Source organism: Rhinopithecus roxellana, chromosome 11, assembly GCF_007565055.1.
Source record: "Rhinopithecus roxellana isolate Shanxi Qingling chromosome 11, ASM756505v1, whole genome shotgun sequence".
NCBI classification, from domain to species: Eukaryota; Metazoa; Chordata; class Mammalia; order Primates; family Cercopithecidae; genus Rhinopithecus; species Rhinopithecus roxellana.
Window position 1 is genome coordinate 24,523,147 of NC_044559.1, and position 124,803 is coordinate 24,647,949.

The 124,803-nt window shown below is 41.6% G+C and overlaps 1 protein-coding gene, 1 non-coding gene and 5 pseudogenes across 3 annotated transcripts; 3 read left to right on the forward strand and 4 right to left on the reverse strand.

The window, feature by feature from the left end:
- The first annotated feature begins 37,113 nt into the window (after positions 1–37,113).
- On the forward strand, positions 37,114–57,733 carry LOC104653681 (arf-GAP with GTPase, ANK repeat and PH domain-containing protein 4-like). Its single transcript, XM_030940986.1, is given in 9 exon segments — positions 37,114–37,386; positions 37,389–37,515; positions 40,541–40,609; positions 42,248–42,282; positions 49,467–49,567; positions 52,147–52,182; positions 55,510–55,561; positions 56,188–57,104; positions 57,106–57,733. Coding segments are annotated over 9 exon segments (2,082 nt in total). The 5' UTR covers positions 37,114–37,269.
- A 12,871-nt stretch (positions 57,734–70,604) lies between these two features.
- LOC115900517 lies at positions 70,605–70,708 on the reverse strand. The gene has a single exon (XR_004060201.1). It is a non-coding gene; the product is annotated as a U6 spliceosomal RNA (small nuclear RNA).
- Positions 70,709–79,786: 9,078 nt separating this feature from the next.
- On the reverse strand, positions 79,787–100,007 carry LOC104680733 (annotated as a pseudogene). The gene is made up of 8 exons (XR_004060116.1): positions 99,869–100,007; positions 97,749–97,843; positions 91,340–91,477; positions 91,115–91,251; positions 90,595–90,675; positions 89,604–89,727; positions 81,759–81,821; positions 79,787–80,437 (listed from the first exon to the last, which is right to left on the reverse strand). The product of XR_004060116.1 is annotated as a glutamate dehydrogenase 2, mitochondrial-like (transcript).
- Positions 100,008–103,941: 3,934 nt separating this feature from the next.
- LOC104680732 lies at positions 103,942–105,072 on the reverse strand (annotated as a pseudogene).
- Positions 105,073–105,481: 409 nt separating this feature from the next.
- On the reverse strand, positions 105,482–108,796 carry LOC104680731 (annotated as a pseudogene).
- On the forward strand, positions 108,624–120,283 carry LOC104680730 (annotated as a pseudogene).
- Positions 120,284–124,074: 3,791 nt separating this feature from the next.
- The window catches only part of LOC115900298, a 54,614-nt pseudogene continuing 53,885 nt past the window's right edge, over positions 124,075–124,803 (forward strand).

Sequence of the window (124,803 nt, forward strand, 5' to 3'; positions counted from 1 at the left end):
GTGGGATCACAATTATTAAAAAGTTTGCCTTGGGAACAAAGACAGTACAATGACCCTCAGGGAACTGAATTACATACCCAAAGGGGACATGTGCCACCTACCTGGGCTTAATAGGGGTTTTCCAATGGGTTCTTTGTAAATAGGTGTTGCACATACTTCTGTGTCTTTAAGCTTTCCTTTATAACTTCCAGACCTACTTCTGATGGTGATGAGTTTCTTTCAAAACCTAACCCTAGATATGGGGTCAGCTTTAGGCAAAATTGTGAGTTGCTAGCTAACAAAAGTAGCTAATATTTTAATGAAATGTCTTATTATTAAGCTAAATGCCAAACACTATTCATGACATGTATTAATAAGTTATCACAATTTTATGAAATAGACATGACCATTTTTAATTATCAGTTGAAGAAACTAAGACACAGAAAACTAAAATACTTCACCCAAAGTCATGTTGCTTGTGGAGAAGTTGCAATTCATCTTGGTTAACTTGACCTAGAGTCTGCGTTCTAGATGACTATTTTAGACTGTTATGTGTGCATGCAGAGTTCAGTGCTTGTCTGGTCCCACTCCCTCCTAACCGTTCTGTCCCCTAGTGACTTCATCCTGTTCCCTACTTCTCAAGACTACTCCTCTTCTTGGACACTTTTTCATATTCCAGAGCTAATCATTCTGTTTCTTTTTTCCCTGCTCATCATGCCAAAGGCAAAGTTAGCAGAGTAGCTGACATAAAGGAATTCATACTAAACAATGGCATGCTCAATTCGTAAAATTTCCCAGAGTTAAATAGGTAGAGTGAAAGGTGTAATTTCTTCTTTGAAGAAAACAATGTTGAATTTTACTTAAATGAATGATAAATATAATTTTGACATGTATTTGCAATCTGCATGAGTAATATATCCTATCATGCTTCCCATTCTCACAGTCTTATACCATTAAGGATCTCTATATCTGTCCCCAATCAGCTACCATCTCTCTTCCTCAGCTGTTACGTCAGGTCTGAAAATTAAATTTTAAAAGTAGTTCCTAGGTTTTAAACATTTTTAAATTTTTTTCCTGGAAGGACATGATGAGTAAACTCCTTGTCAGCAAATGCCTTAGGTAGTAAGGAGAACAGTCCTAATGGCAATAACTAATATTTTTTGCCAGAGCCAAGTTTCAGTATCTCTTTGCAACTGTGTGACAGCATGATCATATTCTTATTACAAACCTATGAAGTGGCTATCCACTTTATTTTAATTTTATAGGGGAAAAACAAGTCCTTAGAGAGTCTAAGTAACTTGACTCTGGATTTGAACTTCAATCTAGCTATCTCTGTAACTTGACCTTTGAGCATTATACCACCTTAAATGTCAAACTTACCTTGAAAAGCAACAAGCAAACCAAATAAATAAAACAATAAGAACAACCTATAATAAAAGCCTTCTCAGCCGGGTGCAGTGGCTTACACCTGTAATCCCAGAATTTTGGGATGCTGAGGGGGAGGATGGTGTGAGCCCAGGAGTTTGAGACCAACCTAGGCAACACAGTGTGACCCCGTCTCTACAAAAAAAATACAAAAATCATATAGGTGGACATGGTGGTGCTCACCTGTAGTCCCAGCTACTCAGGAGGCTGAGGTAGAAGGATTTCTTGAGCCCAGGAGGCAGAGGCTGCAGTGAGTTGAGATAGTGCCACTGCACTCCAGCCTCAGCAACAGAGAGAAACCATTTCTGAAAAAAAAAAAAAAAAAAGGACTTATTATCTAATTCAGTATATTCTGTAATAATCAAAAAATACCATTGAATGGGGAAGAAAATTAGATCAACTGCTGTGAAGTCAACTTGTTTACTCCTGATCAAGAAATAGCAGATTTTACCTCTGTGGTATTAGTAAAATAGATCTTTGCGCAGGGTGTGGTAGCTCACGCCTGTAATCCCAGCACTTTGGGAAGCCGAGGCGGGCAGATCACGAGGTCAGGAGATGGAGACCATCCTGGCTAACACGGTGAAACCTCGTCTCTACTAAAAATACAAAAAATTAGCCGGGTGTGGCGGCGTGCACCTGTAGTACCAGCTACCAGCTACTTGGGAGAATGATGTGAACCCGGAAGGCGGAGCTTGCAGTTAGCAGAGATTGAGCCACTGAGCTCCAGCCTGGGAAACAGAACGATAAAAAAAATTTATATGTATATATATATAAATTTATATATATATACACATAAAAATTTTTGCTTCCAAATATGTGTTTTAAATGATATATAGGGACACATCACAGTGTATACTGTCAAATTATTTTAACTGAGTTATAAACAGAAGAGGAAAATCTAAATAGGAAAATCATAATAGCCTTAAATCTCTCAGTTGATATTAAAAATACTAAATTCTGGGCCAGGCGCCATAGCTCACACCAGTAATCCCAGCACTTTGGGAGGCTGAGATGGGTGGATCACGAGGTCAAGAGATGGAGACCATCCTGGCTAACACGGTGAAACGCCAACTCTACTACAAATACAAAAAAATTAGGCGGGTGAGGTGGCGGATGCTTGTGGTCCCAGCTACTCGGGAGGCTGAGGCAGGAGAATGGCGTCAACCTGGGAGGCGGAGCTTGTGGTGAGCGGAGATGGAGCCACTGCACTCCAGCCTGGGCGACAGAGCGAGACTCCATCTCATAAAAAGAAAAAGAGAGGAAAAAAAAAGACAAAAACTAAATTCTGGCAGCTAGGGTAAAATTAATATAAGAATAGATACAGCACTCGCTTTTTCTATACCCCCAAGTATTTTAATTATTTCTATATTTGGAAATGAATTCATAATCTATTAGTCACATTATTTGAAATTTCAAATTTTAATTTCGTTTCAGATAAAAGCCTTGTCCTTTAAAAACATACGTTTGGATGAATAAACAAAGCAAACTTGCTATGACTTTTCATGTAAACTACTTTATCATCCTATATTGCTCCATTGAGTTAGTGAGGTCGGGGTTTTGATAGAATGAAAACATTCATAGAGTGAATTACAGACATATTTGAAGGTTTTTAGAAATGATGTTGGCTTTGTCTAGGGCTGAGGGTGATGTTGCAGGGCAAGTGTAAAGGACAGAGTCACATAGAGACTCCTGAGAACTAGAAAGCAACCAGTGAGTCCCAGCATCTGAAGGCAAGGAAGCGTCAGTGCAGTTCCGTATAAATTTAGTAACACATAAAGCAAGCACTCAATTGTTTTCCAACACAATATGCTAATTGGAGTGGCAGAATTGTATGGTAGAAAGAACATACAAATGGCAAGTATATTCACAACACTGTGCCAAGTGCAGTGAGAGGTACAGTGACATAAAAACATGCATTTTCAGACATTACAGTCAGTTTGAGGATTTAATATATTAATCATGTACAGAGATCTAAAATTTCCTTGAGTATTATGCATGCTGAATGCTAGGAAATGTGTGCTAAGTGTTTTATTCTGTATTCTCTCAGATAAAACCGACCTCATAGCTCTGAGTTAAGTAATTTGATATTTATCACATAAGAAAATTAAAGTGCAAATGAGGAAATCGAGGTACAGACACATGAAGCAACTTGTCCACGACTATCTAGCTGCTACGCAGAGCATCTGGGATTCAAATCTAGGAATGAGTGAAGAATTTTATTACCAGTTGCATAAGTAAATACATATGTCTAACCCAGTCATATATTCTTTGTTGGATCTATGACCCAATATTGTAAAAAATAATTATAGAATTAGATTTTCTGTTTCTTTCAGTGCAAAATTTATTTCACAAAATTATAATTCTGTTGTTTAAATATTGAAAGTATAGTATGAATTATTATCTAATAGTAGTATCTGTTTTAAAGTCACACATTGGTAAATATTGCCTTAATAATGGTTATGAGTCAGGAACTGTTCTCAGCACATATTATATCAATGAATCCTTTCAAATAGTTAATGTGGTAAGTGTAGACCAAATCAACCGATAATTAGCTAAGCCTCAGAGGATTTGAGTACTGTATCTATATTTATATGGCCAGTGAGTAGAGAAGTTGAGTCTTCATCCCAGTGATCTGACAGCAATGACCTCATTTGTGTATATGATTCCAGAATCACTGTGGGAGAATGTGAACCCATAGTTAGACAATGCATAGTTTCCAGCAACAACTAGAGTCTTATCTTGCTCTGGGAGTGAAGAAAATACGTCATGATAACTTGGTATTATTGTAATGTGAAAAGCATAAGGAGAATAACTCACAAGAAAAATATTAAGAAGTTTTCTGAAGCAAGCTTCTCTTGTGGCTTCCGGATTAATGTGCTTGCATATTCTAAGCAATCTTTTCCACAGATTTTCTGTGTAAGCAGAAATTGGCTTAATTTAAGGAGGTACAAAGGATGGTAGAGTATTTTGTGTTGACTACAGAGGTTGGCTGCCATTTGTTTGTGCCGTACAATTTTGTAAAGCTGCTCTGAGATTCTTTGAAATTCATTTATAACAATGAGACTGGATACTTTACCATCTTCTGCAAATGTTTCCTAGGAGATTTAGTAACTCATGTTCCCTACTTTCTGTAGTTTATTTCCATTCTATGATTATTTTTTGAAATAATTTCAACGATTGAATCTGTTTAATATTTCTGGTTCTGAGAAAACATTAGCTAAATGACAAATTTAACAGTTTAATCCAACAGGCCTTGAGTGGTATATATATGCATGTGCCACTAAAGGAGTCAAGAAATTAACTCCAGCTGTTAAACATTGAATAAAGAAAAAGAAGGTAGGGGAGGGAATCTTGATACCCACTTTGGTAATGAAGCAAAGTGAGAGAAAATATCCTGGAGCTCAAGGGTGAGTACACTTAATGGCAAATGAAGTGAGAACTGACCACCTGCTCATCCACATGGTGAGATATGGACAAATACCTCTTCTTGAGAATGAATGAGTGGATATATGAATGAATAGGTGAATGAGCAAATGAAGGCTTACCTGTGAATAACCAAACTGGAAACCCACAGTCAGTTTACAAGCCTCTTGAGGAATTGGTCATAATTTGAATATCTCACTGAGAGCTAACCCTTTATACGGACTTAGTTCATTTACTTTCCCATTTCTTGTTGAAGGTCCTTAGTACCCTGCTCGAAGGCTGAATTCTTAAAAATATACTACCACCATTCAAAAAGAACAAAAGAAAATTTTGGAGGTGAATAAGTATGTTCAGTACCTTGGTTGTGATGATGCTATTGGTGTATGCACACGTCCAAACTCACCCAAGTGAATATATTAAAGGTGTACAATTTTTTATATCAATTATACCTCAATAAAACTTCTAAAAAACGATTTAAAACTAAACAGCAACAACAAAACACTTAGGAGACAACAGAAGTTTCTGTCCCTGTTCTAAATGTTAATGTTAAAGATTTGATTAGGAATTTTTAATGCAGAAACATGATTTTCTTTTTCAAAACAAAAACATTGTAATACAGAGCTAGTTAAAATTTACACATTTCCCTTCATAAAGGCAGAGGCCCTCATGCAACAATCATCTTTAGAAATAGAAGTCCCTGTAAAACCACAGCGCATGACTTTTTGACTATTTATGCATTAACAGCATTTTTTGTTTTTAGCCTTAGAAATACATCAGAAATAGATCTCCTGACTGTGCATGGGTTCCTTAGAAATGACTTAAATATAAGCAGACCATATTATTTAAAGTTAAGCTATGCCATAACATCGTATTACTGCTTTGAGAAATTCATGTAGTTCAACTGAATATTGTAGCAGTAATTCATGTTCATAGAAAAATCGATCAAAGGTTTTGACAAGTTCGAGACAGGTAAGGAAATAAAGGTCAGGCATTGTATTGCAAGTTCCCTATTCTAAACTGTAGTTCTTACAAATAGACTTCTGAGGTCCTGAAGCTTTAGCAGGCCTCTTACATATGCCTTCATTGTCTGTTCTTTCAATGACATTCAGACATTTCTTTCTTTCTCCCTCCCACTGTGTCCGAGTCCCTCACACTGTTGAACTTGTGCCGCTCTTGCCTCTTCCTTCTGTCTCTCTTTTTAATACCCTGATGTAGCAGCAATGGATGGTGGGATGCATTTTATTGAGCTCTCAAGACAGAGTTCTACTTGAGTTCATGTAGCATTTGTTATAACAAGGTTAAAATTACAGAAAGTACATGATATTATTCCCTTTAGCTGAAGGACAACAAAGGTGGATTTTCATATTTCCTGGTAAAGTGCTGCTTCAGAGAAAGCACATTTTGGTATCCACTAATCCCAAGTAAAGTGACTTGGTTCCCAGTGTTGGTTTTGCCATTAGCCTGGTGGTTTTTTTAGGTTATTTTCTTTAAGCCCATCAACCCTTCAGTTAGTCTCCATTCTGCCTACTTGTTGGTGCAATTTAAAAGGCCTCCTAGTAGCTCCAATAGTTACAGTATAATAGAAACAAGCAAATACTCCTTTAGAAAAATTCTATGAGGGTAAAAACACTTGGATTCAAAAGTGAGTTTGGACAATATCTAGCAAGCGGTAATTAGATATACTCAGACTTTAAAACTAAAAATACACCACAAGAGTATTGCACACTCCTACTAAGGTACCAAGGATTATTGAAAAGTAGAAAGAAAAAAAATAGTGGGAACTTCTTTTAGTTAAAATGCACATCTTATCAGGATTATCATAATAAAAGTAATTGTGACCTTTAATTTGAATTTCTTTTCTGGAAATACAAAGTCTTAGGGAATTGTGATATAAATCCCAAGGCTAAAGTAGGTGTCCACTGATCATTCTGATGTTTATTTGATAACAGTCTTCCTAAATAGACTATTATTCTTATAAAATGGAAGGAGCAAGTTGGAAAGCTTAAGAAAACTCTGAAGAGCAGGCATTTCTAATTAGGAAGCTATAGGAGAAAAGGCTTATGACTACCCAAAGCACTTAGGCATCTGATGTATTATATGGAATGTCTTTCTCTTTTCCTCAATTATCAAAGAGAGAACAAGTTTAATGGTATTAAAACAATAAAAAACAGTCTTAGTTGGATTAAATAGGCCTTCAAAGGGCTCTCTGACAGATACACTCATGAAGTTATGACACAACTCTGCAAACTTAATCTATGTGAAATAAAAAACATGTAGAAGACAGGATTTTAAGGGAAATTCAAGGATTTTCTAACAATGCTTTACATAACTGCTTCTGGTTTCCAAACTTTACCTTCTCTAACAACAAGCCGTGATATAACAGACTGAAGGGCTAGATAGTCCAATGGCAAGAATGCTGACAAAGGTAGTTGTATAAGAAAGAATGAGTCATATTTTGAATGACAAAATGGTTAATACCTTCTTTCTTGATATTTTATATTGGAAATTTTTTCTATGTTTTAGAGGAATTGAGGATTAGAAGGTTATGAGAGTATGATTTGTAAGAGTATAGGCAAATTTAACTCAATTCATTAAATAGTTGTTGAATCTGCAAAACATTGTGGAGGATATAGAAAATTGCTACAATATGAATCTTATCCTCAAGGAGCATAATCTTCTCCCAATATGAAGTTTAAGAGACCAGCAAAAAACGATCTTCTTGTTAGAACAGATTATAATGGACATTGCTCCTAAATGCAATGTAATAATGGCACATTTAGAAACTGATATAAGAATGTGAAGTAAGACTTAGAACTTATTTTGATATAGAACTTTACTGGCCAAATCTATTGATAGCAGATATTATGCAGAATCTAAATTCCCCTACCTCAATTGGAAAGTAGTAAGGTCTACTACTACCAATGCAATCCAGTGCATTTTCAGTTAACCCTTGAACAACACAGTGGTTAGGGTGCTGACCCCTATGAAGTCAAAAATCACTGTATCACTTTTGACTTTAACTGCTGTTAATATAATAATAGCCTACTGTTGATCAGAAGCCTTTCCAATAACATAAACAATTACCATATGTCATGTATATGTATTACATACTGCATTCTCAATAAAGTAAGCAAGAGAAAATGTTATTAAGAGAATTGTAAGATCTTCACTATTCACTAAGTGGAAATGGATCATCATAAACATCTTCATCCTCGTCATCTTCATGTTGAGTAGACTGAGGCACAAGAAGAGGAGGGATTGATCTTGCTGTCTCAGGGATGGCAGCGGCAGAAGAAAATCCATGTATCTGTGAACCCATGCAGTTCAAACCTGTATTATTCAAAGGTAAACTGTATATGGAAATTATAGAGGGGGAACACAAATTAACTTAATATTTAAGTAAATAGTTTAGAGACATGAAACCAAGAAGGGGGAAATACACAAATCTACACAAATGAATTGTTTAGAGTGTGGGGTGTGTGTGTGTGCACGCGCGCGCGCGTGTGTGTGACAGGGAGAAATACAGAGAACACATAAAAATGGAAATGTGGATCTTTTCATAGTAATAGAGGAGTTAAAATGTCCAAAAATAAATTTGCTAGCTCCTGAGTAAACTGAAACACACATATGAGAGCTTTATAATTCATCCATGAACTGATAAGCACACATATACACATACTCCCCCACACACACCACACACACACGTATACACTTGTAGAGACATAGACAAATGGAGAGATATAGACCACTTCTGTAGTAAAATCATTACCAATAGTAAAACATGAAAACGTTGTATGTTGAGAAGACAAACTAATTATTATTAGAAATACATAGAGAATCAGTAATGACAGCATGTAACTACCAGAATAAAAGTTAATTAGTTTATAAATTTTCAAATCCCAAACCCTATGTTTCCCAGAAGTCTAACTCCTTGAGTTCCACAAAGTATCATCTTAGAAATGACATACTGTGTCCAGAATTGGTGGGTTCTTGGTCTCACTGACTTCAAGAAAGAAGCTGCGGACCCTCGCGGTGAGTGTTACAGTTCTTAAAGATGGTGTGTCCGGAGTTTGTTCCTTTAGACGTTCAGAAATGTCTGGAGCTTTTTCCTTCTGGTGGTTTTGTGGTCTTGCTGACAGAGTGAAGCTGCAGACCTTCCCGGTGAGTGTTATAGCTCTTAAAGGTGGTATGTCTAGAGTTGTTTGTTCTTCCCGGTGGGCTTGTGGGCTCGCTGCTTTCATGAGTGAAGCTGCAGATCTTCGCAGAGTGTTACAGCTCATAAAGGCAGCATGAACCCAAAGAGTGAGCAGCAGCTCTTGAGGTGCAAGAGAACCCCACTGGATTGCCACTGCTGGCTCAGGGAGCCTGCTTTTATTCCCTTATCCGACCCCACCCACATCCTGCTGATTGGTCCATTTTACAGAGAACTAATTGGTCTATTTTACAGAGAGCAGTCCTTGACCTAGACACAGAGTGCTAGAAGGAAAAGTTCTCTAAGTCCCCACTAGGTTAGCTAGACACAGAGTTAGCTAGATACAGAGTACCAATTGGTGTATTTACAAACCTTGAGCTAGACACAGAGTACTGACTGGTGTATTTACAAACCCTGAGCTAGACAGAGTGCTGATTGGTGTATTTACAATCCCTTAGCTAGACATAAATGTTCTCCAAGTCCTCACTAGACTCAGGAGCCCAGCTGGCTTCACCTAGTGGATCCTGCACAGGGGCTGCAGGTAGAGCTGCCCGCCAGTCCGGAGCCGCACCTGCACTCCTCAACCCTTGGGCGCTGGATGGGACCGGGAGCCACGGAGCAGGTGGCGGCACCCCTCCGGAAGGCTTGGGCCATGGGAGCCCACCGCGGGTGGGGGGGGCTCGGACATGGTGGGCTGCAGGTCCCAAGCCCTGTCCTGCAGGGAGGCAGCTGAGGCCCTGCGAGAACTGGAGCACAGTGCCGGCCCCCGCTCACCTTCTGCAACTGCCGGCCCGGGTGCTAAGCTCCTCACTGCCCTGGGCAGGCAGCACAGGCCGGCCGCTCCATGTATGGGGCCTACAGAGCCCACACCAGTGCCCGCTGGAACTGGCGCTGGCCCGAGAGCACCGTGTGCAGCCCCGGTTCCCGCCCGCGCCTCTCCCTGGGCACCTCCCCCAAGCAGAGGGAGGCGCCTCTGGCCACCGCAGAGAGGGGCTCCCACAGTGCTGTGGCGGATTGAAGGGCTCCTCAAGCACTGCCAGAGTGGACTCCCAGGCCAAGGAGGCCCTGAGAGCGAGGGCTGCTAGCACATTGTCACCTCTCAATCGCCCCTCTAAACAGGACACCCCAACTGCTGTTGGAAATTTGGGGATGGCTGCTCTAGCTACTTCCTGCTGGATAGGGGCGATGAAGGGGCCCTGCAGTTGTAGTGTCCTCCAGAGGGGAGCTGTCTAGGCCAGGGAAAGTGACAGCAGGTCGGTCCAGGGGTCCTTGGTAGAAGCTGTTAGTTGAACTCATTTGGGGTTCCATTTGTAAGACCATCTGTAGCTTGATGGCCTGGATTCTAGAGGAAACAATTTTGACAAGAAGGTTAAAGATACAGGACCCAAAGGCGAGTAACAGCAAGATGGCTGCCACCAGACCTAGAAAGGGGAGAAGCCGTGTTGCCCAACTCCAGAGGTTGGTATAAGAAGTTGAAAGGTGTTGTCTGATTTCAGAAGCCTTTTCTTGTAAACACTGGGTGTTATCTCATACTATCCCTGACTGGTTAGTGTAAAAACAATACTCTTCCCCTAAGAAGGTGCACAGTCCTCCTTCCTCAGCAGTGAGGAGGTCTAGGCCTCCGTGGTTTTGGAGAGTCACTGCTGCCAAAGAGTCTATTTGGGGTTGTAAAGTAAGCATAGATTTCGTTATTTCTTGCAAACTGAGAAATCCTTTGAGAGTGTGTGGTAGTAGGATAATGAAGTAGATAAACCACCTATTCCGGTTCCTGGAGCAGCAGCCATTCCTAACCCTATAAGTAGGGGTATTAGTTGTATGGCTCTGCATTGACGGACTTGAGCTTTAAGGGGTACTGATAAGGTCTGTTTTCCTGGGGCAATATGAATGTTGGGACTTAGAAAGACTAAGGTGCAGGTGCCTGTGAGTGGGGAGGCAGATATAAGTCGATGTTCCACATAAGAAGAATATACCTTGGCTGGGTATACAGAAATTTACCCTGGCTTTTAAAGGAATAGGGTACACTGTTTTCTCTTTACTACTTCCATCTCTCTTTCTTTCTCCTTTGTCTCTTCCTCTCTTTCCTTCTCTCTTTGACTTCTTCCTTGTCTCTCTTTCTGACTCTCTTTCTGTCTTTCCTTCTTTGACTGTCTCTGTCTCTTCCTCTGTCTCCTTCTCTTTGTCTCTCCTGTTTCTTCCTCTCTCTTTCTCTGACTTCCTGTCTCTCTCTTTCCTTTCTGCTGGTCTTTCCCTGCCTCTGCCAGCTGCTTATGCGGCTGTTTTCCCCTCTCCTTCCCCTTTTGATGGCTTTGGCAGTGTAAGACTGCCACCTCCTTGAGTTTTTGCACTGCATGCAATAACTCCGTAATTTCCTTGTGGTATTTACCTCCCCCAGAGGTTAGGAACTCCCTTTCTTTCCATATTGCAGCATGGGCATGTAGGATTAGATAAGCGTACTTGCTATCTGTATACACATTTATTCTTTCTCCCTTTCCCAGTTCTAAGGCTCGGGTAAGTGCCACTAGTTCTGCTAACTGGGCACTGGTCCCTGGGGGAAGAGTCTTACTTTCAAGTATGGTTGCATCACTAACTATGGCATAACCTGCCCTTCGTATCCCATTCTCCACAAATGAACTTCCATCGGTATATAGGTTAAGGTCAGGATTAGCTAAAGGGAATTCCAAGAAATCATCTCGGGCAGCATAAGTCTGGACTATAATTTATTGGCAGTCATGCTCAATTGGTTTCCCATCCTCTGGGAGAAAAGTGGCAGGGTTGAGGGCCATGCATGCACACATTTGAAGCACCGGTCCCTCAAGAAGCAGCACCTGGTATGTAAGTAGGCGGTTATCTGATAGCCATAAACTTCCTTTGGCACCTAGTATGCCATTTACATCATGAGTAGTCCAGACAGTGAACCATTCTGCTTCCTCTGGTATTTGAGAGAGCAAGGTATATGGGTTGGGTACAACTGGATATAGAGGAATTACTGCCTCATTGATGAGCCTAGGATCTTGCACTAGTCTCCACTGACCGTTTGGTTTTTGTACTCCTAGAATTGGGGTGTTGTAGGGACTGCTGCATTTCCTTACTAAGCCTTGAGCTTTTAAATGTTTAACAATATCCTGTAAACCTTTATGAGCTTCAGGTCTTAAGGGATATTGCCTTTGATAAGGAAAAGTGGTGGGATCTTTTAACCTCATTTGGACTGGGCGGGCATTTTTTGCCCTTCCAAATTGTCCTTCTAATGCCCAGACTTCAGGGTTGATTCCCTCCTCAAGTAGGGGACAACAAATGGGTAACTTGTTCCCCGTATTCATGTAGATAATAGCTCCAGCCTTGGCTAATATATCCCTCCCTAATAAGGGTGTGGGACTTTCAGGCATAACAAGAAAGCGGTGTGAAAAGAGCAAAGTCTCCCAATTACAACTGAGGAGGTGGGAGAAATACCTGGTTACAGGCTGTCCCAGGATTCCTCGGATGATAACGGACCTTGAGGACAGTCGTCCAGGACAGGAGATTAACACTAAGAAGGCCGTGCCAGTGTCCAGAAGGAAGTCAATTTCCTGGCCCTCAATGGTTAAGTGTACCCAGGGCTCAGTGAGGGTGATGACATGAGCTGGCGCTTGTCCCGGGCACCCTCAGTCCTGTTGTTGGATCATCTGGTTGGGGTCTTCTGACCCAGAGAACCCTCATCCTCTGGGGCAGTGCACCTTCCAGTTGATTGCCTTGGCGTAGTGGACATGGACGAGGGAGCAGCTTGTTTCTCATTGGACAATCTTTTTTAAAGTGTCCTAGTAAACCACACTGATAACAAAGCCTACTGGGTGATGGGCCTGCTCTATTTTCTGTCCTCTCTGAACCACCAAGGTTTGTTTGTCTGAGGGCCATGACTAAGGCTGTGACCTTTCTTTGATCTTGCTTTTCCTTTTGGGTCTGTTCCTCTTGATCCCTATTATAGAACACCGAGGTTGCCAGGTTTAATAATGCCTCCAAATTTTGTTCAGGGCCCAGGGCTTGCTTTTGGAGCTTTCTTCTGATATCTGCGGCTGATTGGGTAATAAACTTATCTTTTAGAATCAATTGACCCTCAAGTGATTCGGGTGACAGGGAAGTGCATTTTCTTAAGGCCTCCCGTAGCCGGTCGAGGAAGGCAGGAGGATTTTAATCCTTTCCCTGAGTTATGGTGGACATCATTGAATAATTCATGGGCTTTTTCCTAATTCTCCTTAGTCCTTCTAGAACACAGGTCAACAGATGTTTACGACTCCAGTCCCCATGATCTGAGTCAAGGTCCCAGTGGCGATCCATATTGGGGGTGACTTGCTGGCCGGTAGGGAATTTGTCCCTTTCTTCGGATGTCATTCTATCATTTACTTGACTAAGATACCAGGTATCTCCAAACTCTCAGGCTGTAGCCAAAGCTGCATTCTTTTCATTAATGGCCGGGGATTGATCTAACAATAGCATGACATCCCTCCAAGTGAGGTCGAAGGTTTGTCCTAGACCCTGTAGGACATCTATGTGCCTATCAGGATCATCTGAAAACTTCCCCAGGTCTGGCTTGATCTGCTTTAAATCAGAGAGGGAGAAGGGGACATGTACCCGGGTTGGGCCAAATTCCCCTCCCCCTACAGCTTGAAGGGGCATAACCGATAACCCGGGATTTTTTGTGGTCCTTTGGAGATTTCTTTGCTTACTTCTTTCTGGGCAGGGGATATTAGAGGAGGATTATCATTAATAGGAAGGGGAGCTATAGGGAGGCTAGGATATGGGGGTAAGCTGAGAGGTCCTCCTGTGGGATGTAAATTGCAAGCTTCGCATAGTTGTGTATTCTCCCTCAGTGAAAAGAAAGCTTGGACATAAGGCATTTCACTACATTTACCTTCCCTCTTACATAAAAGGTCAAGCTGCAGGATAGTATTGTAATTTGTACTTCCCTCAGGTGGCCATTTTTCCCCATCAGAGAGAGAATATTGGGGCCAAGCCACAGTGCAGAAAAAGAATGAACCGCCTCTTTTTCAGGGTTTGTGGATCAAATTGGTCCCAATGGCTTAGGATGCATTTCAAGGGTGAGCCTGTTGATGCCTGAGTGTTTCCCATCTGTTTCCAGGACGAAGGAACAAACTCCAGACACACCATCTTTAAGAACTGTAACACTCACAGCAAGGGTCCGCAGCTTCATCCTTGAAGTCAGTTAGACCAAGGACCCACCAATTCCAGACACAATACCATCACTAGTGGCATATTCTACTGGTCATATAGATGAGCCCTGGTACATTGTGGGAGGAAACTACACCAGTGCGTGAATACCAGGAGGTAATGTTCATTGTGGTTCTTCTTAGAGGCCAGTTACTGTAGGTTGCTCTCTGGCACCAAGTAATGCACACACCTCACTAACTGTACCCTAAGTCTACCAAAGCTTCATCTCATCACAGCATTAGCTTTAAGTCTAGAATCTTGTCATTTAAATCAGGTCTAGCTGCAAATACAACTCCTTGAGTACGATTTGTCTTGATTTGAAGACCTTTGAAACTAAAGAAACAACTTACCTATCTTTCACACATCCATCATAAAATGATGAGACAGGCATAGAGTAATCATCATAGGCACTCTGACTTAATAGAGGGAAAAAGGAGACATCCAGAAATCAGCAGTCAATGAGAGTTCTGAAATCTAGCTGGGAAAATGTTAAATTTTTCTTTTTTTGATGAGGATTTAATCCTACTCCTACCCATTAATGGCTTTATATTTCTTTTTTTATATTTATACTTTAAGTTCTAGGGTACATGTGCACAACGTGCAGGTTTGTTACATATGTATACATGTGCCATGTTGGTGTGCTGCACCCATTAACTCGTCATTTACATTAGGTATATCTCCTAATGCTATCCTTCCCCGCTACCCCCTCCCCACAATAGGACCTGGTGTGTGATGCTCCCTTTCCTGTGTTCAAGTGATCTCATTGTTCAATTCCCACCTATGAGTGAGAACGTGTGGTATTTGGTTTTCTGTTCTTGTGATAATTTGCTGAGAATGATGGTTTCCAGCTGCATCCATGTCCCTACAAAGGACACGAACTCATCCTTTTTTATGGCTGCATAGTATTCCATGGTGTATATGTGCCACATTTTCTTAATCCAGTCTGTCACAGATGGACATTTGGGTTGATTTCAAGTCTTCGCTATTGTGAATAGTGCCACAATAAACGTACATGTGCATGTGTCTTTATAGCAGCATGATTTATAATCCTTTGGGTATATCCCCAGTAATGGGATGGCTGGGTCAAATGGTATTTCTAGTTCTAGATCCTTGAGGAATTGCCACACTGTCTTCCACAATGGTTGAACTAGTTTACATTCCCACCAACAGCGTAAAAGTGTTCCTAGTTCTCCACATCCTCTCCAGCACCTGTTGTTTCCTGATTTTTTAATGATTGCCATTCTAACTGGTGTGAGATGGTATCTCATTGTGGTTTTGATTTGCATTTCTCTGATGGCAAGTGATGATGAGCATTTTTTCATGTCTGTTGGCTGCGTAAATGTCTTCTTTTGAGAACTGTCTGTTCATATCCTTTGCCCACTTTTTGATGGGGTTGTTTGTTTTTTTCTTGTAAAAATTGATTGAGTTCTTTATAGGTTCTGGATATTAGAATGGCTTTATATTTCTTGATTCCACTGTCTGGCCTCAGTTCTATCCTTTGAAATAACCCTCCTTTTTCATTAAAGTTAGAACATATTTAAGTCTGAGAAGTTTATTCAACCTGCAATCTGCTTAAAGAAGTTTGGGTGGCCCACTTTCAAATGACTCTGGCTTATTCAGTTTAAATTATCAGTATTTTTACATATGTAATTTACCTTCAAATTTTGTAGGTTTACTGTGAATCTTACTGAGTTTTACTCATACACAAATGGTAACTCAGTAACCTTTTCAGAAATACGCTCTTCTCTTTCTTGAACTTTTGTTGAGAAGGCTGTAGAGCAATGTTGTGAGCTTCCTGCAGGTTCTATTGTTCGATAGAGTTATCTGCATATCATATACTTTATATTTTAGGGGACTGTTTGTCCAACTAAATGGCATTCCAAAGCACGACCTTTGATCTTTCTGCAATGTACGGAAAATTTTACAGTTATCTTTTTGGCTACAATTTTGGACCATACTTTCCTGGCAGTGCCCTGGGTTCTATCTTTGCTTGAAAGCCATTTATTAATTTCAGCATCATTTGCCATCTGGTGAATCTCAGAATTTTCAAAGCCATTACATCCATTATTTTTAAGTTAATATTATTTATTTATTTGTAAAAACAAAGGGAACATATGTGCAAAAATAGAACATTTTGAAGTCTACAGAATGTTTTAATCAAAACTAGGTTAACAAGTAATTATTGAGCATCACTTTTATGTTATGCAATCTATTCTGTGATGTAAAAAGACATATGAAGTACTTACTCCCATAGTGATTGCATTATATTTGATGTAGACAAATAATAAGTAAATTCATAGTTTTTGGATTGTAGCAAGTACATTGAGTAAACACATCGGGGCAATACAAGTATTGACTAGTAGTCTTTGTTTCAGCTAAGATACGGAATGGAAATGATGACTGTGTTAGTCAAGGTTATCTAGAGGAACAGAAAAAAATGTGTATATATACATATCCATGTATATTCAAAGTAAGTAGCCCTGATCCAATCAAGGACTTTGCTTCTTCTTCTAGGGAAGGGGTTAGTGCATTTTTGGTTGCCACAGGATAGTTGTATCACATCAGACAGAATTATGACTTTGCTATTTTTTTTAACTGACAATTAAATATGATTTTAGGAGATACTTGGGTGCCCCATTGACAGGAGATGAACTTATAATAGCTAATTTTTTGTGTTGATTTGACTAGGCTATGGGTGCCCAGATATGCTAACAAATGTTATTAAGTGTATCTGCAAGGATGTTCTAGATAAGATTAATATTTAAATTCATGGATTGAGGAAAGCAGATTGTTCTCTCTCGTGTAGGTGGTTCTTATCCAATCAATTGAAGAGGTGAATAGCACAAATAAAGTTGATTAAGAGAGGACTCCTTTTCAATGTTTCAAATAGAAGCATTGTCTTTTCTTGGGTATTGAGCCTGCCAGGTTTTGGACTGAATCTTAATCTACCAGCTCTCCTGGTTCTCATGCCTTTGGACTCAAACTGGAAGTACATTTCATCTCTCCTATGTCTCCAGCTTTCCAACCGCAGATATTGAGACTTCTCAGCCTCTATAAGGATGGTGTGAGCCAATTTCTTATCATTTCTCTCTCATCATATGTTTCTCTAGATAACGTTGACTGATAGAGTCATCATGTTCATTCCATGACTATCTTGGCTGTATATAGTGCTCTCAATATTGAGAGAGAGAGATAGATTAAAAGAAATTGGCTCACGTTATTGTGGAGGCTGATAAGTCTCAATATCTGCAGTTGGCAAGCTGGAGACACAGAAAAGCTGAAGTTTAGTTCCAGTTTGAGTCCAAAAGCATGAGAACCAGGAGACCCAATAGTGTAAGCTTAGTCCAAAAGCTGGCAAGCTCATTACCCAAGAAAAGCCCATGTTTCCATTTGAATTTAAAAGCAAGAAAAGACCAATGGCCCAGCTCAGGTAACCAGGCAAGAGGAGTCCTCCCTTAATTTTTTTGTGCTATTCAGGTCTTCAGTTGACTGGATAAGGCCATCCTACAGTAGAGAGAACAATCTGCTTTACTCACTCTCTGAATTTAAATATCAATCTCATCTAGAACATCCTTGCAGATACACTCAATAATATTTGTCTGAATATCTTGGCACCCCATTGCCTAGTTAAGTCAACACATAAAATTAGCTATTATAAGTTTATTCCATGTCAATGTGGCACTCATATGTATCTTTTAAAACCACATTTAATTTTCAAATAAAGACAATAGCAAGGTCATAATTCTGCCTGACAGGATACAACTATCCTGTGTACAACCAAACATTGCACTAATCCCTTCCCAGAAAGAGGAAGCAAAATCCTTGAGTAATGTTCACTCTTCTCGATGACCCCTAATGTAAATACTATGATGTAAAATTAGCATTACTTAAATACTATGAAACAAAGTCAGTACATCTCATATTATATGATAAAGGCATGAAAACAGGAAGCAACCATCTTGCTACTGAGTCACTATAGATAGGTAATAGTGAACTCTGTCACTCTCATTTACACTCCTTGATTCCTGGAGCCATGAATTCTGCTATGGTAAAAACAGCACCATATATTAAATGCTGATTCAGAACATATATAGCCTTCTGGAGAATTTGTCCCAGTTGTGCAAGATCTTGCCACCTAGCTGGTGCTGCAGCAGAGTTTTTCATAGGCTATTCCACCATTCTATCAATCCAATTGCTTCAAGGTCATGGGCCCATTGCTGACATCTATTGCTAGGAAGTGACTTATTTGACTACAAGCAATGGTGTGTGGTATACTGTGATAGTGTATAAGGCATTTGTAAGTCTGTTATGGAAGTTTGGGAAGAAGCAGTACATGCAGGGAAGGCAATCCATATGCATAGTAAGTGTCTATTCCTATAAGAAGAAAATGCTGCTACTTCCGTGATGAAATTCATCCCATGTAATCAGCCTGCCCCCAGGCAGCCAGCTGATTACTCCAGAGAATGTCACCATATCAGGGCTTCAGTGTTGTCCTCTGCTACTTGTAGACTGAGCGATCAAGTCGGGCTTAGTGAGTGGAAGTTCATGTTGTTCAATATGTTTTAACACAGGTAGACACACCAGCTGCTGCAGCTGGGACAGGCAGCCCCAGGTGCCAGCACGGGTGCTAGTTCACTATAAGGCTTTGGCTGGACCAGACACACCACAAGCAGCTTCCACAGTGAAGGGGTGGCCTGCCCCTCCACACCTGTGGGCGTTTCTCGTCAGGTGGAATGAGAGACTCAAGAAAAGAAATGGGACACAGAGACAAAGTATAGAGAAAGAAAAAGTGGGCCCAGGGAACCGGCGCTCAGCATACAGAGGACCCGCTTGCCAGCACCCGTCTCTGAGTTCCCTCAGTATTTATTGATAATTATCTTTACTGTCCTCTACTGAGGACAATAGGGTCATAGCAGGGAGAAGGTCCGCAGAAAGACATATGAATAAAGATCTCTGTGACACGAATAAGTTTAAGGAAAAGTGCTGTGCCTTGATGTGCATATGCAAACATCTCCATAAACATTTTTTGTGCATAAAGAGCAGCATTGCTGCTAGCACGTTCCACCTCCAGTCCTAAGACAGTTTTCTCCTATCTCAGTAAATAGAACATACAATCGGGTTTTACACCGAGAGGTTCCATTGCCCAGGGATAGGCAGGAGACAGATGTCTTTCCCTATCTCAACTGCCAAGAGGCCTTCTTTCCTCTTTTGCTAATCCTCCTCAGCACAGACCCTTCACGGGTGTCAGGCTGGGGGACGATCAGGTCTTTCCCTTCCCATGAGGCCATATTTCAGACTATCACATGGGGAGAAACTTTGGACAATACCTAGCTTTCCTAGGCAGAGGTCCCTGTGACCTTCCACAGTGTATGTGTCCCTGGGTACTTAAGATTAAGAGAATGGTGATGACTTTTAACAAGCATACTGCCTTCAGGCACTTGTTTAACAAAGCACACCCTGCACAGCCCCAAATCCATTAAGCACATGTCTCTTGCAAGGACAGGGTTGGGGGTAGGGTCACAGATCAACAGCATCTCAAATACAGAACAAAATGGAGTCTCTTATGTCTACTTCTTTCTCTATAGACACAGTAACAGTCTGGTGAGCTCCCAGGTCTGGGTTCCCATAGAGAGAGCCACAGCTCTTTTTTTCTTCTCTCTTCTTGTCATCCACAACATGGTGAACAAGGGGTGTGTTTCACCCTTCTTTGTGTTACAGCATTTTTAGCCCTGTCATTTGGCAGGTCCCAAGTTCTTGTCCTGCCTCCAGGAAGAATGAGGTATACAGACAAGTGGAGGTGAGCGAAGAGGAGCTATATTGAGTAAGAGAATAACTCAGAGGATGCCCTGGAGTGGGCACCTCCATTCTGCAGCCGGGCATCCCGGCATCTGCATGTCTCAGAAGAGACGAGGCCCTGGAGTGGGTAGCTGCTCTCTGTAGCTGGTCATCCCAATGTCTGCTCAGTTTTGGCTGAGCCTGGCTGGGGCTTTTATGGGTCACAGAAAGGAGGAAATGCACACTGACTGGTCCATGAGAAGCCATGGACGGCCCCAGAAAAGGCATCACAAGTTTACACTCTGGTCCATGGGACTGGCAGCCCAGACCCCAGCCTTCACGCCCATCCTGGCCTGAAGGTAGAGCCTCACCAAGGACCCACCCCCTTCTGTGCAGGAGCCTGTCTGCCTCCTGCTGCCATTCATGGCACCCAGACATCCTTTGTGCCAAAGGATGCCTGCAGGCCAGTGCCTAGCTGCCCTCAGCATCTCCTTGGCTTTCCTTCCATGCTCGTCAGTGCCCAGAGCCTGGGGAGGGGCCAAAGGCAGCATGGTACTGGTGTGTCAGCACTGCCCCAAGCATGTGCACACCCACCAGACTGTAACGGCACCTGGGTCTACCCACAACCATGCTCCAAGATCAGAGCAGGTGTTGAGAGTGGGGAGGAGCCAGGCAATGGGAGCAGAAGATACCTTCAAGTCTGCAAGGGCCTGGGGTTTTTTCCTGTGCCCCCAAGAGTGTAGAGATGCCTGGCTCTGCAGCCGTGGCTTGGGCATCTGTAGCTGCACCTTTAAGGACAGGTCTCCTGCCTGCTCCATGGAGTGGGAGGCCCAAGTCTGCAGCCACTACTTGGGCTGCTGCAACTGTTCCCAGGAAGCTCCAACTCCACCAACTCAGAAGGGGCATGTTTCTCACTTGTCCCCAGCTCCTGGCCATGTTTCACCACTGTAGTCAATGTGATGGCAGTGGCTGCTCCAGATGGGGTGCTGCTGCCATCATTATAACAGTAGATCATTATACTACAGTGTTTTTTTACCAGGTAAAGTAAGGTTTTTATGGTTCACTGAAGACAATCAACCCCTTCATAAATAGAACCTGAAGACTGATCTTCTGAGAACATCAAAGAAAGACTGTCATTGGCATCCACACTACAGCAAAACTTCAGGACCTTGAACCTTGGGTTCATAATCTCACAACTGAGAAGTCTCCCTTTACACTCTTGGAACTGTACACCCATTAGAACCCTTAAAGAAAAGCTAACCAGTGGGGTTTCTCCCCAGAAGATGGCATCCTTGAGTGAGCAGATATTCCCAAGATCTCAGATCAAGAGTTCTCTACTATCATGAGACTCTTATCTTTGATTATTTTTCCCTTGCTTATACTTCTATGAAAAACAGAAGTGAAAGGGTTCTCTTGTGTGCACTTATGGGGTATACTTTTTTTTTGTGAAGGGTTTTGCAGCCAGCTTTATACATGGATAACCTTATACCTTAATAGACAAAAATGAAGGCCCAATGTAGATGAGAAACTTTAATGGTACGTACATGGCCTCATAATCAGAAACAGAACATTGATTTACTCCTCTTAACCCACATCATGGGTTAAGGAGAACATTGCTGGGAGGCTTTCACTCTTCTAAAAGGGCATCATTTGTTAGGTCCTTTTTCCATAGTTTGGAATAAAAGAGGCAATGATTAAAAACGTATCCCTCATGACAGGCTCTGAAGCAGATTCTACTGTAAGGCTGTGGTTACACAACAAACTGAAAATTCTCTTGTGAAAGTTATGCTAAATAATAGAATTGCTCTAGATTAGTTACTGGCTAAACAGAAGTATCTGTACAGCTGCTGGCACTTATGCCCTATGAAGAAAACGTCACATATTATAGAGATTAAGTTGTAGGGGATTAATGAAGATACTCCTTAGTTAAGTGAGTAGACTCTTTATATAGCTCATTCTTTGATCTATTTAATTTTAGGTGGTTTGGTTTATGGGGACCCCGGGTAAGGAAAATACTCCAAACTCTTGGTATTATCCTCCTGATAGTCATAATAGTCTCCCTGGTGCGCTTTATTCTCTTAAAAGTTTTAAATGTTTGCATGCAGCCATCTCTAGAATGTCAAATGGTCTCTCTTTAACTGGAATGACAAGAGCTGAAAGAAATGCGCAACCATGAGGACACCATAACTTAAAAATGGCATGCTGAGACCAGAAACCCAAAATGATGGTAACTGAGAGTGGTGCTAAGGCCCTAAGTTTGGTCACACTCTCACCTAAGTGAGAACTTGACCTAAAATAAGGGGGATTTTTTTAAAGGAAATTATGGGAGGCCATTGTTTTGGACTGAGCTCATGCACTAGGCCCCAACAGGCCAAACCAAACAAAACTGGGGTTGCTTGTGCTAAATGTAACGTAACCAAACTATGTTTGATTATGGAAAACATAGGAAACACATAGATTCTAGAATAGACCAGGTTTTTTTCTTCTTCTGTAAACAGGATGTTCCAGCATAAGGATATTCCCTCTACTCAGTCCTTGTCCCTATCTTTGCCAAACTCACTGTTCTGCTCTTTCCCAGTAAGTTTCAAGAGCCACGGTAATAGTAACATCAATAACTAAAGTTTTGGTCAATATCTCAAAATTGAGAAAATGACCCAAAGAGGGAAACTGTTAAATCAGGTTTAGCCTAAAGCTGCCTCCTTACATTTTAAAGTTCAACCTAAAGGTTTTTCTGTACATTGTGAACTATAACAAGTGGAGGTGTAAGCCAGCTGTAGCCCACACCTGTACCAATCACTGAGTTTGGGCCAATGTAGCTAACAGTTCCAACTATGTTCAAATAAGGCAAAGGCCCAGCTGTAACCAGTCCAGTTGTTTCTGTACCTTACTTTCCTTTTGCTATCCATAAATCTTCCACCACATGCCTGCGCTAGAGTCTCTCTAAATCTGCTGTAATTCTGGGTGCTGCCTGATTCGCCCATCGTTCATTGCTCATACTACTTCAATTTGGTTGAAATTTTCCTCTTAATGACACTCATAGAATCAATGTAACAATCTGTCTTCAAAAGTAGTAAAGTGTGTTGCTTCTACAGGAGAAAAAAACAAGTCATCTGTAATGATAAGCCAGAATGGTCACTGCAAACAGCAAGATGTATATATAATTCAGCCTATTCTTGCCTTAAAAAAAAATATATATATATATATATAATGTATATTTATATATAATCTAAAGTACTGGTATTACAGGTATGAGCTAGCATGCCTAGCCTTCTTTGCAACTATTAGGATGACTGTAATATAAATAAAAAAATAACATATATATATACAGAGAGAGAGAGAGAGAGAGAGAGAGATAGATAGAGTAGGGGGAGGAAAAAGGGTTAGCCAAGATGTGGATAAAGTTAAAGACACTTACATTGGTGGTGGGAATATCAAATTGTATGCTTACTGTGGAAATCAATTTGGAGGTTAATCCAAAAGCTAAACACAGAATAATTCCAATTCTTGGTATATACCCAAAATAATTCCAGCATGACTCAAACAGATACTTGTACACCAGTGTTTATTGCAGCATGTTTGTTTTACGATAGTCAAAAGGTAGAAAAACCCTAACAGATGAATCTTTAATCAATGAATAGATGAACAAAATGTCATACATAAATGCAAAGGATTATTATTCAGCCATAAAAAGAATGATGTTTTGATACACACTACAGCATAATGAACCTCAAAAACATTTTCTAAGTGAAAGAAGTCAGACTCAAAAGGATAAATGTTATATGATTCCAAATATATGAAATATCTAGAATGGGCAAATCCACAGAGACCGAAAATATGTTGGTGATTATGAGGATGTGAGGGAGAGTTAAAAGGTGCTACTTTTTTATGAGTATAGTTTTTGTTTGAAGTGATGAGCTAATTTTAGAAATAGATAGTTCTAATGTTCATATATCTTGCATGTAATTACTACCATAGAATTATACACTTAAAATTTTTTAATGATGTATGTATATCATATTAAAATTTTAAAAAACAAACAAATAGGAGGTGCCTAAGCTTGACTCATGTTCATTAATTTGCTGACCCCTTAATTGTGGCAGTGGTTAATATATTTTAGAATTTAAAATTCACTTAAAAGACGTGTTAAGGGCCGGGCGCGGTGGCTCAAGCCTGTAATCCCAGCACTTTGGGAGGCCGAGACGGGCGGATCACGAGGTCAGGAGATCAAGACCATCCTGGCTAACACGGTGAAACCCCGTCTCTACTAAAAATACAAAAAAAAAAAACTAGCTGGGCGACCTGGCGGGCGCCTGTAGTCCCAGCTACTCGGGAGGCTGAGGCAGGAGAATGGCGTGAACCCGGGAGGCGGAGCTTGCAGTGAGCTGAGATCCGGCCACTGCACTCCAGCCTGGGCGACAGAGCGAGACTCCGTCTCAAAAAAAAAAAAAAAAAAAAAAAAAAAAAAAGACGTGTTAAAACACAGATCGCTGTTTCCTTAGTTTCTGATTCATTCATACTGGAATGGTACCCAAGAATTTGCATTTCTGATACATTTGTGTATTATGTGGATGCTGTTGGTCTGTTGATCACACTTAAAAAACTGCTAGAATACATTTTTTAATGTATTCTACAGCTCCTCTGTCTCATCAATGTAGTTATTTAATTAATTTGTTTTTTTTCTCCAAGTAAAGGGATTAAGTTATTCTAATCTAATAATGTGCTAATACAGTTTGGCTCAGTCAGGCAAAATCAATCATACATACGAAATCATTATCAACTGAAAAGAAATAGACAAAGTTGGGAAGAGATTAAATGTGAGAGCTGATGTAGGATCACCTGGATGGAACTAAAATCCCAGTTCCATCACCTTTCTCCTCTGTAACATTGGAACAGGTAATGAACTTAGTTGAGATTTAGATTTCCTTGCCTGTAAAGGAGAATAAATAACAAAAATTCCTCGTAGAGTATTTTGAGGATTACATGGGATACTGCTTATAAAGTTGTTAGCAAAATGTCTGATATATAACAAGTCCTAATAAACAGTTACAAATGAAAAAAAGGACAGGGGATAACATTCATGATAAATCAATCTAAAAATTGTTGATGCAAAAAATTCTAGAACTCTCAGGATATCTTCACAAAGTCAGTGTATTAAAGTAAATATGGCATAAACCCTCCAATCGGAGCCTCATAAAGAGAGATTTGCTTATTGTGAAAAAGGGAAAGAGTGGAGGGTCTATGAGGAAATTATTAATAATATTGGTTTTATTAAATATTAGCAACCTCAAGCTGGCGTTGTTAACTGAACTTGGGAGGACATGTGAGCTCATGAACTATTCACATTGTTCTAAATCTGAGCTAAGTAAAAAAGTGATAAAGGAGTGAGTGCAGAAGCTAGTTAAAATGTGTTTTCCATATATATACAAATATACACCTATCTATCTATCTATCTATCTATCTATCTATCTATCTATCTATCTATCTATCTATCTATCTAACAGTTCCAACCATGTTCAAATAATGCAAAGGCCCAGCTGCAACCAATCCATTTGTTTCTGTATCTCACTTTCCTTTTGCTGTCCATAATCTTCTTTCACCACGTGCCTGCGCTAGAGTCTCTCTAAATCTGCTGTAATTCTGGGAGCTGTAATCCTAGCTACTCGGGAGACTGAGGCAGGAGAATTGCTTGAACCTGGGAGGAGGAGGCTGCAGTGAGGCGAGATTGTGCCACTGCACTCCAACCTGGTTGACAGAGTGAGACTCCGTCTCAAAAAAATATTGTTGCGAAGTAGTGTAATAGTATTTCATTGTGATTTTGATTTTGATTTCCTGAATGACTAATGATGTTAACTCTCTTTTTATGTACTTGTTGGCTATTTGTGCATTTTCTTTGAAAATGTCTGTACCAGTTCTTTGCCCATTTTAAAAATAGGTTCTTCAATTAATTCCTAGCAATTTATCTTTAGATTGCATTTGCTTTTAGGTTCTTTCTCATGAAATCCTTGCTTAAGCCAACATCTAGAAGGGTTTTTCCAATGTTATCTTCTAGAATTTTTATGGTTTCAGGTCTTAGATTTAAATCTTTAATCCATCTTGAGTTGATTTTTGTATAAGGTGAGAGATGAGCATCCAGTTTCATTCTCCTACATGTGGCTAGCCAATTATCCCAGTATCATTTGTTGAAAGGGTATCCTTTCCCCACTTTGTTTTTGCTTGCTTTGTTGAAGATCAGTTGGCTGTAAGTATTTGGGTTTATTTCTGGGTTCTCTATTCTGTTCCGTTGGTTTATGCACCTATTTTTATACCAGAGCTTTTGCACTGCAAAAGGAGCAGTCAGGAGAGTAAATAGACAACCCAAAGAGCAGGAAAAAATATTCACAGGACTAATATCCAGAATCTACAATGAACTCAAACAAATCAACAAGAAAAAAACAAACAATCCCATCAAAAAGTGGATGAAGGACATGAATAGACATTTCTCAAGAGAAGATATACAAATGGACAACAGACATATGAAAAAAATGCTCAGCATCACTAATGATCAGGGATGGACGCACCAGAATCTCACAAATCACCACTAAAGAACTTACTCATGTAACCAAACACCACCTGTTCCCCAATAAACTATGGAAATTAAAAAATAGATTCTTTGTCTTCTGTTATTGAATTTTAAAGATTCTTCATATATTTTAGATATTAAATCCTTATGAGATATACGATTTGCAAATTTTTTTCCATTCTGTAAGCTGTCTCTCACTTTCTTCATAATGTCCTTTGATGAACCAATGTTTTTAATTTTGATAAAGTTCAACTTATCTATATATTTTTGTTGCTGTGGTATTTTTGGTGTTGTATTTAAAAATCCATTGCCAAATCCCAGTTCATAAAGATTTATCCCTAAGAGTATCTGGTTTTGGCTCTCATATTTCAGTCATTGATTCATTTTAAATAAATTTTTGTATATAGTATGAGTACATTTTTACATATGATGTGAGTTAATTTTTGTATATGGGATGAAGCCTAATCTTAATTTGTCTTTGGAAATTCAGTTATCCTAACATCTTTGTTGAAGATAACAAAATCTTTGTTGAAGATTTTTCTTTGCCCATTGAATAAACTTGGCAGGCTTGTTGAAAATACATTTTCCATAAATATATGGGTTTATGTCTGGATTCAATTCTATTCCATTTATCTATATACCTATCCTATGCTAATTCCATGCTATTTTAATTACTGCAGGTTTTTGATAAGTTTTGAAATGGTAGAGTTTGAGTCCTCCAACTTTGTCTTTGCTTTTTAGGATTTCCATGTACAATTCTAGGAATTTGAGAATTGGCATTTCTGTTTCAGTAAAATGACTGTTGGAATTTTACTAAATATCATATTGAATCTTTAGACAGCTTTGGTAGTTCTGCTATTTTAGCACTATTAATTTGTCTTCAAATCCATCAACATAGGGTTACTTTCAATTTGTTTAGAACTTCTTTAATCTCTTTCAGTAATGCTTTGCTCTTTTCACATTCTTCATTAAATTAATTCTTAGGTATTTTGTTCTTTTAGATACTATCACAAATGGAATTTGTTTCCTAATTTTGTTTTTGGATTATTTATTTCTAGCATATAGAGACATGAATGAATCTTGTGTGTTGACCTTGTAATATGCAGTTTTGCTGAATTTTTTATTAGCTCTGGTAGCTCTCTGATAGATTTTTTTCAGGTTTTTTTTTTATATATAGAATCATGTAGTCTGAAAAGAAAGATAACTTATTCTTTCCTTTCCAGTTTGAATGTCTCTTATTTGTCTGTCTTGCTAATTTCTCTGCTAGAAGTTGCAATGTTCACTAGTGATTAAAGCAGACATCCTTGTCTTGTTCCTGATGTTAAAAAAAAGTGTTCAGTCTTTCACCATTGAATATGTTGTTAGCTGGGGGTGTTTTTAGAATGTCCTTGATTAAGTTAAGGAAATTCCCTTCTATATGCTCAGTGATTTTTATCATGAAGGTGTGTTGAATTTTGTCAAATGCTGTTTCTGTCTCAAATGAATTCATCTCTTTTTTTTTTCTTCTTTGCTGTATTACATTGGTAATTTCAATGTGCTGCTTTACATTGATTGATTTTCTTATGTTGAACTACCCTTACATTTACAAGATAAATCCTTCTTGGTCATAGGGCATAATCCTGTTTATGAATTTGGTTTCCTAGTATTTGGTAAAGATTTTTGCATTTATATGTGCAAAGAATATTCACCTGTAATTTTCTTTACTTATGATCTCTTCATCTGAATTTACACTAAAGGAAATACTTGCCTCATAGAATGAATTAATGAGTAATATCTCCATTTCTGTTTTTGGGAAAGTTTGCCAAGCAATTGCTGCCAGTTCCTCTCTAAAGGTATTCTAGAAGTTACCATTAAAACGATCTGGTATTCTCTGTGGCTCACGCCTGAAATCCCAGCACTTTGGGAGGCCAAGGTGGGCGGACCACGAGGTCAGAAGATGGAGAACATCCTGGCTAATACGGTGAAACCCCGTCTCTACTAAAAATACAAAAAAATTAGCCAGACCTGGTGGCGGGCGCCTGTAGTCCCAGGTACTGGGGAGGCTGAGACAGGAGAATGGCGTGAGCCCGGGAGGCGGAGCTTGCCGTGAGCCGAGATCGCACCACTGCACTCCAGCAGCAAGGGCAACAGAGGAGACTCCGTCAAAAAAAAAAAGAAAAAAAAAAAAATCTGGTAGGTGGGTATTAGAATTTTCTTGATTGGGTGGTTTTTTACTACGACTTGTATTTATCTGTTTTGGGTCTGTTGACATATATTTTTTATTTCTTCTTGAGTGAGCTTAGGTAATTTGTGTGTTTCTAGAAAATTCAACAATTTCCTCTAGGTTATCTAGTTTACGGCCTAATTTGGTCATATTATCCTCATAATCATTTTTGTTTCTATAAGGTCAGTAGTAATAGCCCCAATTTTATTTCTGATTTCAGTTATTTATTATCTCTTTTCTTCTTTATCAATATAGATTAATTTGTCAATTTTTTAAAAAAATCAACTTTGGTTTTATTATTTCTATCTCTATAATTCCTGCCCTGTATTTTATGTATTTCTATTTTAATTATTATTATTTCCTCTCTTTTACTTGTGTTTAATTTTCTCTTCTGGTTCATAAAAGTCTGAAGTTATGTTATTGATTTGAGATCTTTTGTACATTTTTTAATGTAGGCTCTTACGACTATAAATTTTCATCTGAGCACTGCTTTTGCTTCATCTCATAAGTTTAGTATGTTGTGTTGTTATTACATATCTTCAGATATTTGTAATTTCCCTTCTTTGATCCATTGCTTGAAAAGCACCCATGGTTTAATTGCCATATATTTGTATATTTTCCAGTTTTCTCTTGTTGTTGATTTAAAGTTCCATTCCACTGTGCTCTGAGAAGATGCTTTGTGTAAGTTTAATGTTTTTAAAATTTACTGAAGAATTCTTTGTTGCCAAACACATGGGCTATCAGAGAGAACATGTATTCTGCTGTTTTTGGTGGAATGTCCTGTGTATGTCTATCAGGTATAGTTGATTTATATAAACACTATTGTTTAATTCCTCTATTTCCTTGTTGCAGATTTTCTATTAGGAATTTGAAGTGGCCCATTGATGTCTCCAACTATTATTGCAGAACTACGTCTTCTTTCCTTAAATTTTGCCAGTCTTTGCTTTGTATATTTTGGGGGGCTCTGTTGTTTAGTGTATGCATATTTATAATTGTTGTATCTTCAGCAAGGGCTGTATTTACCGTTGCTGCTGTGAAACTTGGAAAAACATGGATAGTGGATATTTAATCCCCATAACAGAAAATGTAGGGTGCAGAAAACTTCCCATAATTTTTACAGAGAATATCAATAGAAAGGCATTCAATGCAGGGAATACACAGTGTGACAGTATACAAAAATAAGCAGGTTGATGGTTTAGATTTATGAGACAAGAGACAGAAATAATAGATGATGTCATAATTATCCTTTTTGGAGTTATGAAAATTGTTCATTTGATATATGGTCAGGTGCTTTCCAATGTCAATGAGAAAAATATTTAAAGGAAGACTCAAATCTAAGATGTGGAGGGATTTTTCTTTTTTTAGTATCCACAGTTTTATTGGGGTGTCATTAAATAGGCATACTTGGTTGTATAAATTGTCATACAATTGAACTAATTCTCCAGTTGTCCTACCCTTTATGGTGGTCAGACTGGGTCAAATCCCTCATTCTCTAATGGCACGGTTGGTGTTTGGTGTTTGTTTGTTTTTTTTTAAGGTGAGGTGCCCTCTTTTTTTTTTTTTTTTTTGTTATTATACTTTAAGTTCTAGGGTACATGTGCATAACGTGCAAGATTGTTACATATGTATACTTGTGCCATGTTGGTGTGCTGCACCCATCAACTCGTCAGCACCCATCAATTCGTCATTTATATCAGGTATAACTCCCAACGCAATCCCTGCCCCCTCCCCCCTCCCCATGATAGGCCCCAGTGTGTGATGTTCCCCTTCCCGAGTCCAGGTGTTCTTATTGTTCAGTTCCCACCTATGAGTGAGAGCATGTGGTGTTTGGTTTTCTGTTCTTGTGATAGTTTGCTAAGAATGATGGTCTCCAGCTGCATCCATGTCCCTACAAAGGACGCAAACTCATCCTTTTTTATGGCTGCATAGAATTCCATGGTGTATATGTGCCACATTTTCTTAATCCAGTCTGTCACAGATGGACATTTGGGTTGATTCCAAGTCTTTGCTATTGTGAATAGTGCCGCATTAAACATACGTGTGCATGTGTCTTTATAACAGCATGATTTATAATCCTTTGGGTATATACCCAGTAGTGGGATGGCTGGGTCATATGGTACATCTAGTTCTAGATCCTTGAGGAATTGCCATACTGTTTTCCATAATGGTTGAACTAGTTTACAGTCCCACCAACAGTGTAAAAGTGTTCCTATTTCTCCACATCCTCTTCAGCACCTGTTGTTTCCTTACTTTTTAATGATTGCCATTCTAACTGGTGTGAGATGGTATCTCATTGTGGTTTTGATTTGCATTTCTCTGATGGCCAGTGATGATGAGCATTTTTTCATGTGTCTGTTGGCTGTATGAATGTCTTCTTTTGAGAAATGTCTGTTCATATCCTTTGCCCACATTTTGATGGGGTTGTTTGTTTTTTTCTTGTAAATTTGTTTGAGTTCTTTGTAGGTTCTGGATATTAGCCCTTTGTCAGATGAGTAGATTGCAAAAATTTTCTCCCATTCTGTAGGTTGCCTATTCACTCTGATGGTAGTTTCTTTTGCTGTGCAGAAGCTCTTTAGTTTAATTAGATCCCATTTGTCAATTTTGGCTTTTGCTGCCGTTGCTTTTGGTGTTTTAGAGATGAAGTCCTTGCCCATGCCTATGTCCTGAATGGTACTACCTAGGTTTTCTTCTAGGGTTTTTATGGTATTAGGTCTAACATTTAAGTCTCTAATCCATCTTGAATTAATCTTCGTATAAGGAGTAAGGAAAGGATCCAGTTTCAGCTTTCTACTTATGGCTAGCCAATTTCCCCAGCACCATTTATTAAATAGGGAATCCTTTCCCCATTTCTTGTTTCTCTCAGGTTTGTCAAAGATCAGATGGCTGTAGATGTGTGGTTTTATTTCTGAGGACGCTGTTCTGTTCCATTGGTCTATATCTCTGTTTTGGTACCAGTACCATGCTGTTTTGGTTACTGTAGCCTTGTAGTATAGTTTGAAGTCAGGTAGCATGATGCCTCCAGCTTTGTTCTTTTGACTTAGGATTGTCTTGGCAATGCGGGGTCTTTTTTGGTTCCATATGAAATTTAAAGCAGTTTTTTCCAATTCTGTGAAGAAACTCATTGGTAGCTTGATGGGGATGGCATTGAATCTATAAATAACCTTGGGCAGTATGACCATTTTCATGATATTGATTCGTCCTATCCATGAGCATGGTATGTTCTTCCATTTGTTTGTGTCCTCTTTTATTTCACTGAGCAGTGATTTGTAGTTCTCCTTGAAGAGGTCCTTGACATCCCTTGTAAGTTGGGTTCCTAGGTATTTTATTCTCTTTGAAGCAATTGTGAATGGAAGTTCATTCATGATTTGGCTCTCTGTTTGTCAGTTCCTGGTGTATAAGAATGCTTGTGATTTTTGCACATTAATTTTGTATCCTGAGACTTTGCTGAAGTTGCTTATCAGCTGAAGGAGATTTTGGGCTGAGACAATGGGGTTTTCTAAATATACAATCATGTCATCTGCAAACAGGGACAATTTGACTTCTTCTTTTCCTAACTGAATACCCTTGATTTCTTTCTCTTGCCTGATTGCCCTAGCCAGAACTTACAACACTATGTTGGATAGGAGTGGTGAGAGAGGGCATCCCTGTCTTGTGCCAGTTTTCAAAGGGAATTTTTCTAGTTTTTGCCCATTCAGTATGATATTGGCTGTGGGTTTGTCATAAATAGCTCTTATTATTTTGAGGTACGTTCCATCAATACCGAATTTATTGAGCGTTTTTAGCATGAAGGGCTGTTGAATTTTGTCAAAGGCCTTTTCTGCATCTATTGAGATAATCATGTGGTTCTTGTCTTTGGTTCTGTTTATATGCTGGATTACGTTTATTGATTTGCGAATGTTGAACCAGCCTTGCATCCCAGGGATGAAGCCCACTTGATCATGGTGGATAAGCTTTTTGATGTGCTGCTGAATCTGGTTTGCCAGTATTTTATTGAGGATTTTTGCATCAATGTTCATCAGGGATATTGGTCTAAAATTCTCTTTTTTTGCTGTTTCTCTGGCAGGCTTTGGTATCAGGATGATGTTGGCCTCATAAAATGAGTTAGGGAGGATTCCCTCTTTTTCTATTGATTGGAATAGTTTCAGAAGGAATGGTACCAGCTCCTCCTTGTACCTCTGGTAGAATTCAGCTGTGAATCCATCTGGTCCTGGACTTTTTTTGGTTGGTAGGCTATTAATTGTTGCCTCAATTTCAGAGCCTGCTATTGGTCTATTTAGGGATTCAACTTCTTCCTGGTTTAGTCTTGGAAGAGTGTAAGTGTCCAGGAAATTATCCATTTCTTCTAGATTTTCTAGTTTATTTGCGTAGAGGTGTTTATAGTATTCTCTGATGGTGGTTTGTATTTCTGTGGGGTCGGTGGTGATATCCCCTTTATCATTTTTTATTGCATCTATTTGATTCTTCTCTCTTTTCTTCTTTATTAGTTTTGCTAGCGGTCTGTCAATTTTGTTGATCTTTTCAAAAAACCAACTCCTGGATTCATTGATTTTTTGGAGGGTTTTTTGTGTCTCTATCTCCTTCAGTTCTGCTCTGATCTTAGTTATTTCTTGCCTTCTGCTAGCTTTTGAATGTGTTTACTCTTGCCTCTCTAGTTATTTTAATTGTGATGTTAGAGTGTCAATTTTAGATCTTTCCTGCTTTCTTTTGTGGGCATTTAGTGCTATAAATTTCCCTCTACACACTGCTTTAAATGTGTCCCAGAGATTCTGGTATGTTGTATCTTTGTTCTCATTGGTTTCAAAGAGCATCTTTATTTCTGCCTTCATTTCATTATGTACCCAGTAGTCATTCAGGAGCAGGTTGTTCAGTTTCCATGTAGTTGAGTGGTTTTGATTGAGTTTCTTAGTCCTGAGTTCTAGTTTGATTGCACTGTGGTCTGAGAGACAGTTTGTTATAATTTCTGTTCTTTCACATTTGCTGAGGAGTGCTTTACTTCCAATTATGTGGTCAATTTTGGAATAAGTGCAATGTGGTGCTGAGAAGAATGTATATTTTGTTGATTTGAGGTGGAGAGTTCTATAGATGTCTATTAGGTCCGGTTGGTGCAGAGATGAGTTCAATTCCTGGATATCCTTGTTAACTTTCTGTCTCGATCTGTCTAATGTTGACAGTGGAGTGTTGAAGTCTCCCATTATTATTGTATGGGAGTCTAAGTCTCTTTGTAAGTCTCTAAGGACATGCTTTATGAATCTGGGTCCTCCTGTATTGGGTGCATATATATTTAGGATAGTTAGCTCTTCCTGTTGAATTGATCCCTTTACCATTATGTAATGGCCTTCTTTGTCTCTTTTGATCTTTGATGGTTTAAAGTCTGTTTTATCAGAGACTAGGATTGCAACCCTTGCTTTTTTTTGTTCTCCATTTGCTTGGTAGATCTTCCTCCATCCCTTTATTTTGAGCCTATGTATGTCTCTGCATGTGAGATGGGTCTCCTGAATACAGCAGACTGATGGGTCTTGACTCTTTATCCAGTTTGCCAGTCTGTGTCTTTTAATTGGGGCATTTAGTCCGTTTACATTTAAGGTTAATAATGGTATGTGTGAACTTGATCCTGCCATTATGATATTAACTGGTTATTTTGCTCGTTATTTGAGGCAGTGCCTTCCTAGCCTCAATGGTCTTTACATTTTGGCATGTTTTTGCAATGGCTGGTACCAGTTGTTCCTTTCCATGTTTAGGGCTTCCTTCAGGGTCTCTTGTAAGGCAGGCCTGGTGGTGACAAAATCTCTAAGCATTTGCTTATCTGTAAAGGATTTTATTTCTCCTTCACTGATGAAACTTAGTTTGGCTGGATATGAAATTCTGGGTTGAAAATTCTTTTCTTTAAGAATGTTGAATATTGGCCCCCACTCTCTTCTGGCTTGTAGAGTTTCTGCCGAGAGATCTGCTGTTAGTCTGATGGGCTTCCCTTTGTGGGTAACCCGACCTTTCTCTCTGGCTGCCCTTAAGATTTTTTCCTTCATTTCAACTTTGGTGAATCTGGCAATTATGTGTCTTGGAGTTGCTCATCTCGAGGAGTATCTTTGTGGTGTTCTCTGTATTTCCTGAATTTGAATGTTGGCCTGCCCTACTAGGTTGGGGAAGTTCTCCTGGATGATATCCTGAAGAGTGTTTTCCAACTTGGTTCCATTTTCCCCCTCACTTTCAGGCACCCCAATCAGACGTAGATTTGGTCTTTTTACATAATCCCATACTTCGTGCAGGCTTTGTTCATTTCTTTTTCTTCTTTTTTCTGTTGGTTTCTCTTCTCGCTTCATTTCATTCATTTGATCCTCAATCACTGATACTCTTTCTTCCAGTTGATTGAGTCGGTTACTGAAGCTTGTGCATTTGTCACGTATTTCTCGTGTCATGGTTTTCATCTCTGTCATTTCGTTTATGACCTTCTCTGCATTAATTATTCTAGCTGTCAATTCTTCCACTCTTTTTTCAAGATTTTTAGTTTCTTTGCGCTGGGTACGTAATTCCTCCTTTAGCTCTGAGAAGTTTGATGGACTGAAGCCTTCTTCTCTCATCTCGTCAAAGTCATTCTCTGACCAGCTTCGATCCATTGCTGGCGATGAGCTGCACTCCTTTGCAGGGGGAGAGGCGCTCTTATTTTTTGAATTTGCAGCTTTTCTGCCCTGCTTTTTCCCCATCTTTGTGGTTTTATCTGCCTCTGGTCTTTGATGGTGGTGATGTACTGATGGGGTTTTGGTGTAGGTGTCCTTCCTGTTTGATAGTTTTCCTTCTAACAGTCAGGACCCTCAGCTGCAGGTCTGTTGGAGATTGCTTGAGGTCCACTCCAGACCCTGTTTGCCTGGGTATCAGCAGCAGAGGTTGCAGAAGATAGAATATTGCTGAACAACGAGTTTACCTGTCTGATTCTTACTTTGGAAGCTTCCTCTCAGGGGTGTACTCCACCCTGTGAGGTGTGGGGTGTCAGACTGCCCCTAGTGGGAGATGTCTCCCAGTTAGGCTACTCAGGGGTCAGGGACCCACTTGAGCAGGCAGTCTGTCCCTTCTCAGATCTCAGCCTCCATGTGGGTAGATCCACTGCTCTCTTCAAAGCTGTCAGACAGAGTCGTTTGCGTCTGCAGAGGTTTCTGCTGCTTTTTTTGTTGCTGTTGTTTAGCTGTGCCCTGTCCCCAGAGGTGGAGTCTACAGAGATAGGCAGGTTTCCTTGAGCTGCTGTGAGCTCCACCCAGTTCGAGCTTCCCAGCGGCTTTGTTTACCAACGTAAGCCTCAGCAATGGTGGGCGCCCCTCCCCCAGCCTCGCTGCTGCCTTGCGGTTAGATCACAGACTGCTGTGCTAGCAATGAGGGAGGCTCCGTGGCCGTGGGACCTTCCCGGCCAGGTGTGGGATATAATCTCCTGGTGTGCCCATTTGCTTAAAGCGCAGTATTGGGGTGGGAGTCACCCGATTTTCCAGGTGTTTTGTGTCTCAGTTCTCCTGGCTAGGAAAAGGTATTCCCTTCCCCCTTGCGCTTCCTAGGTGAGGCGATGCCTCGCCCTGCTTCAGTTCTCGCTGGTCGGGCTGCAGCAGCTGACCAGCACCGATTGTCCGGCACTCCCTTGTGAGGTGACAGTACCTCAGTTGAAAATGCAGAAATCACCGGTCTTCTGTGTCGCTCGCGCTGGGAGTTGGAGACTGGAGCTGTTCGTATTCGGCCATCTGATAGGCTCTCATCCTGATTCATCGGAGAGATCTTTCTAAAAGTGACCTTCAGGCCAGGCACAGTGGCTCACACCTGTAATCCCAGCACTTTGGGAGGTAGAGGCGGGCGGATCACGAGGTCAGGGGATGGAGACCATCCTGGCCAATGTCGTAAATGCCATCTCTACTAAAATACAAAAAATTAGCTGGGTGTTGTGGCGTGTGCCTGTAGTTCCAGCTACTCAGGAAGCTGGTGATGGATGAAAACCGTAGTCCCACTGGCACTGCACGAGGGGCCACGAGAGCAGCAGCATCATAAGCCACAGGGCGGGGCAGCCCAGGCAGGGGCATTCTGAGCTGTTGGGGATGGTGGTAGCCAGGGTGGGGCATGTGAGCTGTCGGGGAGGGCACTGTGAAGTGTGGGGTGGGGCATTGTGTGCCACATGCCTAGCCTCCCACCTGGGCCAGTGGGCTTCAGTCTGTAGGTGACTACAGAAGGAGGAGGAGCTCCGTCTGTTCTCTCTTCAGGCATTTGTTGTGTCTCTCAGCACTTGTTGGGTTCACAACCTATTAAATAAGCGGCTGGTCTTCACCCTCCCAGACAAGTCAACTCAGGGGAGGCGGCAGGGTGTGGGCCTTGGCCCGCAGCCACGGCCGGGGCCGGGGCCGGGGCCAGGGCTGGCCTGTGAGGTGGGCAGGCAAGCAACGGGCAAGACCATCTCTGCAAGTGCAGCATAGCCTCGGCCTAGGGCAGTGGGAGTGCGAGGCCAAAGCTGTGAGCAGAGGCCCAGGTGGTGGCAGACAGTAGAGGCGCCCCATGGGGAACATACTGACCTGTTGTGTGTGCCCCAGGACCAGCCACGAGTTTGACCAGCAACAGGGATCAGTGTGTCCCTCTGAGTCCGAGATCTATGAGGCAGGAGCTGGGGACAGGAGACGGCAGGAGCTGGGGATGGGATGGCAGGAGCGCCAGTGGCTGCTGCTGTGCAGCCTGCTGTGGTGACTGTTGAAGTTGGTGAGGACCTCCACATGCACCACATCCATGACTGGGAGATGCCTGAAGGTAAGGAGGTGGCAGGTGCTATCTGCTCTTGGCTTGCCCCTGGCTGCTGCTGTCCCCAAGGTCCCCTGGGAGGCATCACCCACTTTGAGCTCCTTTCTGCCTGTAGCCAGCTTTCCTGGGGCTGGCCAGGAACAAAAGCTGGCTCTGCCTTGCATTCCCACCCCTTAGTCTTTCCCCACCGAGTCCAGTCAGTTTCTTTTCGCCTCCCCTCCAAATCGCCCAGTTCTTGCTCTCTGGTCTCATTCTCCCAGGCTGTCATGGGACTATTTATTTATGGCTCTTCCTGTTGAATAAATGAGCTGATAAATTTTTATAAATGATTACGTCTTTTTTTCTTTTCTCCCTCTATACATATACCTTTGGAGTTTAACCCTTCTGCCAATCCAGAGGCAAGCACAATATTCCAGAGGAACTGTCAAACAGATGGTGAGACAACATTGTCTGTAGCTCTATTTATTATCTTGTGGGACTTTGTTGAGGCTTCTTTGGACTATTCTCTTCCTTTTCTTTTCTTTTTTATTTTGAGACAGAGTCTCCCTCTGTCATCAGGCTATAGTGCAGTGGTGCGATCTTGGCTCACTGCAACCTCCGACTCCTGGGTTCTAGCAATTCTCTTGCCTCAGCCTCCCGAGTAGCTGGGATTACAGGTGCCCACCACCACACCTGGCTAATTTTTGTATTTTTAGTAAAATGAGGTTTCACCATGTTGGCCAGGATAGTCTCCATCTCCCGACCTTGTGATCCGCCCACCTTGGCCTCCCAAAGTGCTGGGATTGCAAGTGTGAGCCACCGCGTCCAGCTATTCTCTTCCTTTTCTCAATAAAAACTCAAATACCCCAACTTTCCAGTACCCATCTTATTTTTTCTTTGTACCTATCCAGATGGTACCTAAGGGAAGGAACCAGGTAAGTACCTAATTGTTTCCTTTGTTAAAGTAGCTAAATCTCAGGACAGTTCATATTCCAATATTTGGGGATTTCTTATTTAAAATCAGAATGGAGGTTGCCATGGGAGAGGCTATATGGGATTCTTAATGGGCTGCTTTAAGTCACTTTGATAGAAGCTGCTTAGTTTCTTCTAACTGTTATTTGGACACAGAAGAAAAAAAAAAAAGGAGGGTGCTTAAAATAATTGTGAAACAGTGTGAAACGTCCCGGTCAGGGCTGCAGAAAAAAGGTTGTATGTGTGTGTGTTTGGGGTTTCTCAAAGGAGTTTACCCATGAGGCTCTGATTACTTTAAAATTCTTGCTTTAACACAAAATATGTCTCCAGATTTATTCTGGTGACTTAACAGCATTTATTTATCTCGTTGTTCTAAAAGAGAGCTAGGGATTGGTTCATGGTCGAAACTTTCAAAAGACATGAAACGTCAGTGTAGACTTTTAATGTGTAATGTAAAGATTGCAGGTTAAAATCTCAGACCCTCCCTGTAAGAGTGTTTGTTGCTGTGGCTCCCTCTTTTTCCTTTCCCCTCCTGACATAGCATCTTGTTCAAATATATGAAAATTGGAGTTTTGGCTGGGCCTGGTGGCTCATGCCTCTAATCCTAGCACTTTGGGAGGCCAAGGTGGGTGGATCACCTGAGGTTAGGAGTTCAAGACCAGACTGGCCAACATGGTGAAACTCCATCTCTACTAAAAAAAATACAAAAATTAGCTGGGCATTTTGGTGCATACTTGTAGTTCCAGCTACTTGCGAGGCTGAGGCAGAAGAATTGCTTGAACCCGGGAGGCGGAGGTTGCAGTGAGCAGAGATCGTGCCAGTGCACTCCAGCCTGGGTGACAAAGTGAGACTCCATTTCACAAAAATAGAAAAAAAAGAAAGAAAGTTGGAATTTTTCAGTCTCTACACTGCTGGGAGAGGTGGGGGATGGGAGCTGGTAGAAAAGAGAAAACAGTTAGTTGGTTTGCCTCTAAAATGTTGCAAAGAGATGAATCTAAGTAAAAGTAATTCTGAGTCATATGGTTCTTGAATAAAAACTAAAATTTTCAAAATAGAAAACATTGTATTATAAAGAAATTAAATCCAGTTGGTTTATTGATTTCATTTAAATGCCAGAGATTTCATAGCTGTAGAGGAAATGTCTTGAAGCTCTTCTATTTAAACTTTGGTTGGGCTCTTAATTTTTTAAGAGGTAGGATAATTAAGACTCAAGATGAGTGTGACATTATAACTTGGAAGTACTATCACTTTTCGAGATATTTAAGAATTGCTTTAGAATAAACAAATATATTATGTGAATTAATTGATTATACCTTTATACACAAAGCGTGTAAGTACTTGTGTAAACTTACACTCTGCTTGCTGATGTAAGGAGACCCAGTTAGTAGCTGGGTAGTGTCAGATGAGAGCCCCAAAATGGCTGTTTATTGTCATTCTTTAGGATTACAACACAGTTTATGTATGTCTCACTTGGCCCTTTCCAATACAAATAAGGCCTGTGTATGTTCTCCCTTTGTATTGCTAATGAAGAAATGAAGACTTACAGATATCACATGACTATGGAAGACAACTACTCAACAGAACTAAGGTTCTGTGTCCTCAGAATGACATGGAAGTGACAGATATGCTGAATTTACTTTTTAAAAATTTAAAAAAACTCTAGAATACATCTTATACTTTGCCTATAAAATAGACCTGTCTTTTAAAACTTACTGCCATCTTGATTTATTTTATGCAAAGTTGATTTTACACAACTCAAAGCCAACATTTACCTCTTCATTTTTTTTTTTTTTTTTTTTTTTTTTTTTTTTTTTAATAAAAGAGGGTGTCACTATGTTACTCATGCTGGCCTCAAATTCCTGACCTAGGTTCAAGTGATTTTCCCAACTCAGCCTCCTGAGTAGCTGGGACTACAAGCGTGTGCCATCTTGCCTGGCTCTATCTTATGTCTATACATTCATTTCAATGGGTAAGAATAAAAGGAGAGGTAGTGAAATAGCCTAAATGCAGCGGTCGAATAAACGAGTTGATAAATTTTTATAAATGATTGCATCTTTTTTCTTTTCTCCCTCTATACATATAGCTTTGGAGTTTAACCCTTCTGCCAATCCAGAGGCAAGCACAATATTCCAGAGGAACTCTCAAACAGATGGTGAGACAGCATTGTTTTTTCCGCCAAGAGAAAGAGTAAAAACTCTTGTTTGATCAGGTGTATTATAGGAAGTATTTAAAAAACTCCTATTGGTTTAAATTTTTCAACTTTTCACATATTCACTTGTCTTATTTTAACATGTGATATACTTTCCTTTAGTTGTTATCGTGTTAGTGAAAACATATAAACGTTTTGTTTATACATTTTGCCATCTTTTTTTTTTGAGATGGAATGTCACCTAGGCTGTAGTGCAGTGGCACAATCTTGGCTCACTGCAAGCTCCACCTTCCGGGTTCAAGGCATTCTCCTGCCTCAGCATCCCAAGTAGCTGGGATTACAGGCGCCTGCCACCACGCAAAGCTAATTTTTTTGTACTTTTAGTAGAGACGAGGTTTTACCGTGTTAGCCAGGATGGTCTCGATCTCCTAACCTCATGATCCGCCCGTCTCGACCTCTCAAAGTGCTGGGATTGCAGGCGTAAGCTGCCGTGCCCGGCACATTTTGCCGTCTTTTTATCAACACAATTAATTTGCCATGTGATGGAGGAGTCATGGATTTCTCTTTATTCATAATTCTTGGTCCCTTTTCCCTTGCTCCAAAGAGTACATTTTAAAGATGAATGATAGAACTTAGGCTTCAGCTTGGTTTTCATGTAAACAAATTAAAAAACATAGTTGTTTTTCATCAGGGATCGAATCTGTGATTTGGGCCTCCTCTCACACAGTCCTCTGACCACATTCATTTACCACATCCAAGTTTATGCTACTCAAAACTTTTAAGTTATTAACCCTTTCATTTGATGTAATGTAAATTTAAACATGCCCTACTCCTGCTTATTTTCCTTAATGTTATGTTAAATCCTCATTTATTTGCTAAAAAGCCATGAACAGCCAAATTTTCCAGTTGACTTAAACAGCAAGAATACAAGTGAGGGTTCTATAATAATATGTGAAGTAACGCAGCACAGTAAAACATGGGAGGCAGAGGTTGCAGTGAGCTGAGATCCCGCCACTGCACTCGAGCCTAGGTGACAGAGTGAGACTGTCTCAAAAAAAAAAAAAAAAAAAAAAAAAAAAATTTAAGATAGGTTTCTTTCCAGTTGTGTAAAGATCCTTTTTTTGCTTTGTTTTGTTTTGTTTTTAGTGGCATATTAGTAGGTAACCACTAAGTGTGGTTCAGGATTCTTACAGGGATTCTGTTGCATCTAGAGATAGGTGCCTGGTCAGGAAGTAGTTCTCAGAGCTGTTAGCTCTTAGCTTCTGATAATTAAAGTAAGCTATGTGTAAATGCAGAATGAGAGAATACTAATGTATTATGTCTCATATATGCAACAGTTAAACTTTTTTATTAGCTAAGTTTTTCATCTGGCCTAATTTTTTTGTCCTTTTCTTTTGTACATGAGGATTCTTTCATTTGTATGTAATAGAAACAAAAAGTAAACTAGATGAAAAGCTAAGTTTTTAGATTTGACTTTATGAAATTAATCGTGCCAGATAATTTAAATTGTAAATTATTGAAAATAATTTTTTTAAATGGAACTTTGTCTCATTTTACATGGGAGTAATCACTAAGATGTTAACAACCACTTTTATTTTATGGTATTTGTATCAGAAGTGACTTTTTTTTTTTTATTCTTAGTGATAGAAATAAAAAGAAGCAATTGTACAAACCATGTAAGTAAACAGTCAAATAGTTAAGAAATTGATAGTTTGACATAAAAGTATGTCTCTCTTGATTTCTTTAAATTACAATGTGGACCTAGTGGTGGTAGCAGGTACCTCTTTTTGTGGATTTTCTAAATCTCTTCTATTTTCCTAAGTATTAAATTTATTCAGAAAAGTCTTTAGTGTGTCCACCTTTTAAGGATTTCTGACATTTAAGTTAAATTTCAATGGTCTGGTTGTGGTAAAAAGATCTGCCTTATGGCTGGGCATAGTGGCTCACACCTGTAATCCCAGCACTTTAGGAGGCCGAGGTGGACGGATCATCTGAGGACCGGAGTTCGAGACAACCCTGACCAACATGGTGAAATTCTGTCTCTACTAAAAATAGAAAATTAGCCGGTCATGGTGGCGCATGCCTGGAATCTCAGCTACTCAGGAGGCTGAGGCAGGAGAATCACTTGAACCGGGGAGTTTGCAGTGAGCCGAGATTGTGCCACTGCTCTCCAGCCTGGGTGAGAGAGTGAAACTCTGCCTCAAAAAAAAAAAAAAAAAAAAAAAAAAACTGCCTTAAATATTTAATTTTATTTTTAATGAAATAACAAAAATAGAATAGTTAAGTTAATTGCCAGCACTGTCTATTGACCTTCTATCACAGCAAGTAAAAGCATACCTTCCTCACTACACCATGATCTTATTTTTCTCCCTCCTTTTCTTCCAATAGTAGCACACTTTTTCATTAAATCAGTAATATTTACATGATTATGACTCTGCAAATATTATTCACTGCTAAGTCATATGGTGTTTTCACTGTGCCTCTGCATTACATGTCCTTCATCTTGTCTCTGAAACAGTTCTGAAATCTGAGAACTTCTGTAATTCTCCTGGATCTTTTCTTTTTTCCTAGCCTACGTTAGTTTATCCATCCAAATATAGTAAGTAGCTTCTGGGTGGTCTGTTTGCTTTCCCATCCATTATTTTTTAGCATGAAGCTAATTTTCTGACTATATTCGTTTGCCTATTTTCTAACAGCTGTTTCTCCCCCAAGTGTTGTAGCATTTATCACATGCCTTTCAAAGATACTTTCCATCTGAGAAAACACATCTGTTCCTTTTGTGTGTGTGTCGGGTGGGGGGGGGGGAGGCAACTTTCTTTGGCCTTTTGTCATCCTAATTTTATATGGAGTGGCTTTCCCTAAATGTGCTTGATGTCTGCTTTTCAGTGCTATCTCCTTAAAGTCTTTTGGGATCTCACATAACTGCTGTCTTGTGTGGGATCACCTGAGTCCCTGATTCAGTGTTTCCTTCTGTCCTGTTATCCTCTCTAGTTGTACTTGAACACATTTTCCTGGGTGGAGATGTTTAGAGAGCTGGCCAGTCTTAAAATCTCTCATCTTTGATACAGAGGACACCTCTAGGTTGAATCCAAATTTTATGGTTCTGAAGACATTTTGCAATTGTGCTCTAATTACAGTGTTGTTCTTGAATCTATTGCCAGTGTGTGATACATTATTTACACCCAGGTTTTAGGTATCTGTGGAAGCTTTTTAGGATCTTCTATATCTCTGAGGTTCTGAAATTTTATAATAACAGCTTGGTGATCTTTTCATTTTATTGAGGCTACTAAACCTGCAGACTATCTCTTCTTGAGAATTTTTTTATTTTTTCTGTTACCTTTTTACCGATAATCTTGTTATTCAGACGCTAGGCTGCTTAGACCAGTACATCTGCATTGGTTTTTAATTTTTCCCCTTCTATTTTTTTCAGTTTGTCCTTTTATTCCAGTTCTGGGATATTCTGTGACTTTATCCTCTATTGTTTCTGTTGAATTTTATATTTTTGGGAATGTTTTAAGATTTTTTTGTTAAGTTTTGCTCCTGGTTTTGACTGCTCCCATGAATTCCTTTTTTCTGTTGCTTTGATTTCTGTTGTTGGAGGCTTCCCTCCAATGTGTGGTGGTCCCTGGCCTGCTTTATTTGGAAGCAGGACTTCTGTTAACTGGTAGCACTCAGTGTGAGGTTTTGGAAGCCAAACTAGCTTTTCATTTGGGGGATCTCAGTGTATTGTCTGGGGATCTTTATTCGAGACATTTCAGTTTCTTCTGAGAAGGATCTCCTAATTTTCTGCCTGGAAAGTAAAAGCATGGCCACTTGCTTTCCAAAAGCAGAGTTAGCGAAGAAAGTTGGAGTTCCATTTTTGGTATACAGTTTTCTTTATATCTCAGGTTTAAGCCATGGTATCTCTGAGCCAGAAATTCTCAGGTTTGATATATCCAGAGAACACACATCTAAGTTTCTTGTTGGATGGAAGGACAGGTGGACTTGGGACTCTGGTTAGAGATTTTCAACTGACCTTGCTGGCATTTTACATTTTACTCTACTTTCCAAAGTGCCATTTGCCTGTAAGTTCACAGTCTGCCTTTAGTTCTGCAAGACAAACTGGTTCGCTTCTGTTCCAGTCACTTTCTGTAAGCATCAAAGTTGTGCTTCCATGTTATTTACCACTCCTCTATCTACTTTTTATATCACAGCATTTATTAAAAATTATCTCTGTCAACCTTCTCTCCTTTATGTGTAACCTTTATTTTATGACTAATGAGACTTTCGGAGGGAGAGGAAATAAACTTGTGGTCAATTTATTATATTTAATCCAAATTTAGGACCTATGTTTAAATCAAAGTCTAATTTGAGTATAATTAATGATATTAAACCAGATAATTTTTAAAATTAATGTATCTATAATAAACATATTACACTTTTCTCCTAAGGCCTTGTTTAATATTTTCAAACTTTGTCCACTGCCATGTACTTCCCATTACTTCACAACAGAGATGGAGCTGGTTTCATGAACGCCCAAAGTGTTAGAAATATTTAAGTTAATTAAGATTTGTTCATTTTCAGCCTGGTCAACATAGCAAGACCTCATGTCTACACAAGGGTTAAATAACAAATTAGCCAGGCCTGGTGGCATGTGCCTTTCTTTTTACCTACTCAGGAGGCTGAGGCAGAGGATTGCTTGAGCTCAGGAGTTTGAGGCTGCAGTTAACTATAATTGCACCACTGCACTCCAGCGTGGGCAATGAAGGGAGACCCTGTCTCAGAAAAAGGAAAAAAGTTATTAATTCTTCAAAAACATATCTAAAATTTGTCCTGCCCAAAAGGAGAGCAAAAAATGTCAACTTTAGTCTTTGTGGTATATTATTTATGTTTGCTGAGAAAAATGCTATTCTTTCTTTCTTTCCCTCCCTCCCTCCTTCCTTTTTTTTTTCTTTTCTTTCTTCCTTTCTTCCTTTTTCTTCCTTCTTTCCCTCCCTTCCTTCCTTCCTTCCTTCCTTCCTTCCTTCCTTCCTTCCTTCCTTCCTTCCTTCCTTCCTTCCTTCCTTTCTTTCTTTCTTTCCTTCTTTCTTTCCTTCTTTCTTTCTTTCTTTCTTTCTTTCTTTCTTCTTTCTTTCTTTCTTTCTTTCTTTCTTTCTTTCTTTCTTTCTTTCTTTCTTCTTTCTTTCTTCTTTCTTTCTTCTTCTTTCTTCTTTCTATTATTTCCATAGGTTTTTGGGGGAACAGGTGGTATTTGGTTACATGACTAAGTTCTTTAGTGATGATTTGTGAGATTTTGGTGCACCCATCACCTGAGCAGTATCCACTGAACCCAATTTGTAGTCTTTTATCCCTCACCCTTCTCACAGCCTTTCCCCCGAGTCCCCAAAGTCCATTGTATCATTCTTATGGCTTTGCATCCTCATAGCTTAGCTCCCATGTATGAATGAGAACATACGATGTTTGGTTTTCCATGCCTGAGATACTTCACTTAGAATAATAGTCTTTACTTCCATCCAGGTTGCTGGGAATGCCATTAATTTATTCCTTATTATAGCTAAGTGGTATTCCTCAAAAATATATGTGTATGTATATCACAGTTTCTTTATCCACTTATTGATTGATGGGCATTTGGGCTGGTTCCATATTTTTGTAATTGTAATTTGTTTGAATTCCTCATAGATTCTGGATAATAGCCCTTTGTCCGATGTATGGACTGTGAAGATTTCCTCCCACTCTGTGGGTTGTCTGTTTACTCCTTTTCCTGTGCAGAAGCTCTTTAGTTAAGTCTCACTTGTTTGTTTTTGTTGCATTTGCTTTTGTGTTCTTGGTCATGAGGTCTTTGCCTAAGCCAGTGTCTAGATGGGTTTTTCCAGTGTTATCTTCTAGAATTTTTATGGTTTCAGGTCATAGATTTATGTCCTTGATCCATCTTGAGTTGATTTTTGTGTAAGGTGAGAGTTGAGGATCCAGTTTCATTCTCCTGCATGTGGCTTGCCAATTATCCCAGCACCATTTGTTGAATAGGGTTTACTTTCTTCATTATGTTTTAGCTGACTTTGTTGAAAAGCAGTTGGCTATAGGTATTTGAGTTTATTTCTGGGTTCTCTGTTCTGTTCCATTGGTGTATAGCCCGTTTTTATACCTGTACCATGGGGTTTTGGTGACTCTGGCCTTATAGTATAGTTTGAAATCAGGTAATGTGATGCCTCCAGATTTGCTGTTTTTGCTTAGTTTTGTTTTGGCTATGCAGGTTCTTGTTTGGTCCCATATGAATTTTAGGATTGTTTCTTCTAGTTCTGTGAAGAAGGATGGTGGTATTTTGATGGGAATTAGGTTGACTTTGTAGATTGCTTTTGGCAGTATGGTCATTTTCATGATATTCGTTCTACCCATTCATGAGCGTGGGATGTCTTTCCATTTGTTTGTGTCCATGATTTCATTCAGCAATGTTTTGTGGTTCCCAACAACATATCAAAAAGATAATCCAGCTAAGCGCGATGGCTCACTCCTGTAATCCCAGCACTTTGGGAGGCCGAGGCAGGCAGATCACAAGGTCAGGAGTTGGAACCCAGGCTCGCCAACATGGTGAAACCCCGTCTCTACTAAAGATATAAAAATTAGCTGGGCGTGGTGGCGTGCCCCTGTATTCCCAGCTACTCAGGTAGCCGAGGCAGGAGAATTGCTTGAAGCTGGGAGGTGGAGGTTGCAGTGAGCCAAGATCACCCCACTGCACTTTAGCCTGGGTGACAGAGCGAGACTCCATCTCAAAAAAAAAAAAAAAAGATAATCCACCATGATCAAATGGGTTTCATACCAGGGATGCAGGGATGGATTAACATACACAAGTCATTAATTGTGATACACCACATAAACAGAATTAAAAACAAAAAATCACATGATCATCTCAATAGATACAGAAAAAGCATTTGACAGAATGTAGCATCCTTTTATGATTAAAACCCTCAGCAAAATTGGCATACAAGGGTCATACCTCAATTTAATAAAAGCCATCTATGACAAACCCACAGCCAACATCATACTGAAAGGGAAAAGTTGAAAGCATTCCCCCAGATAATTAGAACAAGACAAGGATGCCCACTCTCACCACTTCTATTCAACATAGTACTGGAAGGCCTAGCCAGAGCAATCACACGAGAGAAAGCAATAAAAGGCATCCGGATCAGTAAAGAGGAAGTCAAGCTGTTATGTTTGCTGATGACATGATTGTATGCCTAGGAAACCCTAAAGACTCCTCCAAAAAGCTCTTAGAACTGATAAATGAATTCAGCAAAGTTTCAGGAGACAAAATTAATGTACACAAATCAGTAGCTCTATTATACCCCAACAGCAACCAAGCTTAGAATCAAACCAAGAACTCAACCACTTTTATGATAGCTGCAAAAATAAAATAAAATAAAATAAAATAAAATAAAATAAAATACTTAGGAATAGACCTAACCAAGGAGGTGAAAGACCTCTACAAGGAGAACAACTTTAGTATTTTTAATGGGTTAAAATGAGAGGCAGCAGGTACAGCTGAAGAAGTCGGTGGGCATCGGTGTCCAACGGGTACTAGGCCTTTGATGGTAAGGCGTTTGGGGTTGACTTACTAAATTGCTAGGTACAATTATTTTCTAGTTTTTGTCATTAAACCTTAAAACTACTAAGTAACCCCTTCCATTTCTTATTAAAAGATCATAAAATTTCATACTCTGATCTATGCTGACTGACGTCAGATTATTTGTTTCTATTTTTTGACTACCCTAAATAATACCCATAAACAGTAAACTGTTAGTAGTGTTTTTGCTGTGACTAAATGTAGTAAGATTTGTCTTCCAAATGAAAACTGAATTGTCAAACACTTGTCGAAGTTTTGGATTTACTCAAAATTCTATGCTCAGCAGCTGGAGCCTCTTATGGAGAGGCATACTTTCTCATGAGGGGAATAGTCTGCAAGAATTCGTATCTTGCAAGCAGTGGTGAATTCGACTAATTAGTGTACAAAAAAACCATTTTTGGGTGTGGCTGCTGACAAAGAGATCCAAGAGGGTAGATGGCGTCAAGCTTGCTGAAGCAAGGAGAAGTATTCTAGGGAGAGAGCGGGGTAGAGCAGGAAAATGGCTAGGTGCAGGTCAGATGATTTATTGAATGAAATGGATCAAGTTTTGAAATGAATGGAAAGTATTCTCTGAGTCTCATTTGAGTCATGTCATGGCAGTCTTATTTAAACATGAAGTGAAAGTTAGATTTTTTAAGTCTTCATCTGTTTTCAGGGTGTGAGAGAATATTTAAGTGATACTCTTTTTATCCTCCACATAAGAAAATAGGACTAGAGAAACCTATGGCTTTCTCGCTTGTTGGTGGCCTAGCAGCCCTGGCACACAGAGCCTCTGAATCTGAAACACTTGTTTTGTCACAATATCACCTGAAATAATACATTTAGGATGAGTAATTTAGTAAATGCATTAGTCTTGTAGTCACTGCAGTAAAATGCTCTTGTACCAGTATTATTTAATACATTACATTTTATCATAGTAAATAAATCACAGACATAGAAATTCTTGGCTGCTTTATATAGCTGTAGAAAAAAACAATGAAATCTTATTTTAAACTTTTCTCATGATTTTTAAAGGGAATTCATAAAATCCTTGTTAGGTTTGATGACAGGTACCATATTAAGGACAGCATTTTATAACCGGTATCTTAAACATTGTCTCTGGAAGTTAAGAGCCTCCGATGGGTTTTCTGTAGAGTGCACATGATGCCACACTCAGGTAGTTCATGGAGTGTAAGAAATATCTTAGTGCTTTGGTATTTGACATTTTAACCAAGAAAAAAATACACTTTGATTAGTTTAACTTATATTTCCCTTCTCCTTCAGGTATCTACTGTGCGTTTCAGTCAACAATACAGCTCATGTTCGGCAATATTCCTTGATGACAGCACAGCCAGCCAGCCTTATCTTACAATGACAATAATATCGTGAGTACAACTATACTGCCGAGGGACAGATTCATTTATTCTAAAATTATTTCAGCCATTTGGGTGTCCTCTTCCACAATCGGTTTAAGAAATTGGAGTCAACTATATATTCATATCCAGATTCTAAATATTAAGTATCAATTTATCTTAATCTTAGACGTCTCGGAAGGAAAAATCAGTTAGCAAAGGAACAAACCCAGAAAAAGTGTGGTTTTTTTGATGCCTTTATGCCTTGAGACAATGTTGAACACAGTTAGAAGGATAGGTTCCCTTTATTGAATGCTTTTTGTGAAAACTTAGTTATTCAATGCATTATAGGCCTAAATCAGTGTGTACTACTTTGGACATTAGCCTTGAAAGAAGGAACAGCTTTTCCTCTTCTGGCACCACAGTGTATCTGCATTTGAATTTCTCCCATTGTGCACGAGCACCTCGTGGGCTACAAAGATGCACTTTGAGAGCACCCTGAGATGAAGTTTATTTTAAAAGGAACAACCAACACCAGCACCAGCTCCATAGGGGCTGTCCAGTGTACATTATTATCATCTCCTTGGGTCATGAGTGTTGATTTTTAGAACACAGTTTGGAAAGTGCTAAATTATTAGAACACAGTTTGGAAAGTAGTAATTTAGAATATTAATATCTTTAATTTTACTTTTCATTCTGTAAACATAACTAGCTTATAAACAATTTTGTTTCAAATGCACTAGCCTTTTTAGCGAATTCAATTGTCAGTAACTTTTACTTCAATTAAAAATGGCAAGTTTACACTCATAATAATGTCACTTTCCTCCCTCCCTTTTAACAATAGTTGTGATGAAATTGTGTTTCCGCAAAAACTGGACTCAAACTCTGTCTGAAGTCCTGAGTTTTGGGACCTATTGAGTAATCACTAAATGTCTGTAGTCAGCCGAGTCTCTTAAATCTTCGAGCACACATACACCAAAACTGCTTTACCTAGAGTCCCTGGCTTCTTTGAGTTCAAAAGATTTTGATGTGTTAGCATACAATTCAAAAGTACCTTTGAAGATTAATCTTGTTCAAAGAAATTTCATGCTTTTTTCCTCATTCTACTTTTTGGAAGTCGACTTTTGAAAGTAAAGTAAGTTTTAATTTGCGATCAGCAAGTTTGAGAAATAATCATTTGGTATATTAACTATTGGTGAAATAAAGGTTTATTGAACAAATTAATAGGGCAAATTGGCGTCAAGAAAAGATTTTGAAAAATGTTTATCACGAGTCAGTAGTGCACTGTTGTCAGTGGGATAGGTGGAACTCACTGAGATCACTTATGCAAGGTTTTTTTTCAAAATACGTGTCTGCAAACACATGTATCTTCCCATCTCCACTTTCCTTCTATCTCTAGGCACTTCTCAGTAGGGATGGATGTGAGGCATCTTTATGTGAAGAAAGGCATCCCAGAAGATTCTGATTTTCACCCCAGCTCAATCATTCCAAACTTTGCTGCACATTGAAATCACCTGGGAAACTTTTACCAACAACCTTGATGCCCAAAGTCATACCCAACACTCATTACATTAAAATGTCTCATGTTGAAGATGAGTCAGTTATTAAAGTATCTCAGGTGATTTTAATGTGCAGCAAAGTTTGAGAGCCACGGCTTCATTTGAGTTTAGGACGAGAAACTGCTCCTATTTGGTGGGACCTTGGGCAAGTCAGTTTTAAGGTTTGTTTCCCTGATCTGTAAAATGAGTGTTGAATTAAATGTCGTGTAAGGTCATTGGTCCTTTCCAGCATGTAACTTTAAATTCTGCGATTGTGAAATTATTTCAGAGATGAAAACTACTTGAAGCACTATAGACATATCCATCTTACATGCTAATGTTACGGGCTTTCTAACAAGTGCTAATATTGTGTAGACCTATTACTAAAATTGAGATTTTCCTTCCCTCAGTTGTTCTGAGCCTCATTCTACAAAATTAGCTGCACGTGGTTGCACATGGCTGTAATCCCAAATACTCAGGAGGCTGAGGCAAGAGACTTGCTTGAACCCGGGAAGCAGAGGTTGTGGTGAGCTGAGATTGGCACCATTGCACTCCACCCTGGGCAACAAGAGCAAAACTCTATTTAAAAAAAAAAAAAAATGACCTAGGCATAGTGGCACAAACCTGTAATCCCAGCTACTTGGGAAGCTGAGGCATGAGAATCGCTTGAACCTGGGAGGTGGAGGGTGTGTTGAGCCAAGATCGCACCACTGCACTCCAGTCTGAGCAACAGAAGAAGACTCTGGGTCAAAAAATAAATACATAAAATAAATCGCATAGGGCAAAAGCTTTTGTGGGTAGAAGAGCATATAACAGGGAAATGTGTTATTATTTATATATTATAATAGTCAACAGAAACACGTCTTCTAACAGCATATTGCCTCGTATTTTAGTTCTCATATTTTTGTGAAAAACCAAGAAATGAAAACAAAGTGCCCTTATGGTACTGTTCTGAACTTGAAAATTTGAATTTCAGGGCTGCTAGGAGAGTTTCCTCTGCCCCCCCTTTAAAAAATGTCTTCAGACCTAACAAATGATAATGTCTATTATTATGAATTGTTTTTCCTTCCACAGTGTGACCTTGGAGATACATCATGATATCACGCAAAGGTGAGCTTTTTAGAAACCTGTCTTGTTATTCTAGCTAATTACTTTGCAAGATATCAAGCTCAGTGTTAGGTCACAGCTCTAGACATCATACGCTGTATTGTGCCTGCTAAAATATCGAAGCAATTTATTTGTGTTTTCTTTGTTCCTTAAGACTCTTTTAATTTTTAAATGATTGAGAATCTCAAAGAGTATGTGTTTATATTGATTATATTAATATTTACTGTGGTAGAAATATAACATTGAGATTTTTTTCCAAAATCTATTTTTAGTTTAGATTTCACAGCCTTACCACTGTTGATATTATGAGCTAGACAACGCTTTGTTGTGAGGACTGTCCTGTGCATTGCAGAGAGTTTGGCAGCATTCATGGCCGCTACCAACTAGATGTCAGTAGTAACCCATGACCCGGGTTGTGACAACAGAAAATATTCCTTGAGAACAATATTTTTAACAGAAATTTTTCGTTCAAAAAGTAACTTTTCTACAACAAAAAGTTGAGCAAGAAGTGTGTTATGTATTTATACTATTTAAAGTCTCTCATGTTGAGCTTAATAGGAGACAACTGGATTCTCTAGGTCGTTCTTTGCAATTTGCTTTAAAGAAGCAATAAGAGGCCAGGCGCAGTGGCTCACACCTGTAATCCCAGCACTTTGGGAGGCCGAGGTGGGTGGATAACAAGGTCAGGAGATCAAGACCATCCCGGCTAACATGGTGAAACCCCATCTCTACTGAAAATACAAAAACTTAACCGGGCATGGTGGCACACACCTGTAGTCCCAGCTACTCTGGAGGCGGAGGCAGGAGAACCGCTTGAACCTGGGAGGCAGAGGTTGCAGTAAGCTGAGATCATACCACTGCATTCCAGCCTGGGAGACAGAGCAAGAGTCCATCTCAAAAACAAAATAAAATAAAATAAAATGGCCTGGTGTGGTAGTTCACACCTGCAATCCCAGCACTTTGGGAGGCCAAGGTAGGTGAATCACTTGAGGTCAGGAGTTTGAGACCAGCCCGACCAACATGGTGAAACCTGCCTCTGCTGAAAGTACAAAAAATAGCTGGGCATGGTGGTGCATGCCTGTAGTCCCAGCTACTTGGGTGGCTGAGGCCGGAGAATCACATGAACCTGGGAGGCAGAGGTTGCAGTGAGCCGAGATCTCGCCATTGTACCCCAGCCTGGGAGACAGAGGGAGACTCTATCTCAAAAAAAGAAAAAAAGAAGCAATAAGTTGACCTAACCCCATGCAACTATGTAGCTGGTAAAAGGTGTATTTTTAAAGTTTGCAGACAGTTGTGAGTATTCTTTAATACTAAATCAAAACTTCACAAGTGCTAGTTTCTTAAATTAGTTACAGTGGCATTTTCTATATTAATAAATTGATTCCATCAGTACTCATTGATCTTTCTTGCACAGTAAATGAATCTTTCGCCCCATATTTGCATTTATAATATTACGTATTAGTTACTTGGAATATATTGGTTTATGTTTTTTTATGTCAAAAATCATTTTCAGTTTAACCACCAATCTTACTTTAAAACGCCTTTAAGTATTGAAAAGCTGTCAAACCTACAGTAGAAGGAACAAGTTTTTCAAAGTCCTCAGGAAAGCTTAAATTTCATCATTGGAAACAAATACTTATTTTCCTTGAAGTGACAATGTCTCACTTCATTTATTTTTGAGAATGATAGTTGTACTTTTTTTTTAGACCAAGTCTCACTCTGTCACTTGGCTGGAGTGCTTTGGCATGATCTCAGCTCAAGCAATCCTCTCACTTCAGGCTCCTGTGTATCTGGGATCACAGATATGTGGCACCATGCCAGGTTAATGTTTTTGTACTTTTGGTAGAGACAGGGTTTTGTTACGTTGCCTAGGCTGGTCTCGAACTCCTGAAGGAGCTCAAGCCATCTGCCTGCTTTGGCCTCCCAAAGTGCTGGGATTTTACAGGCATGAGCCACTGCGCTGACCCAGTTGTACTTTTAAATAAAAACGATGTTCTCTGAAAAAGTGATTGTTCCGTTCACAATTAAATCACTAATTATTTAAAAAAACAAAAAACAGAAAACAACTGTACTGCAGTCAGCAGAACCGCTTCTTATTAACTTTCCACTTATTCAGAACATTAAAGAGACATGTCAAGATTTCATAACAACATTAATTTTTACTGCCTCATCAAATACATTCTTAAGTAATTCAGGCTATCTTTTTTAACTGTAGGGAACAGTAAAGAATAGAATGACTAATGTAATTGGTACCACTGTCTTGATGCATGCTGAGAAACCAGCAGTTTACCCACTTTTGCTTTTATACAGTCATGGCAAGTGTCAACAAAAAAGCAGGCAATGACTTTGTATTAGTTTTACAAATTTTTTAATTTTTATTGAGCTTTCTCAGGTTTAGTTAGTATGATTCAGAACAGTGTCGGCCAGGCACAGTGGCTCAGGCCTGTAATCCCAGCACTTTGGGAGGCCAAGGCGAGTGGATCACCTGAGGTCAGGACTTCAAGCCAACATGGTGAAACCACATCTCTACTGAAAATACAAAAATTAGCCGCGTGTGGTGGTGGGCGCCCGTAATCCCAGCTGCTCAGGAGGCTGAGGTGGGAGAATCACTTGAACCCGGGAAGCGGAGGTTGCCATGAGCCGAGATTGCGCCATTGCACTCCGGCCTGGGCAACAAGAGTGAAACTGGGTCTCAAAAAAAAAAAACAACAAAAACAAAAAAAAAACAGGGTTGACCTCTTAGCCCTTCTGGAAAGGGTCTTGGGGATCCCGAGAGGTCCACAGAGCACATTTGGAAAACCACTGGTTTATCACATGGGCACAATGCATTAGTTTTACAAAGTTTAAAGTAGTCAAAGGCTGGCCTCTTAAAAAGGCAGATGAGTTTTTAATTCAAACAGCAGAAAATACATAAATACATCACGAGAGTATACTGCAGAGAACTAAAGAGAAAGGAAGCTAGGAAATCTGAATCACGTTTACATTTATTAAAGTCATCACTACTGCTTTGTAAAACATTCTTGTGTTTCAGTGTGTGGTGTGGTTAGAAGAGTGAAAATATATTTGGTTTATTGCCATTGCCTCTTAGGGAGAGTCAATACTTACAGGCATTTCTGACTGATTATTGTATAAAAGACTTCACAGTAAAGGACATGAAGTGCTGAGAAAGAAGAAATCAGGAAATGCTCTGCAAGTCAGGGTCCAGGAGAATTCATAAAAACTGCTTTGGTGAAATAAACAGCAAAGCACACAGGAGGCAGTATTTTACTAAATAGATATTATACTAAGATATTAACCGTTTTTGAAGTAATGCACATTCTTATTTTATAGAGATGCAGATAGATATTTGAGCCAATTTGATGAACGGTTATACTCATTTACGGTAAGTGGCGCTTTTATTGCGGTTGTATTTTCATCATACACTTGTATGTTTCATGCTGAAGTCAAAGGCATCTTTTTTTAAATCTTCCCCATTTCATGTTGCATTTAGTCATCTTAAGTGTTGTAAAAAGAATGTGCTGGAATAAGAACTGATCTGCAGCTCTGTTTAGTTAGTGAGCTAGTATGAGTAAATATATTATCCAAATAACAGAAAACTTATCTTTTTTTTTTTTTTTTTGAGACGGAGTCTCTCTCTCTAGCCCAGGCTGGAGTGCAATCGCATGATCTCGGCTCACTGCAGTCTCTGTCTCCCAGGTCCCTGTTCAATCAGTTCTCCTGCCTCAACCTCTCGAGTAGCTGGGATTACAGGCATGTGCCACCGTGCCCAGCTAATTTTTTTTTCTTTTTAGTAAAGACAGGGTTTTACCATGTTGGCCAGGATAGTCTTGAACTCCTGACCTCGTGATCCACCTGCCTCGGCCTCCCAAAGTGCTGGGATTACAGATGTGAGCCACCGTACCTGGCCCAGAAAATGCATCTTTTTAAAAGGTAATTGTGAGCTGTCTATAGGACCCTGCAAGTCACTATCCAAATTTTCGAAGTCATTCCTTCTTCTGTTCCACACAGGTTTCCACCATGCATATTACCCAGACGAGAAATGGAGGTGGGAGTTTAAGTAACTATTCCTCCTCCATTCCACTGACTCCCAGCACCAGCCAGGAGGACCTTCAGGTCAATGTTCCTCCCACTGCCAACACACCCATGCCCGTTCGCAAGCAGTCCAAGCGCTGGTCCAAGCTGTTTACATCTGAGAAAGGGAGTGACCCAGACAAAGAGAAGAAAGCCCCGGAGAGTCATGCTGACACCATCGGGAGTGGCAGAGCCATCCCCATTAAACAGAGCATGCTCTTAAAGCTAAGTGGAAAATGGCTGAAGAAATGGAAAAAGAAATATGTCACCCTCTGTGACAATGGCGTGCTCACTTATTATTCAAGCTTAGGTGATTATATGAAGAATATTCACAAAAAAGAGATTGACCTTCGAACATCTACCATCAAAGTTCCAGGAAAGAGGCCACCCCTAGCCACATTGGCCTGCGTGCCTATCTCTAGCTCTAAAAGCAATGGCCTATTCAAGGACACGAACAGTCTACCTATCTCAGCCAATTCAGACACCGGGCTGAGTGACTCCATATGCTCCAGCCCCAGTATCTCCAGCACCACCAGCCCCAAGCTCAACCCGCCCCACTCTCCTCATGCCAACAAAAAGAAACACCGAAGGAAGAAAAACACCAACAGCTTGAAAGACGATAGCCTGTCCAGCACTGCTGAAGAACAAGAAGAAAACTTTATCATTGTGTCCCTCACAGGCCAAATGTGGCACTTTGAAGCCATGACGTATGAGGAACAGGATGCCTGGGTCCAAGCCATTGAGAGCCAGATCCTGGCCAGCCTGCAGTCATGCGAGAGCAGCAAAAGCAAGTTCCAGCTGATGAGCCAAAGCAAGGCCATGGCCCTGCAGTCCATCTGAACCATGTGTGGGAACATGCGTGCACTGTGAGACCCGGAATCCTAACTGGGCCAGTTTGAACTTGGGAGTCCTCATGTGTATTGAATGCTCAGGGATCCACCGTAATCTTGGCACCCACCTTTCCCGAGTCCGATCTCTGGACATGGATGACTGGCCAGTCGAGCTCATGCAGGTTATGTCATCTATTGGCAATGAGCTAGCCAACAGCATCTGGCAAGAGAGCAGCCAGGGGCGGACGAAACCCTCAGTAGACTCCACAAGGGAAGAGAAGGAATGGTGGATCCATGCCAAATATGAGCAGAAGCTCTTCCTGGCTCCATTACCCTGCACGGAGCTGTCCCTGGGCCAGCACCTGCTGCAGGCCACTGCTGATGAGGACCTGCAGACAGCCATCCTGCTACTGGCACATGGCTCCTGGGAGGAAGTGAACGAGAGCTGTGGGGAGGGAGACAGCTGCACGGCGCTCCATCTGGCCTGCTGCAAGGGGAATGTGGTCCTGGTGCACATCCTGATCTGGTACGGGGTGGACATCATGGCTGGAGATGCCCACGGGAACACAGCGCTGGCCTACGCCTGGCAGACCTCCAGCCAGGAGTGCATCAACGTACTGCCGCAGTACGGCTGCCCTGACGAGCACATGTAGTATCTGTTTAATTTTATTTGACTGCAGTCTCCTTGGTGCAAAAACAAAATGGGAAAAATAAATAAGAATAACTCAGAAATTCAAAAAGAAATCACAAATTCAGCTAATAATAGCATTGTGAGTACATTTTGTAAAATAAGTAAATACACAAAATGTTGATTTTTCCGACCATAAGAGATATTTTATGTTCTTTTGCTTAGTGTGTGTGTTAGTCTCAGGCCCTCCTGGGCCACATTGCCTGAGTCATACAGGCTTCTGTATTATGTATTTAGATAAGATGTGTCAAAATATATTTGAAAAAAAGTTCATAACTGTGCATTGATTTTTGTACACATGGCATCTCTCTCTCTTTTTTTTTTTTTTTTTTTGAGATGGTGTCTCGTTCTGTCACCCAGGCTGGAGTGCAGTGGCATGATCTTGGCTCACTGCAAGGTCCGCCTCCTGGTTTCATGCCATTCTCCTGCCTCAGCTTCCCAAGTAGCTAGGACTACAGGTGCCTGCCACCATGCCTGGCTAGTTTTTTGTATTTTTAGTAGAGATGGGGTTTTACCGTGTTAGCCAGGGTGGTCTTGATCTCCTGACCTCGTGATCCACCCTCCTCAGCCTCCCAAAGTGCTGGGATTACAGGCGTGAGCCACTGCGCATGGTTGGATGTTGATTTTTATCAGAAGCCTTTTCTGCATCTATTGAGATAATCATGTGGTTTTTGTTTTTAGTTCTCATTATGTGACAGATCACATTCATTGATTTGTGTATGTTGAACCAACCTTGCATCCCAGGGATAAAGCCTATTTAACTGTGATGGACAAGCTTTTTGATGTGCTGCTGGATTCAGTTTGCTGAGTTTTGTTGAGAATTTTTGCATTGATGTTCATCAAGGATATTTGCCTGAAGTTTCCTTTTTTTGTTGTGTCTCTGCCAGGTTTTGGTATCGAATGATGCTGGCCTCACAGAATGAGTTATGAAGGAGAAGGAGACCCTCCTCCTCAATTTTTTGGAATAGTTTCAGCAGGAATGGTACTAGCTCTTCTTTGTACTTCTGGTAGAATTCAGCTGTAAATCTGTCTGGTCTTGGGCTTTTTTTTTTTTTTTTTGGTAGCCTATTTGTTACTGATTCAGTTTCAGAGCTCATTCACTATTGGTCTGTTCAGGGATTCAGTTTTTTCCTAGCTCAGTTTTGGAAGGGTGTATGTGTCCAGGAATTTATCCATTTCTTCTAGATTTTCTTGTGTGTGCATAGAGGTATTCATAATATTCTCTGATAGTTATTTGTATTTATTTAGAGAAATATTTGTCCTCCATTGTTTCTGATTGTGTTTATATGGATTTTCTCTCTTATTAGTCCAGTTAGCAGTCTTTCTATTTTATTGACTTTTTCAAAAAACCAACTCCTGGATTCATTGATCTTTTGAATACTTTTCTGTTTTAATCTCCTTCAGTTCAGCTCTGATTTTGGTTATTTATTGTCTTCTGCTGGCTTTGGGGGTGGTTTTCTCTTGGTTCTTTTGTTATTTTAGTTGTGATGTTAGGTTGTTACATTGAGATATTTCTAACTTTTTGATGTGGGTATTTAGTGCTGTCAATTTCCATCTTAACACCACCTTGATTGTGTCCCAGATATTCTGGTATGTTGTTTCTTTTTTCTCATTAGTTTCAAAGAACTTCTTAATTTTGACCTTAAGTTCATTATTTATCCAAAAATCATTTAGGAGCAGGTTATTTGATTTCCATGTAATTATATGATTTTGAGTGAATTTCTTGGTCTTGATTTCTAATTTGATTGCACTATGGGCTGAGAGATTGGTCATTATGATTTCACTTCTTTTGCATTTTCTGAGGAGTATTTCCTGTATCATTCTGTGACTGATTTTGGAGTATGTGCTATGTGGTGATGAAAATGTATATTCTGTTATTTTAGGGAAGAGAGTTCTGTAGATGTCTGTCAAGTTCATTTGATCCAGTGCTGAGTTCAAGTCCTGAATATCATTGTTAATTTTCTGCCCCAGTGATCTATCTAATACTGTCAGTGAGATGTTAAACTCTCCCACTACTATTGTGGGAGTCGAAGTCTCTTTGAGGATCTGTAAGAACTTGCTTTATGAATCTGGGTGCTCCCATTTTGGATGCATAAATATTAATATTTAGAATCGTTAAGTTTTCTTGTTCAATTGAACACTTTACCATTATGTAATGCTGTTCTTTGTGTTTTTTGATCTTTGTTGGTTTGTAAAGTTTGCTTTGTCTGAAATTTGGATTGCAACCCCTGATTTTTTTCTGTTTTCCATTTGCTTAGTAGATTTTTCTCCATCCATTTATTTTGATCCTATGGGTGTCATTGCATGTGAGATGAGTCTCTTGAAGACACCATACCAATGAGTCTTAAATCTTTATCCAGATTGCCATGGTGTGCCTTTTAATTGGGGCATTTAGCCATTTACATTCAAGGTTAGTATTGATACGTGTGGATTTGATCTTGTCATGATGTTAGCTGGTTATTATGCGGTCTTCTTTGTGTGGTTGTTTTATACTATCATGGGTCTGCATACTTCAGTATGTTTTTGCAGTGGCTGGTATGGTCTTTCCCTTTCACAGTTAGTGCTTCCTTCAGGAGCTTTTGTAAGGCAGGTCTTGTTATAACAAATTCTCTCAGCATTTGCTTGTCTGAAAAGGATCTTATTCCTCCTTCACTTATGGACCTTAATTTGGCTGGATATGAAATTCTTGGTTGAAATTTCTTTTCATTAATAATGTTGAAGATAGGCTGCCAATCTCTCCTGGCTTGTAGGGGTTCTACTGAGAGGTCCACTGTCAGCCCGATGGGGTTCCTTTTGTAGGTGACCTGACCTTTCTCTCTAGCTGCCTTTAGCACTTTTTTTTTTTCATTTTGACTTTGGAGGATCTAATAAGCATGCGTTTTGGGGATGATCTTCTTGTGAAATATCTTACTAGTGTTCTCTGCATTTCCTGAATTTGAATGTCAGTCTCTCTAGCTAGGTCAGGGAAGTTCTCATAAATGATATCCTGGAATATATTTCCCAAGTTGCTTATACTCTCTTCATCTCTTTCAGGGACACCAATGAGTCATAGATCTGGTCTCTTTACATCATCCCATCTTTCTCAGAGGTTTTGTTCCTTCTTGGTATTTTATTTTCTTCATTCTTGTCTGCTGTCTTCTTTCAGAAAGCCAGTCTTCAACCCCTGAGAAACTTTCTTCAACTTGGTCTATTCTGCTATTAATGAAATTCTTGTAGTGTGTTTTTTAGCTCTGTCAAGTTGGTTACAACATTCTTTTCTGTATTGACTTTTTTTTCTGTTGGCTCCTGCATTGTTTTATCATGATTCTTAGCTTCCTTAGATTGGCTTTCAACATACTCTTGCATCTTGAAGATCTTCATTCCTATCCATATTCTGAATTCTATTTCTGTCATTTCAGCCATCTCAGCCTGGTTCAGACCCTTTGCTGGAGAAGTGGTGAAGCTGTTTGGAAGAAAGAAGGCACTCTGGTTTTTTTGGGTTGCGAGAGTTCTTGCACTTCTTCTTTTTTATCTTTGCAGGGTTATGTTCCTTCAATCTTTGAAGTTGCTGACCTTTGGATGGATATTTTCCCTTTTATCCTATTTGATGACCTTGAGAGTTTCACTGTTATATAAGGTGGATTCGGTCAACTGGCTTCATTTCTGGAAGATTTTACAGAGCCAACACTCAGCTCCCAGCGCCTGGACTGCATGCTTTAACTCTGGAGGACTTGTGTTGAGCCCCAACTTTGTTCTGTCTCCTCGAGGTTAAGAATCCACTGCACTGGGTGAGCCAAGATGCTCTCATTTGACTGCTGGTCACTACACACTAATGGGTAATGTCAGCCAAGGCATTTAGTAGTGCAGAGACAGTGGAATCCATCCTCGTTTGCATGTGCCAGCAGCAGTGGTGGCAGCAGCACAGCTGCCGTAGGGTGCTAGTGGGTGCTGGCGTGCCTGCTTCTGTGCCAGCATTTATCACAGCAGCAAAGGGAACACAGCTTGCATGGTGGGGGCCCCTGCTGGTGACTGCGTGCGGTTGCAGTGGTAGTGGTGTTGACATGGGAGCAGGGTGCTAGGGAGCATCAGCATTGGGAAGAGTCTTCTGTTCTCTATGCCTAGTTTCACTTGGGGTAGTGCTGGCAAATGGGTGGGGCACTGGCAGGGGCGGGGTTGGGGCTGGTTGGCTCTGTGCCTGCCATGGCTCTGACTACAGTGGTGGTCAGATGGGAAAGTGGAGCAGACTGCGCTCCTGCTGCAGCAGTTTCAGGGCAGGGTGTACACATACACGCAGGCTGGCAGGACAAGATAAGCAAAACCTGCCCATGCACACATGTGCTGGCAAAACCATGTGGGGTGTTTCTGTGGGCCTGGGGGAAGATGCAGTGTGGAAGGAGTGTGCGGACTGGTGTGTGGCCCTGGGGGCTGGCCTGTGGGAGCTCTTAGCATTTCAGGCATGGTCCACCAGCACCGGAGCTATGATGTAGGCCCCTAGGGCGCTCAAGGCTTCCCTGCAATCAGGCATGGCCAGGCTGGGCCCTGAGAGAAGCCAGCCAACCAAGGAGTGCTCAGGTAGGACCAGCCCTGCCTGATGAGTAAGACTGCCCTGTGAAATTCAGGCCCAACGGTTCCCCTAGGGTGAAAGTTGTTTTGTTTTTCTAAGACCACCAGAGCGGGTACAAAAGAACCAGCGACTAGGCAAGGGTAGGAGCAAAACTGCAAGTTTATTTTGGTCACCTAGCTTCAAGGGAAGAAGGTGGGTAGGGAGAGGTCTGTTGGCCCCCCGACAAAAGGGGCCCCCAGAGTCACCCGTACAGCTCTCGGACGGAGTTCCCACAGTCCTGACATCCCGACAGGAGTGGAGGACTGAGGAAGGCCGCGCGTGGCGTGCCTCTGGAGCGGCTTTTCTAGGAGTGGGAGGGCAATAGGCGGGGCACGGGCGTGTCCGGGGGCGTTCCACAGGTGCGACCAGGTAAATCTTGGTCTCTTCAGATTGACATCACCTGGCGCATGCCTAGTTGGTCTGCACCTTCCCGGGTCGCCGGCTGGATTTTCGCGCGCACGGGAAAAGTTGGGGGATGAAGAACCCGGAAGTGCGCCATCTTGCCTCCGTTCATCCAAACAGTCCAACCTTTTATTGATAATAGTGATAAGGGGCGCCGTGGTCCGTCTGGCTACTTCCTGCTGTTAAGGGGCGCTGTTAAGGTCGGGGCCCATGGTTGGCATTTGGACGTACGGATGAAGAATAAAATAAAGCACAGTATTAGTATAGGAACGAGGTATGGAAGCATTTGAGGGTTTGAATGTTAGTGTCTGCTAGGCCTGACTTGCTAACATAATAGCAGCACTCTTCTCTAAGGAAGAGACAAGTGCCTCCTTTTTCAGCTGTAAACAAGCCTAGGGCTTGCCTGTTTTGGGCAGCTACTTAGGCTATTGAGGTAGTTCGGCGCTGCAGGGAGGCCAGGCTTTCAGCTGATTCCAATAACTAGAGGGAGGAAAAACAGCCCGTTTTGACGGGAGTGGCGTAGTGGCATGGAAAGTTGCTGGAAAAGCTCTGCTACTTCTGCCTGGCTGTATAGAGTTAGACTGGGGACCACGGACACAGGGACATAGAGGGATCAGTTAGTGGCTGTATCGTTAAGAGTTTTAGAGAGAGATCAGTTGCACGAGAAATAGCCTTCAATGGGGGCTGTTTTGGCCTCCATTGGGTGCCTGAGTATGATTACCTCAGGATGAATTTGGAGTTGAATAACGGAAAGGAAGGATCGGGCCTTCAATGGGGGCCATTTTGGCCTCCATTGGGTGCCTGAGTATGATTACCTCAGGATGAATTTGGAGTTGAATAACGGAAAGGAAGGATTGGGCAGTTGCACGAGAAATAGCCTTCAATGGGGGCCGTTTTGGCCTCCATTGGGTGCCTGAGTATGATTACCTCAGGATGAATTTGGAGTTGAATAACGGAAAGGAAGGATTGGGCAGTTGCACGAGAAATAGCCTTCAATGGGGGCCGTTTTGGCCTCCATTGGGTGCCTGAGTATGATTACCTCAGGATGAATTTGGAGTTGAATAACGGAAAGGAAGGATTGGGCAGTTGCACGAGAAATAGCCTTCAATGGGGGCCGTTTTGGCCTCCATTGGGTGCCTGAGTATGATTACCTCAGGATGAATTTGGAACTGAATAACGGAAAGGAAGGATTGCGCAGTAGCACGAGAAATAGCCTTAAGGAAGACAACTGGCAGAACTATGTACTACTGAGTGTGTTCAGCTGTCTTATGGCCAAGTTTCAGTGATGAGAAAAAAATTGCCATACAGTAGGCGGACTAGCAAAGGTCTGAGTGTATGAGTGAAACAGCAATATAAGTATAAAATGAGACTTCATTTTTAGTGTAGTCACGGAGTGTCCCTTGCCACTGGAGATGTGTCTGGGTCCTCCCATGTGAAAGCAAAAAGGAACTGGCAGTCTGTGTGTAGGGGTATGGTAAAGAAAGCATCCTTAAGGTCTAGCACAGTAAAATAAGTAGAATTGGTGGGGATATGGGACAGAAGGGTGTAAGGGTTGGGAACTACAGGGTGCGTGGGACGGGTGGCTTCATTGACTAGCCGAAGATCCTGTACTAACCTATACGTTCCATCTGCCTTTTTAACTGGAAGTATTGGAGTGTTACAGGGGGAATGTTTGCAGACAAGAATATGTTGGCTAAGTAGTCGCGTGATAATTGGCTTTAAACCTTGTAGATGTGTCGGAGAGAGAGAGAATTGGGGACGGTTTGGGAAACGAGTGGGATCTTTGAGCTTGACGAGAACTGGTGGGTGGTGAGCAGCTATGACCGGGGTGGAAGTGTCCCACACTTGAGGGTGTACAGAAATAGGGAAGATGGGGGGTGGGGGCGACATAGGAGGAGCCTGTGCACTTGCACAAAGCATGAGCAACAGGTCATGACGGGGTTGAAGGGGAGTGGATGAGTTGGTGGGAATGTATATGGAGGCCTTTAAGGTGCTCAGGATGTCTCGGCCTAGTAAGGGGGTAGGGCATGAGGGTATAATGAGGAACGAGTGCGCAAAGTAGTTGTTGGCCAGGCAGCAATTAAGGAGTGGAGTTTTTCGTGGGGTGGATGGCTTTCCGTCTACTCCTACTACAGAGATATCGGATGGAAGGCTAGGTCCAGAGAAGGACGGCAAAACAGAATAGGTAGCCCCGCTATCTATTAAAAAATTAATTGTCTTACCCGCTACCAGGAGAGTTACCCGCGGCTCGGCGAGGGTGATGGGGGTCCCCGAGTCTCGGCACCTTCAGTTGTCGTCATCGTCCAGATGTAGGAGCTGGAAGGAGCTCCCAGGATCCTGGGAAAGGGGGTCACGTGGAGACGCAGCACCTGTTCTCAGGGTGGGGCAATCAGACTTCCAGTGTCCTCCCTGCTGGCAAGCAGGGCAGGGGGTTGCTGGTGGACGAGGCTTAGGACATTCACTGGCCCAATGTCCTGACGCCTTGCACTTATAGCAAGGCTGCATTGGGACTCGGGGACCTTGCGGACACCTGCTGGCATAGTGTCCTGCCTTGCCGCACTTATAGCAGGCTCCTTTCGTGGCCTTGGAGTCTGTGGGGTGTGTGCTCTCTGGTCTGGGGTTACAACTGGGCTGTAAAGCCGCTGCTAGGAGCTGGGCCTTCTGTTTGAGGCGTGCCTGTCGCACTGCCTCAGCCGTCTCCTCTCTGGAGTTATAGACCTTAAAGGCTAATTTAACCAGGTCTTGTATTGGTGCCTGAGGACCATCCTCTACCTTCTGAAGTTTCTTACGAATGTCAGGAGCTGATTGAGAAATGAAATAAGACACCAAAATGGTGGCCCCTGTAGGGGAGGCCGGATCTAACCGGGTATATTGGGTTAGAACCTCAGTCAGCCTATTTAAGAATGCGGCTGGATTTTCTTCTGGATTTTGAATAATTTCTTTTAATTTGTTAAAATTTACAGTTTTGTTTGAGGCTGTTTGCATACCAGCCAACAAACACTGAACCATTATGTCTCGCCTACGGCGCCCAGGCTGGTTTGCTTGATAGTTCCAGTCCGGGTCTGCCGAGGGGACTGCTTGCTCCCCTAGTGGGATGGTGGCGTCAGTTAAATGTAGTTGGTTGGCGTGCTGCCTGGCGGCCGCTAGGATGCGCTCTTGCTCCTCAGGGTTTAGGGTGGAGGTTAGGATAACCTGGAGGTCATGCCAAGTTAAGTCATAGGCCTGACAAAGGTATCTAAATTCCTTTATGTAGATGGTGGGATTAGCTGAGAAATCCCCTAAACGCTTCTCAATTTTGGAAAGATCGGCCAATGAAAAAGGGACATGTACTCTGACTACCCCCTCCGCCCCAGCCACCTCTCGCAAAGGCGCTAACACTGTAGGAGGGTGTGGGGCAGGAATGGAGGCATCAGCAGGGCACTTAGAGCGGGTGTGTGCAGAGACAGGAGACTCAAGACAGCCAGTTGGGGGCCCCGAAGGACGCACGGGACTGAGTGGATTACTAGTAGGTAAGGAAGAGGAAGGAGGAGCCCGGGCGGAGGGAGGAGAAGTATAGGGCGGAAGTGAGGGAAAGCCTAGATCCTCCGGCTGAACAGAAAGGAATGAAGACTCCTCTTTTTCGGGTTCCTGTGAGCCGGCGTCCTTGGCTAGCATAACTTGGGCCAAAGAGCATCGGCTACACAGGTCGGGACGAGAGCGTAAGGCCCAAAAGCCTTGTATGTACGTAATTTCAGACCACATGCCTAACCGCTGGCAGAAATTGCTGAGGTCGATCACGCCACAGTGGAAAGGAAAATTAACCGCTTCCTCCTAAGGTCTTGTTCAAGCTGTAAGGTTTTTAAATTGGCTAGGAGGCACCCTAAGGGGGTGCTCTTTGAAAATTTGGACTGGGGGTTTCCCATTTGTTTCCTCTTTACCGACACAATGGACCCAATGGACATGGGAATGGATCCCTGCCTGGCTTCAAAGCGTCCTTTGGAACCAGCAGAGACAGACGAGAGGCTCTTGAAGCCTAAGTGGAGATTACCTTCAGGCGGACGTCTCCGTCCTGAACGGGTCTCCCGAGCCACTTGGTGGCTCCAAATGGACCCCGGACCTGCGCAGGATTTCTGGCCGAGGGAGGTAAAGAGGAGACAAGGGCACTTACCCCAGAGAGGCCGTGGGAGTGAGGGAAGCGGGTCTCAGGTCCTGGTCCGTCTGCCGCGTGGGAGCAGGAGGAGGTTCCTCAACCCTTAGAGGCCTGAGGAGGGGTCTCCTCCCGGGTCTTCGGCACCAACTGTTTTGTTTTTCTAAGACCACCAGAGCGGGTACAAAAGAACCAGCGACTAGGCAAGGGTAGGAGCAAAACTGCAAGTTTATTTTGGTCACCTAGCTTCAAGGGAAGAAGGTGGGTAGGGAGAGGTCTGTTGGCCCCCCGACAAAAGGGGCCCCCAGAGTCACCCGTACAGCTCTCGGACGGAGTTCCCACAGTCCTGACATCCCGACAGGAGTGGAGGACTGAGGAAGGCCGCGTGTGGCGTGCCTCTGGAGCGGCTTTTCTAGGAGTGGGAGGGCAATAGGCGGGGCACGGGCGTGTCAGGGGGCGTTCCACAGGTGCGACCAGGTAAATCTTGGTCTCTTCAGATTGACATCACCTGGCGCATGCCTAGTTGGTCTGCACCTTCCCGGGTCGCCGGCTGGATTTTCGCGCGCACGGGAAAAGTTGGGGGGATGAAGAACCCGGAAGTGCGCCATCTTGCCTCCGTTTATCCAAACAAAAGTCTCCTATGGGAGCAAGTTGAGTCTAGAGGGGTGGCCGTCCCTGGCTGTGCTCCACTACAGCTGCTCCCGCTCCAAACCCTCTGGGTTCATCAGGTGGCTACTGCCCTGGCCACTTCTCTAAGTGTATCTCCCTTACTACTCCAGTGTCCATGGTGGTCAAAGGATCTCCTGCCAGGATTCCAGAGGCTGGTCATAAGAAGCGTTGCTCCTTGCCAGTTAAACTCACCCTTTTCCCCAGATCATTGGGGGCCAGGAATGAGTTCCGGGGTGCAGTAGCCCCATGCAGGCCTCCCAGCTTCCTCCCCCTTTAGCCTAGCTTCTGTGTCTTCCCTCCATCCACTCTCAGTGCCTTCCCTCTGAAGATCTGTTAGGACTGCACCAGTCAAATCAGTCCCTCAGTGGCAGCTGTTGCACCTGGCTGCATCTAGTTGGCCATCTTAACATGTATATTTCCATAACTGATTTTTGTGTGTTGATTTTGTACCCTGCAATTTTGCTGAATTAAAATTAGCTCTAGTAGGTTTATTTATTTGTTTGTTTTTGAGATAGAGTCTGGCTCTGTTAACCAGGCTGGAGTACAGTGGTGCAATCTTTGGCTCACCATAACTTCCACCTCCTGGCTCAAGTGATCTTCCCAACTCAGCCTTCTGAGTAGCTGGGACAACAGGCGTGAGCCACCACACCTTGCTAGTTTTTGTACTTTTTTTGTAGAGATGGGGCTTTGCCATGTTGCCCAGGCTGGTCTTGAACTCCTGGGCTCAAGCAACCTGCCTGCGTTAACATCCCAAAATGTTGGGATTGCAGGTGTGAGCCACCATGCCTGGCTAGTAGGTTCATGTATGTGTATATGTGTGTGTGTGTATTCTATGGAATTTTCTGAATGTAGAAGCATGTCATCTGACAATAGAGTTTCACTTCTTCCTTTCCAATTTAGATGCTTTTATATCTTTTTCTTGTCCAATTTTCTTGGCTGGGACTTCCAGTACAATGTTGAGTAGTAGTGGTGAAAGTGAGAATCCTTGTTTTGTTCCTGTGCTTAAGGGGAACGCTTTCCATTTTTCACCAATGAATATGTTAGCTACGGATTTTTTCATAAATGCTCTTCGTTCTTTTTGAGAAGTTCCTTCTATTCCTAGCTGAATGTTTTTATTATGAAAGGGTGCTGAATTTTGTCAACTACTTTCTCTGCATCTATTGAGATGATAATATGTTTTCCCCCTTTGTTTCACTAATGTGGTGCATTACATCGATTGATCTCTTAGGTTGAACTCCTCTTGCATTCCTGGGATTAGTCCCACCTGGTCATGGTGTGTAGCACTTTTAGTGAGCTGCTGGCTTTGGTTTGCTAGTATTTAATTCAGTATTTTTGTGTCTATATTCATAAAGGATATTGGTGTGTAGTTTTCTTTTTCTTTTTTTCTTTGAGACGGAGTTTAGCTCTTGTCGCTTAGGCTGTAGCGCAATGGCATGATCTTGGTTCACTGCAATCTCCGCCTCCCAGGTTCAAGTGATTCTCCTGCCTCAGTCTCCCTAGTAGCTGGGATTATAGGCTCCCGCCACGACACGTGGCTAATTTTTATATTTTTAGTAGAGACGGTGTTTCACCATGTTGGCCAGGCTGCTCTCGAACTCCTGACCTCGTGATCTGCCCACCTTTGGCTTCCCAAAGTGCTGGGATTATAGGCATGAGCCACCGTGCCTGGACCCCAGGTTTATAGTTTACTTTGTTTGCAGGCGTCTTTGGTTTTGGTATCAGGGTAATACTGGCCTCATTACTCATAGAAAGTATTAGAAGTATTCTCTCATCTTCTATTTTTTGGAACGGTTTGTGAAGGATTAGTGTTAATTCTCCTTTAAGTATTTGTTAGAACTCATCAGTGAAGCCCCAGGGCCTGGACTTTTTGTTTTTTTGTTGTTCGTTTTTATTGTGGTAAAATATACATAACATAAAATTTATAATTTTAATCATTTTTAAGTGTACACTTCAGTACCATTAAGTATGTTCATATTGTTGTACAACCATCACCACTATCCATCTCCAGAACATTTTCATTATTCCATACTGAAACTCTGTACCCACTAAACGGTAACTGCCCATTCTCCGCCCCCAGCCCCTGGTATTCATTGTTCTACTTTCTGTCCGTATGTGTTGGGAGGTTTTTGATTACTGATTAATCTCTGTACTTGTTATAAGTCTATTGAGATTTTCTATTTCTTCTTAAGTCATATTTGGTAATTTGTATGTTTCTAGGAATCTGTACATTTTATCTAGATTTCTAATATGTTGGAATACAATTTTTCATAGTATTGTCTTAAAAATCTTTAAAATTTCTGTAAGGTCGGTAATAATGTCTCCATTTTCTTTCTGAATTTAGTTATTTGCTATTCTCTTTTTTTTTCTGAGTCATACTAAAGGTTCATCAAATTTGTTGCTTTGTTTTTCCATGAACCAACTTTTTGTTTTGACAATTCTTTTTTCTCTATTCTCTGTTTCATTCTGCTCTAATCTCTAGTGTTTCCTTCCTTTAGAAGCTGGCTGTAGGTTTAGTTGGCTCTTCTTTTACACCTTAGGTTAAACTTGTCCAGCATGAAGCCCAGGACAGCTTTGAATGCAGCCCAACACAAATTCATAAACTTTACAAATAACTGAAAACATTATGAGATTTTCTTGGGATTTTTGTTTGTTTGTTTAGTTCATCAGCTGTTTTTAGGGTTAATGTATTTTGTGTGTGGCCCAAGACGGTTCTTCTTTCAATGTGTTCCAATGTGGCCAGGGAAACCAAAGGATTAAACACCCCTTAGGTGTAAAGTTAGGTTGTTAATTTGAAATCGTTCTTTTTTTTTTTTTTTTTGAGACAGTCTGTCACCAGGCTTGAGTGCAGTGGCGCGATCTCAGCCCACCTGGGATTACAGGTGTGTGCCACTATGCCCAGCTAATTTTTTGTATTTTAGTAGAGATGGGATTTCACCATGTTGACCAGGATGGTCTTGATCTCCTGACCTCATGATCCGCCCACCTCAGCCTCCCAAAGTGCTGGAGTTACAGGCATGAGCTACTGTGCCTGGCCATTTTTTTTTTTTTTTTAATAAAACAAATACAAAATACTTCACAAATTTGCATGTCATCCTTGCACAGGGGCCAGGCTAATCTCTGTATTTTTCCAATTTTAGTATATGTGCTGACGAAGTGAGCATGAGATTGTTCTTTTTTAATGTAAGTATTTAAAGCTATAAATTTCACTGAGTACCCCTGTCACACCATCTCATAAATTTTGGTATCTTGCATTTTATTTTAATTCATCTGAAAGTATTTCAATTTCTCTAGTCATTTCTTCAAGCCACTGGTTGTTTAAGAATGTTGTTTAACTTTCACTTACTTGCAAATTCTCCAGGTTTTCCTGTTATTGACTTCTAGCTTCATTACACTTTTGTAGGAAAAGACACTTCGTATAATTTTTTTCTTTTTTTTAGACAAGAGTCTTGCTCTGTTGCTCAAGGTGGAGTACAGTGGCGTGATCTCGGCTCACTGCAACGTCTGCCTTCTGGATTCAAGTGATTCTCCTGGCTCAGCTTCCCAAGTAGCTGGGATTACAGGTGCTTGCCACCACGCCCAGCCAATTTTTTGTATTTTTTAGTAGAGATGGGGTTTCACCATGTTGGCCAGGCTGATCTTGAACTCCTGACCACAGGTCATTCACCTGCCTCGGCCTCCCAAAGTGCTGAGATTACAGGTGTGAGCCACCAAACCTGTCCTGTTTTGTTTTTCTGAGACAGGCCCCACTCTGTCCTGCAGGCTGGAGTGTAGTGGTATGATCTCAGGTCACTACAGCCTCTGCCTTCCAGGCTCATGCCATCCTCCTGCCTCAGCCTCCTGAGTAGCTGGGGCTACAGGCATTCACCACCACTATAGCCGGCTAATTTTTAAATTTTTTTTTGGTAGAGACAGGGTTTCACCATATTGCCCGGGCTGGTCTTGAACTCCTGGGCTCAAGTGATCTGCCTGTCTCAGCCTCACAAAGTGTTGGGATTACAGCTGTGAGCCACCACACCTGGCCCTTTGTATAATTTTGACCTTGTAAAATATATTGAGAATTGTTTTGTGGCCTAACATATGATATATCATGGGGAATGTTCCATATGCAGTTGAGAATATATATTCTGCTCTTGTTAGATGGAGAGCTTTCAATATGTCTGTTAGGTCTAGCTGGTTTAGTGTGTTGTTCAATTCCTCTAGTTCCTTACTGATTTTGTCTAGATGTTATATTTATTGAAGGTGGGGTATTGGCTGGGTGCAGTAGGTCAGGACTGTAATCCCAGCACTTTGGGATTCTGAGGTGGGAGAATTGCTTGAACTTGGGCATTTGAGACCAGCCTGGGCAACATGACGAAACCCCATCTCCACAAAAAATACACAAATTGGCAGTGTGTGGTGGTGTGTGCCTAAAGTTCCAGCTACTGGGGAAGCTGAGGTTGGAGAATCACTTGAGTCTGGGAGGCAGAGGTTGCAGTGAGCTGTAATAGAGCCACTGCATTCCAGCCTGTATTGAAGTCTCCATTATTGTAAAACTATTTCTTCCTTCAATTTTATTAGTTTGCTTTGTGCATTTTGGAGCCCCCCCTTTTTTTGGTTCATGTGTCTATAATTGTTAATTTTCTCATGATTTGACTCTCTTACCAACATAAAATGTTTTTCTGTAACATTTTTTGGCTTAAAATCTATTTTGTCTGATATTAGTATAGCCATCCCAGCTCTCTTTTGGTCACTATTTGCGTGGATTATCTCTTTCTATCTTTTCGCTTTCAACCGATTTGTGTCTTTGGGTCTACAGTGAGTATTTTGTAAGTTGCATATTTGGATCAAGTATTACATCATTTAAAAAAAATCGATTCTGCCGATCTTTCTGTTGGTGAGATTATTTACATTTAAAGTGATTACTGAAACAAAAAGTTACTTGACCGGGCACGGTGGCTCCTGCCTGGAGATGAGGCTGCAGTGAGCCATGATTGCACCACTGCTCTTCAGCCTGGGGACAGAGTAAGACCGGCTCAAAAACAAAAACCAAAAACTTGCTTATGTTTGGACTCACGCCTATAATCCTATCACTTTGGGATGCTGAACTGGGCAGACTGCTTGAGGCCAGGAGTTTGAGACCAGCCTGGGCAATATAGCAAGACTCCTGTCTCTACAAAAAATAGAAAAATCATCTGGGTTTGGTGGTGCACACCTGTGGTTCCAGCGACTCAGGAGGCTGAGGTAGGTGCATCAGCTGAGCCTGCAGAGGTCAAGGTTGTAGTGAGCCGTGATTGTGCCACTGCTCTCCAGCCTGGGCAACAGAGCCAGACCCTGTCTCAAAAAAAACCAAAATAGGCTGGGCGCAGTGGCTCACGCGGTGAGTGTACCCGGCACTTTGGGAGGCCGAGGCAGGTGGACCACTTGAGGCCAGGAGCTCGAGACTAGCCTGGCCAATTTAGTGAAATGCCATCTCCATTAAAAACACAAAAAATTACCTGGCTGTGGTGGCGGGCGCCTGCAATCCCAGCTACTCAGGAGGCTGAGAATCACTTGAACCTGGGAGGCAAAGGCTACAGTGAGCTGAGAATAAAACACTGCGTTCCAGCCTGAGTGACAGAGCAAGACTCTGTCTCAAACAAACCCCAAAAGAGAAAAACAGAAAAACCCATACACCAAAGAACTTACTTATGTCAACATGCTGTTCAGTTTCTACATGTTTTGCTCCTCAATACCTTCTTTTGTGTTTGGTTAATGATCTATCCTGTAATATTTTGATCCTTTCTTGGTTCCTTTTCTGTATATTTTAAAAGTTTTTTTTAGTGGGTACTGTGAAGATTTCATTTAACATGCTGAGTTCTAAGTCCAGTTCAGACTGATACCAACTTAGCTTCAACAGCATACATTAACTCTGCTCCTTTCTCTGTCCCCTACCTGTATTGTTACAAATTATGTCTTTAAACAATTAGTGCCTATTAACATAGATGCATATTATTTTATGCATGGTTTTTAAATCATAAAGGAGAAAGAGGAATAATATACCCAAAATACAACCATACTAGTTTTTGTATTTAGCTATATAGTTGCCTTTACCAGTGATCTTTATTTCTTCATAGAGCTCTGAGTTACATCTTGTATCCTTTCATTTTAGCCTGAAGGACTCACTTTAGCTCTTTTTTTTTTTTGAGCCTGAGTCTTGCTCTGTTGTCCAGGCTGGAGTGCAGTGGTGCCATCTCCGCTCACTGCAACCTCTGCCTCCTGGGTTCAAGTGATTCTCCTGCCTGAGCCTTCCAAGTAGTTGGGATTACAAGCACATGTGATCATACATGGCTAATTTTTGTATTTTTAGTAGAGATGGGGTTTCACCATAATGGCCAGGCTGGTCTCGAACTCTTGACCTCAGGTGATTTGCCCAAAGTGCTGGGATTACAGGTATGAGCCACTGTGCCCAGCCAAGCATTCTTATATTTTTATTCATTTATTATTTTTTTTAGTGACAGGTTCTTGCTCTGTCAAACAGGCTGGAGTGCAGTGGTGTCATCATAGCTCACTGTAATCTCCAACTTCTGGTCTCACATGAGCCTCTAATACTGCAGATGCACACCACCATGCCCAGCTAATGTTTTAAATTTATGTTTTGTAGAGATGGGGTCTTACTGTGTTGTCTGGGCTAGTCAGCTGCTGGCTGCAAGCAATCGTTCTGTCTCAGCCTCCTGAGTAGCTAGGACCACAGGCCTGAGCCACCGTCTGGTTATTTTTATTTTGTAGAGATGGGGTCTCCTTATGTCACTCAGGCTGGTTGTGGACTCCTGGCTTCAGGTGATTCCACTTCAGCCTCCCAAGGTGCTGAAATTACAGGCGTGAGCCACCATGCTGGACTCCCCTAAACCCCTCCCCCCTTTTTTTTTCTTGAGATGTAGTCTTGCTCTGTCGCCCAAGCTGGAGTGCAGTGGTGCCATCTCCGCCTCCCAGGCTCAAGCAATTCTGTCTTCACCTCAGTCAGCTGGGACTACATGTGCATGCCACTATGCCCAGCTAATTTTTTTTTGTATTTTTATTAGAAATGGGGTTTCACCATGTTGGCCAGGCTGATCTCGAACTCCTGACCTCAGGTGGTCCGCCTACCTTGGCCTCCCAAAGTGCTGGGATTACAGGCGTGAGCCACCGTTCCTGGCCCCAGCTCCACTTTTGCATTCTATTTTTTTTTCTTTCCTGAAAGTAATATGGGGAGACTTTAGCATTCTTTATAACACAAGTTTACTAGTGATAAACTCCCTTGACTTTTTTGGGAGTATCTTAATGTTTCCTTCATTTCCTTCAATCCAGATATAGGATTCTTGGTTGACTTTTTCCTGTCAGTACTTTTAATATATCATCTGTCGGTGGGAGAGAGGGGAAGAAGTATCCTACTGCCTTCTGTACTCCATGATTTCTGATAAGCAACTGTTAATCTTACTGAAGATCCCTTGTACAGGATGAATCACTTATCTCTTGCTGCTTTTCTGTCTTTAACTTTCTACAGTTTGATTATAATGTGTCTCAGTGTGGATCTCTGAGTTTATCCTGCTTTGAATTTGTTGAGCATCTTGAATGTGTAGATTCACAACTCCCATCAAATGTGGGATATTTTTGGTCACTATTTCTTAAAAAAGTCTTTCTAGGCCAGGCACAGTGGCTCATACCTGTAATCCCAGCACTTTGGGAGGCCAAGGTGAGTGAATGCTTGAGCCTGGGAGTTCAAGACTGGCCTGGGCAACATGGCGAGACCTTGTCTCTCCAAAAAAATACAGAAATTAGCTGTGCTTTGTGGTGGTATGTGCTATAGTCCTGGTGCTATATTCCCAGTTACCTGTGAGGCTGACTATAGCTGGTGCTATAGTCTCAGCTACTTGGGAGGCTGAAGGGGGAGGATTACTTGAGCCTAGGAGGTAGAGACTGCAGTTAGCCATGAGCCGTGAGATCACACCACGGCACTCCAGCCTGGACGATAGAGTGAGACCGTCTCAAAAGAAAAAAAAAAAAAAAAAGAGGGATATATCTGCATGGATTAGGCAATGGTTTCTTACATACAACCTAAAGCACACCAACCAGAGGAAAAATAAATTATGCTTTCTCAAGATTAAAAAGGAGACTATCAAGAAAATGCAAAGACAACTAATAGATTGAGAGGAAATATTTGTAAATTATATACATGATAAAGGTAAATTATCTAGAATACATATATATTTCAAAAATTCATTTAGAGATAGGGTCTTACTATCTTGTCTAGACTAGTGTTGAACTTCTGGGCTCAAGTGATCCTCCTGCCTCAGCCTTCTGAGTAGCTGAGACCATAGACCTATACCACCACAACTGGCTGTGGAATACATAAAGAACCCTTACCACTCAATAATGTGGACAAAACCCAATTTAAAAATAAGCAAAGGCTTTAAATAGAATAAAAATGAAACATTTAAGACTGCTGAAAGTGGTTGCCTCTGGGGAGTGGAAAATGGGAGGCAGGTGTCTGGATTGGAGGGGACGAGCTATTCTGAACAATAAACCTTGTATCACTATTTGGCTCTCTGGATCACAGTTCACAACAAGGGATGAATTTGCTCCGCAGGGGACATTTGGCAATCTGAATATATTTGTTAATAACTGAGGGGTCTTCCTGACATCTAATGTGTAGAGGCCAGGGATATTACTAAACATCCTACAAGGCAGAGAGAGCCCCATAGCAAAGAATTACATAGCCTAAAATGTCAATAGTGCTGAGGTGAAAAATTGCCTAAAGTATATTTGAGGCTGGGTGCGGTGGCTCATGCCTATAATACCAACACTTTGGGAGGCTGAGGCAGGTGGATCACTTGAGGTCAGGAGTTCCAGACCAGCCTGGCCAACATGGTGAAACCCTGTCTCTACTAATAATACAAAAATTAGCTGGGCGTGGTGGCACACACCTGTAATCCCAGCTACACGGGAGGCTGAGGCAGGAGAATTGCTTGAACCTGGAAGGTGGAGGTTGCAGTGAGCCGAGATCGCGCCACTGCACTCCAGCCTGGGTGACAGACTGAGATTTCATCTCAAAATAAATACATAAATGAAGTATGTTTGATAAAAGTACAAACACAAGTCAATAAAAGTTATGTTAAAAAATTAAAAAATAATAAAAAAATCTTTTGTACAATATCCACAGATGTAGTAAAATCTTTTGTACAATATCCACAGATGTAGTTTTCTTTCTCTCTTTTCTTTTTTTTGAGATGGAGTTTTGATCATTGCTCAGGCTGGAGTGCAATGGCACAATCTCAGCTCACTGCAACCTCCACCTCTCGGGTTCAAGCAATTCTCCTGCCTCAGCTTCCCGAGTAGCTGGGATTACAGGCATGCGCCACTACACCTGGCTAATTTTGTATTTTTTTTTTTAGTAGAGATGGGGTTTCTCCATGTTGGTGAGTCTGGTCTCGAACTCCCGACCTCAGGTGATCCGCCCGCCTTGATCTCCCAAAGGCTGGGATTACAGGCGAGCACCACCGCGCCCGACCCACAGATGTAGTTTTCTTCATGTGCCATGCTTTGAACAGCAGGGCTGGGAAAGCCTGCCAGGGATGTTTAGAGAATATGGAATTCACTTGCTTGTGAGTTAAGATGCCAGGCTTTTTAAAAAAACAGTAAATCAGCTCTTTGGCTAGAATCATAGATTAAAAAAAAAAAAAGGAAAAATATATTAAAAAGTAATTACCAATCCTACTAGTTAAGGTGCCAAAAGCACTGAAAAATCATGCCTTTACTTTTCATCTCCTTAATCAGGGTAATTAGAATACACTCTGGTGTAGAGGCTCATAAAGCAACGGTTAAGTCTTCTTCAGGTGCTATGTAAGTCATCTATGGCTGTTTCAGAAGTAACTTGATTATCACGTGTGAGTTTTAAAAATAACTGTAAATAGGTCATGCGCAATGGCTCATGCCTGTAATCCCAGCACTTTGGGAGGCTAGGGTTGGTGGATCACGAGGTCAGGAGCTTGAGACGGGCCTGGCCAATATGGTGAAACCCCATGCCTACTAAAACTACAAGAATATTAACTGGGCGTGGTGACATGCACCTGTAGTCCCAGCTGCTCGGGAAGCTGAGGCAGAATTGCTTGAACCCAGGGGGCGGAGGTTGCAGTGAGCCGAGATGGTGCCACTGCACTCCAGCCTGGGCGATAGAGTGAGACTCTGTCACAAAAAAAAAAAAAAAGAAAGAAAGAAAAAAAAATTGTAAATAAATCTGAAAAAATAAAATGTCTATATCAAGGTAAAAAGAGTAATTGACTGGAATTTTAAAAACTAAAAGCTTCAGGAGCCAAATTTACTGACACTAGTGCTCTCATCTTTATATAACTAGCACACTATCAACAATACTCCTCAACACTAACCTTTAAAAAATTACTATTGGCCAGGCATGGTGGCTCATGCCTATAATCTCAGTACTTTTGGAGGCCAAGGCAGGAGGATCACTTGAGTTCAGGAGTTTGAGACCCGCCTGGGCAACACAGGGAGACCTCATGTCTATAGAAAATAAAAACAATTAGCCAGGTGTATGTAGTACCCATACCTGTGGTCCTAGCTACTCAGGAGGCTGAGGCAGGAGAACTACTTGAGCCCAGGAGGTAGAGGATTCAGTGAGCCGTGATTACACCACCACACTCCAGCCTGGGTGACAGAGCAAGACCCTGTCTCAAAAAACAAAAATTGCCCCCTCAAGGCAAAAAACGATACTTCCAATATCCAATATGTATCCAACTTCCAATATATAGTCAAAGGCCACCACTAAGACTTATCCCACATTCACATGACTTGAATCTGCTGCTCTACCCACCATTATTCAAACATTCTGGAACTGGTTTTTGTATTACTTTTCCCCTTACACATTTTAGTAGCCCACCTAGAGTGCAGATAGACACCACCAGGCTGGGGAATGGCTCACTATGCCCATACACTGGGGGCCTGTTTATCTGACTGATCCGATGCCAGGAGCATGCAGAGGCTGAACTGTGAAACACAGACAAAAACCAAATGAAAGTCAGGCTTCACATTGGCAGTTAAGTAACCGGTGGAATGAACTCTAGAATTCAGTTCTGATTACAGTTAGTATTCTCTCTTCAATAGTTGTTACATTCTGTGGCTAAATTATTCCACATAAAATCCCCTTTAGTGAAAAACGGCACTAAACATTACCTCAGTATATCGGCTTTAAACATTACAGCCTCTTCCTCAAGAACAGCTATAGATATTATTTAATAAAATACAAAATAATTCAAGAATAAAGACTACTTTAAGAGATCATTTCTATAGTTCATTACTAGGGAAGTTTCTTGGAATGTGTAGAGCACCGAAAAAGAAAAAAAAAAAAAAAAAAGAATTCAAGAATAAAATCTGGGCAGCTCGAAATAAAGTGGAAGGAAGTGTTATATACGTGGTCGCTATAAACATTTCAGAAATCCAATTGCAGCATTATAACTCAGGAAAAGAGAAATTACCACATGTAAAAACACAAGAGAAGAAACGTAAGTTTTGGAAAATGTAGACTTTCAATAACTGCTTTTATCACTAGGTTAAGCCATGCAGTTAAAAAGTAGTTAGAAATTTCTCAAGGGTGTTATAGTTAAAAAGATAAAAAGCTCATTCTTACACATATAGTATCTAGCACTTCACAGGGACACTACTGTTCAAAAGGCCCTGACCAAATAACTCCCAAACAAAAAACTCAACCCAAGGTTGTTTTCAGCCCACTGTTAGCGAAGCTGGGTGCAGAATGGAAAGCCTCTAAAAGGAGAGGACACAAAGTCAGGTGAGTAGGGCCCACTGGCAATGCTCAGAGCCAGCCAGACTCCAAACAGGGAGCCCAAGTGGTTTTTTTCTGGGATACTCTACTTGAGTTATTGTTTAATTAGTCAACCATAGATCTTCAAAAGAGAACAATTAGTTAACATGATAAAAAGATTACTGCATTCTTTGGACTATGTGTCAGAATTACACTTAACGAATTCTGACAGTTTTAACGAAAATAGCCTCTACCACTTTGCAGGTATGAAGATAATTATCCACAGGGCTTTTAATGTTTGCTGGACAATACATGACTGATAAGCTATAAATGACACTGTTTTATGATATAAAAATATTAGTTTTTTTCATTAATAATTTTTGTAGGCATTCACTATTTCAGTCAAGGTTAGGCTTGTTAAGTGATTAAAGACAATTTTATTACAGCAGCATGTACTTTATTCTAAAAGAATAGAATTCATAAACAGAAATAGCTTTTATATTTGTTTGCAACCTGCAAAATTGAGTTATTTTGCTGATATAAAATGCTGAGAACTCACTTGAGGACCATGCCACCTTCTGAAAAGGCCACACACCTACTTCTTAAATGTGTTAAAGTTACAGCGTGTCCCAGACTCGTCCAGAGCAAAATAAGCAAGCAACTGACTGCTCTTGACTGTCCCTTCCCCATCAATAACACTGATTGTGTTGGGAAAAGCCACAGAGCAAGGCTGCACAGCCAGATGGAGGAGACTTTTTATTTAAAGGCAAAATACCAAAATGGCTCTCTGGTGTAGGTGATTTCTACTTTCACACTCAGCTTGTACATGATCCCCTAACCTTAACTTCTTTCTCCTTCGGGGCTGATTTGCATTGACTTGTTGAGAATGGTATCCATTATTACTGAGTCAGGAGAGAAAGGGATTTCTGTGGTTACATGTAAACTTGTGATAGGTCTGCAGAAGTTACAGGTGAAGAGGGTAGTGAGGAAGTCAGCCACAATCCATCTATGTGAAGGTCACACCAGCTTCATTGTACACTTTGAAGACTTTCTCAATGGCATTGACATAGGCAGCTGTTCTCAGGTCCAATCCCAGGTTATACTTCATGGCTGTGCGCAAAATTTGCTGAAAAGAAAGAGAAAACGCAGTGAAGATGATCCTGACTCAAGGGGCCAGGCCATAAACACACAAGGCCCAGACAGGCCTGGTCCAAGTTACCTTCTCAGTGTTTCAAGGCAGGACTTGGGCAGCCAAAGACAAACTACTGTAGCAGCAGAACCTCTAGGCAGGAGGGCCTGATTCTCTGGACTTAACAATGGGGTGGCTGGGTGCGGTGGCTCACGCCTGTAATTGCAGCACTTTGGGAGGCCGAGGCAAGTGGATCACTGGAGGTAAGGAGTTTGAGACCAGCCTAACAAACATGGTGAAACCACATCTCTACTAAAAATACAAAAAAATTAGCCGGGCATGGGGGTGGACGCCTGTAATCCCAGCTACTCGGGAGGCTGAGGCAGGAGAATTGCTTGAACCCAAGGGGCGGCAGTTGCAGTGAGCTGAGATCACACCATTGCCCTCCAGCTGGGTGAAAGAGCGAGACTCCATCTCAAAAAACAAAACAAAAAAACAAAACAAAAATTAGTTGGGTATGGTGGCTCACGCCTGTAATCCCAGCTACTCGCGAGGGTAAGGGACAAGAATTGCTTGAACTCGGGAGGCGGAGGGTACAGTGAGCTGAAATTGCGCCACTGCACTCCATCCTGGGCAACAGGGCGAGACTCCGTCTCAAATAAACAAAAAAAGAAGACGGTGATAAAAATGTTCTGGAATTCTATAGTGGTGATGGCTAGTATATATAATAAAGGATGCCAAATTGTATACTTTAAAAAGATGAATTTATAGCACATAAACCCATCTCAATCAAAAATTAACAAGAAAAACAACAGCACTAAGAAGTACCACCTTCTTCATCAGTATCTGCTTACGCTACTTCATCATAAATACAGGCAGACAGAATCTGAACCCAAGAAGAAATTAGGAAAACTGGACTCAAATTGTGGTTGAGGCCTTAAAGTAGGGATCGAGCAGTCAAAATAACTTTTGCTTATACCAAATTCTACAGTAAGGTAGCCTCCTGTAGCTGTAACAGTGGCGCACTGAGCTGCCATCCAGTTTGGCTAACTACTCGATACTGGGCTAGCTGCCAACGTCATCACCTCTTAACTCGGCCTTACTATTTCTTTCCAAAGCCTCATAAATGTATTTGAAGACTCTAAAAAAACTGCTCATCATCTGAGACTGAAAAAGCATGTGTTTTGCTACACAGAAATGAGGACCATTGAACAGACTGCTACTTTCTATCAGCACACACAGTCTGGCGACTGAGATAACACGATTGAGTTGCACTTCATGTGACTAGCAGGAAGGCAAACAGCATCTGCACACATACCCTGGCAGAACGCTCCATTGTGTACGCCAAGCCAGAGTGCACGATGTCTTTCTCAGATGCACCCTATTAGGAAAAAGAACATGTGTTTAACAAAACCACAAAGACCTGCTTTGTGTCCCTGGATAAGATGACAAAGGATTCTTACATAAATATATGACCAGACAGATTTTTTGTCTTTCAGCAAAGATACGTCATTTCTGTACAGTATCAAAGATACAGTATCTTGATACTTACTGAAGCAGTTGCTTGTTAAACACAATTTATTTTTATTACATTTGACAGCAAATAAATACCCACGAAATAAGATTATGGTACAACAATGAAGACAGTTTTTGGACTTAAGAGACATAAGGGCATGGAGTGAGATGAGCACCCTCCACTCATGGAGACACAGATGCACTGAGCAATGTGTTAACGCTGTTCGTGCCACAGTGCGTTCACCTCGGCTCCCCAGAGAACAGGGACACCACCCAGAACACAGAAAGGAATCAGATTAAACCCCAAAGTGGCTTTGGGGTAGAATTCTGCCTGTGTATTCAGTACTGCCAGCAACTTTTAAAGCTGTATGGATCTTAGCAGCTTTTTAATTTTACTGATGAAGAAACTAAGGACCAGAGAAGCTGGCCAAGGTTACAGATGGTTATTTTTAGACCTGGGATATGACTCAGGGCCTCCACCATCAAGTCAGCTTCTCTCCTAATTTGTTTCTTGGAATGCTTTCTAAAAAATTAAGGACAATTAACTCGCTGCCACTCTTGAGGTGACATACAGAGCCACAAAACACATATGCCCGATAAAAAATTAAAATGGGTCACTGATACAGCTTGGACACTTATTGATTACATACTCTTCCAGGTACCAGGGAACACAGTAGAGTAAAATCAAAATTGTGTTCTCACAGACTTTATATTCTAGTGGAAATAGAGTGTATATACATGGACTTCAAACCATGAGGCTAAGTAGGTCTCTGAAGTTTTCAATATAGATAGAGAAGTGGTTTAGGGACTCAGGCCTTCCAATGTTAGGAGAGTGGAGAGTTGAAGAGATACCAGCAAGAGGCAATAGAGAAGAAATGTTCAGTGAGGTAGGAAGAAAACCAGGAGAATGTGGTATCCTGGAAGCTAAGAGAAGAAATTGTTTCAAGGTAGGAGTGTCATTTGTGACAAGAACTGCTGATAGGTAAGCAAGATGAGGACTGAAAATAGCTATTAGATTTGGCAATGCTGGTGTCACTGGCTGTCTGGACATGAATAGTCTTGGTGGAGTAGGTTCAAGTAAAGAAGAATTGGAGGCTGAGTACATAACAACGCTTCAAGGAGGTTTGCTGTACAGGAAACAAATGGCAGTACTGGGAGGGGAAGTGGGATTAAGATTTATACATTTTTTAAAACAGCATTTGGTAAGCTGAGGGGTCAGAGGAGGAAAAACTGCTGATGTAGGAGAGAGGGGCAGACTTGCTAGAGCAGTGTATCTGAGGAAAAACCATCCAATGCCCACAACAAGAACTGGACCTAAGACATGAAAGCACAAAGAGCTGATCTATTCGAAGAGAGATGACACAGGACTGGGTACAGGTACCAGGAGCTGGGTAGGTGTGGAAGCTCCCAGGCTGCCTCAGTTTTATCTATGAACAGATAGCAGGTCATGAGCTGGAGTGCAGGGCAGCGAGAAGAGGAGAAAATATGATGTAATCACTCAGGAGAACGGGGAGAATGAATAGAACACGGAAAAGCAGTATGACTGCTGGGCAGCTCTGAGCACCTACTTGAGGTTAGTGGTCAGGGCGTGAACTGCCAGCAGGGCCTCCTACAGGGTAGAGGCATGGAAGAGACTGCTGGGATTTAATCAGGGCTTAGGTGTTAACAAGGGAGTATGACGAAGGAAACAAGACTGGAGAGTAACCGTAATGATGGAGCATGGAATTTAAGTTAGATAAGGAGGGAAGTGAGGGTGCTGGGGGATGAGGGACAGTGGAAACATGGCAGGGTCAATGATGTGGGTCCTGATACTGCCAAACAGGGGCAGGGGGAAACTAGAGGGAAATAGCTGGAGAAAACTTTTATTTTAACTGACAAGGCATATGCTGGGCAGTGGGGTGACCAAAGGGAGGTGTGAACAGCCCTCTGGCAGCGGCAATAGCAGCGCAAACCCTTGCAATGCACTACTAGCCACTTGGGATGGATGTTATGTATGAAACAGTGGTACACAGGAGACTTTCAGAGAGAGCCACAGAACTGCAGTGACACTTAAGCAGAGAGGGGATTGGTGTATTCCTGATAGAAGGACCAGAACAAAGATATCACTGTAGGAAAAAGGAAGGTTTACTGAGGGGAACAGTTAGTACCTAGAATGGCTAAAGCATTTTTTCTTTCCTTAAAACAAAACCTTTAACTTTTTCCCATGTTGCAATATAGTCTCAGAACTATTTTCCGTCACTGAATATTTGAAGATATAACTTAGTCATTGTAATATATTCTTAAACTATGACTGAATATTTCCTAAGATGATATAAGATACATTATAACTCAGCCATTTCACTGCCCCTGGACTTTAAATGAAACCAAATTTAAAAACTGTCTACACATAGTTTCTTTTTTATTTTTTTTTTGAGACAGAGTTTCGCTCTTGTTGCCAGGCTGGAGTGCAGCGGCATGATCTTGGCTCACTGCAACCTGCACCTCCCGGGTTCAAGCAATTCTCCTGCCTCGGCCTCCCAAGTAGCTGGGACTACAGGCACATGCGCCACCATGCCCAGATAATTTCGTATTTTTAGTAGAGGCGGAGTTTCACCATGTTGGCCAGGCTGGTCTCAAACTCCTGACCTCAGTTGATCCAGCCGCCTTGGTCTCCCAAAGTGCTGGGATTAGAGGTGTTAGCCACCGTGCCCGGCCTACACATAGTTTCAGTAACATCATCGTGCATGGAGTGGTTCCTCGTCTTTTGAATTATTTTCTTAGGATAAATTCCCAGAGGGGAGATTATCATAGCACCAAAGGGCAGGAACATTTTAATAACTTCACATTTTCCAAAGAGCTGCACCAATGTGACTGTCACTACAATAAAGGTACAACTGTTTCACCATATACATGGTGAACATAAGATCCATTCATTGTTTTTGTTAATACATAAAAAAAAAAAAAATAGGCATTGTATTTCTTTTTTTTTTTTTTTTTTTTTTTTTTTTTTTTCAGACGGAGTCTTGCTCTGTCGCCCGGGCTGGAGTGCAGTGGCCGGATCTCAGCTCACTGCAAGCTCCGCCTCCCGGGTTCACGCCATTCTCCTGCCTCAGCCTCCCGAGTAGCTGGGACTACAGGCGCCCGCCACCTCACTCGGCTAGTTTTTTGTATTTTTTAGTAGAGACGGGGTTTCACCATGTTAGCCAGGATGGTCTCGATCTTCTGACCTCGTGATCCGCCCGTCTCCGCCTCCCAAAGCGCTGGGATTACAGGCTTGAGCCACCGCGCCCGGCCGGCATTGTATTTCTTTAACAATGAGGTTAAGTTTTTTCCCCAGGCTTTTCTGCTATGGACTTTTGTTTTTCATGTCTTCCATCATTTACTGGTAAATAAGTTTTCCTCCCTCCATCCTTTCTTTTCTTTTTGTGGAGACGTGGGGACAGAGTCTCTCTGTTGCCCAGGCTAGAGTGCAGTGGCATGATCTTGGCTAACTGCAACCTCCATCTCCCGGGTTCAAGGATTCTCCTGCTTCAGCCCCCCGAGTAGCTGGGACTACAGGTGCGTGCCACCACACTCAGCTAATTTTTGCATTTTTAGTAGAGACATGGTTCCATGTTGGCCAGGATGGTCTCGGTCTCTTGACTTCGTGATCTGCCTGCCTCGGCCTCCCAAAGTGCTGGGATTACAGGCATGAGCCACTGTGCCCAGGCCTCTTTCATTCTTTCTTGCTTTTTGTAGAGACAGGGACTCACTATGTTCCCCAGGTTGGTCTCAAACTCCTGGACTCTCATATAGTTCAATCTAATGCTTACTTTTCAATTCTTCCTATTTCTCTGAAGCTTAAAATAATTAAAATACATAATAATCCTTCACTGTTAAAACATGTGCGTGAAAAATACCAAATTTATTTTAAATTTATTAGTAGTCATTAGGATTCTTACTCCAGTTTTAGAATGTAATGAAAAGGGAAAGTAAAAAACACACGTCACGCACTTACTGTCAAGCTAATTACAAAGACTACGCTACAAATGAAATCAGCCTAACCAGCTCTGTCTGAAGGAAAGAGCAGGGAGTATGTGTGAAGTACAACTGTGGGGTCACCACACTCACCAATATCCTGTCTTGGAACTCTGCCGTGGGTACAATGGGAATAGTTGCACTATGCTTTCCAAATTTTCTTTCTAAACTCTCTTGAAAAGACACTATATATATATATATATATATATATATATATATATATATATATATATATATAAACCCCAAGAGATCAAGATATTGCTAACAGAAAAAAAATATGAAGTAGAATCAAAAGTAGTCCCAAACAGTAACTGTAACCCAAAAACGAATATAGAGTTTTAATGACATAAAAGGGTTAATCATTTAAAACTCAGTCAAGAAGGAATAAAACACATCGCCAATTTCCTACATAAATGTGGATTTAGGTCACTGCTGTGTTTCCATAACACCCATTACCAGGGTTTTTCCTTGGCTCTATTAAAAAGAAAATGCTGGGGGAAAAAGAAAAGGAAACAGACAGAACACTTCACCCAGATTCTCACAGTGGGCTGAGGAGAGAAGCTCAGCAGGAGGTCTTGGTCTCATTTCAGCTTGATGAGAAATTCTACTCTTAACTGTGGAGCTTACTCTAGTCAAAGAAAAACAAGTATTCTCAGCAGGAGTCTCAAAAACAATTCTTGACACCAGATAGGCCTTTACTAAGAGCAACCAGAGACAGAACTGAGTATTGACAGTGGGGTTTTAAAATCACACTTAAAAAAATATTATTTGTGTGGAGGGATAGCATTAGGAGATACACCTAATGTAAATGACGAGTTAATGGGTGCAGCACACCAACATGGCACATGTATACATATGTAACAAACCGGTACATTGTGCACATGTACCCTAGAACATAAAGTATAATATTATTATTATTATTATTATTATTATTGGTCAGGTGCAGTGGCTCATGCCTGTAATCCCAGCACTTTGGGAGGCTGAGGCAGGTGGATCACAAGGTCAGGAGATCAAGACAATCCTGGCCAACATGGTGAAACCCCATCTCTACTAAAAATACAAAACTTAGCCAGGTGTGGCAGCATATGCCCATAGTTCTAGCTACTTGGGAGGGTGAGGCAGGAGAATTGCTTGAACCTGGGAGGCAGAGGCTGCAGTAAGCTGAGATTGCGCCCCTGCACTCCAGCCTAGGTGACAAAGCAAGACTGTCTCAAAAAAAAAAAAAAAAAAAAAAAAAAAAAAAAAAAAAAAAAAATTCACTTGTTGATTATATTCTGTGAACAATACATCACAGAATAAAAATCTGGATATAAGTATCTGGGAGAGTTAATATCCAGAAAGACATTGTGCATTTTTGGTCTAAGTTTCATGAGACAAAATATTATTTTTTTTTCTGGGACTCAATTCTTACCCAAAGGGAAAGGTTTTCTTAAGTGGACCTTTTTACAGCCTTTTAGCTGGCTCAAAAGATTAGTTTTGCTGGCACAAGACAGGGATGCCCTCTCTCACCACTCCTATTCAACACAGTGTTGGAAGTTCTGGTCAGGGCAATCAGGCAAGAGAAAGAAATAAAGGGTATTCAATTAGGAAAAGAGGAAGTCAAATTGTCCCTGTTTGCAGATTACATGATTGTATATTTAGAAAACCCCATCATCTCAGCCCAAAATCTCCTTAAGCTGATAAGCAACTTCAGCAAAGTCTCAGGATACAAAATCAATGTGCAAAAATCACAAGCATTCTTATACACCAATAACAGACAAACAGAGAACCAAATCATGAGTGAACTCCCATTCACAATTGCTTCAAAGAGAATAAAATACCTAGGAATCCAACTTACAAGGGATTTGAAGGACCTCTTCAAGGAAAACTACAAACCACTGCTCAGTGAAATAAAAGAGGACACAAACAAATGGAAGAACATTCCATGCTCATGGATAGGAAGAATCAATATTGTGAAAATGGCCATATTGCCCAAGGTAATTTATAGATTCAAAGCCATCCCCATTAAGCTACCAATGACTTTCTTCACAGAATTGGAAAAAACTACTTCAAAGTCCATATGGAACCAAAAAAGAGTCCACATTGCCAAGACAATCCTAAGCCAAAAGAACAAAGCTGGAGGCATCCCACTACCTGACTTTAAACTATACTACAAGGCTGCAGTAACCAAAACAGCATGGTACTGGTACCAAAACAGAGATATAGACCAATGGAACAGAACAGAGCCCTCAGAAATAATACCACACATCTTCAACCATCTGATCTTTGACAAACCTGACAAAAACAAGAAATGGGGAAAGGATTCCCTATTTAATAAATGGTGCTGGGAAAACTGGCTAGCCATAAGTAGAAAGCTGAAACTGGATCCCTTCCTTACACCTTATACAAAAATTAATTCAAGATGGATTAGAGACTTAAATGTTAGACCTAAAACCATAAAAATCCTAGAAGAAAACCTAGGCGATACCATTCAGGACATAGGCATGGGCAAGAACTTCATTTCTAAAACATCAAAAACAATGGCAACAAAAGCCAAAATTGACAAATGGGATCTAATTAAACTAAAGAGCTTCTGCACAGCATAAGAAACTACCATCAGAGTGAACAGGCAACCTACAGAATGGGAGAAAATTTTTACAATCTACTCATCTGACAAAGGGCTAATATCCAGAACCTACAAAGAACTCAAACAAATTTACAAGAAAAAAACAACCCCATCAAAAAGTGGGCAAAGGATATGAACAGATACTTCTTTAAAGAAGACATTTATGCAGCTAACGGACACATGAAAAACTGCCCATCATCGCTAGCCATCAGAGAAATGCAAATCAAAACCACAATAAGATACCATCTCACACCAGTTAGAATGGCAATCATTAAAAAGTCAGGAAACAACAGGTGCTGGAGAGGATGTGGAGAATTAGGAACACTTTTACACTGTTGGTGGGACTGTAAACTAGTTCAACCATTGTGGAAGACAGTGTGGTGATTCCTCAAGGATCTAGAACTAGAAATACCACTTGACCCAGCCATCCCATTACTGGGTATATACCCAAAGGATTATAAATCATGCTGCTATAAAGACACATGTACACATATGTTTATTGCAGCACTATTCACAATAGCAAAGACTTGGAACCAACCCAAAGGTCCATCAATGACAGACTGGATTAAGAAAATGTGGCACATACACACCATGGAATACTATGCAGCCATAAAAAAGGAATGAGTTCGTGTCCTTTGTAGGGACATGGATGCAGCTGGAAACCATCATTCTCAGCAAACTATTGCAAGAACAGAAAACCAAACACCGCATGTTCTCACTCATAGGTGGGAATGGAACAATAAGACCACTTGGACACAGAAAGGGGAATATCACACACCAGGGCCTGTTGTGAGGTGAGGGGGCGGGGGAGGGATAGCATTAGGAGATATACCTAATGTAAATGACGAGTTAATGAGTTAATGGGTGCAGCACACCAACGTGGCACATGTATACATTTGTAACAAACCTGCACATTGTGCACATGTACCCTAGAACATAAAGTATAATTTAAAAAAATGTTTTTTAATAAACTTTCACTCCTGCTCTAAAAAAAAAAAAAAAAAAAAAAAAAGATGAGTTTTGGAGAACAAGATTATCGACACTCACTGAGCAAGTGGTAGTTAGAATCCCTTTCATATTTGAAGGTCAAATGGCCATAGCTGACATGATTTAGATTCTTCAGTCACTCAAAGTAAGATACTGTCACTCCTCCAGCATTCAGGTAGAGATCCTATACACAAAAAACACCAAAGAAATTAGAAGATGATGGTTTTAGTAAAAGCTTAAAATGAACCTAAGACCTTAATTTCAATACCAAGGTAAACTGAACTTCAAATATCACAAATATATTTTAGCTAGTATCAGGAATTTCACACTTAATTTAACACTCCTCCCCACCCTGCCCAATTCCATCTAACGCTTTTTCTATTTAGGGAAAAAAAGATCATTTCTTGGCTTATTAATCAATGAATGTTAATAATCTTTGGTTAGAGCCTCTTCTCTACCAGAAGTTCTCAGACTAAATGGCTTGCCCACCAACCAATTGGAATGGACCGTCCACAGGGCCTCTCAGAAGACAGGATTCTTTCTCCTACCTAAGGGTAGCCCATTTCAGTTACATTAAATGTCTTAAGTGCAGGGGGTTCTTTAAAATGCATCCCAAGCCCACACTAATTTCTAGTAACTTTTTGGTGTAGACTCATGCTTACCTGCTAAAAAACCTGAGCGTGTGTGCCTCATATTAGTTTTCTGAGTAAAGCCAGAAGGGGCACTTGAAATGCATAAGGTTAGGAATCATACAGAAAATCTTAGAGCTTAAGTTAGAATAGTGTTTCTAACACAGCACACATTTCTATAACCAGACTCTTAGAAGGCTAAAGACATTCAGTAAACAGCCTGAAATTGGAATAAATGTTTAGATCACAATGAAAAGTGACAAGCTTAGAATTAACCATGCTTCTATATTTTCTGAAAAGTGAAATAAAGATGAATTCACTAGAGCTTGGGAGACTAATAATTCCTCTCTTCCCCCAAATTCCTTGCAAAAGACAATTTGATTCTAAGTACATACAAAGCCTAATCAACATAGATGACCTACTGGAATAACCATAATGTTTCTCTCCAGGAAGATCTTGTCCGCTTCTGGAGTTGTTGGCCCATTGGCACCTTCAGCAATGATCTGCAAGAGAGTCAGGAACATAGAGAAATGCCAACACCGTCAAATCCCCTCCACTGAGGGCAAGAGATGTGCATATATGAACAAGGGCCTGTGGAGAGAAGCACAGTTTCAGTTAAAATTAAATAGAGGTTATTTTGCTCTGCAAAGTGTATAAAACTACCTTTCACTTTTCTATTTATCTAGGTTTTTTTTAAATTTTTTTAAAATTTTTAACAGGAGTGTCAGGCAGATGTGTTTTTTTGGTAGTGGTTGCACAACTCTGCAGGGAGCTAACATTCATTAAATTACGTACTTCAAATGGGGGAATTGTACAGAATGTGCAACTGTACAGAATATGCCAATAAAGCTGCTAAAAAGAAAACTCAATCAGACTCTTCTATGACCCCCCTAACGTCATTCACATTGATAATGTTGGTTCTGGTTTCTATAATGTTGTCACCTTGGCTTTGACTCTGGGTGCATTGGATTTGGTCAACTGCTTCTCACTGGCGCTGGGATCAGTATGTCACAGTCAGCCTCCAAGATGCTTCCTTCATAGGGCTTTACCTTGGGGAAGCCCAGAACGGACTCATGTTGCTGCCATTGATTGAAAATCGCAATTAATAGCTGCACCAGAGTTTAAATGTTTATATTTAGTGTCTATGCCATAAAAATGTATTAATACCAATTTGAAGTCTTCCAGTTCCTTTGGGTCAATACCATCTGGATTCCATATACTCCCATCAGACTCACCAACAGCAATACATTTAGCACCAAAACGATGTAAATATCTCATAGAGTGTAGGCCCACGTTACCAAATCCCTGTGAAGAACAATTATCCATGACACAAAAATTAAAGTCCTGGTATAGACAGCAAGAGTCATATTTTGATTAATGTAAATCCACATTCTGTTCATTTAGAAGCAATTCTCAAAATTCTTTTGCCAAAAAAAGAAAAAAAAAACCACAATGTACTAACTAGTTTCTCTTCAACAATAAAATTCTCTGTTTAAGAATGTGATGACTAGGCATGGTGGCTCATGCTTGTAATCCCAGTACTTTGGGAGGCTGAGGCGAGTGGATCATTTGAGGTCAGGTATTCAAGACCAGCCACAGCCAACATGGTGAAACCCCGTCTCTACTTAAAATACGAAAATTAGTCAGGTGTGGTGGCCCGTGCCTGTAATCCCAGCTACCTGGGAGGATGAGGCAGGAGAATCGTTTGAACCTGGGAGGTGGAAGTTGCAGTGAGCCGAGATCGCGTCACTGCACTCCAGCTTGGACAGAGTGAGACTGCATCTCAATCAATCAATCAATAAATGGCAGTGGTATTAAATACACCACCAGGTCCTGAGACCTTGATGATCAGATGTCCTATGTTGTGAAAAGGGATGTCACTAATTTGGAGAAATACAACTTTTTTTTTTTTTTGAGACCGAGTCTCATTCTGTCACATGGGCTGGAGTGCAATGGCACAATCTCAGCTCACTGCAGCCTCTGCCTCCAGGGTTCAAGTGATTCTCCTGCCTTAGCCTCCTGAGTAGCTGGGATTACAGTCACCGCCACCATGCCCAGCTAATTTTTCGATTTTTAGTAGAGATAGGGTTTCACTATGTTGGCCAGGCTGGTCTCGAACGCCTGGCCTCAAGTGATCCACCTGCCTTGGCCTCCCAAAGTGCTGGGAATACAGGCATGAGCCACTGTGCCCAGCCACAACTTCTATCTTAAAGTAATTGCAACTTAATTAAGATTCTCCTAAGTAAATGCATGTTACCACATCAAACAAATTTGGGTCAATGTGTAAACCTTTCTATATACTTACAAAACTTAGAAAATCATGTTAAGAGACTTGCCCTTCTAGATACAATTTCAAGTTTGAATACTGACCAATATTTTGGTTGAATTTGGTGATAGTTGGTAATAGTTTCACATGTACTTGAGAGATACTTAAATCAGTTCTAGTTACATGAATCATACCAAGGTTCAAAAAACAAAAGATCTATTACTCTGAAAACCACCACTCTAAAATTTAAGAGATTCAAAATAACTGAATTTTAAAAGTACAATTCTAAAAACTTTACTTAATGTCTATCAGTTATTAAGGAAGTTTTTTTTTTTTTTTTTTTTTTTTTTTTTTTTTTTTTTTACCTGAATAACAAATATTTTATCTCCAAACCCTGATGTCATTCCTAAAATGCTCATGTAAGAAGTTTCACTGATGAAGTTTTCAATCCCATGGAAGACACCACGGCCAGTAGCAGAGATGCGTCCATGGATGTCCCCTTGGCTGATGGGTTTACCAGTAACACAGGCGTGTGCATTAATATCCCATAAGAGGGACTAATTGAAAGAATGAAATGTCAAGTCCAATTTCTCTGTTGAATGAATATAATGAATTGAAGTCAAAGCAATTAAAAAGATGCTCATTAGGAGTGTGTGTATGAATGTATTTAAGGTACATTTTTACCAATAGAGACAAGACTCACTTTTCAGTTTTCTGTTCCTAGAAAATACAGTAAGTAGACCATATTTTCTTTTTTTCTTTTTTTTTTTTGAGACAGAGTTTTGCTCTTGTTGCCCAGGCTGGAGTGCAATGGCGCGATCTCGGCTCACTGCAACCTCTGCCTCCAGGGTTCAAGCAATTCTCCTGCCTCAGCCGCCCGAGCACCTGGGATTACAGGCATGTGCCACCACACCCGGTTAATTTTGTATTTTTAGTAGAGATGGGGTTTCTCCATGTTGGTCAGGCTGGTCTTGAACTCCCAATCTCAGGTGATCCACCCACCTTAGCCTCCCAAAGTGCTGGGATTACAGGTGTGAGGCACCGTGCCCGGCAAAGTAGACTATATTTTCTGACAGAAGAAACAGAGTGTAGGGATTGAACATCAAGTAAGTACAAATAACATCACAAAAGTAGAGCTAGCTCAGCCTAAAGCTATCATTCCTTCAACAAGTGTTTAAGTACTACTAAATCAAGGTACATACACATCTCATTCATGAGTGTCTTAAAATCTACTATAAGACTTGAGCATGTCACCAAAACAGAGCCTGAGACAGGAAGAGGCTTTACAATTTTCTTAGATGGGAAAACTCAATGTTGTCTTCTGCCACTTGTTAAAAAGGAAGTTTTTAAATATAACTTGATTATATATTAATATAACTTGATTAAATAACATGATATTGAAGTTCATCTAAGAGTAGACTAACGAAACTACTTAATGAAATATTTTTAAAAAGGTATGTGTGGGTGAGAGTCCTGTGCTTCTGTGTGAGTAGAGTATCTTTGGTAGCAGTGGTTAGCTCTGCAAAGTGGAGATGGGGTTAGCAGTCTTCACCACCCATCTTTCTGTCCTCTTTCAATTGAAGATGTGCATATATTCTTGTTCAGAAACACGTGTAATTAGAAAAAAGAAGAATGGGGCTCAGGAAAAAAGAAGAATGGGGCCCCCTAGGAAGGGGCTTCCCTTCCAAGGCATCAAATATACTATAAACACGACCACCAGAACACTGCAGAGTAAGCTCATCAGTGAAGCAGGAAAAACTAGAGACAGTCTTATTTTGTATAGGCAATTAATATAAAATGAAAATCCATATAAAATTTTAAGTCAGTGGCAAAAGTATGAAATACTCAATAAACCTGTTGAAGCAATTTGCTATCCCTGTAAACAAAATAAAATGCCTTACTTCATACCAAACCCCTAACTTCCAGCGTATCCCTAACGTTACACCTGGCTGAGTTAAAAAGTGATCTGTCCTTTATCTGTATTGTTTAAATATTTTACAGAGAGAAATTAGAATTATATTATTTGTATAATTACTAACAAAAAGGATGAAAGCAAGGATGAAAAATGCAGTCTAGTAAAGTGTTTTATAGAATTAGTAATTTTCCCACAGTTTGCGTTCGTGAATAATTAACACTCATGAATACAGAAATGCAAACCGAGTGCCAAATGCTTTTCAACAGTGAGAATGCAAATGCTGGAGCTGAAGAAAATAGTGTCTGGGGTCAGGCCTGGCGCCAACTGCCAGGCTCCCCAGCATATGTAATGGTCCTGAAAGCCCAGAGAAGAATACAATCTCCCACCAACACTGCACTTGTAGGTGGGGCTAGGACAAAGAGGGCGGCACGTTCCAGTTGACATCTAGAAATGAGTAACAAAAACAATTGAATCCTTCTCGTAGGCCTTGATTTTAATTTCTTATCACTTAAAGAAGGAAAACTGTTCACCAGTATAGTTCAAGCGGCAGTGCTTCACAAGACCTTCTTTTGCTGTTAGCACTGAGAATGAGCTACAAATAACATACCGCCCACTGGTTTGCACTGTTCAACATAGTATCTTGCTTAAAAATAACAAGAGATCGGCTGGGCGTGGTGATTTACGCCTGTAATCCCAGCACTTTGGGAGGTCGAGGCGGGCCTTGTCTTTAAGCAAGACACTACACTGAATAGTGCAAACCAGTGGGCAGTATGTTATTATTTGTAGCTGATTCTCAGTGCTAACAGCAAGATAAAGTCTTGTGAAGCACGGCCCCTTGAACTATACTGGTGAGCAATTTTCCTCCTTTAAGTGATAAGAAATTTAAAATCAAGGCCTACGGGAAGGAAGCATAAAAAGGTGACAGGTAGAAAATTGTCCTTTTTGGGAGGGGCAGTTGAAACCACAATTGTTTGAAGTGTCTAATACTGTTCTTATTTTATTTCAGGGAGTTGTATAACTTACCTGATGTAATACCTACAGATATTTCTTTTCTGATACTAACTAAGGGCTATGTACAGTTCTAAGTGCATTAGATTATTATTCATCTAATCCTTACATGAGTCTCACAAAGTAGGTACCACTATTACTGTCATTTTGCATAGGAGGAAATGGAGGCACAGAGACTCCCAGGTCACAGAACCGACGGGTGAAGGTGCCAGGGTTGGACTTCAGGTGGTCTGCCCATGTTCCCAGCCACGGCATGACATCACCTCAGGAAATGTTCCCATTTCCACATTCTTCCTCTTCTCCAAGGCCCGTCTTTTCACTATGAAAAGAATTCCCCAGGCTTTTATTCCCCTGGGGGACTTCACTACCTCTACCACCCTGCATCTCTTCAGCATTGTCTCTCTCTTGCACCAGTGAATCTGTGGCTCACAGCCAGTAAACATGCCAAAAGACAATAAAAACCCTTTTCTTTGGGTAACAGCCACTTTTCAAGCTGTCTTCTTTCTGCTTCTCTCCAGTGCCATTTTTCTTAGTTGGAGGCTATACTTCATGCCCTACTTCCTTCTTCATATCCCCTTGCAGTCTGGGCCCCTGTAGTAGTCTCCTGCCCTCAAGTCTTCCAATGCACACTTAGCTGAGTCACACCTGCTTGAAACTGGCTCTTTGCTGGTTTCCCTGTGTTTTCAGGACAAAGACCAAAGTTCTCACAGTCACCTACCAAGCAGTAACCTGGCCTGACCCTTGTTTCTACTGGCCTTTCTTATATCAGCTTTATCTTTCTCAACTCTGGCCACAATAGTCAGTCCTTAGCCTCCCAAGTTCACCCAGCTTCTGAACTTCAGAACCTTCCCTCAAGTACTTCCTTCTGTTCCAAACACTTGCCACTACCCCTCCCCTAGTCCATGCCCACATACCCGTCTGAGTGCAGACCAGAACGTTTTACCTCCTAGGAGGCCTTTTCTGATCTTACCTTGAAAGGATCGAAAGGATTGGTTGGGCCTGTTATTCTTTTTTATAGCTTCAAAACAACTTCCAGCAATTTATCCCAATTGTAGTGAATACCTTGCTTACCCGTGGCCCTGCATGTAGTAGGTATAAATGTATTTTTTGACTCCATTTCTCTTCCTATTCCTCAAATGTTTCATTTTTTAAGGTTGCACCCCTTTCAGGGGCAGGAGCTATGTTTCCTCTCATGTTCAGTTCTATGGTACTACCTCTGCTCAGTCCCCAGACGCAGGTTCTCCTGGTTCTCTGTGACTCAATCTGGTCCCTTTCCTTAATTCCACATATATCCAATCCAGTTTTGCTGAGTCTCTCTGTCACGCGCCTCACACGTGCCAATGCTCCTCTCCTGGTCCTCTGGCTCCTGGGCTCGGTGGAAAGGCGCTGACACCACAGGAGGTTCTCTCCTGGCGCCAGCACAGCTGGACACTGCTGCCAGCCTATTCTTCCCCAGGAAGGATCAGCAAAGTTTCTCCACTGACTACCACGTAAAACACAAACACTAGTGCTTGGTGTTTTTGTCCTGGTTCATCTATCTCTTCATTCTTACTTTCTTTATTTTTTTGAGAAAGGGTCTCTCTCTATTGCCCAGGCTGGAGTGCAGTGGCACAACCACGGCTCACTACAGCCTCAACCTCCCGGGCTCAAGCGTGCCTTCCAGGTAGATGGGATTACAGGTGTATACCACCATGCTTGGCTAATTTTTGTATTTTTTTTGGAGAGACAAGGTTTCCCCATGTTGTCTGGGCTGGTCTCCAACTCCTGGGCTCAAGTGATCCACCTGCCTTGGCCTCCCAAAGTGCTGGGATTATGGGAATGAGCCACTGGATCCAGCCTTCACTCTTACTTTCTATTACCTTTATAAATATGCCTCACCTTCAGACAATCTGAACTCTATTGTTTCTCTTCCTCTTATCCACCAAATCTCTAGATGTTCATATTCTACCCATTTTCAAGATCTAGCCCAAATATCTCCTCTAGAAAGTCTTATTTCAGAATTCATAATCTCCAGTTATATTACATTATTTTTACATCTTATCTGCTTATGCGCCTTAGTCCCTCTTTAAATGGAAGCCCTCTGAGGGAAAACTCAGAATTGAATGCTTCTTGATGTATGTTCTAGTGTCTTAGCATACAGAGTGGGCTGCCCTGGTCAGTAAGTGTCCTTTCCCAGTGACAAGTATAGGGCAGCATGTAAGTAAAGCACCATCTGTGCTCATTACTATTTAAGAATAGACAAGTAGACATAAAATAATATGCACATCAAGATTATAATAGAATGAGAGAAAAACCCAGTGATTCTCAACTTCCGATATAATCAGTCAAACTGTTAATTCTTGTAGATAGCAAATGCAGAAGCCTCGGGGCTTCCGGTGGGTACTCACATAGTGCCCTATGGTGCTGGCATAGGTATCAGCGATCCAGGACATCTCCCGCTCACCTGTGCTCATGTCTGGGGCAGGCACATCAATGCCAGGACCTGGGGGCAGAGGGAAACAGCAGTACACCAGTTTTTAAGAAAAATTCTTCTCAAACACAAAGATCCTTGCAAGTCTTTGTAATAACCAAGTTACCATGGCTAGAAAACTTTAGATCTCATTTAGGTAGCTAATCAAAGTCATAGAAATATTCATTAAGTGTTTCACTATAAAACTTAGACACATACAACATTACCTAATAATTTCTCCCACTGGCATTTACTTGCTCTATGTTTGGAAGTTAGCTATGTACAACAGATACAAGCCACTCCATAGGATTTCTGAGTGTGACCAGAGGATAATCAGTTTAGCCTCTCTTGACCTCATTTCACTAATATGCAATTAGAGATAAGAGTACTGCTGTGTTCTATATAAGCAGGATTATTATGGTTAGGGAGTTGACATGTATGAGACAGCACAGTAACATGCTGCTTAGTGGGGGTATAAGCCCTCCTTACTAAGTAGAGAAAAAGGGGAGAGGGTCACATTGCTAAAGCAATTGTGTTAAGCCCCATATTATTTTACTTGTGGAAGAACGTGGCTTTGACCTATTATTCGACACTCAGCACATATAAAATTTTAGGCCTTAGCTTTCAGTTCCCCAGATCATAGCAAATTAAAATTTTAGGCTAACAAATTAGCTTCCAGGCAATAACAGGAATCACTGACTGCACTACTACTGACGGCTACAGTAAGATCTCTGATAAAAACATGTTAAGTGATGCTCACTCAAATCTGTAAAGGTGCAGAAATACTCCTCTCAAACATAGTAAAAATAAAAACAACCTAATTATCTTGTACATCAATTAAATGAACTATGGTATACCTATGCAAAGTACTAAACAGCCATTAAAAAGGGTAACTTATATCCATGTAAATTACTTGGAATTATCACGAACATACATATGGAAAAAGGCAGGTTTCATACAGCATGTATAACATGTTCCCACTTACAATTTTCTTTCTCTTCCCCTTTCTCTCTGCCCCCACATATATATATTGTTTGTAACTTTCTATATTACTTCAATTGTACAATACAAACTCATCTTTACAAAAAGAAAAACACAACTTTAAAAATGGTTAAACTATTAGGCTGGGCACTGTGGCTCACGCCTGTAATCCCAGCACTTAGGGAGGGTGGGGAGGGTGGATCACAAGGTCAGGAGTTCGAGACCAGCCTGACCAACATGGTGAAACCCTATCTCTCCTAAAAATACAAAAATTAACTGGGCATGGTGGCAAGTGCCTGTAATCCCAGTTACTCAGGAGGCTAAGGCAGGAGAATCACTTGAACTCTGGAGGCGGAGGTTGCAGTGAGCCGAGATCATGCCACTGCACTCTAGCTTGGGTGACAGAGCAAGACTCTGTCTCAAAAAAAAAGGTTAAACTATTATGTCCCCCCATAAAATAATTAAAGTTCTTTCTAAGGGCTATACCCAATTCTTACTATGAATTTTACTTTTTCATTGACAGAATCAGTATATTGTAATGCTTTTTCTTTAACTCAGGGGCCCAAGGCCTAGATAATCAACTTCTTTGAACAAGTTGTGATGTAATGGATACAGGGCTGGTATAAGACAACTTTGAAATGGTCAAGGATTGCTTTTTATACCCCAACCGTCTCCACCTCCCACCTAATCTGTAACTCTGTCTTAGCACCCTTTCCCTTAGTCACCTTAAAAATCTCATGAAGTCAATGATGACAACAAAAAGACTTAAAAAAAGAAATCTCATGAAGTCTAACCTACCCAAACCTATCCTTCACGAGAAGTCTAACCCCACACAGCACTTGGAAAGATTAATGCCATATTCTAGCCTCATCCACTGATAAAAGGGCTCTCTGGTGCTCTCCAGCTCCTATTTGCTCACTTTCCACTCCTTTAGTGACATAACTCTGCTGGAGGTCAGTATAACTTTGTTTAATCACTCCTTTTCTCCCAATGTACAAATGACAAATTGGTCCTGAATCTTTCTACAGGTATCTACAAAGGTATTATGCTTGCTTTAGGATTCAATAAGCTTGTTACCCCAAACAACAATTCCAACTAGGCCAGGGCAGTGGCTTATGCCTATAATCCCAGCACTTTGGGAGGTTGAGGCAGGAGGATGGCTTGAGCCCAGGAATTTGAGACAAGCCTGGGCAACATAGTGAGATCCCGTCTTGATTAAACAGTATATTTAAAAAACAAAACTCTGGCTGGGCGTAGTGGCTCATGCCTGTAATCTCAGCACTTTGAGAGGCCAAGGTGGGTGGATCATGAGGTCAAGAGACCATCCTGGCCGACATGGTGAAACCCCGTCTCTACTAAAAATACAAAAATTAGCTGGGCGTGGTGGCGCACGCCTGTAGTCCCAGCTATTCGGGAGGCTGAGGCAGGAGAATTGCTTGAACCAGGGAGACAGATGTTGGCAGTGAGCCGAGATCACACCACTGCACTCCATCCTGGCGACACAGTGAGACTGTCTGAAAAACAAAAAAACAAAAAACAATTCCAACTGGAGAAGGGCTCTGGCAAGTGGCAAGTCTGAAGCACGGTTTGTAAATCAGAAACATATAATGATAAAATCCTTCTTAAAAGCAGTCTACATGCTAAACATGAAATAGCTTCACCCACCCAAAACAAAAATCACAAGTCTATTAATTATTAGGCTTATTAGTTTTCTACTCCATACAAAACTAATGTATAGGGATGCGAAGATTACAAGTAGTTCCTGAGTAACAGATACATCATTTTTTTTTTAATTTTCATTTTTTGAGATGGAGTTTCACTCTTGTTGCCCAGGCTGGAGTGCAGTGGTGTGATGTCAGCTCACTGCAACCTCCGCCTTTCAGGTTCAAGCAATTCTCCTCCCTCAGCCTCCTGAGTAGCTAGGATTACAGGTGTCTGCCACCATGCCTGGCTAATTTTTTCTATTTTTAGTAGAGACGGGGTTTCACCATGTTGGCCAGGCTGGTCTCGAACTCCTGACCTCAGGTAATCCACCCACCTTGACCTCCCAAAGTGCTGGGATTACAGGCATGAGCCACTGCCCCTGGCCTAACAGGTAAATTCTTATATAGAGAACAGGTCTGAGGCAGAAGTTCATCTTTTTTAAAAAAGCAACGTTTCTAACAGCATGTGACTAGAGTAGGAGATGAAAGGGTAATTTTGGTGCACAGAGATATAAGCGGATGAGAAGGGAGGAGACATCAGGGTCCTGCAGAACTTTACATAGGTGATACTTACACTCACACAGGAGAATGAACATTGACCTTTCAAAAGCTTTTCCAAAAACAGAAGAGGAAGGAACACTCCTCAACTCATTCCATGAGGCTAGAATTGTCCTGATACAAAGACTAGTCAAAGACATCATAAGAAAACCATAGATCAATGTCACTTACAATAGCATTAAAAGGAATACTTAGTCATAAGACTTCTACAGTAAGAACTACAAAACATCATTGAAAGAAATCAGAGACCTAAATAAATGGAAAGACATCTCATATTCAGCATTGGAAGGCTTAACATGGTTAAGATGGCAATACTGGTTTGGGTGCAGTGGCTCATGCCTATAATCCCAGAATTTGGGGAAGCTGAGGTGGGAAGACTGCTTGAGCCGAGGAGTTTGAGACCAGTCTGGGGTACATGATGAGACCTTGTCTCTACAGAAAATTAAAAAATTAGCCAGGCGTAGTTGCGCACACCTGTGGTTCGAGCTACTTGGGAGGGTGAGGTGAGAGGATTGCTTGAGCCCAGGAAGTCAAGGTTGCAGTGATTGCTGCCTGGTACTCCAGCGTGGGTGAAAGGGGAGGGTGGGGAAGATGGCAATACTCCACAAATTGGTGTACAGATTCAATGCAATTCCTATCAAAATCCCAGCCTCTTTTTTTTTTTCGTTTTGTTTTGCAGAAGTTTACAAGTTGATGCTAAACACACATGTGACAGGATCAGGGCTCAGGCTCAGATCTGACCCTCAATCTGACACTCTCTGTGGAAAGAGCAGTCAGGAAATAACAGATAAATAACATCAAACTTGAAGGTTTGCCTAGGAGTGAGAGAAAAAACTCCCTTTGCCTAACTCCTAGGCTTCAAAGCTGTCTGGGCCCAGATGTCAATTTAGCTGCATCCTGGGTCAATGAGGCTTTTGTGCATTAAGCAAATAAATCAAATTACTAGAGTTTAAGCTGTGTTTTCTTTCAGTATTCCAAGGAATCACTTTTTGACCTTTGGAATTATTAGGTACTTGTCAATTCTGATACAATTAAGCTGGAGATATTGCAGATATGGGTGATAAATATGACTGAATAAAGTCTAAAACCATTCAAGACTGTTAAATGTGTTTGAGATTTAGGTGAAGAAGAAAGATCTTACAAAAATTATGAAGGCTATTAACAGGCTGAACATAACTTCGATTTGCCACATCTCAGAATCAGTAAGTACTCCTGTAAAAGCGTGAGGGAGGTAGTTAACTCATGTTAACTTATGTTAACAGGCTCCGTGTAATGATGCACAAGTTCACAGTAGTGCTGGGGATGTGGCATGTCAAAGGCCCAAATGCCTTTTAGTATGAAAGATAGGCCAAATCTAGTCAAGTTTTAGAATTACCTATACTTACTGTATTTCTATATTAGGTTATTTCATGACATTTATTTCATGACATTTTTTACCTAAAAATGAATCTGAATAGCTTTCTTTTCTTTCTTCTTGAGCTGTGGTCTAATTTTGTTGCTCAGGCCAGAGTGCAGTGGCACGATCACAGCTCACTGCAGCCTCGACCTCTCAGGCTTAAGTGATCCTCCCATCTTAGTAGTTGGGACCACAGGCATGCAACATCACGCTTGGTAATGTTTTCATTTTTTTTAGAGATGGAGTCTTGCTATATTGCCCAGGGTGGTCTCAAACTTCCAGGCTCCCATCCTCCCACTTCAGCCTCCAAAAATGCTGGGATTACAAGCACAAGCCACCACGCCTAGCTTTTACAGTTTAATTTCATAGGAACTTGTCCATGGTGGAGGAAATGCTGATAAAGGAAAGTAGAGAAAAATACACTTTATTTCCTATTTAAGTTGACCTTATTTTGTTTAACTATACTGATACTAATAAGGCAAGTATTCTATTAGTAAGTAACTATTAACATTCTATTAACTATACTGATAGGGCAAACATTCTATTAAGTAATTATGTATATTCTATTGAAACAAATTAGAAGCCTTCTAGATAAAAAAATATATAGAAAGGTTTAAACTGCTTGAAAATTAAAGGATAAATGACAAATATTTACATATCATAGAAAAGAATACTCAGATCGCACACAAAGAACTTATAAACACAGATAATAGTAAGATACAAAAACATCAAGCAAATGAAGATTAGTATCTTCAGAAATGTTTTATGTTTGGCAAAATCTCCTACAACAAATAGTAGGAGGCCGGGCATTGTGGCTCATGCCCGTAATCCCAGCACTTTGGGAGTCTGAGATGGGTGGATCACCTGAGGTCAGGAGTTCAAGACCAGCCTGACCAACATGGCGAAACTCCATTTCTACTAAAAATATGGAAATCAGCTGGGCGTGATGGCACATGCCTGCAGTCTCAGCTACTTGGGAGGTTGAGACAAGAGAATTGCTTCAAGTCAGGAGGCGGAGGTTGCAGTGAGCCGAGACTGCACCATTGTACTCCAGCCTGGGCGACAGAGCAAGACTCTGTCTCAAAAAAACAGTAACAACAACAACAAAAAACAAATATCACTTTCATACTTACGGTATAGTTCTTGGGATTGATTTTAACACCAGCTTTAGCACCCCCAGATGGCACATCTGAAAGAGAAGACTGATGATTGCCATTCCATATAAAGGTTACAAAAGTAAAATGACAGAAAGCACCACACAATTTTAGAAAAACGTGATTCTTTAAGCTTGAATTTCTGAAAGTTCAAGGAACAAACCTACCATCGTTTTCTAAACTGTACTTTAAACAACATTTCATTGAACAGGAATTGTTCAATAACATTGGCTAGCCAAGTTCATATATATATATATATATATTTTTACATAATAATTAAGCAATAATAATAAATACTTTAACCTCTAATCCATAGATTGCAAATACAACAATGATAGCTTATTTTGTTGGGGAACAGAAGTGGGTTGGGACAGAGGGAAAGGGAACAGGACTTTTGCTGAAAGGAGGGATGACAGGAACACAGGGCTGTGGGTGAAAAGAAGAACAAATAGAAGAAACCACAGAGAGGGTGGCTGGCCGGGGTGGAGAGGGCGGCTGGCCGGGGTGGGGCGGGCACCTCCCTGGCCCTGCTCCTGGACTCAGGTCTGGGTCCTGCCTGGGTGACCCCCTGCCAAGGCCCTGGCCTCTTCCCAGGGTGGCTGGCCCACTCCTAGAGCCTAGGACATCTGAAGGGTAGGGGTCCCAATGGCCTGAGAGGGTATGGGGCAGGGGCTGACCCACCTGGGCCCAAAAGCCACCATTTGGGAGCTGACATGCTGCCTAGAGAGAGCGTGCCCTGGGAAAGGGGCCCACTAGAGTTTCTCTCCTGAGAGGCCCCCATGCGGGTCGGGGCAAACAAGGGGGCTTTATCTGCCTTGAGGCAGCGCTCCCTAAGTGAAGCAGGTCTACCCCAGAAGCACAGGGGCTTGGTTGGCACCTGAACTTCCTGTGCGAGGCAGCACCTGCTCATGGAGCCCCTCAGCCTGCAGGCGCACACTTGATTTCCAAGTCCTGCCTGGGGACTTGCTAGGTGGGGGACAGACCTGGAACAGGACCCTAAGCCCACCGCCTCCTCATACCTGGCGGTCCAGGGCTCCCTGCCCAGTGGAGCCAGCACTGGCTAGCCAGGCCCCTCCTGCCTGATCCCCCGAGCCCAAGCTCCTCTCCTGCAGTGGTGCCGCCCTGCCAGGCAGGCAGCTCTGGGGGCACGGGCAAAGGAGAAGGGAGGGCTGCACCCCTCTGGGAATGGCTTTTCTGAGCCACTCAGTGGCTGGACTGGGGCTCTGGCAGGAGTTGGGGGCATTAACACCCCATCCTCCCCTGGGCTCCACCTCATCTGATGCTCCAGAACCCCTTGCCCAAAACCCCTACACACTCTGTTCTATACCTCAGCCCCTCTGAACACCCTGGCACCACGGGGCCCAATGCCTGTCCTCCCCTGAGAGGGAACAGCTCTGGAGCAACGGGCAGCGGGGTGCACTCCCTGCCATCAAGATTTGGTGCTTGGAGCTGGTAGAGGGCTGGTCGCATCTCTCTGGGGCACACCAGCTCCTGCTTCCCCAACCTACGGCTTTGGTGCAGAGCCCCAAGGGAGAGAGCAGGGGAGGTGGGTGGCGGAAGAAGGGGGGATCTGCGGCTCAGTTTGTGGCAAACACGTTTTTGTGTTTTTTTTTTTCCTTTTTTTCACCTTGTTCTTGTGTAAAAAGTGCACGAAAACTCGGCAGCCTATGCAAATATCAGCAGTGTTTCCTGGGGCGGAGGAACCGGGAGGGGCCGCAGGCCTGGCACCCAGCTTGCGACTGAAGGTGGCCTTGTATTGCTTAGAAACGTGTGTTTCAGTTTAAATACCAGACAGTAAAAATAGAGCTCGAGGACCACCTGCACTGTTGCCAAATCATTGCCAGAATGAACAGCTTAAATAAATAAACAATAGAAATATTTACTTCTCGATAAAAATCACAGTGAAACCATTTACCTTTCTTTGCATTATATATAACATATATTTGTAACGGGCCCGCTTGCCCAGGGCAGCGAGCTCCTCGCCGCGCGCGCGCGCCCCTCCATGATACCCTCCTCTAACTCCATCTGGCAGCTGTGGCACTTGAACTGCCAGGACCGGCTAGTCGGGCCAACCGGTCAGAGCGTCTGGGGCTCCCGCGGCGGCAGCGACCTGCCCTGGTCCCGGGGCGCCCGCCCTGCCAAAGGGCGCAAACAGCACTCTGCCTGCTCCCTGCGCGCCCTCGGGGCTGAAGCACCAGGGCCTGTCGGGCGACTGCGTGCTCGGGGAGTCGAGCGATGGCGTCCAGGCTTCGGGGCCCGCCGGCTGGCCAGGGCCGGGTAGCCTTGGTGCCCACAGGGCCGAGAGGCCGTGCCGCGGAGTCTGCCGGGCCTCTCTGCTGAAGTTCAGGCAGAGGCTGTGCGCTGGGGAGCGCGGAGGGAGGGAAGAGCCGACTGGGGACTGGGGCCGCCGGCGGGCAGTGGGCTGTCCGGGCTGGGCGAGGGCAGGCTCAGCGCGGCCCCGACGGGCTGTGCAGCTTCCGGAGTTTCGGGGCCTCGCCGGGGTCGGGGGAGCAACCCGGGGGTGTTCGCTAATTTGATGTACAGCGAGAAGGAGCGCTTGAGGCTGTTGGTATCCTGTAGGCGGTCTGAGAAGAGGTGCAGGCCACGCAGGCCCTGCTGCAGCGCGCTGGTGGCTGGGGGCGTTGGGGTTCCCTGCCCGCGCTCGGGCAGCCCTCCCTGGGAGACGCACTCCCGGTGGCAGCGCTCTCTGAGGTAGGTGGTGGCAGCCGTGGCGGCGGGGCCTCGGCCACAGGGCTGGGCGGAGGCTCCGGCGTCCTTGAGGGGGTGCCCTCATCGTCCGGGGGGGCGGTCAGCAGCTTCAGGCTGCGCTCCTACTCCAGCAGCTGGCCCAGGAAGTTAAAGTTGGGCGAGATGGACGGGCGCCGGTATTTCATGAACCTGTAGGCGTCGTTGGTGGACATGCCCATGGTCTTCATGATATAGGCGATGGCGATGGTTGCAGAGTGGGAGATGCCGACTAGACAGTGGAGGATGACTTGGCAGCTGGACAGCTTGGCTTTATAGATGAACTCGATAGACTTGTCCAGCCAGGGCAGCAGCTTTTCACAGTAGTTGTCGTTGATGGGAACCCGCATGAAGCGGCTCTGGTAGATGAAGTCAGGCTTGGGGCAGGAGTTGCTGGCATTGAGGACGTAGCTTATTCCATTCTGCGTCATCAGATCCTTGTTCAGGGCGTCTTTCGGTGAGCCCAGGTAGAGGTGAGGCAGGATGCAGATCAGGCTCACGCTGGGCAGGGCAGGCAGGGATGGAGAGGCTCATGGGTAGCAGGGCAGCAGGCTTGCCCTGGCAGAGGCCAGGGAAGCAGGAGGAGAAGGTGGCGAAGCCCCCCGCGAGGATGGCCACGCTGTCAGAAGCAGCCGTCCAGCTTGCTCAGCAGGATGGAGAGGAAGCTGTATGCAGCCAGCACGCTGGCGTCCCGCGTGCTCTGGTCATAGACCACCACGTCCTGTGGCTCCGTGGCCTCCACCTGGCTGCGTGAGGCCGGCCGGATGAACTCCACAGTGGTCACCTTGCCCTTCTGCAGCCGCCACTTCGCCAGCTTGGAGCAGCAGATGTTGACGGAGCTGAGCACATGCCAGCTGTTGTACTCCAGGAAGAAGCGGCTATCGATGACCAGGCCGCCCCGCAGCAGGCTGGCCAGCTTCTTGACGTCCATCACCTTCCTCAGGAGTCGGTCTCCGGCCATGGTGGGCCAATGGGTGGTGGGGAGGGTGACCCCTGAAGTGAGGAGGGGCTGTTGGGATGGCCCAAGTGTGGCCCTGCGCTGGGAGTGACCTAGCACAGGTGCCGGACCTCGTTCGCGCTCGCCTCGGGGGCGCTCCGGGGGAACCGCGCTGCGCTCAGGGCGCCAGCTCGGCTGCGCAGTCCATGGGCCCTTTGGCGGGGGCCCGTGCAGCCGGGGCAGGGGCGGGGGTCTAATATATAATCAGTGCTCTTTATAACTTCTAAAAGATAATAGGTTATTTACTATCCTTCGACTATAATTTGGTCTTATTTACAGAATGCGTTAAGGAATTGAAAACAAAGATCTAGACTTAAAATCCAATTAGCTCCTATTTTAAAAAATCCCCCACGTAAAAAAAGGCTAAATTGTAATTTAGACTAATTGAAAAATGATGCAGGTCTTAAAGAGTACGACTTAAAAAAATTAGTTCTGATAAGGTATATTTCTATAGCATCTTAACAGTAACCATATGTGTAAACACATTTCCCCAGAGTTCTCATAAGAAAGGCGATCACTTACCAACCACTGCACACTTGTATGTGATCAGAGAAGCCAAAGTTTTTACTTCATCTACACTCACATCAGTGCTGTAACGGGTACCTGGTGGTGTTTTTTAAAAAAATGTGTTGGGGTGGGTGAGAATGAAGGGGAACAAACTTCAGTAAGTTTCAAAAAAGAAAGCTACAAATTGAAAATATCTCCTTCTTACATTTTACACCCAAGCTATGTCCAAAAACACTTGAAGCAGCTCATATGTTAGAACACCATGAAAAATGAATATAAAACGTTTTAAAAAGCTGCTAATAACAGTAATTATGATTTGACACGACAAAAATCACTCTGCAATGAATTTTTTTTACACTTTCCAGAAGGCTTTTTTATGTTTCTTTTACCTTTTGGTTTGGGTGACTCCGGGGTGGCCAGGACCAAATGTGTCTCCTTCTGGCTTTTTGCACCGCACCAAGTAACCCGCGCCAGGCCGCACAGCTGCCCTGGCCTTTCGGAAGGACTAAGGCGAGCACGGTGTACGCTGCTCCGGAATCCCACCGCGGGAGTTGAGGCAGCGGGTTCTAAGGGCAGGATGGGGCGGAATCGTGAGGGATGCGGACCCGTTGGAAGGCACCGCCCAGACGGTGCCGACGCCCGCACTCAGCTGTTGACGAGTCTTTCTTCTAGCTCTCCCTTGAAAGCCGTCCATGCGCCGGTCTCTTTTTTTCTGCCTTTTTGTTTCCCTCCGGAGAGTCGGCGCGACGGTGAATTTCCGTTTCCGGCGGTGTCCAAGTGGACCTGATGGGTCGCAGTTGTGAACAGGCTCGGTGCGCGTCCTGGGCTAGGCGGCAGTGGGGTCCCTGGCTCTGGGGCACTGGGAAGATCGCGAGTGGGAAGGCCCTCCCCTGGGTCACCGGGTCATCTTTGCTCCTGAGGAGCAGCATATTTCGCATCTGCCGGAGGTGTGCCCGGGGTTGTTGGGAGAGTGACGGAATGAATTGCTGCAGAGAGCCGGTACTGGGAGGGAAGATGTCGAGGAGACGTCGTTTCCTGGCGACGTGGCCCCGGCAGGCGACTTAGACCTAAACGAAATCTGTTGACCCCAAATTGTGCTTTTCCCACGAAGAAGAAAAGGGAGACATTAGTACAAGTTCGAAACTAAAATATGGTAGAGAAGCAACATAACCTCTGAAATAACACAGCGATTCAGTTTCAAAGCATTCCTAGTGCCCAGCTCTCCCAACTCCCGGCCAGTGTTCCTTGACATATGGTGATACATAAAGACTTTCTGTTTCCGCTCGTGTGTGTGTCTGTGGGAAGCCTCTGACTCACCTCTATGCTCCAGTAGCACCCTGTGCAGCCTTGCAGTGTATCCCTTATTGCATGGCACGGAAGATACTAGTTTGGATTTCCTTTGCAAGTCAGATCATAGCTATATCCATTTATTGGCACAGTGGCTAGCGCATCATAGATAGACACAAACATTTACTAAGCAGAATTAATACAGGACCTTAATTGAATGAAATGCACCCTGCGCCGCTTTTTTTTTCAACCAAGCTGTCATATTTTATGCAGCCAAACATCCTTAAAAAACTCACTAATTCAGTGAGTACCAATTTATTGGCCACAGATTCCCAGGTATCTCAGAAATCACTGGAAGGGTCTCTGTAAGTCCATGGGGTCTCCAGGCATCATCTAGAACCAGTCATATCTCGCACATACAGATATTGCTATTTTTAAAATGTATGTAGATAAGTTGTAATTTAGGAGTTTTACAGAGTTAACAGGTACTAAAAGTAATACTGTGATCATATTGGAAGTTCATAAAAACATTTTACATTTTTTATTAAAATTTAAGTTTTAGTTTAAGTTAGGAAACCACTTCATTAGTCCAGTTGATATCTAGGTCTGAGCTGTCAAGTATGGTAGCCACATGTGACTATTTAGAGTTAGAATGAAATTAATTGAGAGTTCATTTTTTCAGTTTCTCTAAGTACATTTTAAGTAACCACACGTGGCTAATGGCTAAAATGACTGAAAAGTACAGATATAGAATATTTCCATCCTTGGAGAAATAGATAGTGCTGATGTTGACATTTAAGATGAATAAAAAGTAACTTAACCATAAAATGTAACCTTAGCAGAGGTAACTCATCTAATTTATAGCATAAAAGAGATAAGTGAAATTTCTACCCGTGTTCAGTGAACAAATACATCATCTCTTCATGAAGAAATAAATGAAATTTAATGTTTTTTCCCTGGGTATTGCCTGGATTATAAAATGCTTCTCCCACCTCCTTACCCTAACCTTCTTCCTTGTAGGTTAGAGTTACTTGTTATTGGTAAATAGCCACTATGGAGACTAAGGATCAGAAGAAACACAGAAAGAAAAACAGTGGACCCAAAGCTGAAAAGAAAAAGAAGCAGCATCTGTAGGATCTCCAGCTAGGAGACAAAGATTCCCGGAAGAGAAATCCCAAAGCTTTTGCAGTTTAGTCTGCTTTGCGGATGGCTCGATCTTTTCACAGGTATGTTTAACTACAGTCTGATGGTTCTTCCATTGATTCTTTTTAAATGGTAGGAGTCTCTCACAGGTGACATTTGGATTCACAAGTCTAGTCCAGCTCCAAAGGACATGGAGATGCATGCTGTGTGGCTGTTACCAAAATGTGAGAAGCTTTGCCATAGAAGCTGCCTTGCCTCCAGCATCTGCACTTGGTGTTTCTTGCCCAAGATACAAGAATTTATAGAATTTGTTTGTTCCTAAACTTTAAACTGTTTCTATGGTGATAGGTTTGCTTCCCCCTCTAGATATGTTTTACAAAGTTGTAATATAAAATACAAAAGTTACAATACTTACTACTAACATAGCTTTATTTAGTGAGTCCTTGTGATATTCTTAGCAGTGGACTTTAAACATTATTCAACTAAATGCTTCCAGAAGCCTTACCAGAGTAGGAAGCATTCTTGCCCTCTTTCTATGGAGAAGAGAACTGAGGTCAAGAAAAGCCAAGTGACCTCCAATCATATAACCAGTAATTAGGAGAGCCAAATTTAACTCCAGAGCCTCTGCTCTTATCTGTTATGATGCACTGCCTCAGTATTTATCTTTTGGTTTTTAAAAAACTATGAAAATCATTCATAAAACAGATTTAAGGAATGTTTAATTTTCAGCTCTCTATACTATTGAAGTCATCTTGTTACATCTTTATCGAACAGCAATTATTTATATGGGGGTCAGAAGTTAATAAATGACAAGTTAATTATATTTATATATTGTCTGTTGCACTCTATAAAATATACTAAAGTACTCATATATATAAGTATACTAAAAAATTATCTACTTATAAGGTTGATACCTTTTACTCTATTTTGAAAGTGGGTGGTTTACTTTTTCCTTTTCTTTTTTTTTTTTTTAATGAATAGGACTCTGGATTTGAAGACAAAAAAGCATCATATTCCAGTGGTTGATTGAACTCCACTAGAGCCCCCACCAATAGTGGCAGTGGTGACGGGGCCTCCGAAGTTGGAAAGAGCACTTTGATGCAATGCCTCATTCGGAACTTCACCCGGCAGAAGTTGACTGAGATCAGAGGCCCTGTGACTATCGTGTCAGGTAGGAGATGCCGTCACAGACACAAAGTTGGCGTGGCTGTCATCATCTGAGGGACATGCGTGTGTTTGTTGTTTTCTTGAGTGGAACATGTTAAATATTGTCATATCATGTTACATCTCTTATACTTTTACTAAGTTAGCTATAACTTCAGAAAAGGGTAAGTTCCCAGAGATAAGAGTGTATTATATATCTTATCCTGACTGCTCTATGGCTTTGCCAAGCATATTCCTTGGAAGGGCCTAGCAGGCCTGGTCACTGTGAACACATCATTTAACACATAGCACGTACCTCCTATGTGCCAGGTGCACATGCTTGCCCTTATGAAGCCACATCCTGGTGGAAGTGGGTGTTTTCTCTTTTTCCTATGAGAATTTGTCAGGTTTGGGAGATGGTGACCTTTCCAAGTTTGAGGAAAGATGAAACAAACTTCCAGTGGTGGAATGGCAATGTGCACTCTGAAATCTCTTGTTATTGCAATAACATAGTTGGATTGAGTCTTTTCTTTATCTTTGGAGCATCCATATTTTCTTTTCCTTTTTTTGAGACAGAGTCTTACTCTGTGGCACAGGCTGGAATGCAGTGGTGTGATTACAGCTCATTGCAACCTCAAGCACCCAGGCTCAAGCAATCCTCCTACCATAGCCTCCTGAGTAATGTATGCCACCATGCCTGGCTAATTTTTCTTTTTTTTTCTTTCTTTTTTGGTTTTGTAGAGATGGGGTTTCCCCACATGGCCCAAGCTGGTCTCAAAAGTCCAGGGCTCAAGGGATCCACCTGCCTTGGCCTCCCAAGGTGCTGGGACTACAGGTGTGAGCCACTGTGCCCAGCCCATATTTTCTTGACCATTTTCTTATTACCTTAACTTAGAAATGATTATCGTTATGAATATTCTGTTGCATTATGTTTGAGGATGTTTTTAGTGATAGTGGGACTATGGGAAGTTTTGATAGAGGTGAAGACATGGTCCTGCAGCTGAACAGCAGGATCGTGGTTATCATGGAGCCTGTCGAGTCAGAATTTTCCCTGTTTGAGCACTTTTATTCATCTGGGTAGACTTTTGATGTTATTTAAATTTAGAACACAGCAAGAAAAACAGGATGGAATTTATTTTATTTTACCAGTAAATATGAACTTCTGGTACACTCCTGTAAATGTATATGGTGTTTTACTGGATGCAGTTAAAAAATGAAAGTTAGAGTTGATGCTCAGAGTTTTTTCAGGGTTTAAAGTTAAATTTTCATCTTTTCACTTATAGGTAAAAAGCGCAGACTCGCCATTACTGAATGTGGGTGTGACATTAACATGATGGTTGATCTGGCTAAAGCAGCAGATCTGGTAAGTCAGCAGGGGCAGCCTGGGGTGCTGATGGAGACTTACAGCGTTGTGGTAGGTGATTTACCCCGTGAAGGGAAGAGAGCTTTATGGTTATTAAAGGAATCATGGTCATCATCAGGGATACAGTAGATGTGACTGAATTGATGATGATAGTAATAATGGTAATAAATGTTGTTATATTAATAATACAAATGGAACGTGCACAATGAAATGTATTCCAAAATCTAAAAGCAAATCACAGGATGGAGAAAACCTTTAGTGAACATAGCTAATAACAGCACATTAACATGCATACATATAATGTACAAATATATCATAGTAAGTACCGTTTCTTCTTGGACCCTTTCTGGCACTGTGCTAACTGCTTTCTACAAATTTAGCTTACATAAACCCTTGATACACCCTTGAGATGAGTAGGTATTATCTGTAGTTTACATAAGATGAAATAGAGCCTCCCAGCAGTTAAGTAACTTGTGTGAAGATGGGACCCTTGTTCCTGATGGTTCTAGAACCTTCATCCTTAATGATAATAAGTACATGAATTGCCTGAAGAATTGGTCAGAGTTTATCAATAGAAAATGTAGACAGTACTCAGTGTGTGGAAAATGTACATGCTCTTGCATTTATGGAAATGATAATGTTCACTATTCCTGATATTCTATTAACTATCTTTTAAATTAACAAAAGTAAAATACAAATTAGCAAAAAAAAAAAAAAAAAAAAAAAAAGTCCAGACGCAGTGGCTCACGCCTGTAATCCCAGCACTTTAGGAGGCTGAAGTGGGCAGATCACCAGAGGTTGGGAGTTTGAGACGAGCCTGACCAACATGCAGAAACCCTGTCTCTGATAAAAATACAAAATTAGCCGGGTGAGGTGGTGCGTGCTCTGTAATCTCAGCTACTTAGGAGGCTGAGGCAGGAGAATTGCTTCAACCCGGGAGGCAGAGGTTGTGGTAAGTCGAGATTCCGCCGTTGCACTCCAGCCTGGGCAACAAGAGCGAAATTCCATCTCAAACAAACAAACAAAAAAAAAAAAGCAAAAATATAAGCCATATTGATTAGGAAGTGTGGGGTGACAAATACCTTGGCTTTTTCATTTTTATTTAGTTTTTTCTAGAGTTACAGATTTTATACTTCGGCCCAGGAAGACTCCTAAAATATAAAGTAAAAAGTAATACAGATTTTAAAGTTGTGCCATTGTAATGTCAGAAAACTAAATAACATTCAAATTTTGAACATGCAATGCTACTATTAGTAAAAATAAGTGTAATTAATGTAAAGTTGTGTAAAGATTACTAAATCTTGTATACTTGAAATGATTGAATAGTTCATGGAAGTCATTTGTTTCTCTTTTATTTAAAATGTAGCAAGTTTCTGATTTTAAAGACATACATATTAAGAGATGCCTTTACTTTTTTATTTTTATTATTATGGATACATAATAGTTGTACATATTTATGGGGTACGTGTAGTATTTTGATAGAAGCATACAATGTGTGATGATCAAACCAGGGTAATTCAGATATCCATCACTTCAAACATTTATCATTTCTTTGTGTTGGGAACATTTTAATTTATTCTTTTAGTTCTGAATTATATAATAAATTATAGTCACCCTATTGTGCTGTTGGACACTAGAATTTATTCTATGTAACTGTATTTTTGTACCTGTTAACCTTTCCCTCTTTGTTCCTCCCTCCCTGCTCCCCTTCCCAGCCTCTTAACCATCACTGAGGGAGATGCCTATGTAAATCTTTTTCAGATTTTCAAAAGGAGCACACACATTTGGTAAAGCACTCTAACTAATGCAGGGTACACACAATGCGCATTTTCTCTTTCCTTGCTCTAACCGCTGGTCTCTCAGGTCCATGCAGAGCAGTATCCTTCCAGATACATATAAACACACATGGCACCCTTTAAAAACACAAATGGTAGCTTATTTTACACACTCTTCTATGCTTTGCTTTTTTCATGTAATATATCTTGGAGGTATATAATCAGTAAGTACTGTAGCTCTGCCTCTTTCTTTTTAATATAATATTCCATTCTATGGAGGCACCATAATTTATTTAGCCTAGCTTATGTTGATTGCTCTGCTCTGCGTTGTCAAAGCCTCCTGACTACAGCAAAGGCACACACAATACGTGGATTTGGGTGTGTACGTGCGTGTGTGGATTAGGGGAGTAACACTGGCTTAGATGACAAAGATTGGTGGCTGAGGGACTGTTTGCTCCCTGTTCTTCCTGACCCTACAACCAGCTGCTTGCCCCTTGGCACCCTGCGGCATCAGATGTGGTGTGAGGATTTTCCACCTGTTCTTCGAGCTGGTCCAGTGTTGCTGGAGAGCTCTGCTTGCTGCCTCGGTCTGCAGTGGCAGTTGTGCTTTCCTACAAGCCCAACTTCATATATTCTATGGTTTTGGGTTTTGAATGTTTCCTAGTTTAATCAAAGATGGGCATTTCTGTTTCCATTTTGTGTTATTTTTAGTTATCCATGGAAGGGTAAAAACAGAACTATCTTTAATATTAAAACTAGAAGTTTCCAGGAATCAATTCTGAAATTTGCATCTTTGAAGTGTCTTAATTTTAAAAGTTGGTCTTATCTGCTTTTATTTTCTTATAGACTACGATTCATCATAATCTTACTGTTTTTTGACTTATTTCTACACTGGTAGCTATTAAAAAAATTTCTGAGCAATTGAGTTATACAAATTAACGTACAAGATAGAGGTGTACATTGCATACTTCCCAGCAAAAAACAGATTTTTTTTTTTCGTGAGGAGATTGAAAGAAGAGGTTGGTTTTCTGTACATATTAAATATATTTCATTGATTATATATTTCATTGATTATCACTTTCTTCGCATTCTTTGAATGTCAGAGACCTGTTATTTGACTTAAAAATACGTTATGGAAAACTTCATTTCTTTAAATTAGGATTTCTTAGGTAAGGGCCAGGTTAGACCCAGCCTTTTCTGAGTTACTTCTCATGCATTAGAATTCTTAAAATGGAAGTTTATATCCTAGTGGGCATTGTCTTATGGTTGCCTTTTAAGCAAGTCAGAGGGTGGTGGTTTCTCTGGGTGATGCCTGTGTAGTCATTTGATTTAGTCTGCAGTGGGACTTTTCTGTCGAGGGCCAGATAATAAATATTTTCGGCTTTGTGAATCGTATCTTTTGCAGCTACTTAGCTCTGCAGTTGTAGTGCACAGGCAGCCATAGACAATATGTAAATGAATTAATGTAGCTGTGTTCCAATAAAACTTTAGTGACAAACACAGGTGATGGGCTGGATTTGGCCCGTGGCCATTTGCCAACCCCTAGTGTAGGTGGTCTGCTTTGGTAGTTTCTTTGAGAAATGATGTGTTCTGCTTGTAGGTACTGATGCTTATAGATGCCAGCTTTGGGTCTGAAATGGAAACCTTTGAGTTTCTAAACATCTGTCAAGTATATGGCTTTCCTAAAATTATGGGAGTTCTCACCCACCTCGACTCCTTCAAGCATAATAAGCAACTGAAGAAGACAAAGAAGCGATTAAAACACAGGTTCTGGACAGAAGTTTTCCTGGTGGGAAGAGAAATAATTGTTAGATACTAACAGTGTAATCCTTTTAAAATAGACTGAAGAGGCCAGGCACAGTGGCTCATGCCTATAATCCCAGCACTTTGGGAGGCAGAGTCGGGCGAATCACTTGAGGCCAGGAGTTTCGAGCTCAGGGCAATATGGCCAAACCCCGTCTCTACTAAAGATGCAAAAATTAGTCGGATGTGGTGGCACACACCTGTAATCCCAGTTACTCTGGAGGTTGAGATGTGAGAATTGCTCGAAGCTGGGAGGCAGAGGGTGCGGTGAGCTGAGATTGCACCACTGCACTCCTGGGTGACACAGTGAGACTCCATCTCAAACAAACAAAAACACTGAAGAGACGTTACTAAACGTCTCTCTAGGATTTGCCTCCTGAATTCCCTTTGTGTATGTGTTCCCAGTCTCTGGAAGGTTTCCCTCAAGAGAGCGCTTATTCTGGGCCTCTTGGTGTATCTCATTTGTCTCTGTACCTGCTGCACCAGGCAGTGTTTGGCTGTTTTGGGGTTGGGACTTAATAGAGTACATCAGAAGTTTCTCCCAGTTACAGGACCAGGCACTGCCCCTTCCTTTCCATACTGCTCTGGTCCGTCGGCCACAGAATAGTTTCTGTGTCCAGAGGCCTCACCTCCCTCTCCTCACTATACTTAGATGGATGCCCCTGCTTGGTTGCAGAGCAGTCTGCCTCTGTGGGGTTCTAATAAGTCCTGAAAGAAGCCAGCAAGGCTCAGGACAGCAGCTTTGCTGGAAGTCTCCCTTCTTAGGATTGCTTCTTGTTTAGAGCTTTTATTTTGTTGCAGTATTGATGAGAACTTAATTGAAATTTAATTTTTAATTTTCCTTTAATGTTTAGGGTGCCAAGGTGTTCTACCTTTCTGGAATGGTACATGGAGAATATCAAAACCAAGAAATCCACAATCTGGGCCATTTTATTACAGTTATGAAGTTTAGGCCTTTCACATGGCAGGCTTCTCACCCTTATATCCTGGCAGACAGGTAAAAAGTGATTGTAAATTTTTTCTTCCTGGGCCATATATTTCAAAGCTAAAAAGGCTAGAAAAAGAACAGTGATAGGATTTATTTTGTGCCTGTTTGAATAGTGGGGGTAGAAGTGTAGTTGATGGAAAATGTCTACTTATGTCATTGCTCAAAGATGCTGTGCCTTTGGGAGTAAATTAATTATGAGATGTTTAGGAAAATGGAAAGACTTGGAAGCATTTAAGTCTACAGGATGTGGCCCCATCCTACATTCAGTCTTAGTTTTCAGTGATGCTGACTTCGTGCCCGGGTGCTTGAGTCCTTCATGTGTGCCTTGGGTTTCCTTCCTTTGTGCTCTTCCTTGTGCTGTGATTTTTCTCAGCCTGGAATACCCTTTCTCCACCTGTCAGAATCCAAGCCACAGTAAAAATCCCAGAGCACAGGCTCACCCTCTTCCAGAAAGGGATTTTCTGAATATGTTTTTCACTCTTTGTTGACCGCAGGTGGACGTCATCTCCCTGTCTGGTGTCTTAAGGAATGAATGTCACTTTCAGCCTAGAGACACAGTTGTGTGCCTGCCCCTTTTCCTCTGCTGGATGGTGAATGGTGCTTCCTTATTTCTGCATTTTCTAGTTTTCTGAATGACGTGCTTAGTGGACAAGAGTGTGATGAGTCACTGACACATGAAAGGAGGTATAGGAACTTTTGGCATTGATTTCTGCTGTATGATTGAGTTTATTTTTCTAGGATGGAAGATTTGACAACCCAGAGGATATCTGAACAAACATGAAATGTGACTGGCAGGTGTCACTTTATGGTTATTTAAGAGGAGCACACTTGAAAAGTAAAAACCAAATTCACATGGCAGGTATTCTCTTGTTGCAGAACATACTAGAATTACACATAGGATTCTTGGGATGACTTCATTCCTCAGGAAAACTGAAAAATGACCAAACAAGGGAAGATGGCCTTGCTGGAGGTTTTAAAAGTAACCCAGCTATGTGTAGGCCTGCAAAGGCGTTACCGAATCCCCTCTTCTCTGACCTCTTGTCTTGTAGCTAGAGGGCCACTGTTCCAGTGTGGCACGATGCCCTTCTTTAGGGTCATGGTTTAAACCCTTGGACTGTGGATCGTTTTTAACCCCCAAGTCACCAGTAGATACTCACTGACTTCTTGTCAGCTGAAGCTTGCTTTTTGGGTCCTGTCTTCCAGGGATAGGAGATTTTGCCATGAGTGACATCAGTTTCCTCCCAGACCTTTGTACTCTTCCTGAACAATGAAAGAAGTGCTGTTTAAATAAGAAGGAGAAGCTGGTTTATGCGCCTCTTTCTGGAGTTGGGGGTGTGCTGTATGACAAAGATGCTGTCTATGTTGACCTTGGTGGCAGCCACGGTTTTCAGGCACGGGTGAGATGGGAGTCATTGCTCTGAACTCTGATTATTCTTTCTGAATGTATTTTTTAACTAAAAATGTAATGTACTCAATTTTTATTTATTGAAGATTTTTCTCTTATAATAAAGGCCCAAATGCATATTGTAAATATGTAGAATAAAAAGAATAGCTTTTTTTTCATTGTACCAAGCAGAAGCATCCTGTCCTCCATACCTCCTTGATCCGTGACCCCAGCATGGGCCCTGCTGCCAGTGTGGCACCTGCATGGCTTATCTCCATTTCTACAAAACCAGTGTGCTTTCCAGCTCTCGTTGGTCTTTTTCTTTTTCTCATTCACAATGGTCTCCTCATTCTTTATTTTAAAGCGGCTTTCCAATGTTTATTTCTTAGTTCTGAAATGGAATTTTATTGGGTTAAAATCAGGGTTATTTTAAAATGTTAGAAAAGCTAGCATTGTTGTAGGATTGGAACTGAGATTTTTCTAGCTAGGTGTTTAGGTTATCAGGTTATATTCTCCCTGACCTTTGGAAAAGTTTAATGGAGATGGGGATCCATTTCAAGCTTTGTTGTAAGGATTTTCTTCTCTGGTTTTTGAGGCATTAAGAAAGGTTTTCAGGAAATGTGTCTAAGATAATTTTGAGAACTGAGTGAAACCAGTGTCTCTCCAGGATCTTTGTGCTTTCCTCACCTGCCCTTTCTTGGTGGTCTTGACAGGACGAGGTGGGCCCACCCATGAGCTGGTCCAGAGTCTCATCTCCACCCACTCCACCATTGATGCCAAGATGGCTTCAAGTCGGGTGACGCTGTTTTCTGATTCCAAGCCACTTGGGTCAGAGGCTATAGATAATCAAGGGGAAGTCTGCTTTTTTTCTATTTATAATGAAAAGATATACTACAGAAGATCATATCACCCATAATTCTGCGATCATAACACATTTTGGTGGGATTCACTCTATGTTGCTTTGTTTTTCTTTGTGTGTGCATGTATCTCTGAGGGCTCTTCACTTACCTGACATTACGAGGAGATCTTTTCTTGAAATAAAATACAGGATGCGTTTTTCAACAGACCCCAAATATTCCTCAGATACCACGCCATCTTCCATAGATTGCTTTTTTGTTTATTAAGAGATTTGAGGCCACTTGGCTTTCATTTGGTGGCCAAAACACTAGAGCAGAGTTAGGGAGTTTGTGGCTATCCAGAAACCACATGCCTTGTCTCTGAAAGTTTTATTTAGATTATGTTGTATTATCTCCCATGGGTAGGTTTCCACTGATGTATGGCTTATATGAATTATTTTTCAGCCTGGCTTAGAAGTTTGTATACCTTTATACATAGTGGATGTTTGCAAAACATTGATTTTGTTGTATTGATTTATGACGCCCAGTAAAATTTATCTAAAAGTTTTGAGATAATCTAGTATGTAATTTGTTACAATGTGCATAAACTACCTACCTCAGTGCCTGACATAAAGAGTATTATTAGCTGTTTTCATTTTGCGTATCCTTCTAGTCATCCTTGTCTACAAGAATACTCTCGTCTAATATAGTTACAGTTAAAATACATAATTTTATTTCTATATTATGAACATTTTGTTTTCTATATAGTCTTTATGTAGTTGTCATTTTATTGTTACCGGTGTTTTTTTTTGTTATTGTGTTTTTTTTTGTTTTTGTTTTGAGATAAGGTCTTACTTGGTCTCCCAGGCTGGAGTGCAGTGGCGTGATCTTGGCTCACTGCAGCCTTGAACTCCCAGGCCCAAGTGATCCTCCCGCTTCAGCCTCACAAGTAGCTGGGACTACAGGAGTGCACCACCACTCCTGGCTAATTATTTTTTATTTTGTTCTAGGAACGAGTTCTCACTATGTTGCCCAGGCTAGTCTTGAACTCCTGGGCTCAAGGAATCCTTCCACCTTGGCCTCTCAAAGTCCTGCGATTACAGGTGTGAGCCACTATGCCTGGCCTATAATTGCTGTATTCTAACTTATCCATCTCTTATGGTATGATTTTTCATTTTATCTAATTTATGCTTTCATACTTTATTATATCATGCTATGTTAAATAGCTTCTTATAGTTTTCTTTTATCCAGTGATTTTAGCCTCCTGATAATCTTCTCTATCAGTTATGGCACTGGTGACTTAAAATGGATGTTCTTCCTCTATCATTCCTTATACATTTGTTACCTGGCATTTTTGACAAAGAGCTTTCATTTTTCCTCTTTATTTTGGTATCACTACTGACTAGTGCACTTGCATTTTATCCCTTGGGTTATTTTCCATCACTGTCATTGTTCTTTCTGATGCCTATGCTGTCCCAGATTCAGCCGCAGGAGCCTTCAGCCTGTCTCCTGTGTCCTCTCAACTGTCTCTGTTAGTCTTTGAGCATTTCTTACTTTCTGACAGAACAAGAGGATCCAGGCTCATGTTGCCCTCTTCCTGCCTTGGGCCTGGACTCAGCCATTTCTCTTAAGGATCATGTGTTTTTAGCTTAGAAATTAATCAGCTTTCCAAAAGATCTACAAAACACTAACTTCCCTGTTGAGCAATTGTTTTCTACAATTAGATTTTTTAAAAAAGGTTTATTCCTTTATTCTCGCTGTAAGTTCTTTTGAAGTGTGGTGTTAGGGAACCATGCCTGAGTTTGCTTATTAACTCCTCCAGTGTTGATCAGATCATTTTTTCCCTATGCTCTGTCATCTTCAACATCTTAAACAATTCCTTGACATTTTTCTCTTTCTTTGTATTTTCATTGACTATATTGTCATTTCTAGATTAGCTGGTTAATGTACAAATCGAATTATTTTGCATTTCCTTGGTAATATAGGCTGTTGATGCTAAAGGAGGAAAAACAAATGGACTTAAAAACTGGTCAGATGCATCGGAAAGCCATTTTTGGAGATGATTCTATGCTAACATCCTCTCTCCTTTCTTGATCTCTTAATTTTTTTTTCTTACCCAAGTATATACAGGTTGATTTTGTCTTTCTAGAAGATCCAAGATCTTTAGTTTAGAGATATATTCTCTTAATGTTAACTGGTATTAGAATAGCCTTTTCTGTATTTATTTCAATACATTTTGAGAGTAGAAATGATTATATTTTCTTTTAACTTGTGAAGTAGAGCATGGCATACAAATGTTGTATTCACAGTATTTCAAAAAATTACCTTCTTACTGTACAAGTTGTATTCGGCATATAAAGTCTTATCTAGCTTTGTTTTAGATGCAGTGTGATTATTCCATGTTGATAAGGTATGAATTGGAGGTGGGATCCAAAATTACTGTACTTATTGTAATTTTTAAGCTAATTGTAGGTTTGGTGGTGAATATTTTGCTTCTGCAAAATGCAAACAGCATTTCATCAGAAGTTGTTTTATGGTCTTTCAGACATTTTGTTTTATATCTTTGGTGCTTTTTGCCCATGAAGTATCTCTTTTGTGTGTTTGTGCGTGTGTGTATTGATCTGCCTCTAAATTTCACAGCGCTCATTGTCAGGGATCAGCAGAATCAGGCCTAGGCAGAGAGCTGAGCAGTACTCTAGTACGTCTCTGTGTCCTGGTTGCCACATTATCTCTGTTGTATATTTATAGATTGGAGAACTCTCTGACCTGTAACAAAGGTTGGATAGGACAGAGACAATTGGGAGAGGAATCCTCTGCTCTATTGTTCCCTATGCCCCACTCCGAAATACGCTCTGAAATCTGTATTTAAATATTAGATTTCTATGGTTAATGTATTCTTTTTTAATGTCAAAAAATTAAATGATTGGTCAGCCCACTTAATATTTACAATGCAGGACTGACTTTGCATATTCTCTGTCTTATATTTTTGCTTTATTTAAGCTAAGCTAGCCTCCAAAGCTGGAAGCTGAATTGACCGTTGAAAAATAATGACATGTATACAAGGTGTGTTTGGAGGATTGCAGATGCAGGGGCACTGTACTGCTAAAGGAGTGTTGGAAGCTCACTGCAGAAGATGATAAAAGCAGACTGATGTGTATTACCTGCTGAAATGTAAGCTGGAGGCACAGGTGAAGATTACTAAACCTAATGAGCAGTTTGGCAGATAAGACAGGCTGTCAGGCCGTGGCAGTTCAGCAGTGGGCGTGCTGCCTGGGAACCAAGTCATTTGTTCCAGAGGCCTACACTTAAATACCACAAGTAAAATCTTCCTTGTCACTGATATTTGGTATCACAATGAAATAGATGTTATCTTTAAGATTTCCAGTTGAATTACCAGCCATTAACATCTGGTGATTTGTGTTGTAAAATTATTTTTAGTTTTGCCTGTTCACATTTCACCTATAAAGCACAAACAAGATACATTTTCCCACATGAGAAATGTAAGCAGTATAAGACTTTAAAACACACTAATGAAATGTACATGGTTACATCCTTCAATAAACTAAAACTTTCATCTGTGATCTTTATTTTGCAACACTCTGAAGTAACATTACAGTGTTTTCAGTGTGCTGTGTCATTTATATCCCTTACTTTATCCTAGGAATCCTGTATTGCCATTGAGCATATGAAAATTGAGACATGTGCATAGCTTCTCCCAGTTGAGCCCGTCAGTGGGGAGGAGCTATGTACCGGGGACATTTGCAAAGATTTTCATGAGTCTGTTGGATATAACAGCTTCTTAGGAAACCTCACAGTTACCTTCCCTGTTTTTTTTTACCATTTGTAAACTAAGGCTCAGTGATGTAAAATATAACACATTCTGTGCTGTGGCATAACTGCAGCTTAGGTTTTCATATTCAAGACAAGCACAAGTATAGCTGGAAAGGTATGAACACTTATTATGCCTCAGATTCCTCTGTTGGTTTAGTTGGGGCATTTCCAAACAGCTGACTTGGGGCTAAAGCATCTTTCTATCTGGCATCAGTATTTCTAAGTTGCCTTTAAGCTTAATAAACGTTGGTTTTTATATTTCATTGCTTCAATTGTGGAACACTGCAATTAAAAAAAATCACATATATGTAGTGTATATAGTATTGTATATGTAATATAGTATTTACACTAAGTAATAGTGACTGGCAGTTCATTGTTGAAGAAGTCTTATTTTTCAGATATTCCGCTCTGTGTCATCAGCTGTAGACACTGACCTGGTATTTATCTGGAAGGGCTGTCAGGAGTTCACAGTGCTGCCTGTGGGTTATCTCCAGACCCTTTACATATGGCACTTTAGGACAGTGTGAGTCACAGGTTTGCACGAAGAAGTTGCCTTTGAAACTAGACCTGAGGGGGCGGGGCTGGAGGCTCGGGTGCTGCCTCCTCTGCAACGCCGGGGCCCAGAGTCTTAAAACCGAGGGCCCACAGGGGGTCCCCCGCGGCCGCCGCGATGCAGAAATACGAGAAACTGGAAAAGATTGGGGAAGGCACCTACGGAACAGTGTTCAAGGCCAAAAACCGGGAGACTGATGAGATCGTGGCTCTGAAACGGGTGAGGCTGGATGACGATGATGAGGGTGTGCCGAGTTCTGCCCTCCGGGAGATCTGCCTACTCAAGGAGCTGAAGCACAAGAACATCGTCAGGCTTCATGATGTCCTGCACAGCGACAAGAAGCTGGACTTTGGTTTTAAATTCTGTGACCAGGACTGAAGAAGTATTTTGACAGTTGCAATGGTGACTTGATCCTGAGATTGTAAAGTCATTCCTCTTCCAGCTACTGAAAGGCCTGGAGTCTGTCATAGCCGCAATGTGCTACACAGGGACCTGAAGTCCAGAGCATGCTAATAAACAGGAATGGGAGCTGAAAATTGGCTGGATTCCGGCCTGGCTCGAGCCTTTGGGATCCCTGTCCGCTGTAACTCAGCTGAGGTGGTCACACTGTGGTTACCGCCCACCGGATGTCCTCTTTGGGGCCAAGCTGTACTCCACATCCATCGACATGTGGTCAGCCGGCTGCATCTTCGCAGAGCTGGCCAATGCTGGGCGGCCTCTTTTTCCTGGCAATGATGTTGATGGACCAGTTTTGAAGAGGATCTCTCCGGCTGCTGGGGACGCCCACCAAGGATGCAGTGGCCATCTCTGACCAAGCTGCCAGACTATAAGTCCTACCCGATGTAC